This window comes from Saccopteryx leptura, chromosome 2, assembly GCF_036850995.1.
Source record: "Saccopteryx leptura isolate mSacLep1 chromosome 2, mSacLep1_pri_phased_curated, whole genome shotgun sequence".
NCBI classification, from domain to species: domain Eukaryota; kingdom Metazoa; phylum Chordata; class Mammalia; order Chiroptera; family Emballonuridae; genus Saccopteryx; species Saccopteryx leptura.
In genome coordinates, this window is record NC_089504.1 from 270,792,132 (window position 1) to 270,936,310 (window position 144,179).

A 144,179-nucleotide genomic window follows, 5' to 3' on the forward strand; every position below is an offset into this window, starting at 1 on the left:
TGGTTATATGGGGTGGCTCATTTTGTGAAGTGGTGTCAACGTGGGCACTTTTCTGTGTGTATGTTATACTTTGAAACAAAACATCAAAGAACAGAAGCAGGACCTGACCTCAGAGCAAAGGATAGGTTTTTAAAAAATACTAATTTAGCTTTATGAAAGTTTTATGAAAAATTTATGCTATTTGTTCTTATTTTTCTAATTTCTCCTTGGACAGGAGTAAATTGCAAAATGGCAGGGCCCTGGGGGCTATGACAGTGTCAGTGGGAAAGATACAATGAGGAGCGGAACTGGGACACTCAGAGCAAGTGTCCCTAGATAACCAGGTGGCAGCTGCTCCTGAGTCTCAAAAGTTACCCAGCACAACTTACCCACATTCTGTCGGTTATAAGCAAGTCCTAAGGCCAGCCCAGATTTAGACAGGGTCAGCATCAGCTGAAGCCTTGGGAAGCAAGCCGGCTTTCCAGGCCGGTGCCTCCCAGCCGCTCCTTGCTGCTGCTGCACCCTCTAGTTCACACACCGGCTGTATCACGTGCACGCGTGTGCATATCTAGAGAGATGCTTCCTGATGTTTTGCAGACCGTGGCACATGTAGAGAATGACCACACTGGGCTGGCACACCGAGGTACCCAATGGGGCTCCTTACAGTCCGACTGGCCCGGTGCTCCAGGGGCCCCCAGGATGTGGGTAACAATACCGTGACACCCCTGTGGGAAACATCTACTTAGAGAGTGTGTGGGAAGACAGGGCCTCCATGACACATTTCAAGTTCTTTCAGCTGGCAAAGGGGAAGCGTCTGGCTTCCCTTGTCCTTTTGCTCCAGGGGCTCCAGCTCTGCATACCCTGCAGCCCTGGGTCACTGGCCCCATCGTCAGGTCCTGCCAGGGCCTCCTCTCTCTTTCCAGCCTCCTTTCCCACCGCACCCTGCCCCCTTCACCCCACCTTCTCCCCAGGCGTATCACACACTGGGCCTCCTGCACTTGTCTGTTGTCTGTGAGCATCATCCAAGCCCCTAATCTCCCAAACCCTCTCTTTCTCTGTCATGCCAGTCCTTTTGCCAGGGGTGCTCAGCCTGTCTTTCCTCTCTCAGACCTCCCCTCCTCTGTGAACACTGCCCAAGGCCACTGTCACACTTTAATTTGCATTACCGGTGTGTATATGTGTGTGTGTGTATATGTGTGTGTGTGTGTGTGTGTGTGTGTGTGTGTGTGAACATCTTTGTGGTCCCTGATTTCCTATCTTGCTCATAGTAGGTGCTCAACAGTTTCTTAGATAACTTCCAGGGTGCAGAGGGACTCCATCCCTCTTCTTGGGGGTCACTCATTGTCCCTTAAATCGAAATTCCTCACCTCCCAGGGGACCTGTCTTGTAGGCCATTCCATACTCTGCCACTCCACTTCCAGGGGCCTGGAGCCATGCCGCCTGGATGAGACACACCCTCCTTACCCAGTCCCCCTCACATCCCTCAGGTAAATCCTCTGGGATGAACATTAAGCTAATTGTGGTGTGACAAAGGGGCAGGGTGTGACAAAGGGACAGGCCACTCAGCCTCAGTCCAGGCTCCCCCCATTCAAGCGCCAACGTGCAGTACCCAGACTTGGCCACAAGGGGCTCTAGCCGGCGACTTCACCCAGCAGAGGAGGGCTGGGTGAGAATTCGTCCAGCCAGATGAACCAGGAACCTCTCAGGGGGTGTTTCCTCTCCGAGACCTCCAAGTGTGGGGTCCCCATAGCCCCCTTGACTGGCTTCTCTTGGTGTTTTACCCCTTAGCCACATAGGAGATACTGTTTTATATCTTAACACATTCCTCTTTGCTTTCCTATGAGCCTTTCTTCTTGACACCACCTTTATTGACCAACAGTCACCGCAGGGGAAGACACCTCCACTTCGACATTTCCACCTCCTTTAGAGGAGCGCTGAGCCTAAACCATGTTTTTCAGGATGTGGGATGGAAAATGCTCCCCTTCCATCTCTTCAACATCTCTCGACTCTGCCCCTTTCTGTCTCCCCACTCAGATTTGGGGCTCTCCTTCTCTGACCAGGATTAGTGCAGTGACCTCCTGGGAGATACCTGTCCCCAGACAACGCCCTGCCCATGAACTTTCCACCGTGGGGCTGGAGCGATCTGACTCCCATCAGGTGCTGGCCTTCAGTGGCTCCCCAAACCCCCGACATGCCTACAGCCCTCCAGACCCCCGTGATCCATGGCCCGGCTCTCCAGCCTCATGGCTGCTTCTCCCCCTGCCCTCCAACCAGCAACACCGGAATACTTGCAATTGCTCAACACGCCTTGATGTTTCAAGCCTTGGTACTTTGCACACGTTCTTTTCCATGACCTGATGCTCTCCTGACCCCTCCCTTGCACCTCCTGCAGCTTTCCCCTTACTTCCCACACTCCCTCCACCCGCTGGAGCCCTGCTCGTCCTTCAGCCTGCCAATTCCTCTGTGACACCTTCCCTCACCCACAACTCCTTCCCTTGTCCCCGAACCCCTCCTCTGAATGGATCCTGTTCCCTGAACATGAGCCTGTCCCTGATCTGTTCCTGGGAGTCGTGATAATGACTCACCTCTGTCCTGCTTCTCCACCATCTCTGGACCTCCGTGTGGGACCCAGGGCAGGCGCGTAGTAGGTGCTGCATTGAAGCCGTTGCCCTGGAGTTGCTCTCTCTCTGCACCAGCACCTCCTGCCTTGAGCAAGTCCTTTAAGTGCTCTAACTCCCATTTGCTGGTTTGCAAAATGAAGAGCTGTGAGTATCAGAAAGGGCACGTGGGTTAAAAAATATAAACTGCTAAGTGCTATGCACGTTTTCTTTGCATTTTTTTTCTTCCAGATTAGTGTTTACCTGCACCTGTCTGTGTGGCAATCATAAAATGAAAAGGAATGTGATGTGATTTTTTTTTTTTGTCGTTTTCCCACCTTGAGTCCAGGGAAAAGCTGGTCAAGAGTAAACCATTAATTAAGCCTCCCTGCAGCCCCCAGTCTTCTCTGAAGCTCTGGGTTAATGATTCTGAGGTTTTCATCACAGGGCCAGTTTGCATTTAATCTCTGGCATGTTCACTTCTTTCTTAAGAATAGTTTGACTCAGTGCAATAATTCCCCGTCCTGGAGTCAGGCATTTGTTCTGCCAGAGGAAAAGGGGATGTGTGTAGGCCTCCACAGTGAGCCCCCAGGCCCACCGTTCCCTCTACCAACAGAAGAGACCTCCCCAGCCCCCGACCCCCATGATGAGGTCTATGAAAGCCACACACTGTGAAGGTCCAAGCAAGAAGGATGCTGTGACCTTACTCATAATCTCCTTTGTGTAAAGTTTATTTGTTTTCAGAACCCAGAAGAAGAAAGTTCTTGAAGATGTCGATAGAGAAACCATTGTGAGACTGGCTTTCTGAGTTTGATTAGCGGCTGGGGAGGACTGGGCCGCAGACAGGGGCAGCCCCAGTCAGGGTGGGCAGGCGGTGGTCTGTTTGTGGCTGCAGCACAGGTCATGCTGGAGGCTGGGGACAGAGCCTGGAGCCAGACACAGCTCAAGGGGGGTCTGGGTGCTGTTGTGATAAGGCCACTGGGAGCTCACTGGAGGGGAGCCAGCTCCCCAGCAAGCGCACGTCTCCCTCCATCCACTAAATTTGGTGCTCCTCTCTGCAGAGCTTTGGACCATGCTGGTAAGTATGTCGACATCTCGGGGTTTTGTGCTGGCCCACTCTCCTTAGACCCATGTGCTCTGCCTCTGCCCTGTACCTGACACAGGGCTGTGCGTGAAGAAGTGGGCAGAAGCAAAGCAAAGGTTCCACTGTTAGACAGTAGCAACTTACCTTCTCTGAGCCTCAGTGTTCTCGCCTGTGAAATAGGGATATCCTTCTTTCTCTTCCTAATAACCAGAGAAGCGTCCTAGAATAGCTGTAGTTTAAAGAGACCAGACCTTTCAGACATACTACTTTTGTGTATACATTAGAGTGAAAATATAGGAAAAGGCATTGGTTACGGTATCTCTAAGGCAATAATTTCATCACAACCACTATGATGATTGTATCTCTGATTTCAGAATATTAAAATGTGTGTGGGTGGGGAATACAACGCCTGTGTACCCACCACCTTGCTTAATAGAACACTTCCCAACAACCCTGAAAGCCTTGTGCTCACCAACTTGATCTCAACTTTCCACCCTAGAGAAAACTATTAAGCTGAATTTTGTGTTTACTGTTCTATTTTTGTCTGGCTTTAGCCAACATGTGCCCTATGAAGTGTGTGGTTTGCTCTTGTTCTTGAACTGTTTTCTACGTGGAATTACATCCTACTCTGTGACTTGTTCTAAAAAAAGTTATGAGAAGTGTATGCTATTATTCTACAGTATTATCAATTCTTTTGTTGGAAATGTGGGCGGTTTTCAGTGTCTTGCTATTAAATTATTTTTACTAGAAATATTCTTACAGCTGTTCCTGAGAATATGTATTTCTCCAAGGTATAGACCCAAGTCTAGACGAGAAGCCCCCCTCCCCCCCCGTTCTTGTTGCTACAAATGCTGATGCACCCCTCTCCCCTCTCCTGAATAGCTGAGGAAGTGTGAGCCCTGTTCTTGCTCTGTCTGTGGACGTCTAGAGAGGCGGGGGGAACTGTGTGTAGAAAGGATAGGGAGATGGTGGAGGTGGAGCTTCCCAGGTCACAGTCTGACTTTCCGCCATGGCCCTGGGGAACAGGCCAGAAAGGAACAGAGGCGGTGAGGTGAGGTGGGGTGAGGTGGCGCTGCTCCTGACTGGACCCTGGGGGCTCAGGCTGCAGCCCAGTTGAATCACAGAATCCACTGTGAAGTCACTACTAGACCATGGGACATAAAAAATTCAGACAGGAAGCAGCACTGTCTAGATTGTATTCAGCTTGTATCGATCTTTATTTAAACTGCAGTGAGGAAAGCTGAAATAGGCTCTTTGGGAATCTCCCTGGAGCCCGGGTCCCCTTTGCAGCTTCCAGTTCTCGGTTCAAAGGTCCTTGTCTCCATGGTCTCAAGTGTCTCACCATCCACCACCACCGGCCCCTGGCCGCTCTCTCCTATCTCTGTGATGGCCTCCATGCTGTTCCTCTCCATTGTCTCAGTCACATTGTCCAGTGGTGAGGCCACTGTTTTCGTAGTCAGATTGGCTTTGACGTTCCTGAAGAAAGTGCCGATCCTGCTTAGTCTCTTGGGTGCGGGACCTGAGCTACTGGTAGACAAGCTCCTCCTCCCTGACTTGTGAGAGGTCCCGGAGTCCTTGGGGACGGGCCTGCTGCTCCTTGGGCTGTGGCAGTCTTTCTCCTTTTTGTCATCTCTCTGCCTGGCTGCGGACCAGCCAGGTGGTTTTTGGGCTATCTTGTCACCCCCGGGCTTGTGTTGGCTTTCAGTTCCCCTGTGATGGTGGGGACTCCTGAGAGCCTCCTCCCTTTCCTTTCTCTGCCCCTCATCCCTTTTGCTCTTGCGGGCCTTGGCCCTGGCCGGGGACACTTGTTGCTGCCTCCCGGACTGTTCCCTCACACAGTCTTCACTGGGCAAGGTTGAGACAAGAGGTCCCGCAGCAGGGTCGTTAGCTGATTCTCCAATAGTCTCGCCGGGAGGCTCTGCTTTTGCTGTTGCAGCAATCATGCCGGCCTCCGCCGAGAGGCTAGTGTTGGAAGGACACCCTGCAGACTTGTTTGCGGCACCTGCCCGGGCCATTTTAATGCTCTTGGGGGACATGTCGGCAGCACCCACAATTGCTAGGCTGGTTTTGCTTCCTCCTGGATCCCTGGTGGCTGCCTCTGCTATGGCTGTGCTCTGTTGTTCAGGGACAGCAGGCTCGGTTATGGCCACGCTCAGAGCGACTGCTGTGGCACTGGCTGCCGCCCCTGCTGCCGCTCCTGGCACTTTGTCAAGCTCTACAGGTTCTGTGTTCTGGGTAGCTACAGGTTCTGTGTTCTGGGTAGCTACAGGTTCTGTGTTCTGGGTAGCTACAGGTTCTGTGTTCTGGGTAGCTACATCAGGCATGGCAGTGACTCCGTCGGAGTCGTACTGGATTCCCTCCCCCCCAGAAAAAGCTGCAGCGGTAGCCCCAGCCACCTCAGTGACCACGTGGAGGCTTCTTATGCTGACCTGGTCTTCATCCTTACTCCCTTGGAAGTTGGCCTCTGCCAGATCCCCCCTGTCATCCTCCCCTAACACAGGCATGCATATCATGTCCCCGGCAGGAGTGGTGTAGGTGGCGCTGTGACTGCTCGCTGGTGTCCACAGGAGGTGAATGAGCCTCAGCCAGTAGGCAAAGAGGTTTTCCGGAGCATCTGAAGGGGGACACAGCTGCAGGTAGCACGAGCGGCCAGTGGCAAACTTCAGGCGCAGCTGTTGTTTCTTACGATCATGAATGGAGATCTGCACGAACTTCAAGGGAAGGAGCCTCGTGAGCTCTACGGTCTTTGCAGCCTTGCGGTTCCCCCCCTTGGTGACTTTGCTGTGCCCTGCATTCTCTCCGTGGCCGGGGGCCGGGCGGGCCAGCAGCATGACATCTGGCAGTGGGAGGCTGGGGCTGGTGGCGGCGATGCCCACGGTCACCAGGCGGACGTGGTTGTGTACATCGACCACTTCTCCCCGTTTTGTGATCTGGATAAAGTCGCTCTCAAATACAGGTGTATATTTGAAGATGTCATACTCTCCCTTGTACAGTTGTCGCTGCAGTTTCCCCATGGTGGAATTAAACGTGCCCGTGTTGGAGCCAGTCTGGGCCTTGTGACATGGCAACGGGGACTGGTGGTGCATGGCTTTGTTTGATCACAACAAGCAGTGCTGGCAGGAAGGGGGAGCAGTGGCCTCCGGAGTGGTATACAGGCTCTATGGCAGGTCTCTCAACCCAACTCCACCCCACCCCACAGGGCCCTGCTTTGTCTCCCCGCCTCCCAGAGGCAGGGCTGAGGGTGGGGATGCTAGAGGGGCCAGGACCCCAGCCTGAACCTCTTCAAGAACGCAGAGATGTGCAGTGGGCTTCCCCTCTGCCTCACTTCACCTCCACCTTTGATTTTTTTATTTCCCCAAGAGGCTGTGAACTCCTCTCTCGGCCTAAACCCCCTGTGTGGCCATATATATCCTCTGCTGTCCTTTGTGACCTGTCACTGTCACATCCCCCTTTGTTTCTATCCCTCAGCCCCCCTCAGGGCAGGGCCACCATCATTTCCCCAAATACCCATTGCCCCAACAGAGGACAGGCCCACCTTGCCAGGGGTTCAGGTGGGTTCAAAAATAAAATTGGGCAAAATCTGTAGGAATGTGAGATGATGGGGTAAATTTGAATCATTGAGATCAAGGTTTAATTTCATCAAATAACCCAGAATTGGTAGTGTTGATCCCTAGTCCATCCTTTTATAAAATCTCAGTTAATGTTGATGATAGTGACCTTCAATAATAGCCTTAAAAGTATGCGTCCCCTTGCAGCCATGTTATGTTCTTCACACAGGATTTTATGAATTCGTTGAGTTTGGTGCTGTTTCTACCATCCCTGTTTTACAAGTGAAAATATTGAGGTTTATCACTTGCCTAAATTCACACAACTAATGGAGTTGGGTGGAGGCAGTCTTTTTTTTTTTTAAGATTTATAAGAAGCAATGCTCTTTTTTTAAAAAAAATTTATTTATTCATTTTTATTAGAGAGAGAGGAGAGAGAGAGAGAGGAAGAGATAGAGAGAACAGGGGGAGCAGTAGGAAGCATCAACTCCCATATGTTCCTTGACCAGGCAAGCCTGGGTTTTTGAACCGGCGACCTCAGCATTCCAGGTCAACACTTTATCCACTGCACCAGCACAAGTCAGGCTGGAGGCAGTTTTTGAATGCAGGTCTGGCTGATTCTAAAGCCTTTGCTCTGAACCACTAAGTAGTTGACTTCACAAAGAAAGTTTGGGCCGACCGTTTATTTTCAAACTGGACTGATTTAACTATCTCCAAGAAGATCTGTTTTGTACATTTTTAGAAGTTGCATAATTAATTCTGTGTGTGTGTGTGTGTGTGTGTAGTGTACGTTATAGAGAAAATTCAAGACAGTTAGTTGGCTAAGTTGCCAGTTAAATTATCCAGGGGGCTACCTCAGTTCTTCCGTTTTACCTGTGCAAACAGCCTGTGTAAGTAAGCTTCAACTTCAGGCGCTTGCCGAAGGCCCTCCTGCAGCGCCTCCGTACCAGCCAGACGTGGTTTGGAAGCGCTGGTACCCACGGGGCGTGTGTACCATTAGACTTACTGCCTTTTTGCCGACCCCACAGAGCTAATTACAGAATAAGTGATTTCTAAATTGTTACTTGAAACTTCTGAAAAAGACCCCTGTTTCCAACCCTCTTATCTCTCTTAGAGATTCATTGAGGATAAAGGTATCTTTCTGTTAAAATACACCTGTCTGTCAGTAGATGGATGGATAAACAAAATTCAGTCTAGCTAGACAGTGTTTTATTATTCACCCGCAGAAAGGAATTAGATATTGGTACATGCTACAGCATGGATGAACCTCGAAAACATTTTTTTTTAAGTTAAAGAAGCCATATATGAAAGGCCACATATTGTATGGCTCCATTTGTATGACATATCCAGGAGAGACAAATCCGTAGAGACGGATATTAGGTTATTGGTTGCCTAGGGCTGGCAGAAGGGGAGAATGCAGAACGACTGCTGAATAGCTACAGGATTTCCTTTGGAGGTGATGAAAAATCCTGGAACTAATGGAGATGGTTGCACAATATTGTGAATATAATAAATGCCCCTGAATTGTCCACTCTGTAATGGTTACGATGTAAATTTTATGTGTATTTTAATCACATATACACACATACACACACACAGCTGCTCAGAAACCCGATAGTTAAAAAATATAGGTTTCAGCTTTAGAAAGATCAACTGTGTGACCTTGACCAAACTACTCAGCTCTCTACTTCCTCATCTGTAAAATGGGAACACTAACAGTTGCTGGGAGGGTTAAACGAGAGAATGCATATACAGTTGGTGCTCGACTTACGACCACAATAGGTTATGGCACTGGTCGTAAGTTGAGTAGGCTATATGTACAGTACTGTGAAATGATGTTATAAAAATCTTTAAGTCATATATAATCATAATTTTCTCCATTTCGTGGATGGGCTCGCTTCATTGCTCTGTTATAACTGTTGATTGCATGGGTGCAGAACCTTTCACAGCTTCACGAATTCTTTATCTTTCAAAATCGTCGACACAGTTGAGTGTGATAACTTCGTATCATGTGCGATCACATTCACTTTCTTTCTTCCTTTGTACTGCTTAATTACCTTCGTTTTTGTGTCGAGATGGATGGCCTTTCTTTCCTTCTTGGCAGGCTGAGGCGTAGACAAAGACAATTTCCTCTTGGTAGACATCTTGGGAGGGGTTTGATGAAAAATATCCAAGACACAAAACACAAATTGCTGTACCGAGTCTGGGATAACAGTTGAAATGGTGCACGTGGAGATGGTAGTGCTGCCGGAAGCTGGTCCGCACTGTCATACGCCCAGCTGGGCAATGCTTGCGCTGCCAGATGTGGAGCAGTTGTGGCTAGTGATTATGGTCGTAAAGTCGAATGGTCGTAAATTGCATAGGTCGTAAGTCGATCAATACCTGTAATGTGCCTGACCTGTGGTGGCGCAGTGGATAAAGCATCGACCTGGAAATGCTGAGGTCGCTGGTTCGAAACCCTGGGCTTGCCTGGTCAAGGCACATATGGGAGTTGATGCTTCCAGCTCCTCCCCTCTCCTCTTTCTCCCTCTCTGTCTCTCTCTCTCTCTCCTTCTCTCTCTCCCTCTCTCTCTCCTCTCTAAAAATGAATAAATAAATTAAAAAAAAATACCTGTAATGCAGGGGTCCCCAAACTTTTTACACAGGGGGCCAGTTCACTGTCCCTCAGACCGTTGGAGGGCCGGACTATAAAAAAAACTATGAACAAATCCCTATGCACACTGCACATATCTTATTTTAAAGTAAAAAAACAAAACGGGAACAAATACAATATTTAAAATGAAGAACAAGTAAATTTAAATCAACAAACTGACCAGTATTTCAACGGGAACTATGGGCCTGCTTTTGGCTAATGAGATGGTCAATGTGCTCCTCTCACTGACCACCAATGAAAGAGGTGCCCCTTCCGGAAGTGCAGCGGGGGCCGGATAAATGGCCTCAGGGGGCCGCATGTGACCCGCAGGCAGGCCGTAGTTTGGGGACCCCTGCTGTAACATGTTGAGCATATTGTCTTATTAATGTTAGCTCTTATTGGCATTAGTTCTCAACTGTCCCTTTAAGCCTCAGTGTGAATTCCTTCCTGAGGCAGACTTGATTAAACAAAGAGAAGCTTCTGGAGTTAGAGCCACCATGAGAAGACAGAAGGATGCTCAGTGGGCAAGCCTGGCCCCCTGTGAGGTCTTACCTCAGGCAGATCCATGACAACCCTGTTCAAGCCTCAGAGGAACTCCTTGAACACAACCGAATCCTGTGGGTTGGGGAAGCTCGGAGAAAGCTCAGTTTGGGTTTGGGTTTCAGGCGTTTGTAATTAAAAGCCCATAAGCAGAAAAGAAATTAAGATAAAGATAAAAAATAGCCTTTTAGCTCTTGGCAGAAAGTGAAAGTTTCAATTCTAGAACCTGTGTCCTGGGCCAGAACCAATTAAAGCTCTTTCCTCCAAAACAGGTGTCAGGCCAGATCTCAGGGAAAAGCCCAGGGACAGGAGGAGGGCAGGAGAGAGGAGGAAGGAGGGGCTTCCTGGGCCTGTCAGTGTGATGTCACTACAGAGGCAGCCCAGGGAAAAGACCTTGTCATTCTGGCAGAGGTCCCATCCAAGTTGATTCTCCTGGCCCCGCCCCCCAACCATCCTTCTCCATCAAATGTGAAATGACATGAGCCAAATGACTTGATGGTAAATACGTAGTCATCCTTTTTAGTTTTTTTATTAAAGTATCAAGACATAAACTCGGCTACAGAAAACAAAACTATTTTTAATGCATTTGTTAAAAGAACTTAGTTTCATTAACCATATACAGCACATTTCTCAGGTCAGTTTTTCCTGCCATAGCCACCAACCCCTTCCTCCCTCTCTGACCCATTCATTGTCCATGATAGCTAAGGCATGATCTTTAGTTTTCTAACAGCTGATTGGTGGCACCTTTACTTGTAACTTGAGGGTAAATGCATGGAATTTTTCCCCCCTCCACCAGGATAAGGAAAAGATGATCACCTACAAGAAGGGCGAATGGCACGTCCACCAGCTGGCTCTTTAGATTAGGAACTACCCCTGATGTGCAATTAAAGCAGCAAGAGTAGGACATCTGTGTCACAAGTGATCGTTTAAAGAACCATACATGAGGTCCAGGGAGCAGGTGCTATTCCTGTGCGTGAAGCCATCATCTCTGAAGAGCAGCACTGGTAGCAGCGTAGCCAATTTTTATTTCTAGCCTGTGAGTGTTACATATACACACAGGTCAAGAGCAAGGGAGGTGGTTCAGTTACCGACCTAGGGAATCCCATGTCCTAGAGATCCCAGAATCAGGTGGTTGAATGATCACACCTATCCCATCTCAAATTATTCTCCCTTTCCTCTTCTTCATCTTCCCCTCATTTTTTCCTGATCTTTGAAATGCATAATTATAACAATGAGACACACATTCGGGCATTAGAATGAATGTAATTCAAGGGAATACTTGGAGAGAGGTTCTGTGGCAGAATGGAAGATGTCCATGGCTCAGGTTGAACAACAGGTGTACGTTTTAGGCTTTTGTACATTCAGAGAAAATGGGAGTTGAGGTATTTAACAACCCAGATTTTATATCAAAATTCTGTCTTAACATTAGACAATTCATGTCAGGGATATACTTGGTGCTTGTGTTCCAGGATTTGTCAATGAGAAATTGAGCATCAGATGCCACAGTTAGACTGAGGAACGGGATTGAAAGTCAACCATCCCAGCTAGTGGCACCCCAAAGAACAAAGGGACCCTTGGAAAATACTTAAGACTAATCTCCTTCCCACCATGAAGCAGAAAGGGGCGGAAGAATGACTCGATTTCAACAACCAACCAGATTTAAAAGAACAGAAACCAACACAACAATGAAGTTTATCGTATCTTGGTTTCAATATTTATTATATTGACAGGTTAGGAATTCTAGGATAAATAAGTAATATTTTCCTTTTACAGAAAATTGTAACGATACTGTTGAGTAGGATTAAACACTCTGAGGATTTCACAGAAACATCAGAATTTAAACAGACCCGAGTCCTTGTGGCCAGTGTGAATGACCTCACAGCTGGAAATGCTCTGGGCCAGATTTCTACAAACATCTGCATGACAAAAACAATGCCATTAACATCCACTAATGCTAAAGCTAGGCATCACCTAGCTTCAAATATGCCTCCACTGAATGTGGTTTCCAACTGCAAGAAAAGGAAAATGGAATATTCTTTGGCTCTCTTCAGGCCTAGAAGTAACTTCTGACCTAAGTCACTGAGCAGAGCCCTGACTCTTTGGAAGGTGGACTTTCTGCTTTCTTCCTGTGACAGAGACCTGCAGTCATGCCCATGAATTTTGTGTTAATGCCTGGGTGCCAAGGGAAAGTTGGCACAAAACTGCACTACTGGCCAGCAAAATTCTGTTCTCCTGGGGCTGACAAGCTCTTCCGGCCACCTGAACATTTTGTAAGACACTACACATGGTGATAGCCTCTCCAACGCTCACAAACCAGAGCTGAGGAAAGTCACGAAAAAGTCACACCAGTGTTGTCAGAACAAACATCAGGAGAGCACAATGCCTAGTTATGAAACAAACGTCTTGCACACAGTAATTCCTGTACATAACAGCATGTTTGCTAGAAGCACAACCCTGGCCATTGCACGACTCTCCTAAATGCCATCCTCACTCCATGTCCCTTACAAGTGACCATGGCAGTGGAAGTGGAGGAGGTGGCCCCACCCCACCTACCCAGGACACTTCTTCTGCATGGATCCTAATGGTGGGAGTTCTGTTTTTTTGTAGTCCAGATGAAAGGCGGGCAGGACCCTAACCAGGGACCATCTGGAGAATCCAAGAATGGCTGATATATTAAGGCCTAAATCCTGGAGTTGAGGCAAAAAATGCCCTTGCTCTGGTCCAAAGTCCACTCTCGGGCAGACTGGAGAGGCCCAGCCGGGTCACTGAGCCCTCCCGCCTCCATGGTTCTTTGCTGCTGGGATTTGAGAGGTGCACAGGAAGTCAGGTTTCCAATGACTGCAGGGTTTTAGATGTAGAAGGAGGATTCGATGAGGAGTTCCCAGTTGCCCCCATAACCACAGCTGCTTAGCTCTGCAATGTTCCTTCTTTTATCTGTTGGATAAAAAGGTTTCTCTCATCTTCTGGAGTCCGCCCGTTCTGAGCCCGCACAATACATGTGGGCCGATGAAGGTTGAGCATGTATATCAAATGCTGCTTTTCATTCTTGAGCTCCTCGATTTGGGCCTTCAGTTCAGCATTCACACTCTCCAGCTTCTCTGACTCCTGGGGGTCAAACAACAGAGTTGTTAGGAATGGAGCCAAGGTCCAGCAAGGGGGGGATGGCCAGGGAGTGGCCCCTGGGTGGCAGGGGTAGCACCTGGGACATGTGAGGGCTCATCAAGCTGGAAATGGCCTGCAGAGGCAAAGCCAGTGGCTCCCTGCTCCAGTGCTCACAAAGCTGGGCAGCAGTCTTAGGTTTGGGCGAATCTAGAACCCGGAGAAGCCTTGGAACTTAGAGGCTTCTTCAGAGATGCCCTGGAGTTTCCACTCAAGGTTGAGGCAGGCGGTGCTTTAATAGTAATGAAGCGGCAGTAGAACCAGTGACTCAGAGATCACCTCTGCCTGAGTCCAACAGCCCGTGTGCGGGTGTTCCGGACCCATAGGGCCATGGGGGCAGGGGAGAAATCCAGACTCATGGTGCTTCGTCTTTGGTGAGTCACTAATTTTACCAAAAAGCTCATCTTCCCAGAATGTAGATGGCAACACACAAAATGTCTGAATTTTAACTGATTCCTTAAAGCAATTAACAGAACCCTTGGGGACGTGTGCAGTCTAGGTGAAGACTCTGCCCTGGCCTGTCCGCACTTGGGGGGAAGGGACATGACCACTGGAGAAACGGCACCGCGAGCCGGCCCACCGGCCACAGATGCCGTCCCCTTTAGGAAGGGGAGCTGGCCGAATGCAGCCAGGAGCTAAGCTTCTTGGGTGAGCCAAGGAGAAGAGCTGCAGAGTTAAGAGCTACACAGGAACACCAAGAAAGCTGAACCACTGCTTGCAGATTAAGGAAACAACTTGTTTGAAGAGATTAATTAAAAGCGTTTCATTGTGAGCCAAATGTGAGCTGGCAGCTCCCTTTCTTGGGAAAAGGGGCAAGTGAAGCCTCTTACACCGGGCTGACATACCCCGCAGCCTGGAAGCTGCAGGACATGCAGGGACTGGCTGAGGCTGCCGTGGTTTCTAATCCACACACCTGCTTTTCTCCATCCAGAGTCACATGCTTTGTGCCCACGGCTTTGTTAGTGCCACATCCAGCCACTGGCACTCCTGCTGCCAGCAACAACGCCCTTCTTGGGAAAAACACTGCTGGGTAGGAGACTTTTTGAACTTCCCTTCTGGGAGTGGCAAGAGGTCAGTGGGGGACAGGCATGAGCAAGGGGACAGGGCAAGGTGAGAAGACACTCACTTTCTGCAGACACTCCGTCTTCTCCTTCTTCTTGTTTCGACATTTGGCGGCCGCGATCTTATTTCTTTCCCGTCGCCTCTTTTTCCTTTCATCCTCTTCAGGGGCTACCTATAAAATCCAAGAGGCACCTGCTTAGTGGGAGGCAAGAAATACAACCCACGTCAAATACCCTGCCTTTTATTGCCAGCAAAGACTGGCACGTTAGGGCAGCCGTAATGCTAAAGGACCTGGAAAAAGTAAGCCCCAGACTCTTATATGAGACCTCGCCGCACACATACACCCTTAAGAATAAAAAATGAAAATCAAAGAACTGTTAAGATTATATTGGCAATATTGATAAATTAAAATTTAGTTTATTTAAAAAATGCATTTGCTTTTTATTTTTTGGTATTTTTCCGAAGCTGGAAACGGGAGGCAGTCAGACAGACTCCCGCATGCACCTGACCAGGATCCACCTGGCACACCCACCAGGGGACAATGCTCTGCCCATCTGGGGCGTTGCTCTGTTGCAACCAGAGCCATTCCAGCGCCTGAGGCAGAGGCCATGGAGCCATCCTCAGCTCCCGGGCCAACTTTGCTCCAATGGAGCCTTGGCTGCAGGAGGGGAAGAAAGAGACAGAGAGGAATGAGAGGGGGAGGGGTGGAGAAGCAGATGGGCGCTTCTCCTGTGTGCCCTGGCCAGGAATTGAACCCGGGACTCCTGCACGCCAGGCTGACGCTCTACCACTGAGCCAACCGGCCAGGGCCTGCATTTGCTTTTTGGAATAAGAGTTTGATATTCAAATTGATAACTATTGGTAATAAATGAACCATTTAGCACAGGAAACAGATTCTGTTTGGCAAGTATGTCCTTTCCCCTAGAACCAGGAACCTCAATGGCTCAGTCACCCTGTCCCCGTTTCTTTGATTTGAGACCCAGGGGCAGCCCATCCATCTCTCTTCACCTGGAGCACTAGAGTGCCTCCTTCCTGAATTCAGGAGAAGCCCACGGAGTTCCTGGAGAAGAGGAACCCAAGGTCTTTCCCAGCCAAAGTGGCATAATCAGCCCATGGCTTGGTGCCATTTCTGGCTGGCAAACTAGAACCATTCATTGGTTTATCCTTCAATTAAATACTTACCTCTTCCTCTGTGCTCTACCCTGAGTCAGCCCTGGGGCTCCTCAGAGAACAACACCCTACCCTGTTTTAGGATCAGTCCTCTGGAAGTTCACTCTGAACCTGACTTCATCTGAGGCCTGATGAGGAATGAGCAAAGTCCAGCTGCTGGACTTAGTTTAGAGACCTGAGTCCAGCTGGGGTGAAGCACTCCCTGTGGGCTGAGTGGGTAATGGTTTAGGCTGCTAATGTGAGACTTTGTCATGTTACATGTCACTGCTCTAGACAGTGGGAGAGGGTGTAAGAGCCACACCTCAAACCCAGGCGGTCCTGGCACAACATAATCACCTGACTTACTACTGGCCATTTGGATTAGATGATACTGATGGGAGGCCTTGTGATTTAGAGAAACAAAGCCCAAGGGGGAAATATGGTGAAAGAAATTCCATCTTTCACATCCTGGATCCCAGAACCACACAGGGAGACATTTGGGGTTTAGACTAAATTGCCCTTGAATCCCAGCTTTATGACCTATTAGCTGTGAGACCTTGAATAAGTTACCATGTTCTTCTGAGCCTCAGTGTCCTCGTTTGTAAAATGGGGTGAATAATCTTACCTACCTAATAGGGTTATGATGAGGGACAAATTAGCTAATAAATGTGAATGCCTTGCACAGTGCTTAACTTCCAGTCAGGGCTGTATAAGCTTCAGTTATTAACCTCGCCATCTGTGTCTTCATCAACAACACAGCAATTCTGGTATTTCCTTTGATGTTTCCTACAGACATTTTTGGATAGGTGGGAGAGGATTCCGGGTTTGCTCATGTGGGGAAAGTACTGGAAAGTAGAGCAAATCTCAGTGTCACGTGCTGTCAGAGGGAAAAGCCTTCCTATGAGGTCATTTAGTTCAGTCCCATCAGTGTATTAATATGAAAAGAAAGAATTCAACCAGCAAATAAATACTGATCTATTTGTATAGTAATGAGCCAGGGATGCCCAGGAATCACCAGCTCATGGTCAGCAGACCAGCAGGATACAATCCCTGATGTAACCTAGGCCTTTGGTTCCTCATCCTGTGTCCTCTCTGAGTCACAGCTGCCCTGTTCCACCCTGTCGCCTTCCCAGATGTGACTGGGACCTGGGGAACAGGCTCGTGCTGCCCAGTAGCACAGGGTGCCTATGGATTTCACAGGCTTAGCGTCGTATTTTAAGTTGACAATTACAGCAGCCCCGGGGACCAGAATATTCAAATAGATCAGTTCTCTTCCCAGTAGGAAAATCTACTTGTTAAACTAAAGATCAGAAGATCACTTGATGAACACAGAATCACAGGTGGGTTGGGTGACTTTAAGGAGTTTTTCCACAAAGCAAGCTGATTACTTCTTCCTCTGGAAAACCCTCAAAATATCCTTCCAAAATGCTCTCCTTCCTTCTATGGCGACCCTGCCACTTCCATTGCATCCTGATATCTCAAGATATTTAATTATAAAATTAAATACAATTAAATATCCAACCTGCACTGTCCATTAGTGGGCTGGGTGCTGACAACCTCACCTCAGGTTAATTAAGGCCCAGCCAATATCCCTAATGACAGCATCATAGAGTAGGCCCTGAACTATCAGTCAGATCCTCTGCTAGACCCTTTAAAAAAATGTCATTTCATTAACCCTTATATAGAATCATAGAGCCCTTATATAGAGTCACTGCCCCTTTTATAGAATCATAAAGATTCTTGACCAGCTTCCTTTAAAACACAGTTCCTTCTCAGCCAGTTCCACTACACCTTGTCTAAAGGCTGAAGCCTGAAACACTCCCATCTTGTGCCCATGAGGGAACAGCCAACAGCACATCCAAGACCTCAGCCTGCGTCCTTGAGCCACCACAGCATTGCCAGCAGCCACCTCTCAGACTGCTCACCATGCCTCTTACTCCAGGTGTCTTATAAAAGGTCACCGACTGCGGAGCAGTGCAAGTGTCAGAGACAGGAGTAAACCTGGAGGCAGAAGCTGGTCCCAAGGCTGTGAGCTCCAGTTGGGCCGCCTGGGTCCTTGTAGTGATGAAACTAAACACACCTGGTGATCTCACGGCTTATCATATGCTGATGGCTTTCCACCCTACCTCTCTAGGCCAGATTCTCCTCTGAACTTCTGACCCACATATCCAACTGCCTCCTCCTCTGGGACAGACTCCAGTAGGGTGGACTCACTCCTGTCCTTGCCCCACCCAACCTCCTGTAGTCCTGATCTCAGCAGCAGGTGGCCGCACCATCCTTACCAGTGATCAGGCTTTGGAGCGACCTTGAGTCCTCCACTTGGAGCTACATTCTATGTCCAACCTGTCAGTAAATCAGCTTTACCTTCCAGACAGACCCCGAACCTGACCACCTCTCCACACTTCGCTGCTTGCATCCTAATGCAGACCTTCCTTGGCTCAGCTGGATCACTAACTCTTTTCTGTACTCTCCTTCTGCCCTTTTCAGCCAGGGGGTCATTTAAAAAGTCAGACCGAGTAGCTCCCCTGCTCAGAAACTCTCCAGTGGCTTCCTGCCTTAGTCTGAATAAACGACTCTATCTTCACAATAGACCCAGCAAGACCTGCCCCTGCCCATTACCTCGCTTTCCACCCCCCAGTCTCCCCACCCCGTGTGACTGCTCTTATCCACCAAGCTCACACCCCCCTCAGTGCCCTTGTTTTGGCACTTTTGTGAGATACCCAGTTGGCCCTCTCCCTCTCCTCCTCTGAGTCTCTGCTCAGAGGTCACTCTGTCAGAGCAGCCTTCCCTGACCTCCTGATTTACAACAGCACCCTCCTCTACCCCACTTCCCGTCCCCTTTGCAGCTTTCTTTCTCTCCTTTGCCCCCTTCTCTCATATTATGTGTTTCCTTCTTTTGTGTACCATCTGTGTCCTCCCAGGAGACGGTAGGCTTCCTGAGGGCAGTGGTCAGTTCTATTCCCGCTGCAGCCCCCCGCCCAGGGCACGTCCGGCATGTGGCAGGTGTGCAGGTGTGCGATGATACATGCTGAGGATTGGGCACTTCTGGTAGAACCCACCTGGCCTCTCGTGACTGATGTCTCGAGCGGTCTGCTGCTGACAGTGACTGACTCCAGCACAGAGGACATCCGGTGGCAGAGGTGCTTGTTCTGGATGGCGAACCTCAGCTCTTCCTTGACAAAGGGTGTCAGGTTAGCAAAATCCTCAAACACCAGTGACCCAGGAGGGGACAGGCAGGGGACGATGGCAGAGGCACTGACTTCCGAGGCAGAGACCTGGCCTGGGTGTTGAAGCATCATTTTGCTGAAAGACACATCGAAACCCAAGCTACTTCAGGGGTTGGGGACATGGGACCAAGTCCCCACCCTGGCCCCCCACACCTGTGACCCCCAACCCGAGCCCCACCCCCAGGGAAAGTCCCATAAGCCCTCCAGCTTCTGTTTTGTTTTCATTTCATGCCACCCGCAGCTTGAGTAAAACAGGTTCTTGAAAAACATAGCTCAGTGATGTGGATAAAACACCTAACTGAAGTTTATCAGGGGTGGCATTTCAAGCTATTCCGAATTGGCAAAAGTGTTAGTTTTGGCTGGTGTGCATATATGCAAATGTAGCCTCAAACAGTCTGAAAGAGGAAGAGCATTAAAAAAAAAAAAAGTGAAACTATTATGTAACCTCATTTCCAGTTTCTTTCTGAACAAACAAACTTGGCATCTGAAATCAAGTTGAAGTTGTCAATGAGTGGAAGTAAAGCGAGGCACAGGGGCCCTTGAATTTAGCACACATATCCCTGAGTCCTCTCTCTCAGGAAATGGGGTCCAAATAAATGAGAATAAGGGTGGTAACCGTGACAGGTGTGCTTCTTTGAGCCAGCCCCTGGCCGGGGCCGGGGGCTAGGGATTCAGACCACGAGGGACCAGTAGCCCCTTTGTCAAGTTAAGCTTGATGAAGCCAAGACCTCAGGGTAAAGAAAAGTGAGGAGCTGAGAATGTGAACCTTGTCTGGAAGTCTTGTTCAGCCCTGTGGTGTCTGGAGACGGTTGGTCTGGGGGCCAAAGGGGACCGGGACTGGCTGAGGCACTAAGGAGCAGTGTCTTAGTCTCCGTCTTCACCTGCCGAAAGGCTAAGAGCTCCTGCAGCACAGGGACCAAGTCTCCGCTGTCGCTCTATCCCAGGGCTTGGCACAGCGCCTGGCACCGGTTGTGCCCAATGCCTGCTGGTCACTGAAGACTGCCTGACTGAATACAAGAGATTGGGAGATCGGGACTGGGCAGTCCAGTCAAATGGCTTCTGAGTTCCTGTCTCTGTCTTCCTATAGCCCAGGGAAGCCAAAGTGACAATAGGAAAATAAAGGGTAGAAATAGTGATAGTTCTACGGTTCCAATTTGAAGTCACCCCCCCCCCCCATAAATCGCTCCCTGCCATATACTTCCAGCAGTGGCTGTTCCCCCATCCAGGCAGTCAGTTCTCCAGCGGCCCTGAGTCAGGGGATTCCCTGGAGCATCCTTCTCAGTCTGGGGACCTGCAGTTTTTAAACCCAAGTCCAGCTGGACAGGAAGCCCGTCAGTAAATTGCTAATATATAATGAGTGCCTCCTTCATACCAGAAACCTTATGTGCATTATCTCATTTAATCCTCAAGAGAACACAGTGAGTTCAGTCCTAGGCCCATTTTATGGATGGAGTAACTGAGGTTTATACTAGCTAAAGATGTTCCCTAAAGTCATAGTGTGAGGCAGCATCAGGATTTGAAAATAGGTTTGACTCCAGAACTTCTGCCCTTAATTTATAGACTATCAACTATTATTCCACATTGCAAACACACACACACTCACATACACACACAAAAAAAAACCAGAGCAAAGTTTTCTTGGGGGTGGAGCAAGCATAGAGTTGATGGGGGTCCTGGGACTGAAGCGATGGAGGAAACAGCCACAGGGAAACTTGAACTCTAGGTAACGAACTGCTGGTCTTTCTATGTCCGGGCATATACTCAAGCTGCTGCCCACATTTTGAAGCATGTATAAGTGGGTCTTTTATCCACAGAATTCCCAAATGGGGGTCAGAAAATCAAGATTTAAGGCTCACTTACTCATATGTCATCATTATACCTCCCAAGGCCTTCTCCTCTGTAAAAGAAAGCTAATAGCAATCGTCCTATTTTCTGATAGAGTTGTACAAGGAGTTGAGAAAATAGTCATACATGAATATGCCTTGGAAACAGAATACAACTAGGAGGTATGTTCTTACTGGGCCTCCCAGGGAGCTCCCTAGCCCAGGATTGGCTCTCTGACAGACGCTCTGTGAGGTCCAGGTGGGAGGGTGGCTGGTCACTCTCTTTGATCTCAAACACTTCTGAATAGAACACCCTGACCTCTAACTCCCCCTTAAGATCTGAGATACACTATTGGAGGCAAGGATTCCAGGCCAACAAATGCCACCGTTGACTATTCAAAGAAATCCAGGAAATGTATGTAACTCTCTTCCTAAAACCCCGTGTCATGAGTCAGAACCGATGTTCTACCAGTTTAATCCTATTATCTTAGGATGCTGGGAGGGTACTTGTCTCTGGCAGGTGATAAACTCTAAGACACTAGGTTTCTAAAGCCAGAGGCTTAAGATTCTCCCACGCACTCATGTTTTCCCTCCCCTTCCAACTTTATTAAGGGATACAATTCAAAGCTACCACTGGGCTCGCTTTTGGTTGGAGGACTAGATAGCTCCCTTCTACACGGGTAGTTTGAATTCCACGGCAGCTGAGTGGAGTTCCATTATCACCACCCAACTAAGTTTATTAATGAGCTCTCTAGGCTTGAGGTCTGCTATTTGGAAAAAAAATTTTTTTTTTCCTTCTCAGTGTCAAGTCAGCAGTCCTGATGAAAGAAAATGAAGAATGTCAGTGGTATGGAATGTCTTTAGGAAAAGCATTGGGTGGGCTTACTTGGGAACGGAAACAGGTTGTAAAAATGTTAAAAGCTTTGCAGAAAGTAAAATAGTTGAATCTGTAGAGATGTGGGCTTTCTCTGCACCTGGCTAAAGCTTCGTTTTTAGTTTCTTGAGGTTCTTTCTAGTAACTTCTTTACTCAATTCTCTTAAGGTATGATTCAGCTCAGACTCAGGGCTGTGTCCCCCAAGGAAAATGAAGTTAAATCTTCAGGCATTTTTTTCCCTCTGAAAGTTGAGACCCTCTAAAATCCCCTTCATTTGAAGGAAAAAAATATGTGTGGGATTTTCTGAGTTGACTTTCTCCACTGATCTTAAAATTGTCCAGACTTGCTACCAAGCTCCTTTATTTTGCTTCTGCTTCATTATCTCTGATCAGAAATCATGTCATATCGTTTCATCATTTTCAAGAAAGTGAAACTTTACTCATCTATTTCTTTAACTGGAAATTCAGCTCCTAGATTTTATTTCCTAGTAGCTACAAACAACCTTGTTGAATTTTCACTTTTAATTTTTACCTCTTTCCACTAACCGCAGCTCATAAAACATCTTCTGGTTGGAAGCCAACATTGGTCTTTTGCTAATGTGGCACCTTGTTTGGTCTTTCTCCTAGCCCCCTTGAAGGTGGGAGGTGTAAGGCTGGGTTTTAGGGCCAGGCACTTCCAGGCCTATCGCTGCCACTCACATGCTGAGCGCCCGCCGAGAAGCCACCCAGAAGGCTTTCAGGGTCTCAGTCCCCTCGTCTGTGAAAGGAGACTGACATGGCCTGCCTAGATCCCTCACTGGGCCATCTGTAAGATCATATGAGATTCACGAAGTTTATACACATCCTGGGCACCCAATCCTAGTGTTTCCACTTTCCCCGTTTCAGGGGCACTCAATGCTGTTGTCAATGCAGTTTAGCTCCATTCATTTGGAATTCACTGGAGCCCTCAAGACATTCAGGTCAGTCACAGCTTCTTCTGCACTTTGATTGACCCTTAGGTCCCTGACATACCAGGTCCATTCCACCCCCCACCCCCATTTGCTGGCACCAGCTTGTCTCCACTGGTCTTTGGTAACTAAGAAATAACTAACCTGATTGGTGGTGGCACAGTGGATGAGGCATCGACCCAGAACACTGAGGTCGCTAGATTGAAACCCGAGGTCCCCAGCTCCGAGCATGGCTCGTCAGTATAAAGGTGGCTGGCTTAAGCAGGGATCATCCACACGATACCAAGGCTTGCCAGCTTGAGCCCAAAGATCGCTGGCATGAGAAGCCCAAGGTCACTGGCTTGAGCAAGGGGACACTGGCACAGCCTGGTCAAGGAATGTACGAGAAGCTCAATGTATAACTAAAGTGAAAGCAACTACAAGTTGATGCTTCTCACCCTCTCTTTCCCTTTCTGTCTGTCTGTCTGTCTCTCTCTCTCAAACAAAACAAAAGAAAACAAAGCAAAAAACACAACAAACAAACAAAAACACTAGTCCTCACTCATGAAACCATTTCTGGTTTCTGTGGTGTCCCAGCTATGTATTTCCTCCTTCCCAGGATGGGTAACACTTGGAGTCACTGTATCTAATGGGAAAGAACACCCAATTTTAGAGCCATCTGGGTCAGGTCTTCATTTGTAATTTGAGTAAAATGAGGTCCAGAAACAGTCTTGCCCAAGGCCACAGAGCTGGTACGTGGTCCAGATCAGGACACGCTGCTGACCCCCCCCCCCCACCCCCTTACTGCTCATTTTGTTCCATGACCAATAGAGATTCAATCAACAAGGCAACCGGAGAACAGAGCCACCGGCCAGGTAGATGAGTGGTCCATTGTCAAGTAACCTTTGACAGGCTTTGACAGGACCAGACAGGGAGGGAGTGTAGAAGAAAGAGAACAAGGAAGAGTAATATCAGTTTCTCCTTCACTTAACGTTTGGGAAACAAGCCCCAAACAGAGGTGACTGTCCGCCACACTGAGTTAGGTGTCCTGGGGGACGGCCCGGCTGACAGCACTTTAGGCCCACCGTGTGGTTAAGATACAGCACCTGTGCCTGCTACTGGGGCCTTCGGATCCTTCCTGTCTTAACCCCACCCTTTTCCTCGACTCTTGGATGTTTCTACCCCCACCCCATTCTTTTTTTCTCCATCAAGGCTTTAACAACTCCTTTACTTGTGAGGAAACATATGTGATCTAGGCAATGAGATTAGAGGAAAGCAAGTGGTTAGTAAGTAGATAAAAAGAAAGGGGGGGAGGCAGAGAAGGAGAACCAATCCAAATGGAAAGAAAACTGGAAAGGGAAGAGATGCCTGATATTAAAGTCCCCTTTACCCCTTTGTCTCAGAGGCTGGTCAGTGACATTAGATAGGTACCCCCTCATTCAAGTGATTCAAAACCCCTCACTGGCCCCCCCTTTTGCAATTACACCACTCTAAAATCTAAAAGCCTTCTGGCTAGTAAGAACCTTAATGGTTACCTGGTCCAACCACCATCTTGTGCCCACAAACAGGCAGAGGGGCCAACATTGCGATATGTGCCCACATCTCCCAGCTGGGAATACTGAGGCTCAAGAATATTAAATACAGTGTAAGTTCTCCTCAGCGTCCTGGCCACGGGACCGTAAAGCCATTCTCTCAATTATCTGAAGACCTGGCTTCGCACTCTCGCGTCCACTGCGGCAGGTCTCCATGGACGAATGGCAGTGAAGTCCGCGATCCCGCCAAGAGGAAGAGCCAGAGCCACAGGCACGAGAAAAAAGCGTGAGAGACTTGGGACAGGAAGTGTCAGGTCCAGGAGCGCGACACCAGCCTGTGCCGGTAGCTCTCTCCGTCTTCCACCGCAGGGCAGGCAGGACACTAGCGCTTGGCACCTCTAAACTTATCTCAACTAACTTTTGCTCCGGGCTCCCGGCTCTGTCCCGCTGCCCTGCGCTCCCGGGTGCGCAGGGCGACTCCCAGCGGCCGCGGCCGCGACCCCGGTTCGCCCGTCCGGTCCCCATTCATTCCGTTCGGCCCCTGGGGCAGCCCTCAGGTGAGCCCTCGGCCTCCGGGCCCCTCTGCGGACCTCGCGAAGGCTGGGATCGGAAGTGGCAGTGCCCGGCACCGAGCGACGATGGAGCGGACAGCGAGCGGGAGAACCTCGGACACTCCCCCGCACAACCCACCTCCCCACGTTGGATCCAGCGGGGAAAGAAAGTGCGCGGGCGGAGAGAAGCAGTGTTTCCAGACGAGCGGAGAAGCAGGAGTCCCACCTCTCTGTCACCAGGAACCTTTCGCGCCCCAAGTCAAAAGAGAAAGTTATTAGCGAGAAACTTTCTGAAGCTTCGAGGAGCAGTGATGGCCGGAAAAAGTTCAGCCAGAGTTCTTTAGAAGCCGGAGGCTGGGGGCACAGATCGGGGGTGGGCCCAGGGGGCGCGGGACTAGTTACTATAGGGGCGCAAAGGGAATGAAAGCGAGCTACCCTCGCCGCTCTCACTCACTGGCTTCCAAGCGCTCACCTCCGGTCTCCACTCGGGGCTGCCAGGGTCCGGAGGGCGGGCGGGGTCGGGGCGGGGTCGGACTGCCTGCCGGTGGGGCCAGAGGGCGAGCACCGAGGCCAGAGGGCGAGCGCCGAGAGCGCACTGCCGGCGCGCGGGCTGGCGGGTCCGCTGGAGCGGCGGCGCTGGGAGGCTGCTTGCTGTGCAGTGCCCGCTCCGCTGCGTGCGACTGTGGCTGCGAGCGCGTTGCATCACCCCTTTTATAGCGCCGGGGCTGAGGCTGGCGCCGCGCCAGATTACTCCAGTCCGGGGCTGATGTAATGCTATTAATAGCTTCCCCGAGAACCAGCCGAACTAGGCTGGGCAAAGGGAGGAGAGGTGGAGGAGGGGCCAAAGGGAAGGTGGGGACTGGTGATGCAAGCGCGGGGAGGAGCCGGTCCGGGCGCGTCCTCCTGGCCTCGGGCGCTCGGGCGCAAACCTTCCCGCCCTCTCTCGCCATATCAGGACTGGAGTCGCCCGGGCTGGCCGCCAGATGTGCGTACTCGCTGCTGCGTGTTCCAGGCATGAGCCAATGGTGCCCAAGAGCAGCTGCATGACTCCACCGCATTGGCATCTCTCCCTCCGCTAGGTTGGGGTGGGGGGGGGAGGGCAGCTGGTGGTGGGTAGATGGAGGGGTGGATCCTGCCCGCCGCCGAGACTAGGTGAGGCTGGGAAGCGGGCAGGTCCTTCCTCTAAAATGCGTGATCATTTTCTGGATCTTCGGGAAAATACCTCCTACCCCGCCAAACGCCGCCTTCTCTTGTAGGAGGCGGGGTGAGAACTGTAGCGTTAGCCTCCAGTGGGGAACAGGTGTCCACAGGCACCCTACCGTAAACCCACACCGTTACCTGCCGTGGGTGACCTCCGCTGCCGGGACCGCGAGAAGTTCGTCCGTTAACCCCCGCGCGGAGGGCAGCGCTCCGCGGACATTGGACGCTCGTAGCCCCAGCGCACCGCGCCCGAGCGCACAGTGGGACTGCCCCGAGGCGGGCTGGGAACCCGACCCCCCAGGCGAGTGCGAGTGGTAGGACCACCTGGGTTAGGATTTTTAAAACAACTACAGCGTTTGAAATTGACAGTGAAACGAACAAGACCCTGGAAAGACAAGAGACCTGGAAAAATCGATGACAACTCAGAGAAAGACTAAGAGTGGGGCTAAAGCCCAGAGGCCAGGGAGGGGAGGAAAGATACAATGCTTTGGTCTTATTTAGGTGTTTAGGGAAACGTCGTATTCGGCTTTCAAGTGTTTTTCTGCGCCCAGAGCAGAGTGGGCCGGGACCGGACCGCCGGGACCGGGCACTGGCAGCTGCGGAAATGAGGCCCTGTAGCACAAATCCCTTCCGCCCCGAAGCCGGGGTTGCGGGAAAGGCGGTGTCCCGTGACCCTAAATTCGAGCCGATGCTTCAGCAGAACTGGATTTGAACCTTTCAAATGACTTTTTGGTTCGGATTCCTGGACCGCAGCTCTCGGGACCTTCTCGGCGGCCCGTGGACGCATATATGCGAAAGGAGTGTGGCCCTCGCAGTTTTTGAATCTGCACAGGAGGGAGACCCGTGCGCGCCCGTGGGGTGTATGAGGGGGGTGCGGGGGGGGGGACAGAAGCATCTGCTTCCACTTGCCTTTTGAGAGAGAGGCGGTAGAAGGTCCAAGTTTGGTAATTTGGGGTCAGAACTAGAAGGGTCTGGAAGCCCGGGTCTCACTCACTCGCAGCCCCACCCGCCGCGCTTGCAGTCCTCGCTGTTATGATGGGGATGGAGGGTCCAATCAGCCTGTCTCTCTCTCTCTCTCCCTTACACACACACACACACACACACACACACACACACACACACACACACACACACACCCCAGCCCCTCCAATGGCCAAGCAGCCTGGGGCTGAGACCCTCAGAGCTGCAGGTAAAACTGTCTCTCGCACCCAAGTTTCTTTCCCCCAATCCGACCCTCACCAGAACACCCCCACCCTACCCCGCTTCCGCCCCAAGCTTCGGGTTCAGGACAGCGCGAGGGCGGCCTCTGAAGTTCCCTCTGTCCCCCGCCAATCCCGAAGCCCCCAGGGTTCACACAGGATCCACGTGGATGTTTGTACGGGACCTGATCGGGTTTACAGCTGCGTCGCGCGGGAAGCAAGGAGCGATTGTTTTGCTTTACTTTTCGCCGTGGTAACCGCTCTCCCCGCCACACCCTCCCCCCCCCCCCCAACCGGGCCCACACCCCCGCACTCCCGGCTCCAAAACGCGTCCGCGGGTAAACCCCGGACAGGCAGGCAGGTAAACCCCAGGAGAGTTGGCACAACTCCTAGCCCAGAAGGAAGGGCGTTTGTTAATTTAAATGAAAGTTATTTGGGATTCTCTATTTATCTATTCTGTCTGTTTATCTACCGCCTGGGATAAACTGCACCATTATAAAGTGAAAAAGGGGGGTGGTGGAGGACACGTGACAGCTTTCCCCTTCTTTTCCTCTGCGAAATGCCTATGGAAATCTTTAACCAGTCTGCATTTTAAACTCTCAGCCAGATTTATGGAGGCTGAGTCCTGTCCTGAAGGGGAAATTCTACTTCTGGCGTAGGGTAAACACCAGCTAGACTAGCCGGCACGAACCAATGCAAGAGAAGGGCAATTAAGACGGAGAAGTCCACACCCCCGTCGGTTTATTTTTGTTACCATAGCGCCTCCCGTTCCTGTGAGCAGTCTTGTTTCATTCTAATAATTCTCGGTTTTGAATCTCCAAGTCACACCTGGATAGAAATGCCGTCAGCTGTTCACAGAAGTCTGAGGCTGGTTGTTTTTTTGCCTCCTTTCCCACCGAAACTCTAAAAGCGATAAGAATCTTGACACCGAAGTATGTCCACCCCCTTGTGAATGAAACTCTTATCTAAGGAAAACAGAAAGGACGCAGGCCTGCCTCCCCGTCCCCCACCCCCCAGGAGAACTGTGAAACGACTGGCGAATGGCAGAGACTGGGAAAGCGGAAAGGAAGAGCCCCAGGGTTTGTGCCACCCAAGGGGTGATCAATATCGGCGTCCTGTTTACCCTGACTTTGGTCAATGGCACCCACAGTCCCGTGTGCACACTCAGTACCATTTAGAGGAGGGGCAAGACCAGCTCCCCAGACCAAAATGCTTCTCTCCACAAAGGCAAAGGATGCCTCTGTCTCCTGAGAAGGAAGCCTTGGCTTGGCTTATTTCAGGGGTTAAGCCCCAGTGAAGGAGGGGGAAGCAGAGACTTGAATATTGTTGAGGTTTCCTACTGGAGAACCGCCTGGGGAATCCACGTTCAGACCAGCCACGGTATGTTTTGCTGAGTGAGATAAGAATTGGAAACTTCGTGCTGGGGCATGTGCAAAAGGAAGGGAAAAAAGTTAAGGGGAGGGGATGGAACTAGGCAGCTAAAAACAGCCCACTCGTGGCAACCGAATCTAAACACCAAAACATTGCAGGGAGCCAAAAAAAAAAAAAAAAAAGTTCAGAGATATTTAAAGATTTTAGCAGTTTCTTAGTCCAAGGAACAGTTTCTTCCCACTCCTCCCCCCCCCCATTACTCTTTTTCAAACCCTAAGATTGTATTTGCCCTCAGAGCTCTAGAGAGATAAATTAAACACAAATGAAAATCAGTCAGGTACTAGCAGCCCTGTCCTCGTGGGCTAAACCCACTTTACCTCAGAAAGAGTGTGGGGTAGATTTTCTTTTCTATTCTGCTTTTCAACACCCACATTTAAACTTGGTTTGAATGGTGGGATTTCTAACTTCAGAGTCTACAGAATGCGCCTCCTTGGGAAACACAGGGAAGCATTGCATAGTGGCTCTGAAGTGTGGAAAGTGACCATGTTACCTTGAATAATTCGTTTCACATTTTGGGCTTAAGTTTCCTCAGCTGAAAGACAGCACTATTAATTGTACCTAACACATACGTTTGTTGGAAGGATTCACTGAGGATGGGTCACACCGCCATCCTCAGTAGTGGTGGCAATAATTACGAATCAAGAAGGGCTTTCTGGTGATACCCCTTAATCTCTCCCAGAGCCCATTCTGTCTCTGACAAACAATCGTCGATGAAGTCGAGCTATATCTAGGAATGACCATCTTCCAGAGAGCGGGGATAAGACTTCACACAGAAAACAGTGAGAGTGATCCCTGCTCTCCACCCTCAGCAACTCCAGGACATATGTTGTTCTCCACTGTGCATGGCAGACCAATGGTCCAAGCAAAGTGCCCTGGGCTGGGAGCAGGGGATTTGGGTTCTGGTCTAGTTCTGCTTTTAGTATTCTTGAGCAAGGCATTCCCCCCTCTGAAGTGAGGAGCCCTGGGCTGAGCTCTGACGGTCTTGAATGAAGACCTTCTGCCAGAGTCATCCTATAAAACCCTGCTAAGGAGAGAGAGAGGGAAGGCATGGCCAGGGTGGGGTGGGGGGTGGCATTGACTAGCACAAGGATAGACCTACTTCCATAATCTCTCCTCCCCTCCAAAAACTAGTGTGGAGAAATGTCCAACTTGACTCTCAAACACAGCCTGTGGTCCTGACAACCTTCTCTCTCTCTCTCTCTCTCTCTCTCTCTCTCTTTTTCTTTCTGTCAACATTTCCAAAAATTTTTACTGGTGGACTTTTGACTTATTAGAGATGAGAGCATAAGCGCACCCCAGGCAGGGGTTGCATCTTTGCGTCCTTCTTTTGTGTAATCCATCTTCAGCAGCCATAGACACCCACCTTGGACCGGACAACCAAAGCTCAGGTAGCAACTACTTCCATTTAACAGTAGGGATCCTGGAGCCCCAGGCAGCCAAGATGAAGTCCCAGCAGCCAGAATATTAGCAGGACTCGGGAGACCTGGGACCCACTGTGAGGTTTCCCTCTAGCCAACTGAGTGGCTTATGTAAATTATAAACACATCATCTGTGTTCCAGTCTATAAAATAGAACTATTTACTATCAATTCTACCCAAAGGGTTGTTTTAAGAATCAATGAGATAACATGTGAAAGTGATTTGAAAACAATTAAAAGAACCATACTTTTAAACATTCTTTTGGGAGAACTTTTCTTAGTATAATTTTTTTTTACAAAAATTTGGGAAATATGCAGAATTAAAAGAAAAATCACCCATAATCTCAACACTATTAGCATTTTGGTGTGTTCCCTTCTGTTTCTTCTCATGCATATGATTTTTAAAAACATGGTTATGACTTGAGATTGCATACAACTTTGAAATTTGCTCTTTTGCTTATTATTCTGAATGGTATGTGGGTTTTTTGTTTGTTTGTTTGTTTTACAAGAGACAGAGAGAGAGATAGGGACAGACAGACAGGAACAGAGAGAGATGAGAAACATCAATCATTAGTTTTTCGTTGTGACACCTTAGTTGTTCATTGATTGCTTTCTCATATGTGCCTTGACCGTGGGCCTTCAGCAGACCGAGTAACCCCTTGCTGGAGCCAGTGACCTTGGGTCCAAGCTGGTGAGCTTTGCTCAAACCAGATGAGCCCGCGCTCAAACTGGCAATCTCAGGGTCTCGAACCTGGGTCCTCCTCATCCCAGTCCGACGCTCTATTCACTGCGCCACCACCTGGTCAGGCGATATGTGGTCTTAATTACCATCATTTTTCTTCTCAAAAATATTTTTTTATTTTATTGTGAAATGTGGCATACATACAGGTGATTCTAGAGAACAAATATATTCATTTTAACAATAAAACAAATATCAAGAACCTACCACCCAAGTTCCGAAGTAGACCACCGCCACCAGCACCTTAGAAGCCCTTCTGCGGCCCTTCCTAATCACACCTGCCTCTCTTCACCTCCCAGAGGTAACCGCAATCCTGACTTCTATGTATATTATAGCACCTTTTAATGGCCAATGGAGGTGGTATGATCTACTTTAAGCATTTAGGTGTTGCCAATATTTTGCTAGAGTGTTATAAAAATTTTATTCTTTATTATGGAAGAGGGGACATCAAATTTTATCATTCTTAGGTTGCTTGAAAGGAGCTAGAGAAGGGGTCTTGGTTTCTATCTTCGAGTGCTACGCAGGGCACAGTGGAAGACGGAAGGACCCCCCTCCATGATTGTGACTACCTGTGCATATTCCTTGTTTCCTAACAACCAAACAAAAATATCCTGCAGGTACTTTCCCCCACAGAGTATAACCTTTAGTCCTCCCCCTTTCTACTTTTCCATCCTCCCTTATTTTCCCTTCATCCACCTTAGAACAGAAAATCCGGCCGCAACATGATGAGTGGTACTGAGGTGGAAAAGCTGGCGCAATGTTTTGCCCCTGCCTTCCAGAAACATGCTTCACTGGAGCTCCGCTCGCACCTCAGCTTGGAAATTGCTACGCCGCTCGGGAGCATGGATGGCATGGGTGATACCAGGTAGGCAGCCACTGGAGCTGACGGTGCTGATTCTCTGAACTACAAGACACCAGAACTGAACGGGCCCTGGAAGTAATCGACTGCCATTGAACTCGGTGTGAGCATGCGCGTGGGCATACCGTTGTGCACCAGAACCAGGAGGTAAATGCTGGAGTGTCTGTCTTAACCAATTAATGCTTTCAATATTACTTTATATTAAACAAATATGGATATGTTGAATTTAAATTTAAGTCACACAATACTTTTTTTTTCACAATATTTTTATTTTATTTTATTCATTTTAGAGAGGAGAGGAGAGACAGAGGGAGAGAGAGAGAGGAGAGACAGAGGGAGAGAAGGGGGGGAGGAGCTGGAAGCATCAACTCCCATATGGGCCTTGACCAGGCAAGCCCAGGGTTTCGAACCGGCGACCTCAGCATTTCCAGGTCGACACTTTATCCACTGCGCCACCACAGGTCAGGCCTCTCACAATACTTTTTAAGAAAAGGAAAAGGATATCAAATACATTTTGGGCTTGGGACAGTCCACCAAAAGTTATACTCCTGGTTACCCTGGGGGGAATGGTTCCTGTCCTCTGCTTCTAAGTGTAGCACTCCCTGTGTCCAGACTGTGGGCTACGTTCTTTATATGCAGTCAATGCTTTTAATCCTCATAACAACTTTATGAGGTAAGTACTGTGAACATCTCTACTTTATAGATGAGGAAACTGAAGCACAAAGAGAGTAAATAATTCCCAGAAGTTACATAGCAAGCAATCGGCAAAACTGGAAATAAGCTCAGGTAGTCTGCCCCGCCCCCAGTCTGGGTGCTTAACCCACAACATCTACTGCCTCTCAGCAAGTGCTCCTGGGAAACTTGGAATGCTCGGACGTGGTCCAGTGTCCTCATTTAATGAATGAAGATACTGAGCTCAGAGAGGAAAAATGGCTCTCTATGGCCTCAGAATTATACATTCTTATAGAATCATACATTTTTCTTAATGTGCCCTCTGCCCCAGGAGATGCTCTGTTTGCTAAGATTGGGGCCAAGGTGAAGAAAAGCTGATTGGAAGAGCAATTGACAGCATTTCAGGGGCTGGTGGCTGGCCATGCATAGCACTGCTGGGGCTGGAAAGGTGAATGGTGGAGGGGTAGGAACCAGGGATGGCAGAAGGAACCTTGGACCTGTGCTCAGATAAAACTAAGTTCAAATCCCCACACAACCAGTCATTATCTGGCTTTGAGTGAGTCCTGAAACCTTGATTTCTCCTCTAAAATGAAAACATTTATCTTATGAAGTGATAACGAGAACTAAAGAACAATGCACCCTCGCCCTGGCCGGTTGGCTCAGTGGTAGAGTGTTGGCCTGGAGTGCAGGAGTCCCAGGTTTAATTCCCGGCCAGGGCACACAGGAGAAGCGCCCATCTGCTTCTCCACCCCTCCCCCTCTCCTTCCTCTCTGTCTCTCTCTTCCCCTCCTGCAGCCAAGGCTCCATTGGAGCAAAGTTGGCCTGGGCGCTAAGGATGACTCTGTGGCCTCTGCCTCAGGTGCTAGAATGGCTCTGGTTGCAACAGAGTGATGCCCCAGATGGGCAGAGCATCTCCCCCTGGTGGGTGTGCCGGGTGGATCCCGGTCGGGCGTATGCGGGAGTCTGACTGCCTCCCCGTTTCCAACTTCAGAAAAATACCAAAAAAAAAAAAAAAAAACACCAAAAATAAACAATGCACCCTCAAGGCCTCCACATAAGAAGTGTTTAATAAATGTTACTTTTTTCCTTCCTGATGCCTTACCCTTGAAGCTGATAAGTGATGAGGAACCCTCATACATTGGAAACATCTGGACCCCAAGGGAAAACTCTGTCTCCCAGGCTGACTTACTGACTGAGTTTAAAACAAATTAAAAAAAAAATCAATGTGAAGACAGTAATGACTATTTACCAAGCACATACTATATGCCAGGCACATGGTAAGCACTTAAAAAAATATCTAATATCTTATTTCATTTTTATAATAACCCCATGAGGTAGGTCTTATTATTTCAGTTTTCTAGATGAGGAAACCAAAGCTCAGAAAGGCTAAGAAAATTGCTGTTAGGCACTTGATTCAAACCCAGGTCTGAGTGACATCAAAGCTGTTGTTATACTGTCCCCAAAGCTTAGGGAGTCTTTTACATGTGCTTATTAGGCTTGCTCCCCTGACCCCTGTTGAAAATGGGCACCTCTGCTTTACCAAAGCCTTGTTGAATGTCTGGAACCTTCTAGAGTTGACCTTACCAGAAAATTCATACACCTGAAGTCCCAGAAGATTCCCACTCGACAAATTCCAGATCCCTGCGCCTTCTGTGATACTGCCCCGTCTGCCAAATTTGCAATTATTCCATAATTTGCTTTAACCACAAACATAAACCCTGCTATTGACTGAGTAAAGTGAGTAGGGCTTTTTGGATTTTTATTCTGTTTCCCAAAATATGATGAACTGAAATCATCTGATGATGAGCTCTCACTTGAAACAGGAGTGGCTGAGGGTACAGTGAGTCACTGTGAGTTTATACCTGTCAGTCAGTTGTTCAGATTGTGTCCTATTGCCAGATCCTGATCTCAGCAGTGTTTTTAGCCACCTTGGAGGTTACAAGGACAATCTAAGAGCATCCCTTCCCCTTGAAAGGTTTGAAATCTTGTTTAGGTGGCAAATTAGCCTGCATGAAACAATATCTAGCACATAGCAGCTGTTTGATATCCATATATTTATTCAGCAAACATTTAGAGCACTTACTATGTGGTGGGTACTGTATCAGGAGCTACAGTTACACAATGATGCTTCCTTACCCTGCAGGTGCTCACAGCTCATAGGGAGACAGACTTGGACAACAGATAGTTACAGGCTGATGTAATAAGGGCTAAAGTGGGGCAGGAAGACTCTGCCCAGGAGAGCTGGCAAAGGCTGATGGGCAAAGTGACTTTTAGGTTGGATGTTGAAGGCTGAGCATTTTCTGGGCAGGAGAGGAGGGAAGGTATTCCAGGCATAGAGAGAGGCAAATGCAGAGGGTATGTATGCCAGGAAGACAGGGCCTGTGCCCTGTTCATCTATGCTTATTCCCAGCTCCTTGTGCCATTCCAGGTACATGCTAGGCCTACAGTAAATGTGCGTGCAGTGAATAAAGTACAGAATTGTGAAAACCTGTAGCACATTTGCAGAATGGTGAGGCAGGTGCTGAACAGGAGTATGTGTGGAGGGGAGAGGGAGTTGAGGAGGAAGTGGTAGCAGCCAGGATGAGAAGTAGAGAACAGACTGTGATAGGCCTTGAAGGTTGGGATAATCAGTTTGGATTGTGTCCTAGGGACAAAGCGAAGAGGTGAGTCACAGGGTCTTTGGGCAGTGGATGGGCACAGTAGATGTTGTTCAGGAAGGTTGCTGGTGCAGGGCTGAGGGTGGACTGAATGTGAGAGGAGGAAGCCAGCAGAGCATCAGGACGCTGCGGCAATGGTCAGGTGAGGCATCAATAACAATTATCCACAAAACACAATGCTCATGTGTTAAAAGTCAAATAGCTATTTTCTTCTAGATCTTGTCATTGCAAAATTCAAGGTTCCTTCATGAAAGCTGAGCTTCTGTCACTTTTTGGGGGGGCCTGTCCCTGCTTTACCAGGGCCCTAAGCAGGTTCCTGGAGGACCCTGAATGAGAAGCAGAATGGTGAGGCAGGTGCTGAACAGGAGTTATGTGTGGAGGGGAGAGGGAGTTGAGGAGGGAGTTGCCTGTCCAGTGTATGTGGTGGGGGCAGGGTGGAAGGGCAGCAAGGTGAACAGGGCGGGATGATTGGGGGAAAGTTCCAGGTGACCACCTTTGGATTTTGGCCCAGCTTGGTGTCAGGATAGATGGAGAGGGAAGAGGTCTGCTACCTCAAGGTGTTTCAGAGCAGAGTCCGGAGCCCAGTGGGGAGGGGCTGATTGGTATAGTAGGAACTAAGTAAACCAATGGGTTTACGTGGGAGCAAACAGTGCTTAGCAGTGTAATGTCAAACAAGAGAGTGGCCCTGGGCATCAGCGTCTTGGGGACATCAAAGTAACAGCAAGACTCAGGAAAGAGGGCAGAGAAGGAGGCAGGGCAGCCAGGCTGGTCCCTAGGGCTCAATTGTTGCCCATTCTAGATTACTGAAAATTTGCTCTTAATTCCCGGGTACCATGTAAATCTGTCCCCACTGGTGCACAGCTCTCACCTGTGTTTTTCCTCAGGCTTTTGACAGTAATATTGACCCTATCTCAACAGTCAGAAAATAACTCGATTTAAAAAAAAATCTCCAAAACTATTAACAGACATCTCACCAAAGAAGATATACAAGTGGCATGTAAGTCCATGAAAAGATGCGCCACATCATATGTCATCATGGAAATGCAAACTGAATCAACAGTAAACCATAACTACATACCTATTAGAATGGCCAAAACCCAGAACACTGACACCACCAAATGCTGACGAGGATGTGGAGCATCAGGAGCTCTCATTCATTGCTGGTGGGAATGAAAAATGGCACAGCCACTTTGGAAGATAGTTTGGCGGCTTCTTTAAAAACTAAACATACCATTGTACAATTCAGCAAGCACTGTCCCTTGCTATTTACCTAAAGGAATTGGAAATATGTTCACACAAAAACCTGCACAAGTACATTTCTAGCAGGAAGTAACCAAGACGTCTTTCAGTAGATGGATGGATAAATAAACTGTGGTACATCCAAACAATGGACTATTCAGCGCTAAAAAGAAATGAACTATCAAAAAGACACGGAGGAAACTTAAATGCATATTACTAAGTGAAAGAAGCCAATCTGAAAAGGCTACATACTGTACCTTTCTCTCTATTTTTTTTTTTAGGTCGGAGGAGGGGAGATAGTGAGACAGTCTCTCACATGTGCCCTGGCCGGGATCCACCCAGCAACCCCATTTGGGGTTGATGCTCTGCCCATCTGGGCCGATGTTTGCAACAGAGATATTTTTAGTACCTGAGGTAGAGGCTCCCTGGAGCCATCCTCAACACTCAGGGCCAACGTGTTTGAAACAATCAAGCCATGTCTGCATGAGGAGAAGAGAAAAAGAAGGGGGAGGAGAAGAGAAGCAGATGGTCATTCTCTTGTGTGCCCTGACTGGGAATTGAACCTGGGACATCAACAAGCCGGGTCGATGCTTTACCACTGAGCCAACTGGCCGGGGCCTCTCTCAAGTTTGCTGTACACTGAAAATAGTTCTTAAAAAAGTGAGTCTTAATAACAATAATAAAAAATAATGTTGACCCGGGTAGCTTTCTGAGAAAGGTGTTAATGAGCAATGGAGTAGTCACCAAGGTAATAGGAGAAGTCAATGATCCTTAGCCTGGCATATTGAGAACTGACAAAGTAAATACTTTTTTCTCTGCAATGCCACTATTTAAAAATATGTTTACAAAGAACTTATAACTTAGGAAATGCTGCAGAGATAACATAAGTTTAAAAAATGAGATGTATGTACTGTAAATGTAGAACAATTATAACTCAGTTAAAAAAACTAAATAAACAACAAATACATAACAGAAAAAATTGTCATGAAATACTAAAAGTGTTTTAGTCTGGATGGTGAAAATAAGGATCGGTGACCTTTTTCTCCTCTATATTTCTGAATTTTCTAAATTTTCTTTACTGGGGGCATGTTAATTCTGAAAAAATGAAAGTGTAAGCTTTATATTATAATGAAGTTAAAATGAATATTACTGAATGCCTTTCAAGGGGTATGATTGCCTGCTTTTTTCCAGTCCTGCCACTAAGGATACTAAGGACTGAGATTCCATACCCATCAAATCCTGGCTTAAGCTTCAGGGAGGGGAAGATGAACACACAATACGCTGTACAGACATGTGCTGTAGAATTGGGCGCCTGAAACCTGCGTAATTGTTAACCAGTGTCACCCCAATAAAATCCAATTAAAAACACACACAAAAACTGCTTAATTGTGTCAAGCACTTATTGAATGCCTGCTATGTACCAAGGACTGAGCTAGGGTACAGGAAAGAACAAAATAGTTTCTGAGGTGGGAAATGAAACAACTAAGGCATCTCCAGTAAACTCAGATAATTTTTGTCCTGCTAAACCTAGCATTGACTGACAGCAACAAAACAGAATGAGATCCAAAGTGTACTCACCTAGAATTGAGAACATTGGGTAAGTGAAAATGACATGTGTCTTGGGTTTGAGTTCTTTCTTGCAGGGTTGATAAGCTGGGGAAGGGGGTTGGGGGCCTTGTGTGTATGTGTGTGTGTAGCGTAATTTAGTGCCAGAATATAACAAATTATCTACAAATGGAAGCTTCTGGTATTATAAGGTCTGAAATTCCTTATAGTTCTTCAGCTCTTTGATTTTTAGCTCTGTGTCAATAGTTGATGATGATGATGAAAATGGTGGTCATGGTGGGATGTTACATTTTAAGTGCCCCCTTTCTCCTGTCATCATTCCACATTGAACAAGGGTTCTACAGAAGACACGTGCACCCGGTCATCTAAAAGCTCACCACTGAGGTGGCCCCATGATGTCTCTGTCTGCCTTAAATAGGCATGGCTGGACGGACCATTGCTCCCCCTGGCTTTCCAGCACAGAATCTTAGTCTCTGTTTCCTGATCGGAAAAGTTGCCACAGCCACATAGGATTGCTGTGAGGGATAAAGTCTTGTATTTATTCACCCAACACATATTTATTGAGTGCCTACAACATGCCAGGCATTGTTCAAGGTGCTGGGAATACAAGAATGAACAAGGCAGACAAAGGCTCCACACCCAGCACTTAGCAGATACCCAAACAGTAATTTCTCTTCTTGTGTTTATATATAATTTAAATTGAAATAAGGCTGTGATGCCATCCCAAAAAGATTCTCAATTCGGAAGAACCAGTACTGTCTCTAGCATTCTTTTAAAGAATGTGGGTGCAATATATGGACCGTTACCAGCTCATCAACCACCAGCTAAAGGAACGCCACCATCTTTCCCTCCTTTCATGTTGGCCTTGACAAGGGAGAGGCTGGGTGCATAGAGACCATGTACTTTCATTCTGACATGTAAAGCCTTAGTTTTGACTTTTGAGTTCCCCACAGCGCCATTCCTCATTGGCTGGATGACATATCCTGACATGTAGAACCAAATGAAACACAAAATGAAAATGAAACAACGTTCCACCTGAGTCACTGTCTGTGTTTCTCTTTTATCACCAAAGCAATGAACTCCCACACAATTGAGGGTTTCTATTTAAGTTTTAAGACGTCATCTTCGTAATTAAAGCACACTATTATTGCTAAAAGTAAACAATCAGAAAACAGGTTCTTAGAAACATCCCTCTGATTCATAAATATTTGGATGGTGAAGTCACAAAGGTGGAATGTGAACTTTGCTAACATGCTGATGATAACAATCAGCAGACGCTAGTATCACACAGTGAAAAGTTAGCCTCAGTCTGCAGTGGAAAAGGAAGGTGGAAAGCTGGGCAGTTACTTTGTAATGGTTATTTGGAATAATATACGTTTAAAAGTAATTCTTCTAATGTTGTAACTCCCTTGACTTGTATTGGTTAATTCCTTAAAAAAATATGTATTTAGTGCTAGTCTCCTGGGTTGACACACCAGGTCCTTCTCTGCCCATCTTTCCATCTCAGCTAGGGCCACGCCCACTGGCACTTTCTGCTCCAACCACTTGAGGCGCTAGTGGTTTCAGTTTCCCATTGAGCCTTCTCACCTGGCTATGTTGTCTGTGCTGATCCCTCTTCTCTTCCCTCACCCAACCCTCTCCATTTGGAAAATTGCTATATTATTTTATCTTTCAAAATTCAGTTCTAAAGTCACTTTCTCATGTATGTAATGTAATGTTAGTCACACCCAGAATTAGCTATTTAGTTTGTAATTTAAATGAAAATGTAAAAAAAAAAAACAAAACTATTAAGAATTTCAATCTGGGAACAGCAGATGTGGGAACTTTTTTTTTTTAGGGTTTTTAAAAAAATTTTTTTACAGAGACAGAGAGTGAGTCAGAGAGGGATAGACAGGGACAGACAAACAGGAACAGAGAGAGATGAGAAGCATCAATCATTAGTTTTTCATTGTGCGTTGCAACACCTTAGTTGTTCATTGATTGCTTTCTCATATGTGCCTTGACCACGGGCCTTCAGTAGACTGAGTAACCCCTTGCTGGAGCCAGCGACCTTGGGTTCACGCTGGTGGGCTTTTTGCTCAAACCAGATGAGCCCGTGCTCAAGCTGGTGACCTCGGGGTCTTGAACCTGGGTCTTCTGCATCCCAGTCCGACGCTCTATCCACTGCGCCACCACCTGATCAGGCAGATGTGGGAACTTTTAAGAGTGGGACTGCACTGATCAGACACTCATGAAGCCAGGCCTGGTCACTCCTCTTCTGTGTCACCATCATTCTCAGTGGATATTGTCTCTTGGCCGTCCAGCGTCTAGCCACCCTAATCCAGGTTCAGGTTTCCCTGTTTTCCTGCGGGAACACCATTCTGCTCACATCCCTGGTCCTGCACACTGGGTGACTAGTCAGAGCAAACCATGCAATGGGCCAGGGTGACTGGTCCGGGAATGGGCTCGCAACCCAGTCAGAGCCAGCCAGCTGCTGGGAGCACCAGTCTAGGGCTGCTGCAGAGACCAGCGCTCTTTGCTTCCCTACTGGATTTGGACGTGGGGGTCTATGAGGCAGAGGCTGCTGGGGTTGCCATAGGGAGCCGGAGATAAGAGGCAGAGGCACAATTCCCCGTGCAGTTTTCAGTTATGTGAGGTAGTAAATCACCCCTTTTTGCGTAAGCCATTTTGAACTGGGTTTTTTGACATTTGTAAACAAAAAAGTCCAAGGAGAACCATATCTATAATATTTATTCGTATATGTGTTCCCGCACTGTTCTGTGAGCTCTTTGGGAACAAGCAGCTTGTTTTGCTCATCTTATTATCCCTAGTTTTTAGGATAGTATTAAAATACAGTGTGTCCGTAAAGTCATGATGCACTTTTGACTGGTCACAGGAAAGCAACAAAAGACGATAGAAATGTGAAATCTGCACCAAATAAAAGAAAAACCCTCCCAGTTTCTGTAGGATGATGTGGCAGCATGTGCACATGTGCAGATGATGACGTAACACCATGTATACAGCGGAGCAACCCACAGCCATGCCAGTCGAGATGTCAAGGGTACAGAGGAAAGTTCAATGTGTTCTGTGGCTCGCTAAATTCAAATCCGTGACCAAAGTGCAACGTGAATATCGGCGCGTTTATAACGAAGCGCCACCACACAGGAATAACATCACTCAGTGGGATAAGCAGTTGAAGGAAACCGGCAGTTTGGTGGAGAAACCCCGTTCTGGTAGGCCATCAGTCAGTGACGAGTCTGTAGAGGCTATACGAGATAGCTACCTAAGGAGCCCTAAAAAATCTGTGTGTGAGCCCACATCGTACTGCACTGAATAGGTATGAAACTGGGAGAGTTTTCCTTTTATTTGGTGCAGATTTCACATTTCTATTGTCTTTTGTTGCTTTCCTGTGACCGGTCAAAGTGCACCATGACTTTACGGACACACTGTAGTCTTTCATTTCTTAAATAAATAAAATGCTTGTCATAGTAGATTGCAGAGCAACAGTTGACAGCCTCACCTCCATTATCCTGATTTTTGTTGTGAAATTTAAGTGGTCTGTAAAATCAAGACGAGGGTGAACAACTGCCACACTTCCATTCAGTTTCGTACATGCTAAATCCAGGTTACTGGGCAACAGACTGGTCGATTAGTTCTGCTCAAGGGTGCTGGTAACACTCTTCTTCCCTCGGAGGTTGGGATCTGTGAGAGGCTTCCGGGGTACAAAGCACATTCACACCCTCTAGCTCTGATGCATTCTACACAACCCTAAAATGGGATCAAGGTTCTTTCCATTTTACTGACTAGAAGTTGAGGAAAGAGTCTGAACAGTTTTGTCAAAGTCTAGAGCAATGCTGTCCAATGAGATAGTTACCCACTACATGTGGCCACTGAACACCTGAATGTGGCTGATCCAAATCGGCATGTGCTGTAAGTGTAAAATACACACTGGATTTAGAAGACTAAATAAAAAATAATAATAATGTAAAATAAGGCATTAATAATTTTTACATTAATTACACGTTGAAACAATTTTTAAATATATTGGGTTAAATAAAATATATTATTAAAATGAATGTCACTCACTACTTTTATTTTTATTAATGTGATCCCTAGGAAATGAAAAATTATATGTGTGGCTCATATTTATGGCTCATCTTTTATTCTATTGGATAGCTGATCTAGAGTCTGGCATCCTGGTTCGTGCTGCTACTATTTCTAGCCCCAAGCTCTCCTCTCCCTCAGTGCCACTCTCATCTGAGGCTCTTCTACCCCATGGTTTCTGCTGTCTTCTCCCTCCCTGTCCTCCATCCTTCTTCCCTAATAAGGCAGAATATATAAGAGGTCGTCTAAGTTTTTAAATCTGTCACTCATTGGCCTCTGCTAATATTTAACGGCACAAAAAGAGGCACACCATCAACTTTGAACTTTGGAAAATTGTCAGGTTTTTTTCTTAGTTCATATTCTCTGAATATTTACTTAAAAATAAGTTATCTGTATTTAATTATGAGAGAAAAATAACAAACCTGGGCTGGGAAGTAACAATAAAACATATTCTAGCCCTTGCCAATCTTTCATTAGGTTCATGAAGCATGTAGGCTCCCCGGGATGTGTCCTGGCCCCCTGCATCATTTCTCCGGCCCATCTGCAGGGCCTGCTGGCCAGCTGCTATGCGGCACCACTGAGCCCCGGACTAGAGGAAATGGAATCTAACTCTGGGAAGAGGGAGAGGCTAGACAGAAGGAAGACTTCCTCTCTGTGAGAGCTTGGCCATTAGAGCGGCCTCTCAGGTAGGTGGGCAAGGATTCCTTTCAGGTAGATCTCTGTGGCTCTGCGTGGATACCCCTTTGCCGGCAATTCAAAGACTAACTAATTGGCTCAGCGGTAGAGCGTTGGCCTGGCATGCAGGAGTCCTGGGTTCGATTCCCGGCCAGGGCACACAGGAGAAGCGCCCATCTGCTTCTCCACCCCTCCCCCTCTCCTTCCTCTCTGTCTCTCTCTTCCCCTCCCGCAGCCAAGGCTCCATTGGAGCAAAAGATGGCCCGGGCGCTGGGGATGGCTCCTTGGCCTCTGCCCCAGGCGCTAGAATGGCTCTGGTCGCGGCAGAGCGACCCCCCCCACCCCGGAGGGGCAGAGCATCGCCCCCTGGTGGGCAGAACGTAGCCCCTGGTGGGCGTGCAGGGTGGATCCCGGTCGGGCGCATGCGGGAGTCTGACTGTCTCTCCCCGTTTCCAGCTTCAGAAAAATACAAAACAAACAAACAAACAAAAAAACCCAACCAAACAAACAAACAAACAAAAAAAACCCCCAGGAGGAATGATCATAGATTAAAGGAGATTTAAGAGACATATATATCAACCAAATGCAACACATGAACCTTGTTTGGCTCCTGATTCAGTCAAACTAACTACAATGACATTTAAAGATATTACTTTAGAAGCACAAACATAGACTAATTAGATATTAAGAAATTATTGTTAATTTTGTTAGGATTTAGTGATTATTATTTTAAAAGTCCTCATCAGTCTTAAAAAGGAATGCAATGCTGATACATGCTGTAGCATGGATGAACTTCGAAAACATTGGGCCAAACGAAATAAGACAGACAAAAGGATAAATATCATATGATTCCACTTATATGAGGTATCTAGAATAGGTAACTTTATAGACACAAAAAGTAGAACTGTGGTTACCAAGGCTGTGGTGAAGGGAGAATGAGAGTTACTGTTCATGGATACAGAGTTTCAGTTTTAGATGATGATAATATTCTGGAGATGGATGGATGGTGGTGATGGTTGCACAACAAAGTGAATATACTTAGTGCCACTGAACTGTACATTTAAAAATGAATAATACACCCTGTCCAGTTGGCTCAGTAGTAGAGTGTTGACCCAGTGTGTAGATCTCTTGGGTTTGATTCCTGGCCAGGGCACACAAGCGAGGCAACTGTCTGCTCTTCTCCTCCTCTCCCCCTTCCCCTTCTCTTTCTCTCTTTTCCCCTTCTGCAGCCATGGCTTGATATGCTCGAGAACATCGGCCCCAGGCACTAAGGAAGGCCCTGTGGAGCCTCTGCCTCGGGCACTAAAAATAGCTCAGTTGCGAGCATGGCCCTAGATGGGCAGAATATCAGCCCTAGGTAGGGGTTGTTGGGTGGATCCCAGCTGGGGCACATGTGGGAGTCTGTTTATCTCCCCTCCTCTCATTTTAAAAGAAAATAATATAGTCAATTTTATGTTATGTATTCTTCAGCACAATTTTTAAGAAATAAACTGTTAGAGATATAGCTTGAGATGCTTGTGATTTGCTTTATTATTTATTTATTTATTTACTTATTTATTTATTTATTACAGAGACAGAGAGAGAGTCAGAGAGAGGGATAGATAGGGACAGGCAGACAGGAATGGAGAGAGATGAGAATCATAAATCATTAGTTTTTCGTTGTGACACCTTAGTTGTTCATTGATTGCTTTCTCATATGTGCCTTGACCGTGGGGCTATAGCAGACTGAGTAACCCCTTGCTCGAGCCAGTGACCTTGGGTCCAAGCTGGTGAGCTTTGCTCAAACCAGATGAGCCTGCGCTCAAGCTGGCGACCTCGGGGTCTCGAACCTGGATCCTCTGCATCCCAGTCCGAAGCTCCATTCACCGTGCCACCGCCTGGTCAAGCACTTGTGATTTGCTTTAAAATATTCCTCCCCTCCTCTCCCCTTAAAGTGTTGTGTAGATGGATAGATACAATAAGATTGACAAAATATTGGTCATTGTTGGAGCTGAGTTATGGCGTTTATGTGTGCATGTTTGAAATTTTCAGTAATTAAAAAGTGTTTGAATGACTACAAAATGCCTGACTCTCAAAGGTAAGTGAATACAGTGCACATCTGTCTATATATGTAACAGCCCAGCCGATAGGAAAATCACCGGCAATGGTCAGGGAGCTGGGCTGTGGAGAGCATCTGTCTTCTCCATGGTTAATGCGTAAGTCATCAGTGTCTAAACAGTGCTTGCTTTTTCAAAACTCATCCCTCAGTGACAGTTCCTGACCTTGGCCCTTGCTGGAACACCCAATGCCTTTCTCAATCAGCTTGATGAGCTTCTGTATAATTTTTTTTTTGCACAAATATAAGTTATTACTTTAGAGTTTCCTTGCAATAGGGCCCTAGAGGCAATTATTGGATATAGTTAAGGAATTTTTACTGAGCAGCTGGAAGGTACAGGCTGCTGGGAACTCCTGGGAGGGTCCTCCCTCTCTCTGGGGTCTGGGGAGGCTGAAACGGGGGAGGCTCCTTTAAAGAAGGTGAGTCCTGAAGCTGTCCCCTTAAAAAGGGGGGAAAGGTCGTCCAGGTAGAGGACTCAGGATATACAAAGGCATGAGAGCGCAAAGGAGTATGTCTCCCTCCAGAAACAGACAGTAGCCACATGTCTGTCCCTAGTGCAGGGACACAGAAGAGGAAGCTGAAAAGGCTAGCTGGGGTCAGGTTGTGGATACTCTTATATGTTTGGCAATGAATTTCATTCTTTCAACAGATTGAAAGCCAATTGAAGGGCTACTTTCTTTACAAAGATGGACACTGCCCCTTTCCCTTTGACTAAGGAATTTGGCCGAGAAGAGAGATGATAAAGGGGAAATGTGCTAGCCATCACACAACCCAGGACACCTGATGGCGGGGCCGAAGCTACTTGTTACACCTTGAATCTCTAATCTTCCTTTACTCCAGCTTTGTGACGTGGGTGGGACCAGGGCAAGTAAGAGAGACCCACGTAGGTGAAAAAAGAAAGTTCCAGACAGTAAATAGGGCTTGGTACAAGAAACCAGGTCCACCGTAAAGAGACATTTCTTACTTTCGTACAGTCTCTCCTTATTATCTAAGTGGTTGGTGCCCTTCCCTTGTAGCCAACAGTAAGAGCAATGAAAATACATTATCTTGCTCTTAATGTTGCTCATAGCCAATGCTAACTCTGTCAGTCTCTCAACAGGAGACCCATTAAGCTTATATTACCATTTCAAGAAGCGCCTGGAAAATACATAGTTTTTGAAGGAATAATAATGGAGATCGCCATTGCACCTGTCTTCTCAGTGAATTCAACTTTTAAAAATATGTGCTTTTAAAATGCATCTCCCCCTTCTTCAGTTTTAAAATCGAAATATGATATGCACAAAAGTTCAAAGAATTCAATGGTAGGGGAGTGTACCTAAGGAAAACCGACAGTGCTCACACCACACTCACGCCATGTTCTGGAGACCACTACTTTCCATGGCCTTTTGGAAAAATTATTTTTTAAATTATTCAGAATTACATATTCTGAATTCTTGTCTATATTCAATTAGATAATAAAATACTGTCTATTGACTCACCTCCTATACATATGAGGATTTAACTTCCTAATTCCCTGCCCCCAGATTTCTAATTTCTAATTTGGTTCTTCTACTGGTTCCCTCTGGACGAGTATATGACATATCAATACTTAATCTCCCATTTCTTCTTCCATCTGCACCGCACCTTTCCACTCCCCACTGTGTTAGATGAGAATATTAGCACAGGCCCCCTCCTCCATCTCTCCCCTCTACCTCCTATCACATGCTATTTGTACCATTACCTTACAACAAGAATGAGAACATCTACAATCAGCTCTGTCACCATTGTCAAGTCTTCCTTGCTTTATGGGCAGGTGGGTTTCAGTAGTGGAAAGCTGATAGACAGGCTTTGTGTTATTGACTGTGTACATCAATTATTGTGTCGCCCAGGTGCATGCTAGGATCAGATGTCCTTCTCTGCCAGAGTCCCCACCTCTCTGCCACATGAAGGAGAACACGCCTGGCAAAGCCAGTCACATGGATTCTCTCTTGTGCTCAAAATGATGCTATGTTTTAGTTGGTTTCAAAATGGGACAATACTTTTCTTTTAAAAGTATAAATATGTCTACCTAGTTATAGGAAAAATACCATATCCATGTATTACCTATATTTTTGAAAAGAAGGTTATTGCCTAAATATGAAGACAACTAAAACGTGGCTTCATGTTGAGCATCTGAATGGGGGGAGGTGGGTGGTGGAGGAAGAGAGCTGAATCCCAAACGTCCAAAGTTAGGAGTCGACAGGTAATGTCCAAAATGGGAAAATCAGGCAGTTAGCAGGATAAGCACATTATTTATGAATACGGAGAGAAAACAGCTAAAAGAATGGAAAGTAATTAATTGCTTTCAGGTAGTAAAAATTATGGGTGGCAATGCATAGGCTAGGAGACTTGTTTTTTTCAGTATGACTCCTTGTAGTATTAATGGCCTTTTTAAACTTTGTACAGATATTACTTTGAAACAAATGAAAATTAAACTTAAAAATAGAGTAACTGTCCCTCTTATCTACCACCAGGATAACCACTGCCAACCCAATCTAATAGCTGAGAGTGAGGCACTAGACAGAGGATGGGCGCTCTCAGTGTGGGGTGAGCCTTGTCCCCCAGCAATGAGACATGATTCCCCATTGGAGGACCCCAGTGTTAACAGCCCTGAGTCTTTCCTCTGACTTCCCTCTGGCTGGGGCTGGTGGTAACACGCCTGGTTGGGGGCTGTGTGTGAGCAGAGTGGGAAGTGTGCTGAGTGTCCCCCAGTTCAGAATGTGCAATCTCACTTAGTCCCGTCTTTTCCGTCCAAGTCCACACTCTGCCTGGAATCTTCGTGTCCAGAGCCTCTCCAGTTTCAATTTCTCTTTAAAAGATGCTTCTCAAGGTGGGAGGGGAGTTACCTTTCCACAAAAAGTAAGAAAAGCCACTTAAGGATTTAAAGGTCACTCCTCTCGATTCAGAATTGTAAGTAGTCTTGTGAGTCTCAGCTGTACCCCGTGCCCTGACCTCCCACAGTTACTGGTGCCCCAGATGCTGAGCCTTGCAGGGCTCTGTAGAGAGAGGCACCCGACTTGGACTCCTTCCGCTTTGCTAAATTAATTACAGGTGCCCCATCCCACCCCCACTTTCCAGCTTCCACAATTCCATTGACAGATCTTGTCTGCTGTTATTATATTCCTGTCCTTTATGTCCTTATAAGTTAATATATATTTTAATATCCTTTTTGCATTATTTTCAAGGGAGATATACATGTATTTTTGAATAAGTGAATGAATGACTGGTTAACATTCCATTTTAACTGAAAGTGCTCTTAACTTTAAAACAGGAAGGCTGAATTTTATTTACCATTTTCTGCCCTCTGTTGTGAGTTCACATCCCAGGGTGTTTCTGTGTTAGTAATACTTTGTTCCTTGGCCAATGACTCCTTCCCTGAGCCCAGCCTGTGGGCTTCTAAACAGGTGGGTTGGTCATAAGAGGCACAGGCTAGAGGCTATGATCTGTGTCATGTAACCCACCCCCACAGCAACAACCCCAGCTTCCACAAATGTCCATTGCAAGCCAGTTATTTAGAATGCAAAACATATCTTCCTATAGAAACAATTTAATAAGCAAATATTTTAGTTCCCAGGCTAGCTTTAAAGAGTCTATTTAAAGCACATAGGTATGAATAGTCTTTATTTATTAATGTACTCATCCCCCAAATTTACTGAACACCAATTATGTGTAAGTTGAGCATTATGTCAATATAAGAGCCTATCACACACAATCCTTTCAATACATCACTTTGCTCAATTTTTAGCTTTCCATTGTTTTTCACTTCCAAATGGTCATCTCTTTTCCAAACATAACCCCTTTTCCCTCTCCTACCCCCAACCCACCTGTCCCACCTTCAGAAGAAAAAAAGCAAAGCATATGTCGGAGTCAGTGAAAATTTTAATCATCAGAGACAGAAAGTTCTAGATGTTTCTCCTGAACCCAGAGGCCTCCTCTGCCCAGTGGACAGCCACGTGAACAAGTCACCCATTGTGCTTTCTCCAGGACACCTCAGTGACTCGGGTGAAACTGGGAATTAGCTCTTCATCAACTATCTTTGGGATCCCTAAGGCTGTAGCACTGACATGAACAAAAAGCCACTTTTTAAGACTTAATGCCAATAATTGTTGGTTATTTTTTTTCTTCCCACAAAATCCTAAAGTGACTGGAGCATGTTGCCAGTGCAGCGGTTCATGTGTTTGTTTTCTCGCACACCGATGTACGTCTGGCGTGCAGAGAGCAATGCCGGCGCTGATGAGGAGACGGGACAATGACTTTGCGTTGGACATTTGAAACTCAAACCAAATTAAATTCTTTGGCACTTTCTCCAAGGTTATTCTGGGCAGGAATATCATCCCAGGTGGCAAACTCATACTGACATCGTCTTTCATTCATTCGTTCTTTTTTTTTTTTTTTTGTATTTTTCTGAAGCCGTAAACGGGGAGGCAGTCAGACAGACTCCTGCATGCGCCGGACGGGGATCTACCCGGCATGCCCACCAGGGGGCGATGCTCTGCCCATCTGGGGCGTTGCTCTGCTGCAATCAGAGCCATTCTAGCGCCTGAGGCAGAGGCCATAGAGCCATCCTCAGCACCCCGGCGAACTTTGCTCCAATGGAGCCTTGGCTGCAGGAGGGGAAGAGAGAGACAGAGAGGAAGGAGAGGGGGAGGGGTGGAGAAGCAGATGGATGCTTCTCCTGTGTGCCCTGGCCGGGAATCGAACCTGGGACTCCTGCATGCCAGGCTGACCGGCCAGAGCCTCATTCATTCGTTCTTTTCTTAATCAAATACTCACTGGAGGCTGACTATGTGCTGGGCGCCGTGCTCAGGGCCGAGGAACTCTCCTGGAGTTACCCCGCACCAGGGGCTCTGCACCTGGAGCAGTGGGGAGGAAGGAGGTGCCCCCACTCAAGAAGAGTATTCCCTCCTTGACCTCTCCCACCCCAACTATGTCCTACCAGCTTGGTTGAGAGGGGGCATCAGGAAAGGGAGAAGGAGAAGAAGCTGTTTATGTGGGTCTCTAGTCGAGCTCTGGGGTCAGAAGATAATAGAAACTCCGTGAAAAGAGAGGAAGAGTTGGGGCAGGGCTTGACCATCTATGGCCTCAGAGACCTGAATTGGAATCTAGGCTATGTCACTAGCTATGTGGCTCCGAGCAGAGGGCTTGACTCTCTGAGCCTCTGCTCCCTGGTTTGTAGAGTGGAGCCATACTACAAGCAGGTGTGAACGAGGAGTAAATAAACCGATATTATATCACGCGCTCGGTCAAGTGAGTGTTTCTTCCCATTTCTTCCAAGTTCGGGTCTTGTGGCAATGCCTGAATTACCTGCCTGAAATCACTCAGTCTCTTTTTCAATTAAAAAGAAAAAATGCTGCTCATCTCTGTGCAGGAGGAGATGTCAGGGGTTCTGAATGCTAAAATCATGTGGGCATGTTTTAGAAAAAGGCTCCCGAGTCCTCAGCTCGGGAGACAGGTCTCTTCTCCCAAGCTTTCTTCCAGGCACTTGTTTTACTCTTGTGACACTGCAAAAGGAGAATCTCATGACCAGTGTGCTTTTTCTCCAGCGCTAATGACTGTGACTAAAATAGGACGTTATGGAGGAGAGCCCTCCCCTTGGAGAAGTTCCAAAGACCGCACTGCTTTACACGGGGGTGCAATGGGTTTGAGAGCATTTGGTTGGTGAACCTAGTCTTTTTAGAAGCCTCACAATGTGTAAGTGAAATTGCATTAATGCAAGCTCACTAATACAGAACTTATGGGGCTTGGGGCAGAGGCTGGCCAGCTTCCACCCAGAGGGTGGTGCAAATTGAGGATTAAAAAAAGTAAGGTGGGCAGGGCTGCCAGATAAAGTACAGGACATCTAGGTAATTTTAAATATCATATAAGCAACAAATAATTTTTAGTATCAGTATAGTCTATGTAATACCTGAGATAAACTTATAATAAAAATTATTTGTTAAATTTCCATTACTTGGGCATTGTCAAATTTCCATTTACTTAGGCATTGTGTATTTTTATTTGCTAAATCTAGAAGCTTTATAGGTTGGGGGGGGGGGGATATTTTACTGACCTAAGAGAACATTGTTTTCTGGCTCCACTCACATATTTTAGAAACTCTCTTTTTTTTAGAAACCAATGTGCTTTTTGTAAATTGCTTATTTTATATTCATTAAATAAGGACTCTAAATAACATTCTATTAGCTGTGTTCTAATGTCTGTTTTTGAAAATACTCAAAAACTGTATTTCCTTAAGAATAGGTAACTGTATCTCTTCTCTAGAGGCCATGTTTATAGCAACTTCAAATATCAAAACAACACCAACTTTTCAATGTATGTATGTGTAAGATATCACACATGGATATATTAAGCATTCTTCAGGGTGATGAGTAATTATTTTATGCTTTTAATTTGTATGGTTTGAATTTTCATAGGATAGGCCATATTTTGCTTATGCCGCTTTGAATCATTAATAATTATACCACAACATATAATATGTACAGCAGTGCAAATGTCTGATGAACCACAAATATACCTTGCATTTTAAATTCAATAAAGCATGTTTCCACTGGCAAAAAACAACAACAATGATTATAACAACAAAACAAAGCTTCTTGGACACCCATTACAGATGCCATGGGGCTTATGTACTTGACTCAGGGCACTGCTGAACTTTTCTTAGATATATACTCAAAAATCATCATTTCTAGGCACTGATCTAAGTTCTTGGTTTTCTGGTTTTTAATTTCAAGGGAGCTCAGGGAAGGGGCTTTCCACTAGAACAGGGGTCGGGAACCTATGGCTTGCGAGCCAGGTGTGGCTCTTTTGATGGCTGCATCTGGCTTGCAGACAAATCTTTAATAAAAAAATAATAATGTTAAAAATATAAAACATTCTCATGTATTACAATCCATTCATTTCCTACCGCTCATGGTTGCAGGTGGCTGGAGCCAATCACAGCTGTCCTCTGGGACAACACCAAATTTTTATTGGATAATGCATAATGTACACAGGTCATTATATGGCTCTCACGGAATTACATTTTAAAATATGTGGCGTTCATGGCTCTGTCAACCAAAAAGGTTCCCGACCCCTGGGCTAGAAGCACACATACCAAAAGCAGAAGCAGTATGAATAGAGCAGAGAAGTCCCACTGAAACACAAAACCAAGAACTCAAAGAGCATTACAGTCAAGAGCCATTTCTCTCCGGGCCAGTACACCTACACGTTGAGTTGTTGCCATCACTGAATTCTTGAGGCATATAATAAGGTTGCATGTTATCTGCAACAATTAAATTATGTTCAGGCCAAAAGTTTTGTCTCCCCATCTCCAGAAAGGGCACAGTGACACTTTTCAAAGTACATTTTATTATATTTCTGAGAATTCTAGCCAATGTCACAATTTTCTTAGAAAACTGGAATACCATGGATATGCAGTTGTTATTGACTTGAAATATGTTTGCCTTTAGTAGTGAAAATGGAGTAAAGAACAATGATCATATTTATATACTTAACTAGAAATTGGGAAATAGTAAAAAAAAATAAAATAAAAATAAGAATTCTTCCCCCAACAAAGCTCGAAACTGTGGTGTAGAGGGATACTGGTAAGTAATTACATCTATCAGGATGATCTAGGTTAGGCTGTGGTAACTGACAACTCTAAGAGTCTCTATTCCTTAAAACAATGCATTTGCTTCTCACTCAGACTACATAGCCGTCCCCATCGGCTGGGGACCTGCTGTTATTCTCACTCAGGAACTGAGGCTAATAGAGCAGCCATCTAGAGCATTGCCATCCAACTACAACATGTTCATTTTATAGAAGATGAATTCTGGGTTTAGAATAATTAGATGAATTAGCTAGGCAAGGGGCAGAGCCATCCTGAAATCAAGATCTTTGAGCTCTTGCATCAGTATTTTTCCCTTCTATAGATACAAGTTATCCTCTGTAGTAGGCTGACCACTTTCCAAAGAGACTGGGAGTAAACAAAACTCCAGGTTCAACTTCAAAGGTATAGTTTGTAACTTCAGTTTACAACTTGTTAGCCTGAATTCATTTTTTAAGTTTATGATGTGTTGACACTACTTTATGCACTGGGTATAGAGTGGTGACCAAAACATATACAGTTGCTCTCCTTATGGAGCTTATGATTTTATGGTGGGGGAGGTACATGGAATTGAGTTTCCAAACTTTGGAAGAGAGGCTGAAAAAACCACTCAAGAAAGCCATCTCGGCTCTAGTTCCTAGAATTTGCAGGCCTAGAGACATAACAGAATACAGACACAGCGTACTCACTGGGAATGGGTCAGTAACTAGACCTGCTATGTCCCTATCATCACCATACAGCAATAACCCTGAAATGCCACCAGAAACGCTAGTTCAAGGCTGGGGAGTAAGAGGGCTGAGTGTAATAGTGGGAGAACGGGCAGGGTAAGCCCAGAGTGAGAAAGAGAAAGAAAACAAACCAAACAAACATGATTACATCTGAAGTGAGTCTGCAAACCCCAATTCCAAAATAGATAAAGAAATCTAATGCTAAGAAAGACAGCCAACAAAGTTCGTAATCAGGACAGGATTTTATTCCACGTTAAGACTAATTTTATAGGCCAGCCTAACTAAGACTTTAGAGTAAGCAAATCTGAAGGGTCAAAGGAAATGAATAACAAAAATTATTAGAAATTATAAAACAACCTGGTAAAAACAATACCAGGTTTACAGAAAGAAAAAAGAGCCAACTAAAAATTTCAGAAATGAATAAAATAATGATTGAAATTTAAAATTTCCTGGGTGATAAAATTTCTGGACTTAATGAAGCTGAAGGGCACAGTAATGAAGTGGAAAGGGTACTGAGGAGCACACCCAGAGTCCGGGCACAGCAATGAAGTGGAAAGGGTACTGAGGAGCACACCCAGAGTCCGGGCACAGCAATGAAGTGGAAAGGGTACTGGGGAGCACACCCAGAGTCCGGGCACAGCAATGAAGTGGAAAGGTACTGAGGAGCACACCCAGAGTCCGGGCACAGCAATGAAGTGGAAAGGTACTGAGGAGCACACCCAGAGTCCGGGCACAGCAATGAAGTGGAAAGGGTACTGAGGAGCACACCCAGAGTCCGGGCACAGCAATGAAGTGGAAGAGACATGGAGGTCTGAGGGAGAGATACCAACTGTCATCAAATAGGAATTCTGAAAGAAGAGGAAAGAGAGAATGACAGTCAAGTAATCTTTACAGAGATAATGACTGGGAATTTTTTAGAAATTAGAGACTTCAAATCAAAAGTACATTTGAGGACCAAGCTTTGAAATAAGGATAAATCTGTATGTATCTAGACAACATGGCAGCAAAACTGCAGAACATTATGGCTAAAGAGATCATCAGAAGTTACCAGAAGTAAAGGATGGATTACCTACAAAGGAATGAAAAGTAGTTTGATAGCAGCCTTCTCATAGACAACAACAGGTTCTAGAAGGCAATAAACAAATAAAGGTGGCAGAAAATGATTTGACTTTGGGTGAGGGGTATACATCATAATCAACAGTTCTGATGCTGTAGAAATGTTCACCTGAAACCTATGTGCCCTTATTGATCAGTGTCACCCTGTTAAAATTAATTTTCTAAATTTTCTAAAGTTTTCAAAAAAAAGGACAAAAAGGAGGCAATAAAGGTAATATGTTCAAAGTGCAGAGGGAGAATAATTGTCAATCTAGAATTCTATACCCTACTAAAGACATGTCAGACATGCAAAGACAAGGGTGTTTAAAAATCACAGACTATCACTAAATAACTACAAAAAAGTATTATGAATATAATTAAATACTGATTGTAAAAATAACTATTTTTATATTTAAAAAGATAAAACTACAAATCTAGAACAAAAATAAGTTGGGGAGCAGAGTTCAATAAGTATCTACAAAGTGCTGGGGTCCTTGTTGAGGTCAAGAGAATAGGGAATACTTAGTACCTTAAAAATATATTCTGTAAAAAAAATATATATATTCTGTAAAACAAAATGAATAATCAAACAAAACCAAGACAATAAATAAAGTGAGTGACTTAAGAAACAGAGAAAGGAACAACAGAGAAACCTAACCTAGAAATTAGAAAAAATAAGTATAAGAGAAAAATTAAAGAAATTATATTTAGAGGAGAGGAATAAAACCAAAAGATGTTTTTCTTTTTTTTGAAACAACTTACAGAAATAGATTAACCCTGAGCAAAAGTGATTAAGGAAAAGAAACACACACACACACACACACACACACACACACACACACAGAAAATAGGAATAAAAAGGGTTTGGAAATATATAAAAATCCACTTGAAAGCTATTAACAACTTCATGCCAATAAATATGGAAACCTAGAAGAACTAGATGTTTTTTAAGAAAAGATAAAATTATGGTCATTTGTTCAGATAAAACCAGAATAAAGCCTTAGCCATGAGAGAAATTAAATTACTGATCCAAAGGTTTCCCACATCCAGAGATACCAGGCCCAAAGAGTTTTACCAGATCTTCAAAAAATAGATAAATGCTATCTAAAATCAAACAAACAAAAAACTGTCTCAGAGAATAGGGAGGAAAAGAAAGACAACCCAAATTATTTTTTAAGATACTAAAGCCAGACAACAGTATCAGTAAAGAAAATGATAATAATCTTATTTTTATATAGATACAAAATCTTAAAGAAAATATTGTGACCAAATAAAATTTAATATTAAGAATGAAAGTATAATTCAAGATTAGAAAACCTATTAATATCAACATTTTAAAAGAGAAAAAGCATTTTCCTTTTTAAAAACTCCTTTTAATATAATCCAGATAAATGCAGAATATACATTTGATAAAACGCAGCATTTATACATTTCAAAAAAAATCTTTGCAAAATAGGTATAGAAGGCAACTTTCTTTACTTGATAAAGGCCATATATCAAAATTCCACAAGCAAACATTTCCATTAAGGAAATGGCATTTCCATTAAAGTCAGAAATAACATAAGGGTACCAGTTATAAACTTCTATTCAGCATTGTACTGAAGGACTTAATTGACCCAATAGAAAAGAAAGGGAAGAGAGATGGAAGTTAGAAGGAGAAAAAAAAACCCATTTTTTTTTCTTGTTTGCAAAAAACAAATGTGATTGTCAACATAAGGAATTCAAAAAAATTCAGAGAAACTCGTAGAGCTAAAAAGTGTTCAACAAGGATGCTAGACACAAAAACCACACAAAATCAATAGAATTTCTAACAGTAATAACTAATGAGAAAATATAATTAAAAAGATTTCTATTCACATTAGTAACAGAAATAATGTGGCACCTAGGGCAAATTCATGTAAGGCCTCTATGAAGAAAACTATGAAAGTATTATTGAGCAAAATAAAGACCTAAATAAATAAAATTACCATGTTCATTGATTGGAGTACTTAATAACATAAAAATATCAATTATATCTATATTTATATATAGACTTAATGTAATTTTAATTTTTAAAATCCCCAATGTGTGTGTGTGTGTGTGATCCTTAATAAACTAATTCTGAAATTCATGTGGAAAGGACAAGAATAGTCAAGACAATGTTGATTATAAAACAGAAAGTATTTGCAATGCATATTTTCAAAAATAGATTTTTTTAAGGAGCAGAAATTATACAAACTTAATTTTTTATCACAAGGCAACAAAACTATTAATAATAGAAATTAAGGCAACACAAAATATAAATACGGGACAAAAATTAAATAAAACAAAAATTAAGTATATACCATGCAAAAAATAAAAAAGTTTGTAGTTTTGTACATAAATGCAGAATCAGTATTTCCCTGGCTTAAAGCTCTCTCTCTAATCAACATTATCGGTGATAAGTATCAAGCTTGATATTTCATAGCTATCATTTTTTTAATTTAAGTTCTTAAAAGTTTAGCAAAATCCCATATTATGATAATACTCCTTAGAATTTATTTTGCTCAACCGCTTTGTTTATATTACATATAGTTTAGGCATCTGAGGCCTTTACAAAGGCTAAGAGAACTTTCCTCATGTCTTATAGTTAGCTTGAGTCAGAGCTGCACCTAGAAATCTGCTCTCCTGACTCCAGCTCAGTGTCTTTTCTGGTAACTATGTAGAAAAAAAATGCTTGCTTTAATTTGACTTGATTGAAATAATAAACATTTAATAAGTGTGTGTGAAGTTTCCTGTCATCGGGTTGCATTACAGGCTACTGCTGAATAGCCCCATGTATATGTTTGGTTTAAGTGTTTAGCCTAGAACCCCCCCCCCCCCCCCTGCACTTGTAATAATAAAGGTTATAAAATGCAATGTATTTTTAGAAAGGTATTTTACAAAATACATTATGCAATGGTTGATTTGAGACAGGTTGTCTGGGTAACATCTACAAAATAAAGTATACAGGGGCTTCTTAACAGCTTTACATATCAGCAGATGCTGTAATTGTATAGGAGACTTTCATTTCTTATTCTTTTTAATTGCTGTGTAAAAAGTGATCAGATTATTTTACTACCAATGGTTAGTTTAAGAGTCTAACTGTATTAATTGACTGATAATATACAGATTAAATTATTTGTCTTCATTTCTTACATATTCAGACATTTTTGCTGTGTCTACCTGCTTAGTTATGTAAGTAAGCACTAGGGAAATATACTGTTGTGAATACTGAAATCACAATAAATAACTAAGACCTTAAGTCATATGTGACTAAATGTTTTATCTTTCTTTATCCTTTCTATAACTAATGCACCTTAACTTTGCCCATTCTTATATTTACAAGAAACAAATTTAAGAATTATATTCTGAATGTGTGGTATGTTACCTTTAAAATAAACAACAACAAAAAGAACCTTGGAAAAATATATGTATCAAATTCAGAAATTTAGGACAAAGAAAAAATGATATTCTTAATTTATCCTTCAAGTAGCTTAGCTTAGAAGTTCTTTTAAAGTTGATATTATCTGTTTTGGGAGTTACTTTTGGATTGTAATCATTCAAAATATACCACTTTGAAAGCTAGTTTTATCAATAGGAAAAAAGAAACTCGTGTTTATAGGCTATATCTCCAAATTGTTATCTTCTGCCACCTTAAAAACATTCAAGTAATAGTTTTTCTGGAGATTTGCACATTACTATTCAGTGGCTTGGTGTGTGTATAGATTTTTTTAAAAATGACTTTTATGAGAATCAGGAAAAGATCAATATTTACCATATGGAAAAACAATAAAATAATGAGATAAGTGATATTTATTTTCTAGCTTTCAAAGGAAATTAAACTACTGTGTGAGTAAATAAAGTTTAAAAATGTGAAAAAATTAAACTGTAAGAACATAGCAGGAGATAATTAAGATAAAAATAGATCACATGAAAATTATGAAATATTATCAAAAGGTATTCTAATAAAATTAGTCTTTATATTTTCATTATTTTTAAGGAAAGGGAAAATGAAAGTATTCCATTCAAGGATTTATAAAAACAACAGCAATAATAAAATACCTAAGGAATCAAGAGAAAAGACTAAAGGCAAAAACAAAACTAAATTAATTAGGATATTAGAAAATTTATAGAATTAACAAACTTCTTTTAAAAATTAATAAAATAATCAAACTTTTAAAGAAAATAAAAAAGAAAAATTCTTATGAATAATTGCAAATTAAAAAGGGAGATAATTACAAGTTAAGAAGAACTTATTTTAAACCTAAGACAATACTTGCAAAATTATAATTTAGAAACTTAAAAACCTAGGTAAAATAAATAATATTCTGGAAATATATACATGATTAAACTTAGAATTATAAAATCTTAACACTCTAATCACAGCTGAAGAAACTAGAGAGAGAAAAGAGAAAAAGATTTTTCTCCAGAAAGAAAATTATCAAGGCCTAAAAACTTTATGGGGAAAATTCTTTCAACTCGGAAGTAGTAGGTAGTTACTATGTCTCAATAATTACTCCCAACGTTGAAAAATATGGTAAGCTTATCTAATATACTTTATAGAATAACTTGGATATCAAAACCTGAAAGACAGCTCAAAAGAAAGAAAATAATAAAACTATCTAAACTATGGACACAGAAAAGAAAATCCAAACACAGATAACAGAGTATCAGAAGAATAATCCCAGTAGGGTTTAACCTAGAATGAAAGGCTTTATGTTTTAATATTTGAAAAATCCAGTAGTACAATATATCACATCCACTAGCTAAAAAAGAAAATCCAAATGAAATTCTCGATAGATGTAGAGAAGACATTAAAATTCAATAGCTTGTCCTTACCAAAAAATAATTTCAAAATTAAAACTCCTTCTTAACAAAAAGTATTTATTTGCAAACAATCCAAACTTCTTTAAGAATGAAATACTAAAGCAATATTATTAAAATCAGAAGCAAAACAGGGATATAATTTATTGCCATTTTTATTTTAAGGTCTGAAAATTCTGCTCAATTAAATAGGATGCATTTAAAAAAATAAAGTGCATAAATATTAGAAAGGAGAGAACAGATTTTAAATTATAAGTAGATAATATAATTCCTGAAAACTCAAAAGAACAATTCAACTAAAATTATTAAGAGAGTAAAAGAAAACTGCTAAATATACAAAGGAGAAACAAAAGCCAGTATCTGCTCTATATATCATAGAAATACTACCCAGTTAGAAAATATAGTGAAAAAGATTGAATTAAAATAGAAAAATTAACAATGCTGATATTAAAAATCTCTATTAAATGCCTTGTTCTAGCTTTAATGAGAATGTGAAGGATCCATATAATTAAAATCACAAAATGTAACTGGGAAATGTACAGGAAAATTTAAATATTAAATTCCATGGCAATGACATCAGTGTTTCTCAAATTAATTTGCATGTTCAATATACTTTCAATAAAAATCTCAATAAGATTCTTTTTAGACATAATTCTAATGTTTACTGAAAGACCAGCAAAGGTATGAACAGCAAAGAAAATGTTGAACATGAAAAGGAATGATGAGACCATGACTTTGCCAGATATTAAATAAACCATCTTTGAAAGAAAATATCAATAAAATAGCATGAAACTGACCCCAAAAATGTACAAATTATACAAATGAATTGCACAGACTAGATATTTTGAGACCACGTTATACAAAAGAATTTAATCTATGATAAAGAAATCATCATAAATCTGTAGGAATAAAATTATTGTTAATAAATTAAGTTGGGTGAGTTGATTATTTAGAAAAATATAAATTTGGAAGTTTACTTCAAATAATCAACATTACTTTGATAGAGATGCAATTAGGATAAAATACAAAACTATTGAATACAACAAAAACTAGAAGCACATGAAAAGATGTCAATATGTTTAGTCATCAAGGAGATGAAAATTAAAGCTACCATACACTGCCACTGCACACTCAACAGAATGGCTAAAATCACAAAAGGCTGACAGCAGCAAAAGTTGACGAGGATATGGAGCAACTAGAACTCTCATGCATTTTTGTTTGAGTATACTGGATAATAACTTTTGAAAAATGTCTGGCAAATTCTAATAAAACTAGACATACATCTATTTTATGACCCAGCAATTCTACTCCTAGGTATTGCCTCAAGAGAAATAAAAATTTATGTCCACAAGAGGACATATATTTATATAAGAATGTTCATAATAGCCCCAGACTGGAAAGAGCCCAGCTGTCCATCAATAGAGGAATGGATAAACAAAACTGTAATATAGACACTGAAAGTAAGATTACTCTTAACAACAAAAAGAAAATTCTGAAACATACCAACAGAGATGAATTTTTAAAACATTATGCCGAGTATAAGAAACTTTGCACAATAAAGTTCATTCTGTATGATTCCATTTATGTAAAGTTCTAAAACAGGCAAAACTAATCTATTATGAAAAAACTAAAAACTCTGATTGCCTCTGGGATATAGTGGGAGTGAGGATCTTTTGGAAGTGACACTCGGGAACTTTCTGTGATGATGTTAATTTCTCTACAAATGTATTTCACACCATTAGATATAATTCATATACCATATAATTTATCCTTTTAAAGTATACAATCCAATGGTTTTAGTGTATTTATATATATATATATATATATATATTTAACCATCAACTCAAAAAGAAACTTGTACCTTTTAAATTTTAAAATCTTAGGTTTATGCATATCTCACAACTTACTGAATGGTCCACTTAAAATTTGTGCATAGCACTGTAAATATGTAAAATACATAAACTTTACCTTTAAAATTATTTTATTAGAGGAAAATATGAAGTATTGTCAAAGTTCTGTATGGAAAACTCTTTCTTTAGAAAGGAAAATATTGACACATTTGATTACTTCTCTAAAAACTTTTGTGTGTCAAAAAATATATAAATAACCAACATTAAAATGCAAATATCAAGCCAGAATATAATTATATCTATTATAACAATTAAAAAACCATATTAGACAAGGAGGTCTTTGTATATATATTTGACATATATGAAAAACATTCTAAATAATTGCAAATAGATACCAACAAATATGAGGGCAAAGACTCTAAACAAGAAATTCATAAACAGAAAATACAATTTAATAAACAAAGGCAGAACTTTCTTCATGTTAAATTTAAATTATATTAGGAGCAATATATATATCAAAAATTCTAGAACTTATATACTCTGACTTATTTGCCTTTGAAAATTATATATACTTATCGTCCTTTCAGAAGAGATATTTGAAGTAAATAAGAATGGCTATGCACAAAGATTAAGCTACAAAAAAGTTTAGGGCAGCATTATTTACAATATTAACAAATAAGATACTGTATTACCCAAATAATTTACTTAAATAAATTGCAGTTCAAAGATATAAAATTAACTTAGGACTTGTCCAACCATTAAAAATGATGTTGTAGAAGAATATTTAATGATGTGGAAAGATCTTGAATTTAAAAGAAAAAAAGGCCAAACACTTCCTTGATCCTAGTAGGCTCACCCATTCCCTGTATCCCTGTTGTGAGCACACAGGCATTTAGCTTCTGGCAACTTCTTCCCTTCCCTTCTTCCCCATTTCCCTTCGGAAGCTGTTCCAGAGGGAGGAGATAGGCTGACATTAGAATTGGGGGGAAAATAAAACATTCTTAAAAATTGAAAACAGAAAAAGTGCAAAACACTATTTAAGTTAACTTCTTTTGTTGTTTGATTGGGAAGAAACATATGCACACAATTAAAAATGGGAAGTCAAAATATGCACATGATAAAAAGTCTCTATTTAGTCCTTAACCAGTTTTTTAAATCTCCTTTTATTTTCTAGAAAGACATCTACCAAAAGCAACAAACAAACAAATCACAAGAAAACAAAGAAAGAGGAAAGAAGAACAGAAGGGAAGAAAAGATGGAGGGAGAGAGAGAAAAAAAATCAAGGGAAAGAAGGAAGGGGGAAATAGTAAAGGGAGAATATTGGGGAAAATTAGTATGAGTTTATTCCATGAGGGTTCTAAATAGACAAAGTTTATTTTAGAATCTATGTTAAACAATTGGATCTCAAATGTTCAGCAACCTGCAACTAACTTAATAACATTATTAAATGAATATGAAATTATTTATAATTATAAGATAAATAATTCAGGTTGAAATGAGGAACCTTGTTACTTGAGATGCCTTAGGGCAGTGACTGTGTCATCCAACCCCAAATGAGGATCCCTAGCTTGACAAGCATTCATGTACCTGCAGGAACAATGGAGGAGGGGATGTGAGATCTAGACCGGCCTGGACGTGCAGCTCTGATACAGAATAGTGAAGTTTCAGAACCCTAGAAATACCACCGCCCTAGATGTACCCCACTGGAGAGTGTGCCTGGGGCAGAAGCACTCAGTGACAGCCACAGGGAGCACACACAGCCTTTCTTTCCTGGCATCATCCTCAAATGTTTGAGATGGAACCACGGACCCTGGCTCTCTTTAACAATCATTTTGGATTGATTAGCCACAAATGTACTGGTTTATATTTACTGCTTGAAGTAAGCCTAACAATACTATTTTAATGGATGGGGAGAGAAGAGATCAGTTAAACCAGGTGGGCCACAGAAGACTAGGGTTAGGGTTCTCAGGGTGTGTCATTCCCTTAAGGCCACCCCCCTTTTTTTTTTCTTTGATGGTGATATTGAGCATTCAAAGGTCATGTACTCAAGGAACGAGATTTGATAAAGTTAATTTTTACATCTTCTTCAAAGACAATCTCAATCTGCGATTAAGCTTGAAAGCTTAAAAATAATTACCAATTTATTTATTAACAGTTTATAAGTGATCTTATAATTAGTTCATGACTTTTTATTTGTTTGTTTCAAAATGTTATTGACCACTCCCCATGTGAATGGCTCAACACTAGAAAAGTTTACAAGATGAGAGAGGTGCTTGGATGGGAGAGGCAGACAGCAACATAAGAATAAGAACAGAGGAAGGAGTTAACTGGGGGATGGAGAAAAGAGGGAAAAGGAGAGAGAGGCAGAGAAGTCAAAGGAATGGAAAGAACAAGAGGACAGTTACCTGTTGTAGAGAAAGGATTTTGGAAAAGGCTATACTTGTAAGCCCTTATCAAAATTTAGAAATATGTCCTAGCATATAAAATCATGTGGATGTTTTTCCCATGGGGGGAAAAAAAAGGCAGGATTGATTATTCACAAGTTTTTCTTTTCTTTTATACCTGTAAACACATATCAAGAGTGGAGCTTTTGTGTTTTAAGGATTAATCCAGTCCAACTATTTATCCTTGCCCTATCTTCACAAAGCCCAAACATGGAGTTGACTTCATTGTCATTACACCTTCAGTGATAATTTCAGTTCAAATATCAGCAGGTGAAATGGAGTCTGAACAGTTCTCATTTGCCTCCAACAGATAAACAAATTAAAATTACTGCCACGCTTTAGAATGAGCCTTTTCTAAAGGAGTTTCTTTGAGTGTTCTACTTTCACCTAGTTTTAGCAGTTAAGTTCCTGAGGATCCGAGCAGTAATTCTCGTACCTTCAGTAGATGTGCCTCCAAGCATGGCCCCACTTGCTGAGCATCCCCACCCGGCCCTGGGCAGGGGGAACTAAAGGCAAGAAGACCAACTAAACAGGAGAGCAGTGTTCTGGCGTTCAAAGCTCTTGTGTCATTCGTTAATTCTGCAAGGAGTTACTGAGCACTTACTATAGGCAGTCTCCAAGTTAGACACGGGGTGGGGAGAGTGGTGGGCAGACACTGTCCCTACCATCCCAGAGCTCAAGGCTCTTCCTCTGAGGTAGGCAGAGCAAGTGTTAGTATTTGCCTTAGGAGGCAAGGGACAGATACTTATCTGGACAGGACTGGGGCCTCTTTTCTGTCATGAGGTCTAAATACTTGGCTCATTGTACTCAATGGCTCTCAAACTTTTCTCTTACTAATTCCACAAAGGAGCATTAAAAAGGATTCCCCCTCACCCTCCACCCATGCCGTGGGCTTCTGCACCCATCTTTAAAATGGTGGAAATGATTTGTTCTCATTCCTGCTTTAGAAGTAACACAGTTATCCACAAAACTTTAGATATTATTATAATTTCTTTTTTTTTTATTTTACAGAGACAGAGTCAGAGAGAGGGATAGATACGGACAGACAGACAGGAATGGAGAGAGATGAGAAGCATCAATTATCAGTTTTTTTGTTGTGACTCCTTAGTTGCTCATTGATTGCTTTCTCATATGTGCCTTGACCCCGGGCCTTCAGCAGACCAAGTAACCCCTTGCTCGAGCCAGCAACCTTGGGTCCAAGCTGGTGACCTTGGGGTCTCAAACCTGGGTCCTCCGCATCCCAGTCCGACACTCTATCCACTGCGCCACCGCCTGGTCAGGCTATTATAGTTATTAATACAGGTAATAACTTAGCTTTAAGAACTAATTTGCTTTAAAAACGAGACTCATGGACATAGATAAAAGTGAAGTGGTTATCAGGGGGAGGGGGTGTGAGGGAAGGGAGTAATGAGGGACAAATATTTGGTGAGGGAAAATAATTTGACTTTGGGTGATGGGCACACAACACAACCAACAGTTCAAATGCTATATTAATGTTCACCTGAAACCTATGTACTCTTATTGATCAATGTCACCCCATTAAATTTAATTTCTAAATTAAAAAAGGAATAATTTCCCAAAATCTTTAAATCCATCTTTCACTAGAGTTGCATAAATGAAAACAAAGACTAGAAGAAAGCTTTTCTCATATAAAATGATCAGACATCCAGGTAGTATTCATATAAGGATGCTAGATCTGGATCCCTCCTCAGGGAGCTCCTAGTTCACCTGCCTTTCCTGTCGGGATCCTTTTCAAAGAAGAGGAGCCCAGACAGAAAGGGTGTTTCTCCAGAGGGCATTTCTTATTCCTTCAGTCATTTCAGTTGTCAGCAGCCTCTGGTTCCTCCAGTGTGCTGAAACGCCTGCTGACTTGTAAACATTCTCTCTAATATCGCGCATTACTCATAGTTTGAAAATCACTTTGACTCCTGAAACATAATGATGTTAATGTCAGATGAGTCAGCAAGTCAGCACGCTGAGCAGCCGCGCCTCCTGCCAGCCTCTCCACCCTCTGTTCCAAGGGCTTCAAAAATTAAAAAAATAATAATAAAAATTAAAAAAAACAGAGTAACCCTTTTTTGGTGGGAAGGAAGGAAGAGAAGTCGCGCTCCTGGCTCAAAGAACAGCTTGAAAGGAGTGGTCAATTTCATTCCCCGGAAACATGAAAGGGAGAGTCAAAGTAAAATCGCTAACCCTAAGCTAATCGATTAACGTGAAGAATTAACAGGAATTTGAAGAGTTTCTCTAGGCTAGAGGATCTGTGATTTTTCCTCAAGGGATGACTTGAGACAGATCACTCCAGTCAATACGCTGCTGTGATCTGTTATTTGCAGGGCTCCCCTACCAGGCGTTTCCACACCGTGGGAGGTGCACAGTGCAGGAGTATTCCCGGGGCATCCCTAGGAAATGGGAGGCTGCTCATTTGCATGGGATTCCAGACCCTGGCTGGGCTCCCCACCGCCCTCTTTGCCTGGCGCGGTGCCCACTCAGACAACAGTTTGCAGCCACTCCCTTGGGCTGTTCACATTATCGTTTACAATCTCTCAATTGTTTCCCCTCCCTGAACTGCTGGGAAGTGACCAGGAACTGATCAGGACAGAGCTGGAGGTTTTCATGGCCTGGCTGACCACAACCCCCACCTGCTCAAGTTCTAGCCCTGGTCACAGTCCAACCGGCCAGTAAGTACCCCCAACTGTCCTCCTCAGCTCCTCTTACCCGCCTTCCCTTCTGAACTTGGGGCATCATTTAAATACATTTGCATAGAGCCTCCGAAAAGGCTTCCAGGGTCATTATCTCACCCATGTCTCATAATAACCATATTATACAAGTGGGAAAACTGAGGTTCAGAGAAGGGGTGTTCTTGTGCAAGGTAGCACAGTGAGTGGCAGAGCCACACACTCAGACCCCAGGTCTTTTCTAATCTGCAGCAACAGGACAGCAAATCCACACTTAGAGGACTGGAACGTGCCAGTCAGGGTCAGAAGGACCACAAGCACACATAATTTACAGACAAGAGACGTAACCAAAAGCTACAGAGAGGCAGTGACTTGCCCAACATCACACGGCTCAAACTGTGGCAGAATCAGTTGCCAAACTAGGTCTCCTGACCCCTGGTCCAGGTTTTTTTTTCTAACCTCTGCTTCTTCAGTCTGAACTTAACTCCAGTTTAGATACAGGGAGAGTCTGCCTTCCCCAGTTAACCTCTTACTGCTGATTCAAAGCATTCTGCTCCCAAAGCACAAGGCCCCTCGAGAGGTAGGTTGAGATGTCAAAGAGGATAATAGTCTGGAAAGAAGGGGTTAACCAAATCCAGAGGCTTTCCATTATGATGTGACTAATCAACACCCCAGATTAACTATAGCACTGATGTGTGTTATCTTCAAACTATGGCTTCATCCCGGCTAATTTCAAAGGTGAGATGACACCATTGCCTCAGTGGGGTGCTGATCTGGCCCCACGGTTGTAATGAATCTGTGAAAGGTAAAATGCCTGATCCAGCCCAAAGATTCTAGAACACTCTAACTCCGGGCCTTTTCAGTCCTCCTCCTTGGACTACTTCTTGGGGTGCCATGTAGGCATCGTGTAGCTGGTGCATAGGACTTTTCTCTTTTTCACCCCTGAACAGGGCAGCGTGGCCCCTGGTCATGGTGGATACTCCCCCAGCTGAAGTCTTCCTGACCAAACACCTTTCTTGTACATTTTTCCTGCTTGGCCCCAAGGACAAAGAAAAAATCAAGACTCACATTTTGAGGTGAGGTGCCCAAAAATCCTTTGAAAACTGTGGAAAATCCTTTGAAAACTGTGGAATATCCTATTTAGAGGAGGGTTTCTCCACTTGTCATGTCTTCCCTGCTGGTTCCATCCAATTTATCCTGGAGGTATGGTTGGTCAACAGAAGCTGACCCCGCCCCTGCCCCCTAAAGCAACCAACAGCTGTTACTATATTGAGTGGCAATATGATGTCATAGCATAGGTGACTAACCCACCGAGGCTTCCCTACGAGCCATCATCTAAATATGACAGCCTTCCATCATCTTGACCTTTTCACAGGAGAAAGCTGAGTGAGGGGCTTGACACGGCCTTCTAGAGCTCAAGTTCATGCCTGACCTTCTGTAGTCAGCATCTGTGACTGAGCCATTTGAGGACACGCATGCCCATTCCTACACACAGATTGCCTTCCTAGTAGAAGGTCACTTTCACCAGAGATAGCTTTCCTCGATTGGCCTGACTTTGAAATTAGTAGCCATCAAAATGTTTAATAATCATAGTAACTAGGGAGAGATTGGAGAGGGTATATATTCACCATGCTCTACATCCCCGGTACTGGGTTAGACTCTTTACATATATTTTTACGTTTGATTTTCAAAATGCTTTGAGGAAAGCATGACAGTCCTGTGACATTAGGAGAAACAGAGATTAGAGGCATTAAGTAACTTTCCAAAGTAACAGTTGGTCGTGATGGGGCTAGGAGCCCAACTCAAGTCTCTGTGACTCCATAGTGGACCTAATCTACATACAGGTAAGTACGATCACCTCACCTGGGTTTTTAAAAGTAGACTTTAATTTGTAGAGCAGTTCTATGTTCACAGCAAAAGTAAGCAGAAGGTACAGAGATTTCCCATAGACCCTCTTCCCCGGACAATGCATAGCCTTCTCCACTATCAACATCCCCCACTTCCCCCACTAGAGTGGTACTATTTTTTTTTTTTTTTTTTTTTTTTTTTTTTTACCAAGGATGAACTTACATTGACCCATCATTATCATCCAAAGTTCTTAGTTTACATTAGGGCTCACTCTTGATGTTGTGCATTCTATGGTTTTGGAAAAGTGTATAATGAGAGGTATCTATTAGTATAATATTGTATAGAGTATTTTCACTGCCCTAAAAATCCTCTCTGCTTTGCCTTTTTGTCCCTCCCCCAACCCCATATAACCACTGATCTTTTTACTGTCTCTGTAATTCTGCGTTTTTCAGAATGTCATAGGGTTGGAATCATACAATATGTAGCCTTTCTAGATTAGCTTCTTTCACGTAATAATATGCACTTGAGTTTATGCATTTAAGTTTCCTCCATGTCTTTTCATGACTTAATAGCTCAGTTCTTTTTAGTGGTGAATAATATCCCATTGTTTGAATATATCACGGTCTATTTGTCCATTCACCTACAGAATCACTTGGCTTTTAAAACTCCATTCTAGTGTGGTTCATATTGAAAACAGAGATGGCCATAGGACCTGGTCATCCTATTCTGACCCCCATACCTGCCTCCTCATTCCTACCATCTACATAACTCCTGTCAGGTGCTGTCCCTTTGGCAACCCTAGTCTATTTCAGCAGCCTGGGAACCAGCTGTTGCTCCAGGGTGAGCTCTAGGGCCAATCTGAGGAGAGCTCACACACCCATGTACCATAAAATCAGACATTCCCTTTTCCTTCCAGGCCAAGTATATGCTCAGTGACCACATGGCTTTCTCTTTTTTTTATTCCACTCTTCCATCAACCCAACAAGTATTTATTGAGCACCTACTATATGTTGGTCCTAGAAAGTAAGTCCTTAGAGAACATTAAGTATGTTTATGAAAGTTGGCGTGCAGAGTTACTTTTATCACAGCACCCCACTCCATTAAGAAGTACTTTTTGATGGGGTATGTGTGCGTGTATATGTGCATGAAGATAAAGTCAAAGACAAAATAAGCCTGTGAGACCATCTGAATCATTATTATCATCAAACTATAATACAGGAGTATATTGATTAAATATAATATATTGTAATACTATTATTATTTAGAAACCCTCATATAGTAGTTTTCTGTGTCTTAGGACCTAACTGCTTTTACATAAATGGTAAATCTACTTCTTCCCTGAAAAGGCTGGACAGGCTGAAATATAAATAGATCAAAGAAAGTTTCAGATAAATTCCTTGAGGGAAGATCTGTAACAAGTTATTAAAGTGGAGTTAGGAATAACTCACTAGGGTGCATTCCTAACCAAAGAGAATGGTGTCATGAAGGATAAATGCTATAATCCAGCCCAAGCCATCTTGGTGGCTCCATTGGAGGCAGGCTCTTAAGTGGGACAGAGCTCAGGGCTGACCTGGCGGGCCACCCTTCAGCTGTTACTGGGGGACCTTGGAGCTTCCACTATGCTGGAAGTCAGCTAAATGGCTTCTTCCCACCCTTCCACCTCTGTCTGGCCAGCAGCTGTGTGTGTTGACCCACATCTCTCTTAGCTTTGTGTCATCCAGTGAGTCACTGGCACGGTTGGGAACAGACCCAGGATTCCTGCTCCTTTCTTTGCCAGGGCTGTTTTGTGATCACAATCCTTCCACATTAGTGGCCAGTTACACTTATGGCTCTTAATGGTATTTAATGGGACTTCTGGGATAGGAAAATTATGGGAAGTAAAAGCTAGGAGATAAAAAATCAAAACCTGAAATGACACACAAGATCTGGATTACTGAAGGTTTAAAAATGGCAATCCAACTCATTGTGTCATTCCATTGGGAAAAGGTTCCCAGGTCCGAGGAGGAATAACCACCTCACCTATCTTGAGACTAGATGGGAGAGGAAGGAAAGGGGAGGTGGGAATAGCCATGGCTCCAAAGAAATTGTGTTCTGCAATTCTTCCCGGTGACTTCATGTCTATATTTACCTCATGCCACCAATTGTCTTCCCTTCCACCACTTATATGTCACATTACCATTTTTCATGCATATTTATGCCCATTGTTCCACCTGAAATTTATAAAAATGATGTGATCCATGGATCTGAGTAGAAGTCAGGTGACTAAGACTCTCACCTAACAGGCCATGTGACACTGAGCAGGTCACCTCACCTGGACCTTAATCCCTTAACTATAAAACAAGGGCTGGCCCAGTTGACCTGAAGGTCCCATACTGGTCTAAGTTTCCATGTCTCGTGTCTAGCCCCAGTGCACAGGAAGAACCCTCTGCCCCTACAGCTTCCCCTAAAGCTGCCTGTGGTTTTCTCCATCTCTTCCTGAGGCTGCGGTGGAAGTGCACCCAGGTGTTTGGTCACAGGCTCCAGAAAACCTGGCAGAACAGAAAGAGCAGTGGTAGTGACTCCATCAGCATGATAGAGGGGACAGGAGCAGGGATCACAAAGGAGAGAGCTTGGTGGCGTCTGGAGACTGGATAGGAGGGAAGAGGAATTAGTTTTAAATACTTCCAAAGGATGAGCTGGGGGAGGAAGGTGCTCCTGGCATGTATAGCCTGAGGATGGGGCTGTGACTCTCAGCCAAGGACCAGCAATGATTGTCGGAAGATAACTGTGACAACAGCTCATCCATTTGGCTCCATTTCCAGTACACAAGCACCATTATTTTGCTCAAAACTTTGGGAAGCTGTTGTTGTCTTTAATTTGTTTTTGGCATGAACATGCCGGTCTAACCAGAAATTCTCTATTGCTTTACAGAGAGGGGATTATGATGAAGATAAAACAAGATGTTTCTTCTGTACTTCGGTAGAGCTGGCCACCAGTGTGCCAGGTGAAGATGCTGTAAGTGGGATGTCTTCTCTGGTTTCAAGAGAGGAACCACAGAGTCAAAGGCAGGCTGGCAGTGCTGGGACGCCTGTGAAGTGAGTGAGGTGCCTAGGCTGCCAATCTCAAGGAGGCACTTGTTCTCAGGTTGGGCAAGTGCAGGAGGAGCACCCCTGAGAGGGAGTGCCTTCTCACTGCCCCACCCGGAGGCTTGGAGCCTCCTTGGGAGAACATCTGGATTATTTGTACAGAGGCACTGGGCTTGTGTTAAAAGAGGAAAAGCTAGTTCTAGGGGACTCAATATATCCAGAATAAGACCTGCATTTCATAGCCTACCTTATATAACACAAACATAGACCTGGAGTCCAACTGGGAATATAGATCAGGGAATGACTTCCAGTTTGTCATTCTTGAGCTGTGTAACCTAGGGAAACATACTCAACCTTGCTGCGCCTCAGTTTCTTTCCTTGTTAGTAAAATGGGGATGATGACACCCCAGAGATCGGAGGATTAAACTGTATGTGTGTGTGTGTGGGGGGGGCAATAATGAAAATACCTGCCACATAGTAAACCTCAGTAAATTGTTAGTTTCCGGTGAGGTCATGATAATGCTGAATGAACAGGTCTCCTGCCTCTGGAAGTTTCCACCAGCAACATTAGCATGAGAGAAGGGTTTGGAGACCAGTTCACAAATTTCTCACTCAGAAATTTAAATGACTTGTTTCATGTTACACTACTGGTGACAGATTTTAAACACGGTCAAAAACAGTGATAAAAGGGCCAAGTTGGCTTAAGTTGTATAAACTTTCAAACCACAGCCTTTCTGTACCAGCAGAGGTGTAAGCATATAGTGAAGGGGTAGGGAGTCAAGGGACACAGAAAACTTTCTGAATTTTGGGTCAGTATCAGACTCTGGTTAATTAAGGAGGGCTTCCAGGAAGAGGTTCTGGGGTTTCGGGGAGCCTCCAATTACGCTCAACTGCTGTCCTTTGCTCATCAGCAACTCAACAGTCAACACTTCTCTGTACAAAAGAATATGTATAAAGGGACCCTACGGATGCCTGACTAGAGTCACCTTCCCAGACCCGTTTATCCGAGGCCTGGCCCCTTTAAGGTACCGAAACTCCGTGAATGTTAAAGGATAGCCTCGCAGCCTCTCCGGGACGCGCTGACGTCACCCTTCGGGGAAGCGGCTGACGTCAGCCCGTCTTCGACGAGTGGGGGCGGGGTCGTGACTCACCCGGACCGCGCCCCCGCCCCGCCCGGCGCACGTGAGCTCGCCCTGCGCTGGGCTCTAATTTTAACTCCGGCGGCCCTGGTGGGGTTAGGCGAGGTAAAGGCGGGCAGAGGGGACCAGGGGCTGGGGGCGTGGCTCTCCTGGTCCCTTGCTGCCCCGTCGTCTGTCCTCCTGGAGGACGAGGCCGGCCCGAGAGGGGGCTGGGGACGGGGTGCCCGCCGGGCGCCTGGAGGTGCGGGAGCGCAGGGCGTCCTGAGGCGGGTCCGAGAGGGTCCCCTCCGCGTGCAGGCCCGCCCTGAGCTCCCGGCCGCAGGGGGCGCTCAGTAAGTGAACCAAGGTTCTCTCCTGGACGGCGATTCGGGACTTGCCAGGGAGGGCCAGGGTTCTGGAAAGTTCCCTGATGAGCCGAGTGCGGGATGGGCTGAAGTCAGAACAGGAGTCGCTATCGACGAGGGCTCGCTCGGGCAGACGGAGTGGACCGAGCCCAACGGGGCCCAGCCCTCGGTGGCCACGCATAGCGGTCGCTCAGCTTGGCCTGGCTGCCCCTGCCCGGCGGGTGTCGCCACCTGCGCGGTGGGGTGTGCCCGGGATCCCCTGCGGAGCCGCGGGGCGGGGGTCGCCTGGCAGCGGGCCTGAGGCGTCCTCCGTGGTGTGAAGGGCCGTGGCCTTTCTAGGGACACGCCCAGCAGAGGGGCTGGAGGTCACCAGTTGAGAAGCCCTCGCTGATCCCACAAAACCCAGGCGCTCCAGCCCGAGCCCGCACAGGGCCGGGAACCAGATAAAAGCTTCGTTTTAAGGAAATCGGTTCCAAACATCCTGTGAAATCCACACTTTCCCGTTCTTTGGGGGCCGGGGGCGGGGCGGACAGAGAGGGAAGAGTTCTGGAAAGCAGCTCTGTCAGCGTAAAGTGAACTGCAGTTTTGACTTTGCCGAGTGGTCTGCCACGTTACAGTGACTCGCACGGTTGTTGGTGTGGTGTCTTCAGGTTTCACAGGGTTTGTCTCCGTAGGCAGCTTGTAAAACATTCGGGGAGCCTTTGACCTTAGATGAAGGGTGGCAGATGTTGGAAAAAAGTATAAAATAAAATGGGCCCGATCAAATGGCCCGTTTTAAAATTGCTGGGTTGTCAAAATTTTCTATTTCAACGCTTAAAAAAAAGACTATAACCTTAAAAAAAAATAAAGAACGAACGAAAAGAAAACTCGTCCTGTGCCCTTTTCGTAGAAATGTTGGAAAGTTAGCTGTGGAATAAAGGTAGCTTTGGGGATAATGACATGAGTGAATAACAGAAATCTGTAAATCCAAACATGTAATTTTCATCTGTTTTTCAAAAGTACCACACTGGCCTTTGTAATTTGGAGATTTCTCAAATATAAAGATGAAAACAGAATTTTTACGGTTTTATTTCTCAGTCAGAATCCATCTTAAGAGTTTTGAAAGGATTGACAGTTACAGTGTAACAATTAAATACATCTATAAGCATGTATAGTGTTTCATATTGTTCATATAGCAACAGAAGTCTCTTTGTTCTAATTTTGTACAATTGCTACCATAATTTCCTCAATGTAATGCCTATTTTGTTGAGGGTCTTAAATTGAGCAGGTGTGAATGATGATGAATCATGCTCTAAAACTGAGCTAATTTCCCTTTGGGTTGTTATTATGTATGTATATATGATGCATAAGAACTTTAACATAAAAGTCTCACATTTAGAAATGAAGGTATTTTAGTCCGGAAACTGAGTTTTTGCTTGAAAAACACTTAACCTTGGAATGGGCCACCTGCATCCTGTAGCATTTTGTTCAAGTCTTCCCAGTCCCCAACTTGTACCTGCTCTCTTTGAACTATATCTATTACTCAGTTATTGTTCACTGTGTTATGATTGTTTGCTTATGTTTGTTTCACCCACTAGACTAATCTCTTGGGGCCCCAGACTAGTGTCTTTATCTTTGTATCTCTAGCATCTGGAATAGTGTTAACATGTAGAAAGAGGTACTTTTTTTTTTTTTTTTTTTTTGGTAGTCTTGTTTTGTGAATAAATTACGAGTTACCAAAACCAGATTGCACATTTTGGGAAGGGAGAGTTTTTATAGTTGAAAAGATAGCGCTGCAGACATATACAACTGTGCTAAGGGACAGTTTCCTTCTTTTCCAAGCCCACCCTAACTTCTCTCTTATTACCACCCCCACCACCATGAAGGAACCAAAGAAAATAAAACCAACAACCAAACTGAATTATTTGGGGATCGAAGTAGGGTGGCGTACTTTTAGATTCATTAGGGTGGCATACTTTTAGATTCATGATGGTGGAACTTTGATCAGCCCTCTAGGGCTATAACTGTTATCCATACACTGTCATTAGTCAGATTTTTATCACAGAACACTTGGCTAGTGTTTAAAAAAAATTTTTTTTGAGAACCTCTGTAAATACTTAAGACTGGTAGCTAATTGAATGTTTACATTTGAAATAGAATCAGTGTTTGCACAGTGGTACTTCGTTCTGACCCTGAGAGAAGATACAAGGATATAAAATGAAGAGAATGTATTTATCCCCTTTTTTAGAAGTTACTGTTGTGAGAGGGGGATTTTTACAGTAAAGCTTTTCTAGTCAGAATTCTTAACCAACTGGAATTGATGCCAACTCAATTTTATGAAAGGCTAATGACAACAAAATAAGTGTCTATCAGAGGTTTAGTTTGAAAATAAATATGTAATACGTTACAGTGATTAGTATTTTCAGTAATAACCTAGTACCTCTGCAAAATCCTAAATCAGAAGGTCCATATTTTTATATTCACTATGTTTAAGTCTAGTAAGAGTGATGTGGATCTGGAAGATTTTTAAACAAGATTTTAGAAAGTTTTTGAAAGTTCAGCTGAATTATCCCAAAGAGTTACATGAGCGTGATGACACACAGAAAGTAGTTTTCATAAATATGGGAGAGAAGGCTAGATGAAAAGAACAAGGGCTGCTGCTATGGGCCAGGGGAATCTTTGACAGGTCTCACTTTCATACCTCGCTTCTCACCAAGAAAACATCTGTAGGCCCTGTTTCACTGGTTTTTTTTTTCCTCTTAATAGAGCCTCATATAATAATAATAACACCTTCTATTTGTTGAGCACTATGTGCCAGGCCTTATACTCAATGCTTTATGAAATTATTTTAGTGCTTGTTACAATCCTATGCTGATCAATTATTATTTCCATTTTATAGGCTCAGGGAGGGTAAGGGGCCATCTTAAGGGCACACAGCTATTAAGAAACAGCCATGATTTTGAACCCAGGTTATATTAGGGTTCTCAAGAGAAACAGAACCAATAGGAAGTGTTTTATGTTGTAAGGAATTGGTTCATGTGTTTGTGAATGTCAGCAAGTCCCAAGATCTGCAGGGTGAGTTGGCAAGGAGAGCTGATGATAGTTCCCATTCCGAATCCAAAGGAAGGAAAAGCTGATGTTCCAGTTTAAAGGCTGTCAGGCAGGAAGAATTCCCTCTTAGTTGGGGAGGTGACAAAGACTGTCAGGCAGGAAGAATTCCCTCTTAGTTGAGGAGGTTAGTCCTTTTGTCTCTTTAGGGCCTTCAGTTGACTAGATAGGGCCACTCACATTATGGAGGGCAATCTGCTTTACTCAGTCTGCCAATTTAAATGTTAATACATCTAGAGACATTCAGCATAATGTTTGACCAAATGTCTGCTGTGGCCCACTCAAGTTAATTAACCATCACATAGATCTATTTGATTTCCAAAGCTTACACTCAACATTATGTCTCCTTCACATCCTAGGATTCACGAAGTAGCTTTAACCCTGGTCTTTTTCCTCCTCATCTGGAATGTCTATCAATACCCCATTCATACCTGACAGACTCGCCTAATTAGTGCAGGTCTTTAAATATCAGTAGCCAACTTAGAATCCCCTTCCCAAAATGCATACACAATACAGCCATTTCCTTCCTTAGAATAATTTCCCAGCTTTCTAATTATACTGCACATATTCTTATTTTCTGTGTACCTAACCTTTTGAACTAATTACCTCCACGTTAGCAAATCCTACCCAACTGCTTGTTCAGTCCTCTTTACTGGCCTGTCTGATGGGCATCCTGCCCTGTGGGTACAGCCCAGCCAGCGCATGAGCTTCCTTTCTCTCAACTGCCTCCTTAGGACCAACCTCTCTCATTGCTTCCTCTTGACTCAACTCCTGCCATCATTGTCACTATCATTTTAGAACTCTAACCTCTCCACCTTCTCCCCCCAACAGAAGCAATTGCCATTACAGGGACCTCACTTGACTGAGCAGCCTTGTGAACCTACATCTCAGAGAGTGCTTATTTAAAAATATTTCCGTGACCTTTGTGTTTTTAGTAAATATTGTTTGTTAATTTTTTTACTTGATTACAATTTTGGAAAGAGTAAAAATTCTTAGAGTAATTTTTGCCTAGTGGGTGCTACTCTGTTATATCCTAGGACAGAGACTGTATAGATTTCATTGGTGCCATAATACCACTTCAACATCAGAGCAGTTCTTGGCAAGTTAGTTGTCCTTTAATATCCAGAATATATTCGTTACCAACAAATCCTTTGACTGTTTTCTCTGCCTTTCAGATTTTAAGTTCTTTTATTGTTATATATTACTAAGAATATTAGAGAACATTGAAAAGCACATGGGCAAAACTACATTTTATTGATATTCAAAAGAGATGGTCAAGCCTGTCTAACATTTAAAACTGAAATTTTTAAGATGGATTTTGAAGATGGGCTTCATTGGGAAAAGGACAATTTTTACAAATAGTTGTCTCATTAAGTTATCACAAGTTATTTTTCATTCTTCTAAAAGTTAATTTACTCAGCACAATACACTGAAAGGGTATTTTTATTAAAGTCACAAGTAAAAATATACTCCTCTTTTGTATTAGAAAAATTCAAGAGTGTATTTTTGATTGACAATGACATCTGCCACAATTATATTAATCAAGGCAAGAGAGCTTTTCCTATTTACAGTACATTTGTTCTATAGTCTTTAGAGCTTGGAATTACATTACCCTTCCTGATTTAAATGGACTTGGTTGGCTTGGGTATGTCTGGTAGAATAAAAACAGAGGGTGTTAAGAAAGGGACATCATTGAATTACCCCTTCCTGTGTTCTTAATAGTGTTTTCTTTTAAATCAGGTCTTGTTGAAAACAATCATTTCCTTTGCCTTTTTAAGAAACTAAGCTACAATTATGTTTTAGGATGCAATCAAATCTATCAAGTAATGAAGCTAGCTGGTAATTCTTTATTAGACGAGATCAGGCATGTTCAGAGTAGTGTGGCCATAGGTGGTAATTCTTTATTAAATATAGAGTTTTCAGCATATTATGTAAGCAGAATTTATGGTAATATGGAAGTTTAAATCATTGAAATTTTTAACATTTTTCATTTGAGATACTTTTCTAAATATAGCATTGCTTTGGCAACATGGTTATAATAAAGGTTTTGCAATTAAAATACTTATTTTTTAAAACTCATAACATTTTTCTTATATCCTATTTTATACTGATATATTGAATTGTATGATATCAAATTAGATTTCTAGTAGTATAAAAAATACAAAAATTACCTCCTTCCCTCGTGAAAATTTGTTTTGCATCTAAATTATAAATTGTATATTGGCCCTGGCTAGGTGGCTCAGCCGTAGTGTATCACCCAGCATGTGGAAGTCCCAGGTTCAATTCCCGATCAGGGCACATAGGAGAAGGAACCATCTACTTATCACCCTGCCTTCTTTTCTCTTGCAGCCCTGGCTCCAGTGGTTTGAGCAAGTTGATCCCAGGTGCTGAGGATGGCTCCATGGCCTTATCTCAGGCACTGAAATACCTTGGTTTCTGAGGAATGGAGCAATATCCCCAGATGGGCAGAACATTGCCCGGTAGGGGCTTGCTGGGTGGATCCTGATCGGGGTACATGCAGGAATCTGTCTCCCTGCCTCCCTGCCTCTCACTTAATAAAAAAACAAAAAACCAAAAAACAAACAAAAAAATCCAGGTATTTGAATGTTTTGGAAAAATAAAGTAAGAATGCAAGTTTTTTTTATACAGTTGTTAGTTGGTATATATTACACAGTATTAAGGTTCAGAAAACTGGCCCAAAGTTACTTTGCTTGCTCTGATTTCCTAAAATTGTTAAATAATTGACCAGTACGGTGGTGGTATTAGAGCAGCTAAATTATGAGCATAATGAAACAAAGAGTGCCACTTTTTCTCACTCAATGAGCAAAGATAAAAGAATTTTCTACATCCAGTGAAACTATCAAATTTGAGAGTAAGGCCCTGGCTGGTTGGCTCAGTAATGGACCATCGGCCAGGCATGTGGATATCCTGGGTTCAATTCCCTGTCTACCTCTCCCCCTCCCCTTTCTCTCCCTCTCTTCCCCTTCTTCAGCCATGACTCTGTTGGTTCTGGTGCATCAGCCCAGGAGTTGAGGATAGCTCCATGGAGCCTCTGCCTCAGGCACTAAAGATAGCTTGGTTGCAAGCATGGCCCCAGACGTGTCGCTGGGTGGATCCTGGTTGGGGTGCATGTGGAGTCTGCCTCTCAATCTCCCCCCCCTCTCACTTGGAAAAAGAAGGAAAGAATTATTTTGAGGGTAAGATAAAGACAATTCAAATAAGCAAAATCTCAAAAAAATTGCTTCTCATTTGCTTTTGTCTCAGGAAGCTGCTGGAGAGGGTGCTCTATCCAAATGAGGCGATAAACCAAGAGGAAGGCATGAGATCCTGGAATCAGGGACTCCAACTAGTGTTACAAGGAATAGAGGTAACTTTCAAAAGTATTCATGGTATGGAAGATTGAAATAAAAAGTTGAATGAGTACAGGTGAAAGAGAAAGGTAGAAAAATAAAAGGTAGAAATAAAGAAGAGAAAAGCATACTCTGAGCCTACATAATTTTAAGAATGGGTTGGCAAATCTGGCCCTTAAGTTTCCTAGCATCCAAAGCAAAAGGGAAAATATGCTCAGTTACAAGTTCCTTAAGATAAAAACAAAGTAGTGTTTTGCAAAAGACCTATTGTAAATATTCTGAAAAGTATCCTTTGCCATTAATTATATCCCTCCAATGGGATATTGTTTCATATGACATCCTTATAGTGTATCCAAGACCCTAAGCATTATTAAGGCATTCACATGAACCAAGGGCATGCAAATGGCTGGTCAGGTTATTAATTGGCACCCTGTTCAATTTCATGGGAGGCTAGAAGGAGGTTTGTAGGTTAGTCTTTCTATTGTCTGAGCAATTTCGCCCAACATTCTAGCTCTGTCGAAGCAAAACAACCTCTCTTAACTGCACTTGCCCCCATTAGAAGGCAGTTTAGCATCTCTCTAGTCACTGAGGCACGTTCATTTGGAGTCTCATACCCCCCTCCCCCAATGGCTCATCAGAGTATGCCTTCCTACCTTAATTTCTGAGAGAAATTTTGGTAAATGTGCTCTTCTCTAATGCATTACATTTCCAATTAACATTTTAGTATTTTTAGACTGGATTTTTCTGGTCCTCCTATTAATCTAATTGCAAATGTAATCTAGGTAGACAACTTGCTGATGGCACAGTTCCTTCAACAGGGGACAGTCACATTTCTGTTGTCTTTAGTAGAAAAGCTTGGAATTGAAGACTGGAAAATGTCATGTTAGCCTGATAGAGTTCATAGTAACATTTTGACCTGAAGTAAATTTCCATATATTAAATGAAGATTCAATGAAATAATGTCTCTTTAATAGTATTATTAGATTTCTTAAATATTTATTTACTATTATTTCTAAAATAATATTTCAGCTAAGTCTACATTTAGCATGGCTGTAAAATTATATTTAACCAGTTGACTTATTTTTCATACCTACTGTTAATTATTGGCCCTTTTTAAAAATAGAAACATGTTTTTCTTAAACTTGATGTGATTTATAAACAATGATCTCTGAAGTATTAAATGTAATATTCTTGTAAATAGAATGGTCATAAATTTAGAAATGGTTTTTATAAATGAGAAAATATCACAGATGTTGAGGAGTTTTTTCTTTGTAAATTTTTCTTTTCAAATTTAGCCACTATTTTTAGTTTAGAAAAGTCTATACAATAAAAATTTTTAGGAATGACATCAGCAAGATGGCAGAGTAGAAAACCCTGGAGCCTTCTTCCCCACAAACACACCAATTCAGCAATAATTCATGAACATATTAACTTTGTGAGAAATCCAAAACTAATGGAAAGGCTCTTGCACTGTCACTGTGAGGCCAGTCATCAAAGTCAGTAGGGAGATTCAGGACACCATCTCACCAGAATCCCTGTCCCCAGCACAGTGCCATATAATCAACTAGGACACCTACCTCCCAGTTTCTTCCAGAGAAGGGAAAGGGTTGGTTCATGGATGTAACACCCCAGCTTTCCAATAGTGCTTCCCAGAGAACTGGCTTCTGTCTTGTAAGTCTTGGAACTCTGATGGGTCTAGCATAATCTAGCCACCTGAGGGAGAATGTTATGGGTTAATAGATGTCACAGACCCTCCATCCTGTTTAGCGTGGAGTGAGCAGATGAGAAATCCTAGTTCTTAATTACCTCTTGGGAAGGAAAAGAGTGATCCATGTGTCCAGAGCTCCAACTTCTCTGGGGCTGACCAAAGAACTAGAATTTGTCTTGTCAGTCCTAGAGCTCTGATGAGTCTGGTGCAATCTAGCTGCCTGGAGGAGAATGAAGACAATGGTTAGACTAATAGATGCAGTAGCTCCCCCACGCCCAGCTCAGCAAGGAACAAGTGGACAAAACCCACAACTTTTTGCTTTTCTCTGGAAGGGGAAGAGTTGGAAGAGGCCCCCAGAACCTCTGGGGATGTCAGGTAGGAGACTTCTCTTATATGAAGCCAGTCCATGAAGATTGAGAGAGATGCCTACTTTGTATAATGCACCGACACCAGCACATAGACACAAGGAAAATGAAGAATCAGGCAAAGGTATTCAAAACAACGGAGCAGCATGTTATTTCTAGAAACTGACCCTAGTGAAACACAGTTATATGATTTACCTGAAATAGAATCCTAAATAACTTTTACAAAGATGCTTACTAGGTCAAGTGAAAAATATGTGAACAAAGTGAGAATTTCAACAAAGACAGAAAATATGTATTTAAAAGTACCAAACAGAAATCATGGAGCTGAAGAACACCGTAACTGAACTGAAAAAATCACTAGAGTTGTTCAACAGTAGACTAGATCAATCAGAGGGAGGGATTAGCCAACTCTTAAGACAAGTTATTAGAAATAATTTAGTCAAATGAGCAAAAAGAAAAAAGAAAGAGTGAAGAAAATTTAAGGAACTTATGGGACATTACCAAATGGAGTAATACATGCATTAGGGGAGTCCAGAGGAGAAGAGAGGGAGAGAAAATGGACCAAAGGCTTATTTAAAGAAATAATGTGTCAAAATTTTCCAAATCTGAGGAAGGAAATGGACATCCAAATCCAAGAAGAAAAACAAAAACAAAAAACAATTGGAGGTGAACCCAAAGAATCCACACTGAAACAAATTACAATCAAATTGTCAAAAGACAAGGACAGAGGGACAGCTGTCAGAGGGAAGGGGGATGAGAGGATGGGATCAGAGAAGGGAAAGGGATTAGTAAAATTATGTATACATAACACATAGATACCGATAACAGGACAGCAAATCCCAGAGGGAAGGAGGGAGGGAGTTAGGGGAAAAGGGGTGTAAATGGGGACACAGGGGTGGGGGTGAGAGTGTTATATTCAGTGGGACACTTGAATCCATGTTAACACAATAAATTAATAGCCTGACCTGCGGTGGCGCAGTGGGTAAAAGCGTCGACCTGGAACACTGAGGTCGCCGGTTCAAAACCCCGGGTTTTCTTGGTCAAGGCACATATGGGAGTTGATGCTTTCTGCTCCTCCTTCCCTTCTCTCTCTGTCTCTCTCTCTGTCTCCTCTCTCTAAAATAAATAAATAAAATCTAAAACTAAAATAAATAAAATAATAAATTAATAAATTTTTTTAGAAAGACAAGGACAGAGATCATTTTTGAAAGCAACAAGAAAAGAGCCACTTGTCATGTACAGTAAAACTCCATATGAATACCAGTGGATTTTTCATCTGAAACCTTGTAGGTCAGAGGGAGTTGAATTATATATTTAAAGTGCTTAAAGGAAAAATAGATCCAACCAAAAATAATCAGCAAATCTGTCATTCAGAAATGAAGGAGAAAGACTTTCCCAGACAAACAAATCTGAGGGAGTTCATCACTACCAGATCTGTCTTATAGGAAATACTAAAGGGAATTCTTCAAGTTGGAATGAAAGGATGCTAAATAGCAATGTAATAGCATAAGAAAGTATGAAACTTTAGTGAATATATAGACAAATACAGAATACTGTATTACTGTAATGGTAGTAGGTAAATCACTTTTAAATCTAGTATAAAAGGTAAAAGACAAAAGTATTAAAATGAAGATAACTAAAAATTTCACAAGATACACAATGAATAGATGTAAATTGTGACAACAGTACATAAAGGGGGTGAAGGTAAAGTGGAGTTTTTGTGTGTGGTTGAACTTATATTGTTATCAGCTTAAAATAGACTTATAACTTATAAGATATTTTATGTAAGCTCCAAGGTTACTACGTGCGCACACACACACGCACACATTTCTATAGAAGTTACACAAAAGAAAAAGAGAAAGTAATCAAAGCATATCAATACAAGAAATCCAAACATGAAGGAATATAAAAACAGAAGGAAAAACAGACTGAAGAAATACAGGAGTAACAGAAAACAACTAACAAAATGGCAATGGTAAAAATTTCCCTATCAATAATTACTTTAACTGTAAATGGATTAAACTCCCTATTAAAACGCGTAGATTGGCTGAATGGATTTTTTTAAAAACCGAACTATATGCTGTCTGCAAGACTCTCACATTATATTTAAGGACACTCATAGGCTGAAAGTGAAAAAAAAGAAAACAATATTACAGGCAAATGGTGACCAAAGGAGAGGAGGGGCAGCTGTATATATATCAGGAAGAAAAAGAAACCAGACTAAGTAAAAAAACTGTCACAAGAGGGAACAAAGGTCATTATATAATGATATAAGATAATAATTATAAAAATAGCCAACAGAAAAAATCCTCAATTTCACCAATCACCAGAAAAATATAAATCAAAACCACAATGAGATTTCACTTCACATCTTTCAGAATGGCATATATATAAATAAGTGTTGATGAGTATGTGGAGAACTTCCATACTGTTGGCAGGAATGCAACATGGTGCAGCTGCTGTGGAAAAACAGTATGAAGGTTCCTCAAAAATTCCACGTGGAACTACTATATGATCCAGCAATCGCCCTTCTGAGTAGTTAAAAGAATTGAAATCATGCCCTGGTTAGGTAACTCAGTTGGTTAGAGCATCATCCCGAAGCACAGAGGTTGCTGGTTCAATTTCTGGTCAGAGCCATATAAGAACAGACTTATGTTCCTGTCTCTCTCTCTCCCTTCCTCTCTCTAAAATAAATAAAACAAACATTTTTAAAAATTAAGTAAAAAAAGAAAAGGAATTGAAATCAGATCTGAAAGAGATATTAACATTCGTATATTCATTGCAGTACTATTCATAGTAGCCAAGATGTGGAAACAACCTAAGTTTGTCCACCAACAGATAAATGGATATAGAACATGTGGTATATATATACATACAATAGGATACTATTTTGCAAGATGTGGCAGCATGGATGAACCTTGAGAACATTATGCTAAGTGAAATGAGTCAGTCACAGAAAGACAAATACTGCATGATTCCACTAAAATGAGGTATCTGTAATAGTCAAATTCATGGACTCAAAGAGTGGAATGATGGTTGTCAGGTTCTAGTGATCACTATGTGATATTATACCTATAGTCAACAGTAATGTACACTTAAAATTTTAAGAGCATAGCCTGACCGTGTGGTGGCGCAGTGGATAGAGCATCAGACTGGGATGCTTAGGACCCAGGTTTGAAACGCTGAGGTTACCCGCTTGAGTGCAGGTTCATCCCAGCTTGAGCATGGGCTCACCAGCTTGAGTGCAGGGTTGCTGGCTTGCGCATGGGATCATAGACATGACACTATGGTCACTGGCTTGAGCCCAAAGGTCGCTGGTTTAAAGTCCAAAGGTCACTGTCTTGAAACCCAAGGTTGCTGGTTTGAGCCCAAGGTCACTGGCTTAAGCAAGGGATCACCACCACCACCCTGCCCCATCAAGGCACATATGAGAAAGCAATCAATGAACAATGAAGGTGGCACAACGAAGAATTGATGCTTCTCATCTTTCTCCCTTCCTGTCTGTCCCTATTTCTCCCTCCCTCTGACTCTCTCTCTGTCTCTGTCAAAAAAAAAAGTTTTGGAATGACATCAGAGTAATGGCACGGTAGGAAGCGATACCGATAAATCTCCCCCAAAACTAAACAAGATCTTCAACCAGAAACAGAAAAAACTATTCTTGGAGCCTCCAGATGTTTCACAATACACCCGAAGGTATGGTAGAGCGAAAAATTGGCTAAATATATAATCAAACCCTGACGGAAATAGGGAGTAAGAAATCCTCCGCCTTCCTCACTAACCTAAATAGGGCTGCTTTCACTGGGAACTGAGAGTATAGAAACTAAGGCGGGCAAAGGGGGTGAATAGATCCAGGCCGCGGCACAAACAGCTGAACCAGGCTTTGGCACAGAGATCCAAGCCGAGGAAAAACTGTGACTGTGGCAACCCAAGCAATACAAGCTAACACTTGTGCCAAACCCAGACAAAGAAAGACAAGTGGGGCAGCCATTCGCCCTGATCTCCTGGTCGGCGCGCGCAGATAGTGGGCGAGAGATTCCTTCGAAAGCCCCGGGAGTGGGCGCCCGTGTTATCCCACAGAGAGGCAGAGTCAGAGGCCTTTGTGTGGGCCGAAAGCGGAATCTCCGGGCCACCCCAGCACCCTGAAAAAGCCGCGCACGGGGAGGGAGCAAGAGCCAATTCCAACGCTGGAACTTTTCCGTGCAGGCGGGGGTCTCACTCAGAGTGAGAGGCGGCAGGCCTGATATCCTGGTCGGCACGGAGAGTGGGCAAGAGATTTCTCCAAGTGCCTCGTCAGTAGGCGCCCGCCCGTGTTACCCCACAGAGAGGCAGAGTCAGGGGCCTTTGTGTGGGCCGAAAACGGAATCTCGGGCCACCCCAGTGCCCTGAAAAAGCCACGGACGGGGAGGGAGCAAGAGCAAATTCCAACGCTGGAACTTTTCCATGCGGGCAGGGGTCTCACTCGGAGTGAGAGGTGGCCGGCCTGATATCCTGGTCGGCACGGAGAGTGGGCAAGAGATTCCTCCGAGTGCCTTGGCAGTAGGCGCCCGCCCGTGTTACCCCACAGAGAGGCAGAGTCAGGGGCCTTTGTGTGGGCCGAAAGCAGAATCTCGGGCCACCCCAGCACCCTGAAAAAGCCGCGCACGGGGAGGGAGCGAGAGCCAATTCCAACGCTGGAACTTTTCCGTGCGGGCGGGGGTTTCACTCAGAGTGTGAGACTGCCGGCCTGATATCCTGATCTGCGTGCGCAGATAGTGAGCGAGAGTTTCCTCCAAGCACCCCGGGAGTGAGCGCCCGCCCGTGTTACTGGACAGAGTGGCAGAGCCAGAGGTCTTTGAGTGGGTGGAAGCCCTGCCTGATTATGCTAGCAGCTCTGACTGACTGAGCCTTACCCAGAGCCCTGTGCTGAGTGGGAATAGAGTGGGGAGTTGCCAGCTCTTTGAGCCTCTTACTATCCAGGCAGAGGCAGCAGCAACCCCATAGCTGGATTATCAGGCTACTAATTGAGGAAGGAAAGACTAGGAGAGAGGCTCCAGGAACACGGACTCTCTCACTGTTGGAGCCTATAAATGCTAATGAGCCTCGACTGCCAACGAGACTGAAGCACAATACATGACATCGCCATAGAGACTTATCAACTGCAAACCTCTACCTGAGCATGCCACAGGGGCAGAACCCGGGGTACAGAGTCACCGACCAGGAAGAGGGAGAGAAAAGAAAAAGCAAGAAGATAACCTCTCAAAATCAAGAATAATCTGCAGACTTTATAACCTATCCCATTTTATTATATTTGTTTGTATGTTTCTCTTATCTTCATTCTTGATTTTTTTTTTTCCTCCTCCAATTTGGTCGTTTAACTCTCTGCCGGTCTTACTCTCTCCTCTCCTTGAACTACACTACCCAAAAGTGTTACATCTCCCATTATCTTTTCTTTCCTCTTCCTTTCTCTCTATGAAGGTTGCACTCCAAAACCCTTAACTCTCTCTCTCTCCTCTTTTTTCTCTTTTCTTCTTTTAGTGGTTCCCTCTTTTTTTTTCTTTTTTTCTCTCTTTTCTCTCTCTATATTAGTTTCTTCATTTCTCCTTTACATCTCCTCTCCTTCAAACCTCAATAACAAACAAATTATCTTATCTGGGACTCAAACTTATGTTTGTGGCATTTTGGGTTTTTTTTACTTCACCTTTTTAATTCACTAGCAGTGCTCCCATCCCTGGTTCTCCATTTTATCTAGTTCTTGTTCCACTAAATACAATAGTAATTTTTTAACTTTTCCCCCCATTTTCCTGTTTCCCTTTTATTCCTATCATCATATCTCTTAGTCAACGAACACCTAAAAGCAAATCATTTTATTCTTGACCCAAATTTTTTCCTTATTTGCTTTTTGTGGGTCCATACCCCCTTTTTTTTGCCCCTTTATTCTCCCCAATTCAGGCCCTCCATTACAGGCACTATTTGTTCTATTTAGTACAATATAATTCACAGTTCACCACAAGATTTTCTCAAGAAAGAGGAGAGAGGAGAGGAGAGGAAAAAAGGAGGGGGGGAATAATTTCTTTTTTTTAAATTTTTATTTTATTTTATTTTTCTTTAATTATTAATTTTTTTAAAAAACTTTGATTTTTTATTTTTTTAACTCTTTAGTCTTTATTAAATCTCATTAATACTATCAACAAAACCACCCTCAGATGCCATTAAGGAAGAGAAAATTGAATATCATGGATACAAAAGAAAGAGAGGTAAGACAGATAGATGAGGAAAAATCTATGGAGAAAAATTTTAATATATTGGAAACCTTGGAATTAAATGACAGAATTTAATATAGAAATCCTAAAAATACTCAGAGATATACAAGAAAACACAGAAAGGCAATTTAGGGAGCTCAGAAAACAACTCAATGAACACAAAGAATATATTTCCAAAGAAATTGAAACTATAAAAACAAATCAAACAGAGATGAAAAACTCAATTCATGAGCTGAAAAACGAGGTAAGAAGCTTAGCTAATAGAACAGGCCAGATAGAAGGTAGGATTAGTGAAATAGAAGACAAGCAACTTGAGGCACAACAGAGAAGAAGAAAGAGACTCAAAAATTAAAAAAAAAAAAAATGAGATAGCCCTACAGGAATTATCTGACTCCATCAAAAAGAATAACATAAGAATAATAGGTATATCAGAGGGAGAAGAGAGAGAAAATGGAATGGAGAACATACTCAAACAAATAATAGATGAGAACTTCCCAAGCCTGTGGAAAGAATTAAAGCCTCAAATTCAAGAAGCAAACAGAACTCCGAGTTTTCTTAACCCCAACAAACCTACTCCAAGGCACATCATAATGAAATTGGCACAAACCAACGGCAAAGAAAAAATTCTCAAGGCAGCCAGGGAAAAGAAGAGTACAACATATAAAGAAAGGCCCATTAGATTATCATCAGATTTCTCAACAGAAACTCTACAAGCTAGAAGAGAGTGGACCCCAATATTTAAAGTCCTGAAACAGAGGAACTTTCAGCCATGAATACTATATCTATCAAAGCTATCCTTCAAATATGAAGGAGAAATAAAAACATTCACAGATACAGAAAAGATGAGGGAATTTATCAGAAAACCCCACTCCAGGAATTACTAAAGGAGGTTCTCCAATCAGATACAAAGAACAAAAAAAAAACAAAGTCACAAGTAAAAGCTCCAAGAAGCACACAACAAAACCAAATTTAAATTGTGACAACAACAAAAAGAAAGGGGGGGAGAGGATGGAGATTAACAGTAGCAAAGGATGATGGAGTGCATAAGTACTCACAAAATAATGCACTACCATGAACAGGGTAGGAAGAACCCTTTTCATTACTTAATGGTAACCACCATTGAAAAAACCACCACAGAAGCACATGATTTAAAAAAGATAGCAACAGAGGAAAGATGTATGGAATACAACCAAATAAAAACGAAAGATAGAAAAATGAAAGAGAAATCAAACAAGACACAAAACTAACAGAAATCAATCTATAAAATGGCAATAGGGAACTCACAAGTGTCAATAATTACACTAAATGTAAATGGATTAAACTCACCAATAAAAAGGCACAGAGTAGCAGAATGGATTAAAAAAGAAAATCCAACTGTATGCTGCCTACAAGAAACTCATCTAAGCAACAAGGATAAAAACAAATTCAAAGTGAAAGGCTGGAAAACAATACTCCAAGCAAATAACATCCAAAAAAAAGCAGGCATAGCAATACTCATATCTGATCATGTTGACTACAAGACAGCAAAAGTACCCAGAGACAAAAATGGCCATTCATAATGGCTAAGGGGACACTGAATCAAGAAGACATAACAATTCTTAATATATATGCACCAAACCAAGGAGCACCAAAATATATAAGACAGCTACTTATTGACCTTAAAACAAAAATACAGTCATACTTGGAGACCTCAATACACTGCTGACGGCTCTAGATCGGCCATCCAAACAGAGAATCAACAAAGATATAATGGCCTTAAACAAAACACCTAGAGCACCTGGATATGATAGACATCTACAGGACATTTCATCCCAAAATGACTGAGTATACATTTTTCTCCAGTGTACATGGATCATTCTCAAGAATTGACCATATGTTGGGCCACAAAAACAATATCAGCAAATTCAGAAAAATCAAAGTTGTACCAAGCATATTTTCTGATCATAAAGCCTTGAAACTAGAATTCAACTGCAAAAAAGAGGGAAAAAATCCCACAAAAATGTGGAAACTAAACAACATACTTTTAAAAAATTAATGGATCAAAGAAGAAATAAGTGCAGAGATCAAAAGATATATACAGACAAATGAAAATGACAGTACGATATATCAGAATTTATGGGATGCAGCAAAATCAGTGATAAGAGGGAAGTTCATATCACTTCAGGCATATATAAACAAACAAGAGAGAGCCCAAGTGAACCACTTAACTTCACACCTTAAGAAACTAGAAAAAGAAGAACAAAGACAACCCAAAACCAGCCGAAGAAAGGAGATAGTAAAAATCAGAGCAGAAATAAATGAAATTGAGATCAGAAAAACTATAGAAAAAATTAATAGAACAAGGAGCTGGTTTTTTTAAAAGATCAACAAAATTGACAAACCCTTGGCAAGACTTACCAAGGAAAAAAGAGGAAGAACTCATATAAACAAAATCCAAAATGAAAGAGGAGAAATCACCACGGACACCGTAGATATACAAAGAATTATTGTAGAATACTATGAAAAACTTTATACCACTAAATTCAACAACCTAGAAGAAATAAATTCCTAGAACAATACAACCTTCCTAGACTGAGTCAAGAAGAAGCAGAAAGCCTAAACAGACCTATCAGTAGAGAAGAAATAGAAAAAACCATTAAAAACCTCCCCAAAAAGAAAAGTCCAGGCCCAGACAGCTATACCAGTGAATTTTATCAAACATTCAAAGAAGACTTGGTTCCTATTCTACTGAAAGTCTTCCAAAAAATTGAAGAAGAAGCAATACTTCCAAACACATTTTATGAGGCCAACATAACCCTCATACCAAAACCAGGCAAGGATGGCACAAAAAAAGAAAACTACAGACCAATATCTCTAATGAATACAGATGCTAAAATACTAAACAAAATACTAGCAAATCGAATATAACAACATATCAAAAAAATAATACATCATGATCAAGTGGGATTCATCCCAGAATCTCAAGGATGGTTCAACATACGTAAAACGGTTAACGTAATACACCATATCAACAAAACAAAGAACAAAAACCACATGATCTTATCAATAGACGCAGAAAAGGCTTTTGATAAAATACAACACAATTTTATGTTTAAGACTCTCAACAAAATGGGTATAGAAGGAAAATATCTCAACATGATAAAGGCCATATATGATAAACCATCAGCTAACATCATATTAAATGGCACTAAACTGAAGGCTTTCCCCCTTAAATCAGGAACAAGACAGGGTTGTCCACTCTCTCCACTCTTATTTAATGTGGTACTAGAGGTTCTAGCCAGAGCAATCAGACAAGACAAAGAAATAAAAGGCATCCATATCGGAAAAGAAGAAGTAAAGGTATCACTTTTTGCAGATGATATGATTCTATACATCGAAAACCCCAAAGAATCCACAAAAAGACTACTAGAAACAATAAGCCAATACAGTAAGGTCGCAGGATACAAAATTAACATACAGAAGTCCATAGCCTTTCTATATGCCAACAATGAAACATTTGAGAATGAACTCAAAAGAAGAATCCCCTTCATGATTGCAACAAAAAAAAAATAAAATACCTAGGAATAAACGTAACAGAATGTAAAGGACTTATATAATGAAAACTATAAACCATTGTTAAGGGAAATCGAAAAAGATATAATGAGATGGAAGAATATTCCTTGTTCTTGGTTAGGAAGAATAAATATAATCAAGATGGCTATATCACCCAAAGCAATATACAAATTTAATGCAATTCCCATCAAAATTCCAATGACATTTTTTAAAGAAATGGAGCAAAAAATCATCAGATTTATATGGAACTATAAAAAACCCTGAATAGCCAAAGCAATCCTAAAGAAAAAGAATGAAGCTAGGGACATTACAATACCTGACTTCAAACTATATTATAGGGCCACGACAATCAAAACAGCATGGTATTGGCAGAAAAATAGACACTCAGACCAATGGAACAGAATAGAAAACCCAGAAATAAAACCACATATATATAGTCAAATAATTTTTGATAAAGGGGCCAACAACACACAATGGAGAAAAGAAAGCCTCTTCAACAAATGGTGCTGGGAAAACTGGAAAGCCACATGCAAAAGAATGAAACTGGACTACAGTTTGTCCCCCTGTACTAAAATTAACTCAAAATGGATCAAAGATCTAAACATAAGACCTGAAACAATAAAGCACATAGAAGAAGACATAGGTACTAAACTCATGGATCTGGGTTTTAAAGAGCATTTTATGAATTTGACTCCAAAGGCAAGAGAAGTGAAGGCAAAAATTAATGAATGGGACTACATCAGACTAAGAAGTTTTTGCTCAGCAAGAGAAACTGATAACAAAATAAACAGACAGCCAACTAAATGGGAAATGATATTTTCAAACAACTGCTCAGATAAGGGCCTAATATCCAAAATATACAAAGAACTCATAAAACTCAACAACAAACAAACAATCCAATAAAAAAATGGGAAGAGGACATGAACAGACACTTCTACCAGGAAGAAATACAAATGGCCAACAGATATATGTAAAGATGCTCATCTTCTTTAGTTATTAGAGAAATGCAAATCAAAACTGCAATGAGATACCACCTCACACCTGTTAGATTAGCTATTATTAACAAGGCAGGTAATAGCAAATGTTGGGGAGGCTGTGGAGAAAAAGGAACCCTCATACACTGTTGGTGGGAATGTAAAGTAGTACAACCATTATGGAAGAAAGTGTGGTGGTTCCTAAAAAAACTGAAAATAGAACTACCTTATGACCCAGCAATCCCTCTACTGGGTATATACCCCAAAAACTCAGAAACATTGATATGTAAAGACACATGCAGCTCCATGTTCATTGCAGCATTGTTCACAGTGGCCAGGACATGGAAACAACCAAAAAGCCCTTCAATAGATGACTGGATAAAGAAGATGTGGCACATATACACTATGGAATACTACTCAGCCATAAGAAATGATGACATCGGATCATTTACAGCAAAATGGTGGGATCTTGACAACATTATACGGAGTGAAATAAGTAAATCAGAAAAAACCAGGAACTGCATTATTCCATGTGTAGGTGGGACATAAAAGTGAGACTAAGAGACATTGATAAGAGTGTGGTGGTTACGGGGGAGGGGGGAGAGGGAGAGGGAAAGGGGGAGGGGGAGGGGCACATAGAAAACTAGATAGAAGATGACAGAGGACAATCTGACTTTGGGTGATGGGTATGCAACATAATTGAACGACAAGATAACCTGGACATGTTTTCTTTGAATATATGTATCTTGATTTATTGATGTCACCCCATTAAAAAAATAAAATTATAAAAAAAAAGTTTTAAGAGCATAGATCTCATGTTAAATGTTCTTACCACAATAAAAAATTTTAAATGTAATTTTCCGTTGTTTGAATCTTGAATCTTGTATTTTCTCCTTATAGAAATTCTGAAACTCTATGCTATATAAAAATAGCACTTAAATCAACAGCAAAACTAGTTAACTTATTTGTAAGAGAAAATTTATAGCCATAAAATCTTAATAGCTAATGACTGTGATTCATTGCTCTTCACAATCCCATCAGTATTTAAAAGCTAAAGACTCTTGTATGTATTTATGTCATTTAATTATGGAAAGAACCAAAAATACTTTTTGTTCAATCAACCTAGCTTTCTCAGTGTAAAATTCGCTGTGTGAATGGAATAGAAATATAATATTCTTAAATATTTTAGAAACTGGAAAAATGAAGATCTGGTCAAGTAAAATACTTTTTTAGATCTTTGCTTTCTAAAAATCAACGACCAACTAATTGGAAGGTTGGCATGTGATACCAAATCTGCTTGCCGCCCCTACTTATGTATCTCCTTTTCTAGACAGTGAGCTCTTTAAGTGAGAGATTTTGTCTTTTCATATTTGAAACCTTACAGAAGGAAATGGAGAGAGATATAGAGCATTCAGTAATTCTTGTTAAGTGGCTAGCAAATATACTGCTCACAAAAATTAGGGGATATTTCAAAATGAATATGAAGCAATATAAAAAGAAGTATTTGATTTTTTTATTAAACAAGAACATCAGAAAAGCAAACAAGTCAAAGAAAATTGTTTGATTATGCAAATAAGATGCAAAGCCAACTTTTATTTCATTGATGAAAATGCACTGTACAAAAGACTGAAAGTGCTGGGGTATTTGCACATTCCCTGACCCCCTAATTTTTGTGAGCAGTGTAGCTACAAAAGGTGAATTATTATCACCAGTATTTTTGGAATAAATTGAATAAGGCCCTTTGTTCTCCTTTCTGCCACAATCTCTATTTCATACCTTTGAATAGGCAATAGGCCTGATCTGTTTTTGTCTATATGCCTGTGTGTGTGTGTGTGTAATATGAATGTTTCAGTGAGGTACCCACCTGTCTACATCCTCCATCTCTATAGCCCATGATCAGAAAGATTTGAGGGGCAATTATAACTTTACCACAACTTTCATAAGGGAAGTGGCTTTATATAGTTTATGCATCCATTAAACTATATAACATTTTCTCCAAGTAAAGATATAGGATTCCTTTGTATTAGATTTATAATTTCATATAATTAGTAGAGGGAAAAGGTAAACATAAAATCATTTTTAAAAGAGGGCATTGGCATAGAATGGGGCAAACATCAGACCACTAGGAACGGATATTCTGTGGAAGGAAGGACAGTAGTACAGCCAGGCCCTGACTTGGAGGCCTGGCTTCTGGTACTGGTGCTCCTGACTAGCTGCGGGACCGACACGGATCACCAGGTCCCTGTTTGTTTGCTCATCTGGAAAATGAGGGGGCCCGGTGACCTTTATGATTTCTTCCAATTCTGTGGTTCTGTGCTTTGCATGACTCTTGAATAACAGAGTACTGGCATTGCCAAAGCCTGAGCTTCAAGCCTCTTTTTGCTTCGCTCTATTGTGCTTTCACGGCATTGTTATGATGTAAACATGAGTGTTTCAGAATTTCCATTTTTCAGACGGGAGTCTGAATGGGTGACTTTTGGTCGTGTGATGGATTGCCTAACCTTCCTTGGATCATCGTATGTTTAGGAGGAAAACAAGCTCCCCTTTTCAGGACAAGAGAGCATATTCTGCACCATTATGTTGGCCCAATCAGTTATTCCCTTTTTCTGCCAGATTATGTTGAATCATTTCACTTTTTACGTTCCCCCTACACACTTATCTATCTTATTCACAAACAAACCAATCTATTTTAGAACTGCAAAATAAAAATCACCATCTGTGCTTCATGGTCTAAGATCTTGTCATCATTCCCTTTAATCTCCACAAGGAGCTTCCCATTTCTGTTCCCTTTCCAGCACTAGAGCAGTCTTCTAGATTCTTGATGTGTACCCCTGAACATTGAATCTTCACTCCTTCCATCAACACTTCAAGGTCTTTCAGGGATGGACCCCCAGGTCTAAAACACAGGGCACCAAACAGTGCCCCACAACCTATATATATTGATCCTGGTTTTTCAAATAGACAAATGAATGCATGCGCAAACAGATGCAGACAGTGGGAGAAGTAAGTCTTCTTTTACCTCCAAACTCTGAATCTTTTTTCTAAGAAGTAGTATCACTTTTGCATTTTTTTTTTGCCAAAATTTATATTTTTCAAATAAGCTATCACCTTTGGTTTGAGCTACGTAATTTCTCTAAATGATAATTGCTATCTTATTTCTTTTGAGCTGTAACACAAACTGACTTACTACCATTGTTTAACATCTTTACATGCCCTACTTTAATTTTTAAGTCAAACAATAGGCAAAAATCACAATTATATTAGAAGTGAAAAAGGATTAAAGGAACACCAAACTGGAAGCAAAAACTTGGTTTTGATAAAGGATCTTCCACTTGACTCAAGTTATCCATGAGAGCCATTCACTCATAAATTCTGTAATTCTGTGATTTTCTTCCACCTACACCTGCATTATTATTATTATTATTATTTTATTTTATTTTTTTACAGAAACAGAGAGTCAGAGAGAGGGATAGACAGGAACGGAGAGATATGAGAAGCATCAATCATCAGTTTTTCATTGTGGCAGCTTAGTTGTTTATTGATTGCTTTCTCATATGTGCCTTGACCCGGGGGGTACAGCAGACTGAGTAACTCCTTGCTCAAGCCAGCGACCTTGGGACCAAGCTGGTGAGCTTTGCTCAAACCAGATGAGCCTGCGCTCAAGCTGGCGACCTCAGGGTTTTGAACCTGGGTCCTTCTCATTCCAGTTCGACGCTCTATCCACTGCGCCACCACCTGGTCAGGCTACACCTGCATTTAAATAATACATAGAATCTTCCAGAATCACAATCAAAAAGCCATGTGATTCTTCTGTTAATGAAAGGGCAGAAGGAAACTGACATGTTTTGAGAGCCAAGTATACCCAAGATCAGGTGCTAATGATACACTATTATATTACCTCTTCGTTTTTATGGGCTGCTCTGCTACTGGTACTCTCATGTAGTTTTTAAAGAACTTCAGGAGATAAGCTTGTTCTGTGTGTGGTAAAATGGAAATATTGTCAAGATAAAGTGTATGTTTTTAAAATACAGATGAGCATGTAGGTCATAGTCCCATTAATTACAAAAAGGTCTTTCCTTGTATAAGCCTTAAAAAAATCTGGAAAGCTACACAAGAAAAGGTTAACAATTGTTGGCTCTAATAAATGTTACTAGGAGTTGAGAATGGAGTAAAGAAAAAGATTTTTACTCTTAGTATCATATTCTTTTGCATTTTTTAAAAAATCAAGGGCAGGTATTAATTTAGTTCTTATGTCCCCTTTAGGAGAGAGGAAATAAAAGAAGTCTTGGGAGAGTCAAGAGAATCAGTATCTGTAGTCCATTTTACTCCTTTCTTCATGTGAAGAGAATTATCTCAACGTAGAAGAAAAGATATTTGCCTAAGTATAGATAAATCCGTACGATTTTCTTTCAGAGGGGTGCAAGAGGAGAGCCTTTGTTGTCTTTGCTCTGCCTTTGGAATCTGGCTTCCAATATTTTAGCAAATGCAGCTCAGAGATAAATGGAAATGGGGTGAAACAAAGACTTACATATGCAATGTAAGGCAGTTACAATGGTTCAGTTCTTGTTGCACAATGTATGGTTTATTCATTTCTTTATTCTTCTTTGCTTTGGTCTATAAAATGTGGTTTGCCTTTGAATGAAATCCCCTCAAATATAAGAAAAAATTCTGGCCCTGGCTGGTTGGCTCAGCGGTAGAGCATTGGCCTGGCATGTGGAGGTCCTAGTTTGATTCCTGGTCAGGGCACATAGGAGAAGCAAACATCTGCTTCTTCACCCCTTGCTCTCCCTGTTCTCTCTCTCTCTCTCTCTCTCTCTCTCTCTCTCTCTCTCTCTCTCTCTCTTCTTCTCGCACAGCCATGGCTTTATTGATTCAAGCACATTGGCCCCAGGCGCTAAGGATGGTTCCATGAAGCCTCTGCCTCAGGTGCTAAAAATAGCTTGGTTACATGCATGGCCCCAGATGGGCAGAGCATTGGCTCCAGACAGGGATTGCTGAGTGTATCCTGTCAGGGTGCATGTGAGAGTCTGTCTCTATTGCCTCTCCTCTCACTTGGAAAAAGAAGGAAAAAAAATCTGAACTTCTACAATAGTATTCATATCCTAAGACAACTCTAAAACACAAAAATAATGATCTAAATATAAAGTTGGCTGGAAAACATATACTCTGTTTATTGGTTTGGGATTAAGTAAAATGGCAGTACCCTCCTTAGTCCTGTTGCCAGAAGAACCCCACTTCTACTAGCAACAGTCCCAGGTGAGGGGCCTCTGCCCTGGGTCCTGGACTTCAGGGGACCCTGCAAATATGCATGCACACACACACACTGGCAGCCTATGACCCTCAACACCTGCCCTAGTGACTAACACAATTCAAGTCCAAGGAAACACTTCATCACATCTCTTTGCTATAAAGTTTTGTGAATAACACTGCCACCAACATCAGGGTCAGACATTGCTTTGGATACAGGGAGAACTTGAGTGGAAGAAACACCTACATAAAAGACTTGTCAAATATACTTGTCAAACCCTTCTGGATACCATTAATGAATAGGTTCTTGCATTAAAAAGTATGCTTTCCTAGTAATGTAGGAATGAATTTTCTTCTTTTTTTCCCTCCTATGCATGGTTACAAAGGTAATCATGAATTAACATGGTATTCTGAACAGTTGCACATAGCAGCCGAGGAACATGCTACAGTGTTAGTTCATATTACTCTTTAATTTGTATATGTATAGACTGAGACATAACATGCATTAGGGAAAAAATGACTTTAATAATTTTTCCATCGATTTGAGAGAGAGAGGAAAGGAGGGAGGGGTAGAGAGAGGGAGAGAGAGAGAGAGAATAGAGAGAGAGAGAGATAAGCATCAATTCATTGTTCCATTTAGTTGTACTCATTAGTTGCTTCTCATTCGGTGCGGGGATTGAACCTGTAACCTCAGTGCACTGGGACAACACTTTATTCACTGAGCCACCCGACCAGGGCTGGAATGATAGTGACTCTTCACATTGGCAACAAGATGGACATTGAATGCTAGATTGTGAAGTTTTAGGATGTTTTATTTTTATTAAATTAATATTAAATTTTAAGAAAAAGCAAAACTTAATTATTCTTGTTTTAAAAGTGGTAAAATTATAATTTACACAACATTTGTTTCACTTAAATGATTTTTAGTTTAGGAAAAAATAATTTTTGATGATAATACATACTCATTTAATATAATTACATACCGTTTTTAATCTTTAATATAATTACTGCCAATAGAACATAAATTATGTGCAAATCTTGATTATAACAACAGACCTAGAGGTTTCACTGAAATTAAAGCAATTATATAGTATTTATGAATTATGTGTCTTTATTTTATTACTCATCTAGTATGGTCAACTCATCAACAGAACACCCAGATATATCCAATAATAAGGAAATTCTATTGTTTTTCATATTTTGCTCACATAAAAACCACATCCTTTACCTATTTTTCAACTTGTATGTTTTATTAGTCAGCTCAGGCTGCCATCACAAGATACCAGACTGGATGGCTTAAAACAACAGACATTTATTTTCTCACAGTTATAGATGCTAGAAGTCCAAGATCATGGTGCCACAGTGTTGGTTTGTGGTGAGGCCTCTCTTCCTGGCTTGTGTACAGTTACTTTCTTACTGTCCTCACATGGCATTTTCTCTATGCACATGCAGGAGAGATCTTTGGTGTCTCTTCCTCTTATAAAGACATCAGTCCCATTGGATCAGATCTCATTTAACTTTAATTACCTCCTTCAAGGCCCTACTTCTAACTATAGTTATATTGGGAGTCAGGACTTCCACATAGGAATTTGGGAGGGACAAAATTCAGACAATACAGGTGTTATGAAGATGTATTTGTTAAGGGAGAAATATAGAACATACTTAAGTTTGTTGGCTTGATTTGTAACTTTTACATGGTTAGAGATATGGTATGTGGTCCTCTATTTATACCCTTTGCCTAGGACCCCACAACGAAGAAGAAGTATATGCTACAACTTGTGGCTAAAAGTGACTTCCAATCAAACCTAGCCACAGGGGGATTTACAGAAGAATTTTTCAATGAATAAAGCTGCCTTTCAATGGAATGACCTGTATTATGAGATAGTAAGCTTCCTGTCACAGAACACGTGAGACCAATTGGCAGGAATGTTGGGAAGGAATGCCTGTGCTGAGTTGGAGGTTAAACTAAAATCCTGTGAAGACTCCATTATCTAGAAATACAAGCTCTCAGGTCTTCTTTAGTTGTATCTTTTAGAAAACAACAGGAGCTTTCTAAATGCTGGAGTCAGAGATGTCGTCCTTGGGCATACAGTTTCTTCTGAGCACTCTGCGTAATATCTATATAATCTTTTCCACCACAAAAGCTGTTTTTGAGATGTATGAGCTTTCAAGGTCAGACTTTGGCATCTAATATTTCAGGTTACGCAGTAAAACTGCAGAACAACAACAAAAGAACAACCCCACATGCATTATTTTCTGTAAATGCCATTCAGATAACCTCTAAATAAGGCTTTTTGATTCATGTAAAAATCACAGTCATGAAGGGACATTACCACAGAATTTTACCAATCTTTAGGAAATAGCTGATCTGCGCATATATGGGGGACGGGGAAGTATTACTTACCAAGATCTAACTATGGAAAGGCTGGCGTTACTCACAGTCTTCCTATTCCGGAGAGCTTTCTTCTCCTGAGAATTTGGTACATTTTAATGGGAAAGGAGGAAATGTGTTGTACTGAGAATAGTAAAGTATGAAAAGACCTGTGATAGGTCCCCTATTCCTTTTAACTCATTTAATTCATTGGACTAGTAAGGAAACAGACTTGGGGAAGAGAGACAGCATGCCTGAAGTTACAAAGCTAGTTACTAGCACAACCAGGACTAGACCTAATAAGCCTCCTGCTCCCAATCCAGTCTTTGTTCCTATATATCAATATTACATTGCCACGGCCAGTTCATGAAACCATTTAGAACCTGGACTCCCAAGAATAAACACTGGAAAGAAGAATGCCCTTGTTTCTAAAGAAAACAAAAACAAAATTTGCCTAACAAAATATCTAATGTTATGGTGATAATTTTTATTTCTGAGTTCTATTATTCTGGTTACTGAAATCACACAAATAGTCCAGAATTCTCCAGCTAGAGGGCCATGAGTGGAGACCATTGATTTCTCCCCCCTCCGCCCCCTGTGCATGTCAACAAGATGAAAAATCCCTCCACCCCTCTTCTTTCTGTCAGGGTTTAACCTTTTCTTTTTTTGTCTTTGTTTTCTACAAAGACAAAACCTGTAGGCATTTAAAATCCTTTTCCGTAAAATGCTCTAATACATTACAGTACTTAAATTAGAGTATTATTTTTGAAGTCTAACCTCGAGGCCGCCAAAGAAAGCCCCTTTAAGATAAATATATATAGCCTGACCAGTGGTGGTGCAGTGGATAGATTGTTGGCAGGAACGCTGAAGGTCATGGTTCAAAGCCCCGAGGTTACCAGCTAGAGCTTGGGCTCATCAGCTTGAGCGCAGAATCATCAACATGATCTCAAGATCACTGGCTTGAGAACAAGGTCGCTGGCTTGGACCCAAGGTCACTGGCTTGAACAAGGGGTCACTCGCTCTGCTGGAGCCCCCTGGTCAAGGCACATACGAGAAGCAATCAATGAACAACTAAGGAGCAGCGATGAAGAATTGACTCTTCTCATCTCTCTCCTCCCCACCCCTCTCCCTTCCTGTCTCTCTCTCTCTAAAAAAAAGATAAATACACACACACATATCAAAAGAATATAGAAAAACTAGAAAACCTTTAGTGAAAAGAAGGGATGGAAACCATAAAAAGTAACTTGACTTGCAAAACAGACTGTATAAGGAATTGAAACATGAAGGAAAATGCACCAAAACTGGAACTTAGGTCAAATCTACTAAGAAGAGGAGTGAGTCAGGGCAGTTACTGAAGGTTCAGAGTGATCAAAGCAGAAAAGCCCAAACAGGAAATGAAAGTCAAATGACAGAAGACAAAGGGAAATTGAGAATTATTTATAAAAGGAACTACGTGAATAAAAAGGAAAATACTGCCTTATTAGGTATTGGATGGTGGAAATGGATAACCCACTAGCCCGGTTCACACAGAATGATTCCAAGGGGGTCAATACTGCTCCGTGGGAAGAGGGGGGCCACCCGCTTCTCAAGAGGCTTCCCAGCCTGACACTTGTTGCTCATGGCGAATTATCCCCCAAAGCCCCAATTTCCTGAACTGTAAGTTGAAAGGCAGTGATAGTGCCTTTCTAAAAAGAGTAAAGCAGACCCTGTTCATAAAGCACTTTGAATAATGCCTGGTACCTAATAAGTGCTGGACAAATGAGCTGTTATTAATGTCATTACAAAATTATTACTCTAAACTTTTATTCTTATGCTATGAATTATATATTATAGATGTAGTATGGTAATTATAAGACCTTCAAATACTGTACACAGATAACTACCCTCCCCATAGAAAAGGCCATTGTTTGTAATCTGTTTTCATCAACACCCTTCCCACTGGGCCACTAGTGACAAATTTTACTATCTCAAATTTATAAAAATTAGAACAGAGGCAGCTTAAGCAATTTTCTCAACATGATATAACAGTAAATTAGTCTCTTTTATCTTCTAAGATAAAAATAACCACTTAGGTTTTTACATTCTTATTCATAAGCTGTATCATGAAGCATAATCTAAGCAATGATTTAGACTGATTGAATTATAGAAAACCTACATTTGCCCTGTGGTACTAAATATTTCTTCCTTTTTCTTGGTTTTTCATTTTAAATTATTGAGGTAACATTGGTTAATAACATTATATAAGTTTCAGGTGTACCATTTTATAACATAGCATTTGTATATTGCATTGTGTGCCCACCACCCAAAGTCTAGTCTCCGTCTGTCACCATATATTTGACCTCCTTTATCCTCTTCATTCTCCCACTGTCCCTTGCCCCTTTGGTAACCACCATACTGTTGTCTGTGTTTATGAATTTGTTTTGTTTGTTTATTTGTTGCTTTCCATTTTGTACCCTACATATGAGTGAAATCACATAGGTCTTGTTCTTTTCCATCTGACTTACTTCATTTAGCATGATACTCTCAAGATCCACCTGTGTTGTTGCAAATGGCAATACTACATTATTTTTTATGGCTGAGTAGTATTCCATTGTATATATGTACCACATCTTCTTTATCTAATCAGTGTTCAAAGGACACTTAGATTATTTCCATGTCTTGGCTATTGTGAAAAATGCTGCAGTGAACATAGGAGTACAAATATCTTTACAAATCAGTGGTTTCAAATTTTTTGGATAGATACCTAGCGGAGGGATTACTGGGGCATATGGTAGTTCAGTTCTTTCCGTAGAGGCGGCACCAATTTACATTCCCACCAGCAGTGTATGAAGGTTTCCTTTTCTCCATATCCTTCCAACACTTGTTATTTCTTGTCTTACTGGTAATAGCCATTCTAACAGATGTAAGGTGGTATCTAGTTGTGGTTTTGATTTGCATTTCCCTTTATAGTTAGTGAAGTTGAGCATCTTTTCATGTAGTATCTGTTGGCCATCTGTATGTCTTCTTGGAAAAAGTACCCATTCAGTTCCTCTGCCTATTTTTTAAGTGGATTGTTTGGTTTTTGTGTTGTTGAATTATATGAGTTTTTATATTTTTTTGGATATTAGCCCCTTATCAGAGGTATCATTTGCAAATATTCTCTCTCATTTGCTTTGTTCCTTTTTTCTTTTGTTGATGGTTTCTTTTGCTGTGCAGAAGCTTTTTAGTTTTATGTAGTCCCATTCATTTATTTTTTTTAACTTCCCTTGCCTTTGGAGTCAAGTTCACAATAACTCCTCTGAGATCGAGGTCCATACATATAGTATCTATGTTTTTTCTATGTATTTTATTGTTTCAGGTCTTATATTCAAGTCATTTAATCCAGTAATTTTTGTATGATGTCATATAGCAGTCTAGTTTCATTCTTTTGCATATAGCTTTCCAATTTTCTCAACACCATTTATTGAAGCTTTCCTTTTTCTATTGTATGTTTTTGGTTGCTTTTTTGAAAATTAGTTGCCCATATATATGTGTGGGTTTATTTTGGGGCTCACAATTCTGTTCCATTGGTTTGTGTGTGTGTTTTTCTGCCAATCCATACTGTTTTGATTACTGTAGTCTTTTTTTTTTTTTTTTTACAAGAGTCAGAGAGAGGGATAGATAGGGACAGACAGTCAGGAACGGAGAGAGATGGAGAGATGAGAAACATCAATCATTAGTTTTTTTGTTGCGATACCTTAGTTGTTCATTGATTGCTTTCTCATATGTGCCTTGACCATGGGGCTACAGCAGACCGAGTAACCCCTTACTCGAGCCAGCGACCTTGGGTTCAAGCTGGTGAGCTTTGCTCAAACTAAATGAGCCTGCACTCAAGCTGGTGACCTCGGGGTCTCGAACCTGAGTCCTCCACATCCCAGTCCGACGCTCTATTCACTGCACCACCCCCTGGTCAGGCTGATTACTGTAGTTTTGTAGGACAAAAAATACCAGTGTATATGCAATCAATGAGAAGTGATAAATGATAGCTTTAAAGTTGTTTCTTATTTTTCTGGAGACCAGTAATAATGGACCAGCCTAAATCCTTGGACTGGTCTTTGGGAACTGATTCAAGGACTTCCACAGAATCCTGTTGGAGGCCACATATATGTAAAATAACAAAATTAACCAGGTGATATTTATTGAGGGACTACTCTGTTCCAGGCCCTGTGCTAAGTGCTTTGTTTGCATAGGGAGTGATGACCTTGTGATGTTTGCCCCTGCTTCTCTCTGATTCTAATCACCAGGAAAACCCTTATGACCCAAGATCTCATTGGTGATCTGCTCTTCCCAAGAACACGATCACTATATGAAAAATTTAGACTCTAGTATAACAAAGACTTGAGCAGCCCTTTGGAGGCCATTGCAGCAGGATCTAACCACAGCTGAGATTCAATGTTCTTCTTTCACAAAGGGACAAAGAGTTGCCAGGTTTTTTGCCACAAGCTTCTGTGCCATGACAAAGCACTGCTTTGACCAGGGTAATGTGCCTGGGCTGAGACCACAGCAGACAGCTAGTCATGACAAACCAAAAATAGTGCCATAGTCTAAATCAAGACACATGGAGAATGACCACCCTGACTCACCCAGACCCATTTGTACATACTTTATTTTTGGATAACTTCTGTGGGGACCAAAAAGTGTTTCATTTACTTGTTTCTCTCTCCAAATAAAAGTACAAAGAAAGGAACCAATTCATGTGGTTTTGTTTAACTTTCCATTAATATTGCCACTAGTGTAGATGATGTGATTCCTCAGCTTCAGAAAGCCCACAGCTAACTGGTTGGGGTGATGTGTCTCTCTGAGCTGTCTTAACTGCCAGAAAGATCTTGGCTCACAATCTGTTGCATAAGGAAATTTTGCTCCCAGGAATGCATGTTTATCATTCCAAGATCTTTATTGCTACCCATGGTTACATAGCACAAGTAAATGAGAATGTCGTCGGGGCTTAGAATGTACAGTCGTAGAGAGCTTGTTTGTCTCATTTAGGCTTATTTCTTATTTAAGATTTGAGTTAAGTTTATGTATTCATAATTTACATTGTGAATCTCCTAAGAATCCTGGCAGATGTATTATTATCCTGATTCATAAGAGTGATTTCCATGAGCACACAGCATCTAGATTCTCCACCGTGATCTATGGCCCTCTGAGCTCAAATGCTATTGTTCTCCTTCCATTCACTACTTTTCAGCCTTCTCTTTGTTCTTGTAAAATACCAAGATCATCCTCACCTTAGGGCCTTTGAATTCACTATTTCCTCTGCTTGCAGTATTCTCTCTGTTATCTTTACATAGTAGCTGGTTTCTTGTTGTCACTTAGTTCTCTGTTCAAATATTCCTTAGAGAAGTCTTTGCTATCTAACTTGACTGAAATAACCCATCCCTATTGGCCACTCCCTAATACATACATAGCTTTATTTTATTATCTTTATAGCACTTATGAATATCTGAAAATATCTTGTTCACCTATTTGTTAATTTACTGTTTACCTTCTCTAGAACAAAAGCCCAATGAGAATAGAAGAATTCACTAGCATTTTCCTATTTTGTCACCTTTATTCTAGAGAGTTTATTTCTAAATGGTACAAAGCCTAATGTGTGCTCATCAGTTCTCTTGATAAAGTTTTATCAGTAAATATAATCCAAATGAGTCATGATTTACAAGTTTGGTGTGGCTGTGTATAATTGATCATATCACTGAACAGTTACCAAATCTCCACTCCACTTAGATTATATAATATAGCTCAGTCTGAGACAGTGATCCAATAAGAGCACAGATAAAATTTTAATATAAAGGAAAAGTTAAATGCAATAATTTAGGGTAGGCAAATACTTCTGAAAATAAAAATATCTAATTTAAATCAACAGCTATTATTATTTGTAGGGAAAAAACACTATAAGTAAAATGTCCATTGTTTTCATTTTAAAAAATTGACACCTGACCATGCGGGAGTCTGTCTGACTGCCTCCCCGTTTCCAGCTTCAGAAAAATACAAAAAAAAAGAAAAGAAAAGAAAAGGAAGAGAAACTGAGTTGAGGGCAAACTTTGGGACACACCTGTTTTCACTGAGGCACAAGAGACGCCAATGAAGACATAGAAGTCAGTCAGTCTGACTTGTGAGACAAATAGTATCCAGTCACTCCAAAGATGAAGGAAGAAGATTTTGCAGAAGGTAATCAACAGCTGCAGCAAGTTCATTAGGGAGCTTGATGAGGACAAAATTCAAAAAAAGGTTTTATATCTGGCAGTTAGAGTGAGCATTTCAGAGTTTGCATATGTGTGGAAGGATTGTGGGAAATTAAATCAGATTAAATGGACAAGGTATGAGACAAAGAGAGAAGGGACAGAAGACTCACTCAAGAAATTTGGTGGGAAAGGGACTGTTAAGTGAATAGCTTGCCCAAAGTTTTCAAGCTACATACCAGTTCAGTTTAGGTCTATCTGTCACATAGCATCCCTTGGTATGAAGGATAGGGCAAAAGTAGGTTTACAGTTGTGAGTACGTGAAACACAGTTTATTCTTCTATTATTAATTGTTGTATTATTTTCCATGCAAACAACTGTTGCCAGGCAATAGATAGTGGCTACAGCAGCAGCATGGACTGGAGGGGCTCTGTAGAAGGTGCAGAGCATAAATACAAGGGACAGCAGGGATGGAGAAACTACATACAAAGCAGCAAAGACCCACACAAAAAGCAGAGCCAGAAGGAGTCTGCTTGGTTCCATGACCCCCTGTTCTGTCCCTGGCACTGGGATTTGGTTAAGAGATGAGTCTGGGGGTGAGTTAGGTCTCTGCTTAATGGTGGGAGGAGTTATAGATGGCTTCTAAGCTGGAATAATGAGGGGTGTCCCTAAACTGAATCTTTTTTAAATATTTTTTAATTAATTTTAGAGAAGAGAGAGAGAATGGGGTAGGATCAGGAAGCATCATCTACCATATGTGCCTTGACCACGCAAACCCAGAGTTTTGAACCAGCAACCTCAGCATTCCAGGTTGATGCTTTATCCACTGTGCCACCACAGGTCAGGTCCTAAACTAAACTTTTTTATTATTATTATTCATTTGAGAGAGAGAGAGAGAGAGAGAGAGAGAGAGAGAGAGAGAGAGAGAAAGGGGGGAGGAGCAGAAAGCATCAACTCCCATATGTGCCTTGTGCCTTGACCAGACAAGTGCAGGGTTTTGAACCGGCGACCTCAGCATTCCAGGTTGACGCTTTATCCACTGCGCCACCACAGGTCAGGCCTAAACTAAACTTGAAGGTTGGTTTTCATGAGTCAGAGTGGGGAAGAAAAAGCAATCTTTAACCCGTAGGACACACTTGAAGGCAACACAAGCCTGAGAACTGCCTTCCTGTGGGCCAGTGAAATCTCACTGCCCACAGGGACTGGGCTGCAGTGGACGTGGAGAGTTTAGGGGTCAAATGAGATTACAAAAGTGATCCTGAAAGCCACTCACTGGCCATGGAGGTAGCTTCCTCTCCTGAAAGCCTGAAGAAAAAGTTTCTTTTCTGCTTGTTTTTTGTTTCTCCCCCATTATTTCTCTGAGCTGGAAGCAGAAATATGTTTCTGTGTCATGATCATACCACTGGTTAGGAAAAACCTTTCCTCCCAAATCAAGCATAAATAAATGCTCACAAGCTATGATATTCATGTGAAGGGCCATCTCAAGACTGGGCTATGCTGGGCCACTCACTTTTTTGGAATAGGAAGAAGGAAACACTCACCAGAGTCATCAGAATCAACCCACTCTTTCACCCACAAACTGCAAGACAGATGTAAACAGCCTCCCCAGATGCCTTGCCATCTTGTGTCATCTTGTCATGAGACCAGGGACTATGACCCTTGAAGACCCATGTGACTCCAAAATCTTTTCCTGCCATTTAGCCCCCATCATCACAGTTGTAGTTTCAAAGTTGGTTGGATTTTATCCTTCTTCATACCACTTGATATCAGATGCTTTTCTTTCTATTTTTTTATTGATTCAAGAGAGGGGGTAAGAGAGAGAGATTGATTTGTTGTTCCACTTATTTATGCATTCCTTGGTTGATTCTTGTGTGTGCCCTGACTGGGTATCAAACCCACAAACTTGGTGTATTGGGACAACACTCGAACCATCTGAGCTACCCAGCAGGGCCCAGACCCTTTTCGTAGAGTCACTTCATTTTTAATATTAGAATTAAACAAAGTGACCTCTAGGATCCCTTCCGAGTTTGAAGACATTAAAGGCTGTGGATTTGACTAGTGAACTAACTCTCTTAGGGGACACTATTAGCTTGTTTATTCCACTAGAAAAGTCTAAAGATACAGGGGAAATAAAACTCCCAAAGCTTCAGGAGGGCATGGTTGTAGGAAGAACTTTCTAGTGTTCTACCAAGGGCTCTTTCCTCAGCATGAAGCAGTAGGAAGCAGAGCCATCTGCTGAGAGTGAGGACTGCGGGTCTAGGCAGTAACAGAGGACTGAAGGGAGTTCCTTTCACCTTTGGTATTCCAGAATGACTATCAAATTAAACGTAATACTTTGTACATCTTTGATTGAAATTTATCAATAAATACAAATTTTTAGGAAAGTCCTGAGGGCTTGAAAACTGTGAAATTGGTATGAGATAATCCCTGAAGAATGGCAAAAAATGCAGTCACTCAACAAGTTTTTAATATCCATAAGATGGATATGCCAACAGCTGTTGTCTAGAAAATCATTGACTGTCCCACTGAAGATGCCATGTTAATGATTTTGAAAAAATCTACATGACTTTTTCTGTTTTCCATCTTGCTTAGGTAAATAGCTTTTGGAATTTCTCTGGGATCATTTGGGAGTTTTAGTGTATAAAATCAAGGATGAATATAGGAAAAGACCTAATGTCTGGGAGCAAAAACAATATAGTCTCCTTAGGCATCTCAGCATAATCATCTCAGCTGGTGTCTGAAGAAGGGACTAGCTAGGTATGTGTGTATTTCTGGTCTTCAATCTTACCTAACAATTTATGTCGAAGGTAAGAGCAAATGGCTCAATTGTGTTATGCCAGAAACGTTCAACCTTTTCATTTCATGGCACATATAAACTAATTACTAAAAGTCTGCAACACACACAAAATATATATATTGCTGATATGACAAAAAAGTAGCTATAATTTTGATTTGCTCACATCAGATGGCTATGGTTGTATTGGCTGTTGTCAATTTTTTATTTGACCGTCCAAGAGAAAAGTGGTCAGTGACCCTAACTAAATAGTCAGATATTTCATGTTTTGAAAATTCTTATGGCACACCAGTTGAAAATTGCTGGTGTTATCCTGATAAGCACCCTGGAGGTGGCTACAAAGAAAGGTGTTTTTTGGCATCATTGTTTCTGGCAGGTATAGGCTTGTGGCTCAGGTGGGCAGGTTGCTGTGGATGAGTTGAATGGTGCACTTTGTTCAAATTGGCCACTGTTCCCAAGTAGAGTCTAGATTCCCTTAGCAGAGCCGTGGTACTTCCTTTTTTTTCTCTTCTTCATTCTCTTTTAAGTGTACAATAAAATATTTGACCATAGTCAGCCATAATATAACGACTCAGAGCTCTTAGTCACTGTGTTACGGGTTCCTCACAGAGCCCCCTGTCTTAGGGAGGAAGCAGGACCAGGCAGAGGGCCATGCGTGCACGAGAGAGAAAGCTCACACACACACACATGTGGGTAGGCCTTCAGCCCTCTGCCCTACTCCAACTGCTGCTGACCTTATGTTATTTTCTCCCCCAAACTGGTGCTTGGCATTTACTTCAATTCAATTTCACCTGAATAAAAAGTTTAATAGAGGGGAACCCTACTTCTAGACATGAGAACTTGAACTTTTCATGCAGTTCAGAACCAGAATATAAGAACCCATGGAGATGTGGCAGGGAACAGGTTTTCTCTGAGCAAAGCTTTTCCTGTTCTCTTAAAAGAAGATGGTTCTTGAGTTTTCTCTGGAGTCCTGGGGTTTCACCTCACCGCCTGCTTCAGTATGAGCTTGATACATCCACAGTAATGAATTTGGAGAGATTATCAAATTTCTCAGATACTCAGTGTCCACCATGTGGAGGGGGAGTAATGTCACTCCTCTTGGGGCATCAGAATCATGAGCTCAGGCTGACACAGGGCTTCACAGGCATTCACCTCTTTGTCAGCTCTTACCCGAGCTGCTGAAAGCACTCTTTCTCCTGAAGCATTCTCGGGAATGCGAGTGCAGAGTGACACATTGTCTCAGTACCATGAGGAATACGGTTAATGGGAAATGACTCCAGTTGACTGCATCTGCTAGTAATCCTGTGATGCCATCGCAAAACAAAAAGCACATGACTACTCGTAAGCCTGCTGTACCTGGAGAAATTGGATTTGGCCCAGGAAATCAGGCCGTAAAGCTAATCACTGTGATCCAATAACGTGGCCCTGCGGAGTAGCATCATCAGTCCTGAGACACAGAGAGGAGGAGGGAGGGCGAGGAGGGAGGCTGATCGCTCTGGGAGGCAGATCACCCGCTCTCCAGACACGCCAATGAAAAATTCATAAGGAGATGTTTTATAGCCAATGTCTAATACCACTGCTGGGCACAAGCTGATCTGAGCCAATCAATAGTATTCATCATCCTGAAAGGCACTAGTGATTGCATGTTTATGAGAACTGGGAGCTTTTTCTAGCCAAGGCCAGAGTCTGGTTACTTGGTATGTGTACCCTTAAAAATATAAAGCTTCTTTTGGAAATGGAAGCCAAAGACCTGTATAATTTAAAAACAAATTTTATTTGTAAAATTTTTAAAAATTATGCAGGGGACTCTTCAATTATGGGAGGGGAATGTTTGAATTTTTTAAAAGTCAACTCACAGATTAGTTTTTAAATTGAAGCTACTTTTTGGTTTCATTGTTTGGTGGTCATTCTATATGATTTCCTTTTTAGTTAATTCCAGACATGTTTTATAACACTTTAGCATCCATGTCAAACTCCTCCAGATACAAACTGGAATTTATGAGAATGCAATCATAAAAAGAAAAATACATGGAGTCAACTTGATCATTCTATATCACTAAGTTCCAGCTTGGTTTGATTTTAGAAAAAACTTTGAAAGATCGCAGAAACTTCACCTTGAGTTTGAGGCTTTGCTTTCTCCACAGGCAATGATTTCAGGGCAGAGGGAGGCAGAAACAGCAAGATGAGCCGCCAGGGGTTCTGTGCTCAGAGATCTGCTGAGGATTTCAGGGGAACCCCCCCCCCCACCTCAGCTTGACTAGATAGGAAAGCTCTGAGGAGGCAAGTGCTTCCGTGTGTGTGTGTGTGTGTGTGTGTGTGTGTGTGTGTGTGGCGCAAAATGAGAGCTTTCCCTGAGGTCTTTAGAGTCTATTGAATGACTGCTCTCCTGCTTTCACAAAAATTGTTATGAACAGATGAATTCCACATCAGAAGTTCACAAATGAAGTTTGAAAAGCCAGCTTGTGAAGTAGGAGGGCAGGAAGCAGGTCAGAATGGGATAAGGAGTTTCATCCTCTCCCCGAAATGGTGTCAGAAAGAAGCTATACCCTTGCATCTTTATAAACAAAGATTTCTTCTAATGACTGTAAAAGATCATTGTGTTTGAAAAATAAAGACAGAAAAGTAAAAAGTAAGAAAATAAAGATCATTCATAAGCCTACTGTCCTGAAAGCCCACCTAACAAGATGGTATATTTTCTTCCACATTGATACAAAATTAGAATCTTAGTGTATATAGTTTTGGTAGGTTTAAAAAATTTTTTTTATGAAAGTTTATTTGAGCCAAACCAAGAACATTTGCAGGGGAGCAGATCTCAAATGTTTACCTTAGTGTAGATAGTTTTATAATATATCCTTAGTTTTCAATGTATATTTATTTTGCAATTAATTTCATGTGTCAAAATATTCAGATGTGATATTTTATTGCTCAGTTTATTGTCTGTCAAAAGAATGTGTCATTATATGCCATTCCTCTAATGACTGATGGGCCATGCATTTTCAAGCCCCAAGACTTTGTTCACGTAGGCATATAGCCCTTCCACCTCTGTTCATTGAACTCTTACTTGGCTGTTGAGGTTCCGAGGTCACCTGCACTGAAGCCTGCCCATTTCCCTGGTTGCAGGAATCACTTGTGGGAAGCGGAGTGGTAGAGTGAGGGGAGTTTGGGCTTCGCAGGCTGACAAGCCTGGGGAAGCACCAGCTGTGTGGTCTTAGGAAACTTATTAACTAAGTCTCCTCACCTATAAAATGGGGGCAATACTGCCTTTCCTTGAATGTTAATATAATGGTCGAAGAAAATAATCTATGGGTTAGTTTCTTCCCGTCTGCCCTTTTTGGTTTTCTGACTTCTCCCAAGAGCAGCTATAGAGTAGTAGTTAAGAGCTTGAGTGAGCTCAAGCAAGTAACCTAGGCTCTCTGTGCCTCAATTTCTTCTTCTGTATTATGGGCATAGTAGTACCCATGTCTGCATTTATAGATTTTAGGGAAGATTAATCCGATGATCAACATAAGGCACTTGGTGCCCAGCACAAGTAGGAGCATAGTAAATGTTGGTCCTTTTTCTGTGATCTTATAGGATCTCTCACGATGTCACTTTGTTGTCCTACCAGCCTAAGAGTTCCTCTGTGGCCTCACAGTGGACAATAAGTCACCCCTGTTGGCTGCCCCTTGGAGTCACTGTCTAGTGAACCTCCGAGTAACCTAGGGCTGGGCCCTGCCTCGCTGGTGGCCATATCCTGTGGAAGCTCTGGTCACCCCAGCATCCTCAGCACCTGCTTAACGGGTACTGGGAACGGAAGAGCCCTTCAGAGTGAGTCTCCTGAGGTGGAGACCCCTTAATCGCTGCTCAGCATCCGGTTTCAGCCAGCGGAAAGAAAACTTGGCTATGAGAGAACTCCCTGAGAACTGGTGAGTTAGGTCTCAGGAAAGGGCCTGAGGGAGAGAGAGCCTAAGGGCAAGAGGCCTTCATGCCCCCACCCCTTTTTCGGGTCTGATCCTGTTGGCGGGAAGGTCTCTTTCTGACAGAAAGTGGTAATATCCTGGCTCTGCTGCCACCAGGCAGGATCACAGTGAGAAGGGCGGATTCACTCAGAAACCAGGGTGTGGTAGTGATCTTGGAGGGTGTCTGTGCAGGCGCCATGATATTCTCCTGTTGTTTCTCAAAGCATGGTCCCTGGCCCAGCAGCAGCAGCAGCAGCTGGGAATGCATTAGAAATGCAGACACATAGACATAGACAACAGGGGGTGGTTACCAGAGGGCCGGGGGCTTGGGAAGGCAGTACAGGGAGACAGGGTCAAATGTATGGTGATGGAAGGAGATTTGACTTTGGGAGGTGAACACACAATGCAGTATACAGATTATATATTATAGAATTATACACTTGAAACCTAAATAATTTTATTAACCAATGTCACCCCAATACATTTAATAAAAAATCTTTTAAAAGAAATGTACATTCTATATTATTTCTCAAACCTGTTCAGTCTAAAACTTGGGGGCCAACTTCCCAGCAACTGCAGTGTGAATGAGCCCTGCAGTGATTCATATGCAGTCTTACGTGTGAGGCCCACTGCCCACAGGAACTGATGGGGTGGGGGGGGGAAGAGGAAGTTCAACACAATTCCTCTCTCCCAGACCCTCTCTAACGACTGGCTGTGTTCCTGCCTGACATTCTTATCACCATTTCTTTTATTTATTTGAGCTGGTTTCAGTAGATTTCTGAACTAATGAGTAATAAAGCAGGGGTCCTCCAAGGAAAAACTGTAAGAGAAGTGAGGCTTTGAGGTGCCCATGACCCCTGCTTCCGAATCTCCTCCTTTGGATACCCCAAAGTCCCTGCTCAGGAAGCCTGGTGATAGCTAATGGCCCCCATTCCTCCTTTCTCAGCAGAGACAGACCATGCCAAAGTGATTTGTTACCCCGTGCCCCCCAAAATCAGATATGTGCATATGTACAAACATGTTCATCTCATATTATTTATATAGGACAAAAGGGAGTAGGAAACAATACAAATAACTAAGATTATAGGTCAAACAATTATGGCACACCCACATAATGGAATACTGTGCAGCCAGTTAAAATAACATTTTCATAAAACACTTGGTGTCAAGAGGGGAATGGTATCAGTTAATGTTAAGTGGTAAAAGATGGATACAAAGTAGTATGCACAGAATAAATCCACACATGTGCACAGGATAAATCTAGAGGAAGACATAAAATGTTAGCAGTGGTTATCATGTCTGGGTAACAGTATCATAGAGTGTGTTTATTTTTTTCTGTATACTTTTGGTATTTTCTAATTTTCTTTATACTTTTCTGTACTTTTCAATTTTCCACAATGAGCATGTATTATTTATTTCACAAATAGAAAAATAATTCAATAATGCATAAACTTGGGTTGGTTGTTTTACCCCTTCAAGTCTCAGTTTCTTGTGTGATTATTGACAGCTCCTACCCTGCCCCCCCAAAAAAAAGCTGTTCTTGTTTCATCTCTACTGTCACCATATCCAGAATCAAGTGGGTCTGGTGGCTGTATCCGATTTTTCTCAGCCTCTGACCACCTTAGTTATTTTAAAACTTGATTTCTTTTTGAGAAGGAGAGAGATCGATTTGTTGTCCCCCTTATTTATGCATTCATTGGTTGATTCCTGTATGTGCCCTGACCGGGAATGCAATCCACAGTCTTGGCATGTAGAGATGACACTCTAACCAACTGAGCTACTAGCCAAGGAATAAATATTTGTTGAGTGAAGGAATAAATGAAGCTTCATTGTAGTCTCTGGTAATCATAACCAGAGGGTGCCACCAGGCCAGGGGTCTGGGCACAGACAAGCTTGCAGGTCAAGGGGATTGGGGAGAGAGATGGTGTAGAGACATGGTGCAGAACAGTGAGGAATGCAGGGGCCTTAGAGGCCAACCCAGGTTTGAACCCACCTCTCCCACTACCCAGTTCGGTAATCAGGCAGTTAACTTAACCTTCCTGGGCCTCATTTCTTGCCCACCTACCTAGAAATAACTGTAACCCCCCCCTGCCCCCTGCCACTTTGTAAGGGTTTATTTTCTGATGCTTCCTGGGGTAATCTAAGGCATGTGAAGAACAGATACAGATCTGCTCCATGGCTCCGCAGCAGACTGGCAGATTAAGGCCCAGCTGTACTGGGACCTGGGCCAGTGCCAGTGGGAGGTAGGGCATGCGGCCGCTCGCCCGGGAACCGGGCAGGTTGCTGGCATCCAGCACCAGCACTGGTTGGCAGCGAAGCCTTCAGCCTCTGCACTGCCTGGCTCAGAGGCTGGCAGGCCCGGCCTGGGGGTAGATCCAGCAACTGAGAAGCAGAGCGTCTGGGAAGCTGGGAAGTGAAGAAGGTGGCTGGCCTCAGGGGCCTAAAGGATAGGAAACAAGGGTAAGGTGAGGCTTGGGCACCCAACATGATCCTCAGACAGAGGATAGGGGTTTGGTCGTCTCTTTCTCAAGGGCAGGCTTGAAACCTTATTTAGAGCTCATGTCTCCATGAGGCGTTTTTCCAGCTCTTTGCTGGGTGTGCTCCGCAGTCACTCAGACCTCCTATGTACACACTGGTGTCTAAATGGCTCCCTAATGCCATAGCATGACCACAAGACCCCAAAGCCAGGTTATCTTCAGAGATGGGAGGTAGTCACCCCTACACACACATCCCTCCTTTCATACCCATTGGCTCTTCTTCCTGGAGCTTTCTTGTTGCCAAGCCCTGTCCTCACATCTTGGGTTCATCCTTACTTGGAAGGTGCATTGTGTTCATTCCACCAACCTCGTCATTCCCACCTGAGTCTTGGGTAAGATTTGCCAGCACGGCACTTCTCACTCTCTCATGGATGGCTGCCTTCTGACATAGTCACCTCTGTCTGTGTCAGCCCATACCAGATAGTGAGCTTACTGGCGTGGGCATTGGGTCTTATTTTCATTCTGCCCTTTGCAGATCCAACCAGAGTGCTGGTAACATGGCAGGTGCTCAACACTGGCTGAGTATAATGAGGAGGGGGTGGTGGGGAGACACTGTGGATGAGCCCATAGCCTTTCCTCACCTTCTGCTCTTCAACTGTGGGCTTGGTAACAAATACTCAATGCTCCCAGCTACTCTCACAGCTGAGAGTGGCCATTGGAAATAGTTCTGGGCAGTGAGGTGTAAGTACAAGTCTTCCAGAAAAGACAGACCTATTTAAGAGAAAGCCTTTGACCCTCTTACCCTTTTCTTTACTTCCTACCTGGAATGCAGATGTGATGCCTGGAGATGTAGAAGCCATCTTGAAAGTGTGAGACAAGAAACAGAATGATTAAGGGAGGAAAGGAAGTACCAGGCCCATGATGGCATCATTGATGACCATTATGCTAGGCTGGCCAACTTCTGGATTTCGTCGAGACTGAGGGGTTTCCTGGAACTTGTGGGGGTTTCCTGAAATGCTGGACTTTTGAAGCTAAACCAAGAATTGTCCCGGGCAAACCTGGATCCTATCCTAGGGTTGGTCACCTTATCCTTACCAGGACTGCTTATTTCCAGAGACTTTTTATTATACAATGAGAAAATGAGCCCCTACTTATCTCAGACATTGTCATCAGGTTTTTCTGTTGTGGTCAAAAACATTCCTGTGAATTCAGTGGAATCTCTAAGATTCAACAAACAGACATCTAGAGAGTTGCAGGCCATCTGTGTTAGCTGCCTTCACAGAAGTTACCCAGTGGAGTCTCATGATGATTCTTCCTGGTAGGTTTTGTGATGTCTGTTTTACAGATGAAAAAACAGGCATGAAGGACTTTAACACAACATGAATGTAAGTCCTGGGCATTTACGCCATGCCCTTTCCCCCAGAGCCGCTCTAGCTCACTTTCCTTCGACTCAGTATGTGATCATTTAATGTTATTCTAGGAATGGGCATTGTGCTTCTCAAATGAATGAAGCCACTGTGAGATGCGGTTATTGCCTTTCTTTATGATTTTTTGGGGACAAGTCAAAAAGTTCTGTGATAACACTTGTTTCTCCATCACTACTGTAAAATGAAAAAGACAGAATTGGTTTGCCTAGAATTGGTTTGTTGAATGATTCAAAAGATGCAAAAGAGAATGTAGTACAAAGTCTCCTTTTCACTCCTGTTGCTTTATAGGTGAATGTTAGGAGAACTTTCATTAATTTTAAATTGATGGTTTTGAGTGTAGATGATAATGATAGCCCCTTAAATTTGTATTCAGCTTTTGAGATTACAAAATACTTTCAAAGACAGTCTCATTTTCTCTGCCCAGCTGGTTTGGGAAGTTTTCTTCAGACCTCCTTCGTAGTCACGGATCTTTCTCCCATCCCACCTCCATCCCCTAAGACCAAGACTGCCCTCAGTGTGCCTTGCAGTTTGTAGGCTCTGTGTCTGAGACCAAGGCCGCATTCTGGCTGGTGCTGAGTCTCCTGGGGTCTCCTGGGTACAGCTGTAAGCTCTTTATGTGTGTGTGTTTTTTTAACTTATTGAATTTCAGAGAGAGAGAGAAAGAGAGGAAGGGAGAGAAACATCAATTTGTTGTTCCACTTATTTATGCATTCATTGCTTGATTCTTATATGTGCCCCAACCAGGGATCGAACCCGTGACCTTGGTGTTATCAGGACGGTGCTCTAACTAACTGAGCTACCTGGCCGGGGTTCTTTATGTTTTCTTGGTATCACTCAAGATGCAAGAGCAGGCCTTTATAGGAAGATGCTGCTGATGGACCTGCTGACCTGCTCTTATGTGTATGTAGCATGGAAAAGCCTCTTCAAAAAGTGTACCTGATTCATTTTTCTCTGATCATTTGCATAGTTATTGACACTTTGTCCCCTAGAAATAATGTTCCTGAAGAGTCTGCAGTAACATGAATGGATATTGTTTCATACTATACCTATATATATAATAAAGACTGAGAACAAAGCTTATGCAGAGTAAGATTTCTGGAAATAATGCATTATTTCCCCTCTCTCAGCCCCATTGTACCTCTGCCCCCAGATTCCCTCTTCTCATCTGGGACCCACCCCATTTCCTAAGCCAGATTCCTTGGCATCCTCATCCTGACCCCTCCTATATGCCCAGCACCACACCATCAGGTTCCTGCTGATCCTGGCAGTCACTGAGTCTGTCTGTCCTTTCCACCTCCTCAGCACCCTCAAATCTCTCTGCATGCCTCCTCCCCACAGACCACCTCCTAGCTCATACCCCCAGGCCCCCCAATCTCATACTCCCTAACACTGATCTGCGGCTGCTCAGTCTTGCTCTGCCTTGATCCATCCTCACAGTTCAGTTGGGGCCCTCTCTCTTTAAACAAAGAAAGAAAATTATAATCTTGTCGCACACCTTGCTTAAAGGTTTCATTGTGTCCAGTGTCCACTGGAAACAGTTAATTCCCTTCCTGGCCTGCCTTCTGCTCAGTTCTCCAGCCTCCTCTTGTCCTTCCAGACTCTGCCCATTGTGCGAGGGCTGCTGCCGGACCCTCACCTCACACCCTCACGCTCTCTGGTCTCCGGGCTTGTACAGCGGCTCTGCACACTTTGCACCTTGCCCTGGGTTCACTCTGCTGATTCTTCCACTCTCAGCCTCACTAACGAAATAAAGTTGAAATAAAAACATCAACCTAGTGAGCTGAAGAGTGATGATGCATTTCATCATCATGTATTGATAACTCAGTCAATCCATTACTCAGTCATCAAAGGATCATTAATTCTGCTCAGATTTATTGGCCATAGTACATCTAATGGCCCAAGACATCACTGGTTCTAGGTGTGAGCCCTTATGTCCTGTAGCAGGACTCTCTTTTTGCAGATTCTCCCATTCAGTCTGCATTTCCACCTTTCATTTGTATTTGTTCAACAAATGACTGTGTAAAAATTAGCAGAAGAGAGTATCTGTTCTCAGGGGTCATGATGTGGTCAGGGACAGAGGCTTACAAAGACATCATCCTGCCACATGATGGGAGCCACTAGGGGGAAGACAGCACTGTGGGGGGCCAGAGTCCCTTACATAATACAAATGAGACGAACTGACAAGTGTTAACAGGTAGATGGAGCGTGAGAGATAGGGGACAAGGAAGCAAGGGGAGAGATTCCTTCCAGAAGAGGACAGAGCAGGTAGAAATGCTCAGATGTGTTAACACGTGGCTGTCCTAGGACCCAGGTAATGCGTGGAGTGGCACAGATGTGCTGGGAACTGTGCATCCCCACCCTGCCTGCTGCTGGTACTCATCCTCCATCGAAATGGAAACCCTCTCTCCTTCCTCCCCCTGCAACTTCTATCCATTCTGAAGACCTGCTACAGGACTACCTCCTCAGGAAGCCTTCTTGAACTATGTATAAAACATAGTGGGCACTGAATCTCATTCTGTTTAGTACATTGCCCTTCAAAGATTTCATAACAAATCTCACTTCCCTATCAAATTGTAAACTCCGTGAAAGTGGAGTCTATGATTTACACTGATTCTTAAATTCCTCTGGGCTCCAATCTAGTGCTGGTCCCTGAACACTCTCCAAGATAACACTAGCCACACCAGAACTCTTCAAAAGGCACAGTCCTAGGCAATGCCCAGGCCCCTAACCTCAAGCAATGATTGGCAAGCCTCTATACCTACCTTCTGGCTTCAGACAACACCTGCTACGATATTGGATCATAGGATTTTGGTGAGGGTTGATTAGATGAAGAAGAGATAAGTATTAATGTTACAAGGAATTTAAAGGGATTTCCAATCCAAAACTCTAATCAACCTTTGAATTTACTGTTAATTAACTTCTTACTCATAGAAAGTAAAAAAAATAATAATAAATTGCCATATGTTAAGTCTTAAACTTGGAGGTAGGAGAACCAAGTCTTTGTTCCGTCTCTACCTTGTGTGACCTTGGACAAGTCATCTGTGCACTCTTAAGCTTCAGTTTCCCTCATCTTTAAAATGGGAATAATCATATCTCACAGGGTTGTAAGGTATTGTAAAGATTAACTGTGGCAATGGGTATGAACTTGATTGGTAATATGTTAAGTGTCACTTAAAAATCAGAGCACTTTCGGCCCTGGACGGTTGGCTCAGTGGTAGAGCGTCGGCCTGGCGTGCAGAAGTCCCGGGTTCGATTCCCGGCCAGGGCACACAGGAGAGGCGCCCATCTGCTTCTCCACCCCTCCCCCTCTCCTTCCTCTCTGTCTCTTTCTTCCCCTCCCGCAGCCGAGGCTCCATTGGAGCAAAAGATGGCCCGGGAACTAGGGATGGCTCCTTGGCCTCTGCCCCAGGCGCTAGAGTGGCTCTGGTCGCGACAGAGCCATGCCCCGGATGAGCAGAGCATCACCCCCTGGTGGGCGTGCCAGGTGGATCCCGGTCGGGCGCATGCGGGAGTCTGTCTGACTGCCTCCCCGTTTCCAGCTTCAGAAAAATACAAAAAAAAAAAAAAAAATAAAAAATCAGAGCACTTTCATCTTTATTGTACTCTTCCCTCTGTTTTAATCTAGGATTCAAAATCCAGACACGAGCTCTCCATGGGAAGGAAAGTGAACTGTGCTCCATTTAAGGGGAGAGTGTGCATCATCTCATACCCAGGAGAGGTACCATAACCACCTTCTCAGGTGACTGTAGACGTTGAAGCAGTCATGTCTGCCTTCCTCTGGGTCACAGGTCCTCGGGACATGTGTGAGCCACACCCTACCAGGAGCCCTCCCACGCTTAGCACCTCAGTGGAGAAGCACTGCTGGGGTTGCTCAGGCTCCGCTCTTGGGACATTCGCTTCTCCCAGAGAGAATTCCGTAGTCTGGGTGGTCTTCCTCAGCAAGTGCTGCTCAGGTTCATCTGGGAAGGCGGTTAAGCGATGCAATAGCAAAAGTAGGCCCCAAACCAAAGACCCTTAAAAAGGGGGGAGGAGAGGACTCTGGAAGGAGACTGTCGTGTCTATGTGGTGGGCCCCGATCTAACCGGCAATCAGAGGTTTGGACTGTCTCTGATACAAGCTGGCTGTGTGACTCTGGGAAACTCTGAGCCTATACATGGGCATAATGATGCCTATCTTTTGGTGTTATTAAAGGATTAAACTTGTATGAGTTTACAAAATAGGCAGTGCCATGTGATTATCAGCTGACTATACATTTATCTTCCCAAAGTAATTGTTCAGAATAACCCAGATGAGCTGTGTGTCTCCGGCCTCCACTCCGGCCTTTAATGAAAGGGCCTTACATGGGGCTCTAAGAGCCACACCAAGGTCTGAAAAGGCATGTCCTGCAGATGAGGGTGTGCCATGAACGCCATTGGGTTTCCACAGGTAACCAAAGGCCACCCACAGATAGATTGCTGGTTTCCTATGCATGGCCCCTGTTGGGGGGACACAGCCGCACCCCCTCGTGCTTTCCTGCATGCTCTCCCTTTTTCTGGTTCTCAAGGCGCCTCTACTTGCCCCGTCTTTCTGATTCTCCCAATAGCCTGTTAGGTTAGCAGAGCAGATCAGCACTATCCTCACCCACATACACTTCTATGGGTGACTTGCCTGCGGCCACAAAGCTAAGTAGGACAGTGTCATCAGGTCTGTAGCCTCTGCAGCCTGGAACCCCCAGCTTGGAGGGTCAGCTGGGATTTGAACACTGGTTTTAAACAGCCTTGCTCTGCCCATAGCCCAGGCCAGGAGCCCAAGCTTAACAACAGCTCCAGGCGCCACAACTTTGGGGGTAAACAGACCCCCAATTAACAGAATTCCCTGGCAACTCTGCCTAGACCTGGGCACCTGCTTCTGCCCGCAGGTTTTTATTTTCTTGCATTTGTTTCCAAGGGGACCGGCAGGCACTTGCTCTCCCGCTTTGGTCTCCCTCCCTGTGTGTAATTGGGGGGCCCCGCTGGTCGCTCTGTGATGAGTGCGCCTCCTTGGGCAGCATGGTGACTGAAGCCCTGCCAGCATGGGGGCCGCACTCAGAGGTGGTTGCCCGGGTGGCACACACTTGGCCGCAGCTCCCTGGAGACAGCTAGGCCCTTGTTCATGCCATTGTCCTGTCAACTGGCTACAGCATCATGTGACTGCCAGGCTGCGCCAGCCCATCCTGCTTCCTCCTTGTGAGCTAATGGTTAGTCCGTCATCCCAGGTTCTCCAGGGAAGATCAGGTGTGTGTGTGTGGAGCTCCTGCATCTTCCTCCTGAAGCAGCTTTGGGATTATCCCTATAGGATGAGAGACGTGGTAGGGGTTAGGAAGCAGGCCTCCCTGGACTTGCCAGTCCGTGTGGCCACAGAGGAGAAGGGAGCATGTGCGGTAGATACTGGCCCAGGCACTCTGAGCTGTACGGCCCGGGGGGAGGGGGGATGTCAGACATTCCTGCTTTACAGTTCCACTGAGCACACTGTGAAAGGCGCTGCTCTGGGCCCTGGGAATAAAGCAGTGAACCATACAGATGAAAAGCCCAACCCTGTGGGGCTAGCATTGTAAGGCGAGAAGGGGAGCAAGGAGAGGATACGGGTAAATTACATTTAAAAACAGGTACCTTAAAAGATGCTGTGGAAAAAAATAAAGCAGGGAACCTGGTAATGAGGGATGATCATCCAAATGCCCGTTTGACACTGAGCACAGAATAGGTCCCTAACTCTGATCTGGCCAGCTCCTCAGGGCTGGGTATGATTCCCAAACCCCCAGCCATGTAGGTGTGGGCCACATGGGTGGAAAAACCCCACAGAGTCACTTGCTAACGCGATAGCAGGTATATCCCCCATGAGCCAGAGTCCACCCAAAGCAACTGCCACCCCTAACCCTAACAGAAAGTCCTCTTCTCCCATAGTTTTTCTTCCTCCCTCCCCCAAATACTGACTACCTGAACCCAGCCTTTCAGACCTGACAATCCAGATCGCGAGAGTACAAAGATGAATGATCCGGTGGGACCTGTCCAGGGGCTGTGAGAGCCCTGGCATGGGTGTTTGTAGGGGGCACAGTGATTGTAGGGCCACAGGTGTTTGTAGAGGGCACAGGTGTTTGTAGGGGGCACAGTGATTGTAGGGCCACAGGTGATTGTAGGGGGGCGCCTGTGCATTGTGGGATGATGAGCAGTATCCCAGGCCTTGACTCACAAGATGCCAGTGGTACTCCACCCTAAAATTAGGAAAACCAAAAATATCTCCAGACATTGCTAAATGTCCCCTTTTGCAAATTGCCCTTCCATAGAAAATCACTAGTTTAACTCAATGTCCATCACCTTATTTGACAAAGCACACCTTTTATTTTGGGAGGACATCTGTTAAGCCTGCATGTCACCTATGTCATTCTGAACATTCTTGGAAGCACTATTTCTAGGTAAAGTGCTTGTTCCCTACCACAGGGTCCAGATCTGGACCCTGCCTGACCCCCTGTCATACCCGGCACCACATCCGTCCCTACTTTTTGCTCCAGTAAAGCCCAACACTTGTGTTTGCTATATAGGCTCTACATTTTCTGTGCATGGCCTTTGCTCGGGCTGCTCACACTGCCTGGAATGCCCTTCCCACCGCTCTCGCCTGGCTCACCGATTGTCTTCAGCATTTCCCTTGGGTGCCAGCACCCGCAGGGACCTCTCCTGAGCCCAGGCGGGCTCAGCAGCCTACCTAGCTCCTGAACTCCCACAGCAGCTGCGGCCTCACGCCTTCCTCCCTCTGCTGCCTCAGGCAGGACCCAGAGCCCTGCTGGTAGCCCTCCGGTCCTGCAGCCCAGGCAGCTGCTGGGTCGGGGCCCACTTCTTACCCCTCACTCGCAGGGCAGACTCTGTCTTCTCATCTTGAGTATCTGGCAGTGTCAGCATGAATGGTTGCTCCATAAAAGTCAAAATGAATCTACACATAAACAGAATGAAAAGGTGATGAGAGGAAGGGAGTGGGGAGGAGAGAACTGGGGCTGAGAGGAGGGAGAGACCCCGGAGCATGTCTGTTTACAGCACAGGGATGAGGAAGTGCCCGGCCCTCATTCCTTTTTCTCCGTCAGGCTGAATACTTCAACGGCCCCGACCTTAGTCTCACACCCAGCTCACTGGGCAGCCCTCTAATCACCTTTGTCACTTGCACCCCTGCTTGCCCTCTCCACGATGTCCAGAGGCTGCCTTGTGCTGCCTGCACACACAGCTCGGTTCCCCAGAACACCTTCCACTTGATTAGCTTGAGACTCCACAGTTCCCAGTTCCTGAGCCTCCCTGTCTCCCTGGCCCGGCTGGTAGGGGAGCCCTCTGAGTGCTGGCAAATTATCTTCACATAGAAGAGTGGAGAGAATTAAACTGGTGAATATACTAACTATTTCCTTCTCTGTATCAGAGACTGCTCCACAGGGGAGCCAGGCTTCTGGGTCTGGGGGGGGGTGGTGGACAGGAAGGCAGTGTGGAGTCCAGAGGGAGAAGCCCAGGCGTCAGCCTGCAGGTGCTCAGCGCTGGCTGTGAGAAGCCAGCCCTTGAGGAGGCGTCTGAGGGGTGTCTGGGGGGCGTCTGAGGGGTGTCTGGGGGACGTCTGAGGGGTGTCTGGGGGGCGTCTGAGGGGTGTCTGGGGGACGTCTGAGGGGTGTCTGGGGGGCGTCTGAGGGGTGTCTGGGGAACGTCTGAGGGGTGTCTGGGGAACGTCTGAGGGGTGTCTGGGGGACATCTGAGGGGTGTCTGGGGAACGTCTGAGGGGTGTCTGGGGGACATCTGAGGGGTGTCTGGGGAACGTCTGAGGGGTGTCTGGGGGGCGTCTGAGGGGTGTCTGGGGGGCATCTGAGAGGTGTCTGGGGGGCATCTGAGGGGTGTCTGGGGGACGTCTGAGGGGTGTCTGGGGGGCATCTGAGGGGTGTCTGGGGAACGTCTGAGGGGTGTCTGGGGGGCGTCTGAGGGGTGTCTGGGGGGGTGTGGCGTCATGGCAGAGTTGGCACCTTTGGCTGTGCGAGGCGGGGTGGGGTGCAGGCTGACGCAAGTTCAGGCTCCCATCCACACGTCTTAGGGGGGAGACAGCCTCTGTGACAGACAGCAGATCTGAGGGAACAGCCCAAAGATGGAGGGACAGTCCCTAGGTCAACCAAGGAGGGGAAATTCAGCAAGCAGAGACGGTCACTGCAGCCTTGGTCTGTGATTGCAGTGCGGACAGTTTCCATTACCCCACACCCCCTGCTCACGAGGTCTCAGAGTCTCAGTGATGGCTGAGGCGGCCATGCTGGGGACAGAAGCACTTTGGCAGCCCTGACATTGTCTGACACAGGCCTGGCATGTGGTCGGGCAGCCTTGGACTGCTCAGCTCTGGCCCCCTGGCCAGCCCATTAGCCTCTCAATTCTGGTTTGAACCTGTGCTATCTGGAGTGCTTTGCAGGCTCTTTGTGTCCGGCCTGCTTGTGCCATCCCCACCTCACCTCCCGCACGGCAGCACCTGGGGAGCCATCGGACCCCTCAGCAGCCCAGCAAATTCCTGCCGCACTGGCTTCAGTTTGTCACTGGGCCAACAGGCTTTCGTCCATCACTCTGTCATCTGTCAGTCTGTCAGGCAAATGTCTGCTGAGGCCCAGGCACTGTTCTGGGTGCTGAGGATACAGAGGAGAATGGGGTAGAGCTCCTGCTCACAGGCCGACTGCCCCCATCCTGTGGGGCACACGGGCTGGGGGCAAGCTCAGTGCAGCGACCAGAGGACCCTGAGGGCTCCAGGGCCTGCCAGGCTCTTTGCTGAAGTCCAGCTCCATTGCAGACACACTGAGGTAGCCTTGAGGTGGGCAGTTCTGAGGAGCTGCTGCACCTCTGCCCCCTCCCCAGGATGCACGAAAGCAGCAAGAGATGCTCCTCTCCCCCCCCCACACACACACACATACACAGACTCAAAGATGCTCAGTGAGAAGCCTTGGAGTCCCTGAAGGAACATAGGGCCCGCCACTCCTTCTCTTGGTGGGGGGTTGAGGTCATCTAGCCTGGATGCATTTTCCAGAACTGACTGCTCCGGCCAAACTTAATGCCGCACTGATAGGAAGCAGGAGGTGGGAGACGAACAACAGAGTTGGACCCCCAGACAGGCTGGGGCAAGGGCCTGGCCACCCTGTACCTCAGTCTCCTCTGTGAAGTAGGGACTGCACTTAGTCTGGTTCACAAGAGTGGTGTGGATTAAAGGAGGCGCAGAATGTTAGCATGGAAGGTACCTAGCGAGGACTCAGTAAATGATAGCTCGGGTGTCTCACTGCTCCTCCAAAGGAGTCCTCCTTCTCCTTCTCACTCACACCTCCTTGGCAACTGTCCAGAGTCCCGAGAGTGAGCCGCCTGGGAAGAATGCAGTGACAGAAACACTTGGCCACGTCTGGAACTTCCTTGCTGCCAGCTGGTCCTTGATCCCGGGCTTCCCCTGGGAGCTGTTGTGTTGGAGTGAATTCAGTAAGACCCAGTTCCCTATACTGAGCCTGTCAGACCCCTAGTGGTGGGCTGAGGAAGTCACTCAGACTCTCCCAGCCTCAGTTTCTACCCTTGTCAACTAGGGATTATTTGATCTTCCTCAAATACTAGTTGAGAAGAAATGATACAAGGTAGGAGTGGCCACCTTTCTTTATTCAAAAGGAAAAAGACAGGACAGAGTGCCAGAGGAGAGGCCAGCAAGAAGCCAAGTGAGGGGTCACGCAGAGGGAGAGGCATGACCCCTCTGCTGCTGACAAGCAGCATGAAGAGCAGCAATACCAGCCGCTGCGCTTAGAGCCCTCGCTCCACAGGGCTCCATGCTGGATGCTCTTCACCTAACGAGCCTCAGTTACTCTACAAAAGCCTCACAAGGTAAGGGTTATCCTCACTCCCAGGTGATGAAAGGAGAGGCCAGAGAGATTAAGAAACCTGTGTAAAGTGGCCCAGCTTGGAAGTGGCATAGTCAGAAGTCTGCCACCAAGCGTCCTCTGCAGAGCTGCCTGCTGGGTGGGATGCGGGGCAGGGTCTGTCCCAGCCAGTCCAAGGGCCTCAGTCACTACTTCCCTCATCTGTAAAAGGGGCCTAATCATTTTATTTCCCAAAGGAATATGTGGCATTAACTTAGTGGGCTCGCCCCTCTCCAGCCCTTGGTGGGAAACAATTTATAAACAGAGGATTACCTATTGGCCCCACTGTCTGGAGCCAGGTCTCTTGCAATGCCAAATTCTTGGAATGGTTCAGTGACAAGTGTGTTATTAGAAGGAAATTTATGATGGCTCCTTCAGAGTGAGTCACGGAATCCCTGTGCTGAGAGGCACAGGGGAAGGGGCCTGCTGCAGAGATAGGAGTAACCTGGGAACCCTGGCCGCCAGGTGTCCCAGGCCTGGACACCTCCCCCAGGTTCCCACCCGGGGGAGGCATTAACCAGTGATAAGAGCGGGTGAGGGCGGAGGGGGGGAAGCAGCCTCCTACTGGGGGACGATGGTGCCCTGTGGTGGATCTGTGGGTGTAACAGGCTCCAGAATTCTCTTTCTGTTTACCACAGAATTACCCTGGATGCTTTTGAATTGGGCTCTGGGTCACTCCCTGGCTTCTCTCCAAGAGTTTTGTGCAACCCTCCTCAGGACCAAGTCTGTCAAGAAATACTCCACAGAATTTGGGGGAACCCTCTTCTCTCTGCCTTTGACTCATAAGAGGAAGAGGATCAAGATTTCAAGTAAGATTAGACTAGATGTTCCAGCTCTGCTGGGCTTGTTTCTTTCCCTCCAAAATGATTCAACAGCATGTTCCTAAGCAACAGCTCCAGCCCTCAGAGTGGACTCTTTTGGTCATTAATGTAACTATATTAGAAGAACAAGTGTGTGAAAATGCCTGTCAAGGCATAGCAGGTGATTTTCATAGACAGATGTCACTGCAAGTTGCCAGCTAGGGCCAACCCTTCCCTGTCTGCTCCTGGGTTGTGTGACGAGTTTCTTTGATATACTCAACCCAGAGGTTAGGATGGCGCATACATACAGGGCTTGGGACATGCGGACTGCCAGACAGACAATGAAAATGCCCATCATGTGGGCAAAGTGAAAACTGGCTCCCTGGTGCTCAGTTTTCTAGTCATCCACAGTTTGCAAACAGCTAGGTCAGCCCCGATGCAATAGTAGGCCACTGGCTGCAGAAAGGGACCCCATGGTGTCATTCACTGTGAAGCTCAACCCCTCCCCCAACAGGAGAGCCCATCCGGCTCTTTTTCAGGTCCTGTTGACCTATTTTCATCATAACTCTAACATGACAAACAATTTTATTTTCCAACCCAAACCACATTAGAAGCACACATGTCAGAAGGGCGGGAGAGCCTGTAGAGCTGAGATATTCAATACTGGGGGAGGAGGGTTAGTGACCTTTCTGAGATTTGACGGAAGCTATAAACACTAGTCCCAGAAAGATGCTTACACAGTCAGTGCTCCATGCAACATCAGGCAGCCCTCAGTCCCTGAGGCGCTCCCGTGGAACCCAGGTTAGAGATCACAACTGTGCAGACAGGCACACCTGTGAGCCCACCCTGGAGAGCCAACACATTGACTTTTAACCAACTGTCTGGTCCCACCATGGGAAGGAAATGCCCCTGTACCTGACAGGCAGTGTTGTCCATCACAATGGCCCCGTGAGAACCATTGTGCCTCCACCTGCCACTTGTTGACAATGTGTGAGACGTGCCAGGCATCTTGTAGGTGCTTTATCTGTTTCAGTTTATTGGATTCTCACCAAATAATCCATAAAATATGAAGGGAAAAATGAAAACATTTTCAGACATGCAGGACTTAAAAACTGCGCTCCAGCAAAGGGAGAGGTGAAGGGAAGCCTTGTGCCATGCCCACGGGTAGGGAGTAATCCAGCCTGAAGGGGTGGGGGGAGAGGGAGGGCCCGATGGTGGGGGGGAAGGAGGGCCAGACAGCATGGTCTAGTGAGTAGTAGGGAGGTTCTTGCTAGGCCTTTGACAGAACCATTGAAGGAAATGGAGAAAATGCCATAAGGAGAAGAGTGAAGGAATGGGAAAGAGCGTAGGGGATTATGATTCAAGGGGAAATGCATAAAAAATGAAATCTAGAGTGAAGAGCAGGGAAAAAGCTCTGCTCAGCTGGTAGCTTCTGGGAAGCACAGCAGGGAGCTGGTAGGCGCTGTCGGCAGCTGGTTTTGCTGTGTCTTTTAGCCCCATTTGAATTTTAACTATAGCACAGGTCACTTTAATAATATAAACATTAATTTTTATTCAAAAATAAAGAGTTTGGGCTCTAGTTTCAAATCTCTCTGTATTGTCTTACTGAGAGCAGGGCCTGGGTCAAGCCACTGCCTTCCCGAGTCTCAGTTTCCTTATCTGCCTTGTAACACTGAGGTGAAGATTACAAGTAAATTTTTGTAAAGGGCTTGGCACAGACTATATGCTCAATAAATTATAGTCATTGTGGTTGTTAAGATTTCTGAGAAATCTCATGGTAGGGAGTGAAGGCAGACTTCGCGGCCCCCCGGGTTGGAAGGGGTCGAAAAGCCTGGATAAATGTCACCCCTTGTGTTTGCCAGTAATTTCTCCAGCTGTTGTTAAGCTGCATCTACTCTGCGGGCTCCCACCCTGTCCCTTCGATTATTAGCAATGTCACAGTCAGCTTTTAGAGTGGGTTAGGAGACTGGGGTGCGGCCAAGCGCTGCTGTCCACATAAAGGCCCAATTCATTCCTAGGGGCCTGCTTGTGGGTTTTCCTTCTGACACAATCATCCCACACAAGTCGCCTCCATGGAAGGGATCAAAGCAGCTTCAAGATGGGTCATTCCAGGCAGAACTGGGATAAGGAAGCTCCAGGCCCAGCTGGGGGTGGGGGGAATAGATTGGTGCCAGGCAGAAAGGTCCTGCTCCCAAGCCACCAGGGTGCTAGACTCAGAGCCACCAATAGAGCTCTGGTGCCCCGCCCACCTAAGCCTCCCCGCCATGGGCCTGAGGCTGAGCATGCTGACCCCAGGCCTAAGTATGTACACACATTAATTTAAGCAAATATATGGGATGGAGAAAAGTCCAGAAAGAGATATTTTGAAACGTTAACCATATTTCTCTCTGAATGGTGGGGTTTGAAGTGATTTTAATTTCTTCATGCTTATCTATATGTTTCAATTTTTGTATAGTGATTATATATTCTCTTTGTAATTATAATTAATAATAATAATAAAGAACAAAGTGATGACTCCCTGAAAGGGGAGTGGGTAAGGCAAGAGGGAAAGTTACCTGGGCCCTAAAAGTCACAAATGATGTTCTGCCTGAGCAGGGAACATGTCAGTCCTCTGCCAGTCGGAATTCCTCCAATTCAGAGAGCCCCCTTTGGGAGGGGTGCAGGCAAAGCAGAATGATGGGAAACAGCTAAAGCTTTGATACCAATGCATGCAGTGTGCCCTTTTATACTTCAATTCATTTAATCCTCACAATGAGATCATGAGATGGGGCAGTTATCATCCCCATATTACAGATGAGAGACTGGGACCCAGAGAAGTTAAGCACTTGCCCAGGGAACTTAACCCAAGCATCCAATTCCAGGGTCTGGGCTGGGAGCCAGTACAGTACACTATAACGCAGGAGGAGTATAACTCATCAGAGAGAGGGAGAAAAATGCTCACTCAGGAAACATCACTCTTTTTTCTAAAGAAAAGCAACATTCTATTTCCCGGAGGTCCTCAAAGTCACTGTTACCTTACTGGGTCCCCTTGTCCTGCTCTACAACCTGAGGCCCCAGAGGGAGAGCAAGGTCATGGCCATGAACTTAGAAATCAGCTGCGGCAGCGTGGATTTGAGGCTCCACTACCATCTACTGAGCAGCCACCACCAGACACTGGATAAATGCTTCCACAGTCATTATCCACTTAATCCATACAAGCTCCCTGTGAGGTCATGTTGAACCCTTTCTTGCTGTTTGTTTAGTGTTTCCCTTCCCCATCATACTGTGAATTCCCGAAGGGGGGCCTCCTATCACTGGTCTTTAGACCTGTGTCCTACACTTCACTGATTGGTGTACACTGATGATTTGGCCCCATTTGCCAGTAAGAAACTGAAGCTCAGAGAAGTTAAGGAATGTGCTCAAGACCCCACAACAAATAATTATGTATTGGAGCTGGGCTTGGAGGTTGACTTCTGACCCCAGGAACCGTGGCTCACACTCACCCTCCTGGGAAGTCCTGTTTCAAAGGACAATATGTCACAAGAAGGCACACCTGTAGCCACCTGGGAGCAGCAGTGGCCAGCCGTCCCCGCAGGCAGCAGTCTGGGGCACGGGAAGGGGCAGCTGGGCCATGACAGGACAGAGCACAGACTCCAAGAAGCAGAGTCACTGACAGGGCCCAGCATCAAGTGTTGGTCAAAGACTCAGGGCCAGATGCCCAAATGCTGGCCTTACTTAGTAACCATGTGATGCTTTGCAACTTAATCTGAGCCTCAGTTTTTAAAAATAGGACAATACCTTATGGGTTGTTGTAAGGATTAGCTGAATTAATACTTGTAGAATACTTAGAACAGCAGCTGGCCCATAATAGTGGTAATGGGAGGTATAATAAACAGCTCCAAGCTGGGTAATATCCTCAATGATGGAGAGTCCGTACAGGAGGATCCAAGCACCTCTTCATTTCCTGTTACAGAGTGAGGACATGTACAAACACAGTGATGGACCACCAATAGCCAGGTGTCCAGTATCAGCTTTTGCTGCATAAAAACCTACCCCCAAATGTAATGGCTTAACACCATCACTACCTTATTGCTCACAATTCTGTGGGTCAGCAACCTAGGCTGGGATCAACTGGGCCATTCTTCTGTTGGTCTCACCTGGGATAACTCATGGGTTGTAGTCAGTTGGGAGATCACCTTGGTGCTGGTTGGTTGAGGGTAGGCTTTCTAAACCTCAACACCATTGGCATTTGGAACCGGGAAATCCTTTGTTGTGGGGAACTGTCTTGTGCATTGTAAGATACACCCCTAGCTTATTTCCACTAGATTCCAGTAACACCTCTTTTCCTCACCCCCTTTAGGACAACCAAAAATATCTCCAGACATTGGCAAGTGTTTCCTAGGGGACAAAATTGTCCTCCGATTGAGAACCACTGGCCATGGGGAACTCAGCATGAAGACTTATCTTCATTCCTGCAGTCTCATCTCCCACTAGGCTAACCCACTTCCTGATAGCAGAAGGGGTGCCACAGCGGTGAAAGAGAGCAAGCCCCAATGCACAAGTGCTTTTCAAGCCTCTGCCTGCATCGTATTTGCTGGTGTTCCATTGGCCAAAGCAGACCACATGGTTAAACCCAGAGCCAAAGAGGGCAGGGACTCCAAAAGGGCACAGAAACAGGCATATTGATCAGGAGCCATCGCTAAGAATCTGCCATAGTAATTTGTCCACCTTGTCACCGATGAGTGTTGACAGTGTGCACACAGTGCCTGGGGAGGGGCACGTGACCCTTTCTTTCTTTCTGTGACCTCATCTATATAATGAGGGAGGGGCCTATTTTGCAAGGCCCCTGGGCCTGGTCTCAGATGTGCTCAGAGGTAGCTGATTTCATGTAGACACTAGGTGTCTGCTGGGGACTGGTGTGTTGGGAACTCTCCTTGGTTCTACTACAGCCCAAACCAACATCTGCTGGCCTTGCTGGCTCTTCCAAATGGCCCTTCACAGACTAGAAAATCTGGGATTTAAACATACAAACAGGACAAAATACCTTATAGTCCTATAACATCTCATGGTTCTCACAAAGCTTCTCCATGCTCTACTAGGTAAGGTACTGCTCAGACTCCACATTTCCATGGTTTACCGTAATAAACTTAGTTAACTGTCCAGTGAGCTGTTCCTGGTTGGGGCGGGGACCTTGTCATTCAGGAGCCCAGTCTGAGGAGATGTGCCCCTCTTCTCAGAGCTTTCAGGTCACCTTGGGCAATGACAGCCTCTACAGATGAGAGGGAAACAGAGAAAGGATCTCATGGGAGGCAGCTATGGGCCAGGCCAAGGAATGGCCACCTCCCTCTGCCCATGTTTCCTGAGCCAGAACTCAGGGGGCATGGGGAGGGGCGAGGGCTGGAAATGAAGGTGGCTGTGAGCCCAGAAGGAAAGGGAAACTAGTGGATTCAGTTGTTTCTGCCACAAAACACACTTCCTCACTGTATCCCCGCAAAGTTCTTGCGCAGAAGGGATGTCTCTGTACACTCCCAGCTGGTCCTCCGTGTATGGAGTCAGTAGGGACACAAGCTCACTAAGTCCAAAGAGCTCCCTTTCTTTGCCATTTCACCTGATTCCATTATATATATGCAGACCCTGTAGGATTTCTTTTATTTCTGTGACCTGGTTTCCTGTCACTCTAATTTCTTGTGTAGCCAGAATCAAGGCTTGGGTTGATTCTGGGGAGTGGGTGTAGCTGGAAAAGGCAAGGTAGGGGGATCAATTTCTCTTAGTAGCATCCCTTCCTCCCTCCTCAGGCTCAGAATGCCAGCCCCCTCCATCTTCTCCCTTATCCTTTATATTTGGTATCACATTTTACCGATTTCGTCTTTTTTTTTTTTTTTTTTAGATTTCATTTATTGACTTTAGACAGAGGAGGGGGGGCAAGAAGCATAAACTCATAGTAGTTGCTTCTTGTATGTGCCTTGACCAGGCAAGCCCTGGGTTTTGAGCTGGCGACCTCAGCATTCCAGGTTGATGCTTTAGCCACAGGTCAGACTGATTTCCATCTGTTCCACACACCCCACCCAAGCCTCCTCCATTCCCATCACACTTTTCCTGGTCACACCACCATTACCAATTCCAGCCTACCCTCCTCCCAGACTGGGGGTTATTGTCATTGTGAGTTTCACTCAAGGGGCATGGCCACCCCTGTCCTGGCTTCAGTTCTTCCTCTTTAAAAGGGAGAGCTCTCCAGGGTCCCCTTTTGCTCTGTTACCTGTGCTTATAAGATGTGGAATGGACACAGCCTCCCTGACTGATTCTTCTCTGCCCCTTTGCTGGTTTCTTCTCACCTCCTAGTCCCATGATGGTGAACCTTTTTATAAAAACCGCCCACTTTTGCAGTGCTGGTCAACCTGGTTGGGTGGGAGGGACCAGGTTGACCAGCACTGCAAAAGTGGGCGGTTTTTATAAAAAGGTTTGCCATCTCATCCTAGTCTCTAAATGTTGGCGAGCCATGTTGGGATCACACAGGCCTGCGGCTTTATGTACCAGGTATATGTAACTGCTGATGACTCTGAAATGTGTATCTCCAGCCAGACTCTCTCCTGAACTCCAGACTCATACATTCAACTGCCCACTCACCTCCTCCTCTGGGATGTCTGATAGGTGTCTCTCTCTGCAGGGATCCAGAACTGAGTTCGTATTCTTTCCTCCTCCCACAGTCTTCTCCATTTGAGTTTATGTCAGTTCCATTATTGCTCAAGCCAAAATCCTTGGAGTCACTCTTGGCTTCTGTTTCTCTCCTACTCATGGTCAGTCTATCAACAAATGCTTCCATGTACATATGGATTCTTACCACTTCTCCCCATCTCTCCCCATCCCTGCTCCGAGCCACCAGCAACCCTTGCAATAGTCTCCTTAATGGTTTCCCTGCTTCCACCCTTGTGCCCTGCAGTCCATTATGAACTAACTGTGACTCAGCTGCCAGAATATCCTGCAAAGGGAAGAGGCAGCAGCGGTCCCCCTCAGCTCAGAGCCCTCCAATGGCGCCCCATCCCATGTGGAGCAGCGGCCCATGTTACCTCTCCCTCTGAGCTCCCAGCCCTGGCCCCCTGGCCACTCCACTCCAGCCACAGTGGCCTCAGACACACCAGGGGCATTCCCACCTCGAGGCCTTGGCATGTGCACCTCCTCTGCTTGGGACACCTGCCCCAGGTATCCGCGTGCTCGCTCCCTCTCCTGGGCGCAGCTTCATTTCGTGTCTTCATGCAACTGCCATCCCCTCAGGGGAGTCTTCCCTAACCTCCTTAATTAAAACTTTACCCCTCTTCCTTTTCTGTCCCCCACTTGTTACTTTTCTTCTCAACACCACCATTAAACATACTGTATGTTTTATTTGTTTATTCTGTTTATTATTTGTCTTTCCTAACTGGAATGTCAGTTCCCTAAGGGTAGAGATTTTTATCGAGCACATAGTCAGTACTCAGTAAATATTTGTTAGATGAGTGAGTAAACAGGAATCGGTGGTTCCGGAGCATCTGTGTCTCATTTCCTGTGGATACCATTATTGCACTTAGCCAAGGAACAGAAGAGCAAGAAAACACCTTAGACCAAGTTCAATTCTTCCTTCAGTTGAACGACAGTGAGGCTTCCCAAGGGGGAGAATATTCCAAAACATCACAGCACATTGACTTTAGACCTGGGGCTGGGGCTGGGGCAGTTCTCCCTGTTCACCAGACAGAGCCTCTGTCCTCTGGATAGTTTTAGCCTTGTTGGTTTCTAAGCACATACATGTAAAGAAAAGTCTATAAGTGGGGCTATATATAGGTATTAAATCAGGAAGCGTGTTGAGTGGTGGGTCAGCTTTTCTGGGGGTGGCTGAGTATGCCTGTTGCAACATGGACAGTTTTCAGCCAGAGAGGCTGATCCCAAGGAAACGGGCCCTGCTGACTCGTCTGGAAGTCTCACACCTCACGTTGGGGGTTCAGAAAGCATCTCAGGAGTTAGATCTCCTTTTTTTCCCCTCCTCAATCAGCCAGAAGCACGTGAAACTCCAAGGTCCACCCAGCCCAATAACTAGCCAAGGCTTTTATGGCCAAAATCTCCCAGTGCTAGATTGCTCTCTTTGGGGACAGATGGGGATTCTGGAGGGGGAGCCTGAGCAGAAATCAAAGATGTCCCACCGGATTTTGGTCTGAGCAACTGAAGAAACCGTGGTGCTTTTTATGGTGGGAGAATGGAGGGAGTAGAATGGGGAGTTTCTTAATGAGAAAGACAGCCAGCCAGCTTCTGTCCAAGTAAGATTTGTACAGTAAAGCAAAGGCAAAGATTAAAGGGACATAGTCCATCCCCGTCCTAGAACTCTGAACCTGAGGGAGAGAGACATAAACTCACAATACCGATATCACGTGGGCAGTCGTGGCCTACGCACAGCGACAGGACTGATGGGGAAATAGGACAAAAGAGGAAAGCTTTTGGTTCCGCTTTTCTCAAAATAATTTCCGACTTACATAAATGTTGCAAAAATAGTACAAAGAATTCCGGAATACCCTTCACCTAGTTTCCCCAAATGTTAACATCCTACAAATTTACAGTAGAGTCATCAAGACCAGGAAATTGACATTAGCTGCAAACCTCATTCAAATTTCATCAGTCGCCTTTCTAATGTCTTCATCTGAGCCAGGAGCCAGTGCAGGATCACACGTAGCATTTAGTTGTCATATTTTCTTAGTTCCCTCTAGTCTGGGATAATTCCTGAATCTTACTTGTTCATGACCTTCATACTTTTTGAAGAGTACTAACTAGCTGTTTTGTAGAATGTCCCTCAATCTGGTTTTCACTGGTGTTTCCTCAGGTTGTGCCTTTTGACCAGAACACTGCAGAAGTGATATTGGGCCTTTCTCTGTGCATCATATCAGGTGGTACATACAGCTAATATATCGTATCATTTGTGATGTTGACTCTGGTCACCTAGGTAAGGTGGCATCTGCCAGGTTTTTCCACTGAAAAGTTACTATTTCCCCCTTTGCGCTTAATAAGCATCTCATGGGGAAATACTTTCACCCACAAATGTTTCTTTCCATTGATGATTCTTGCTTAAAAACAATTATTATTGTGGGTGTTTTTCCAAATGGTGGTTTTTCTATTTCCATCGTGCCTTCTGACATTTATTAACTGGTGTTCTGTTGTAAGAAAGAGATGTGCCTTCTCCCTTATTTATTCAAATATATCAATATAGACTCCTTGTTTCTTATTTTATCTTTATAAGTTATCATCTATTATGATTATTATTTTGTTGCTCAAATTATCTGAAATTTGACCATTGGGAGCCCCTTTAAGTTGGCTCCTGTATCCACAAGGAAAGTTCTGAGCTGGGTCACAAGTGAGCATAGGAAGGAGAGAGAGGAGAGGCTTCCAGGACTGAGGGAGCCCTAAGGGATACTATGGGCTGTACACTCAGCACTCTCTAGGATGCTGGTTGACCTATGGTCTGGCTACTCCTGACCATGAGGGCCAGGAGGATGCAGCCGCACCCCTTGTCAGGTGGAGAGACCTCCACAGAAGATATTTGACCTCCAGCAGGTCTTTCCCAGGCACCACTCCTCTGGGGCTGTAGCTGCTACAACTATTTCCAGCACCTGGACTGTTAATGCATCTGCCTGGATTTGCTCAAAAGGGGCCCTCTTGCATTCCCACTTCCTCCCTGCTACCAAATCAGCCATTACCCAGGACCCTGGTGTCCCCGCTGCTCGGCCCATGATGGAAGGGTGTCCTATTGACTTCGCTGCCTGAAAAGCTTGTATCAGGGGAGGTGGTGAGGTTCTCAGAGCTGTGGAGCGACTCAATTACATGACCTAGAGACCATCTAGGTGAGACTAGCTATTTTTTGACTGGTTTAATGTCATTTTTTCAGTCCAGGGCCTCTGTGAACTCTTGAATGGATGCCCAATAGGTAAAGCAGGGGGTGGGTGAAGCGGGCAAGAGAGTGGCTGTTGGATGAGGTCAGTCTGGTCCAAGCCCCCACTAATAAGAATGGAGCTTGGGCCCCAAAGGGAAAATGACTTATCTAAAATCACAGGAACAGCTGATGGCTAGGCAGGACTAGGACCCAATGTCCGGAACCCTCATGTCCTTCTCACCATTCCACATTCCTTATCTGCTCTGTGTCTGTTAATCAGCTACTTATAAGTCCACAGTCTGGGTTTATTTGTCCATTTCCCTTGTCCCTCTGGCAGGCGGAGAGATGGAGGCCTGTATTCCCGCCCCTTTCTGGGGCAGGGCCTCTAGTGCATGAGCAGCGCTGACCCCAACCCCACAGGGAAGGGACGTTGTTGTGGGTCATTTAGCACAGGCAAGCCTGAGGTCAAGTCCAGGTTCATCTTGCAACCTCCCCAGGCTGGAGGCCCATGACCTCATGCAGACCTAGGGCCAAAGAGCTAGAATCTGGCCACCCTTTTTTTCTTCTTTCTCTTTCTTAGGTTTAGGATTGGAAATGGGGCCCAGTTTTCCCCTTTTGAATTTCAAATTAAGCTTGAAGATAGGTTAAACATTCACATGATTCAGAATTCAAAAATTACAAAAGCTGCACTGTAAGAAGTCTCCTTTCTGGTCTGCCCTTTGGCCATCCCTCCCCAAAGGCGGCCGCCAGCTTCACTTCCTGGACAACACTCTGGAGCTGGTCTCCATCAAGTGGGCAAACTCCTTTTGTAAAGGGCCCGACAGCAAACATCTTTGGCTTCCTGGGCCAGAGGTCCTCTCTCACACTGCTCCACTCCATCATCGGACTGGGGGAACAGACACGGGCTGTAAACAAGTACATGTGGCTGTGTTCCAGTCAACTTTTATTTATGGATGCTGAAATTTGAAATTTATGTCATTGTCACATATCACAAAACATTATTCAATTTTTCCCAAACATTTAAAAATGCAAAAGCTATGTTGATCTCACAGGCTGTACAAAAATGTAGTATTTCGATGTATGAGTAAACTAAAATGCATTTAAACAGGGTCCTGTTGATGGATTTCCAGCCCGGTTCCAGGCCTTTGCCATCACATATAATGCTGCAGTGAATAACAGTGTCCAAACATCAGGTGACAAGTGACATATCAGGTGACAAGGGACAGACTTTGGGATGAGTTCAGTCCCATCTAAACAGTCCTGCTTCTCCTCCCAGCTCCTCTACCTCCTTTCTCATCTCTTTAAAGTCTTCATCTTTCTACCTTGGTACCAGTTGGTTAACACCGCGTGCACTGAATGCTTTGCACACATCAGCCTTGACCTGTGTCTTCAGAGATGCTCTAACCTCCCTGTCCTCTTGGCCCTGCCCCAGGCCGGGCCCTCAAGTGTCTCAGGGACGCTGCCTCCTAATGGACCCCCGCCTCTACTTTCTCCCTGCTCTAGCCCTTCCTCAGGGAGTCCCTAGCAGGATGCAGCAAAGTCACAAGTGTGACTCTGATGGCCCTCTGCTCATTCACAGCTCTGTGCAGGGAAACCATTCCCCTTAGAGTGGTGCATAAGACCGCCACTGACCGTGGTCTGACCCTTTCCTACTCTAGGTTAGTGACTAAGAGAGCAAACTCGGGAGCCAGACGGGGCTGCATCCTGGCTCCAGGATGCATTCATTGGACGAACAGACTTCTCCTTGGTGAAAGCTTAGTTTCGTGACCTGTAAAGTCTTTACTCTATCGGGTTGTTGTGACTTAATTCACAGAAAGACACTTAGAACAGTGACTAGCACATATAATACACCCAGTGCATGCTGGCCATTATTATTTTTATTTTTAAATCGTCATAGCTTTATCTCCCACACTCAGCACCCGAATTTCACTGCCTCAGGCTCCCAGTACTGTAACCCTACTGGACTGTGACCATTTTAGAATCACTCTAGCCTGGTGACTCTGCCTTGTCCTGGTCGCTGCACCTTCAGGCCGGGCAAGCCCTCCCACACTGCCGCCTGTTGAAATGCCTATCCTTCTCCAAAGTTCAGATGCAGCTTCCCTCTGTGGCCTCACCTCCTCTGTTGTATTTCCCCATCCCTCTCTCCTTCCATCATGGCCTTTCTGCACCCTCCTACACTTGTGTGAGAATCTCATGTGTTTGTGCCACCCCTCCACTGGATTGTCAACTCACTGAGGGCAAGGCCTGGGTCTTTTCTCATCCTTGCCTCCCCCCCAAACCCCCACCAGCACTTAGCATAGAAACTTGCACGTGGGAAGTGCACAGTAAATAACTTCAGTTGCAAACTAGAGCTTGTTGGGGATGCAGAATGTGGACATGTGAAGAAATGATTTGGTCTGGAACTCATACACTTATGAACAGAATGGACTAAGTTTTTCCCAAGTCAGAGAAAGTCTGCTAGCCTGGGCTCTTCCATTCCCCATCATGCTTTTGGGTTAACATATCCCACAATCCTGCAAATAGTGTTTGCTTCACAATCAACATCCATCGTCTTTCAGTTCTCCCATAAGGTAAGTACCAGGTGGTGAGGAACCAACTTCATTAACTTTGGGGTGCAGACACTCTGACTCAGAACTTTCTGCCCCTCATACATGGGGTTTGAAAGGTCTAGGTCATTAGGCTACTTTGCTTATGGCCAGAGTCTCTCTGAAAACAGTTATGACCATATGTGGGACTAGGTCAAACTCACAGAAGAGGGCAAGGCCATCAACCCACATGTCCAGTCATAGGGATTCCATTGGGCTACATGTAGGAGGAATCTTACCTGGTTTTTCTTCCCATGTGACATAAATCCTGAAGCTGATGGACTGTGCCTTCAGTGTCCTAGGCACCTTCTACTCTTTTGCTCTGCCATACTTAGGCTGTGACTTCTATCTTCAGGGTTGCCATGTGGTTGTGATGTGGCCACTGTGACTCCAGACATCACATTCCCATTCCAGACAAGAAAAAGGGGAATGAGATGAAAGTAAGGGACCAAAGGGCACAATTGAGTCTGTTTTTTAAAAAGAGCTTTCTCAGAATTCCCTCCCAGAGACTGTCATTTACCTCTCACTGGCGCGCCCATGGTTCATGCACACCTGTCTGGCGTCTGGGAAATGTCCTTTCTTAGCTGGCACACTGCTGCCCATCAAATAAAATGGGCGTTCTATTAGTAAAGAAAAAGCAGGGAGTCGGGGTGGTGTGAGCAGTGAGCTGTCACAGTGGGGATAATCACAGAAGAATTCATGGGATAAATGGGCCAGGGCAGGGTCAGGGAGAACTTAGCACAGGCCAGGCACACACATCTGGGGGAGGGGGGCTCATGTGCAAGCAAGCAGTTCCAGTTCCCATTTAAAGATAAGGAAAACGAAACCTAAAGCTGTTCAGTGACTCACTCAGGGTCACAGCTAGTAAAGGGCAGTTCAGATTCACACTCCCGAATGCACCGGGCTGCTTTCTCCCTGCCAGGCCCACCTCCCCGGTCCCCCTGTGCGTACAGAGAGAGGAAGGAAAGGACAAAGGCTCAGAGATGGGGAAGCCCTCGCATGTTTTCCGGACAGAACCCTGACAGGACTCAGCAGGAAAAAGGAATAGAGATTCCCCGATCGCACTGAGTGGGGATTTTTGAACACAGAGATATTCTATTTACTGGTGGGCTACTTCCCAGAAGAATTTACTGCATTAACGTGAAATAAAAGTCAAAAATCAAACAGAAAACTGAAGAGGCATGTTGAGGGTTAAGGGCACCTTTGCTGGGACAGGGTGAAGAAGAAGGTGGAAGGCTGACCCTGGGTGGGGAGGAGGTGCTGGCTGGGGGAGCAGGTGGGTCCCTGCTGACAACCAGGCCCCTCCTGTTCTGGGCAGCAGCCTGTCAGGAGCTGGGTGGAGGCCAGAAGTGTGAGGAGCATGGCTGGGCTGCTTTGAGCCCTGGGAACATTCTCGCCTTGGGTGGGGTGGCTAGCAGGGAAGCCAAGGGTACCTCTGCCTGGGGCCCTCCCGGTCCCCTGTGTGTCTCAACAAGTGGAAAGGGAACTCCGCCTCCCACCCCCACCTACACCAGGGAAATCCTAGGACTTCAAGTTTCCCCCCACATAGGGCAGCTGAGGAATCTGGAATACAGGTTAGTGGGAGCAGCAGGGGAGGCTGGACATAAACAGTATTGTTGTTTCAAAGAAAAGATGGACCCCATTCCCTGATCTTACGCTGTTAATGCATAGAATGCTTGAAATAGGAAAGAGGGCAAGCCATCTTCTAAAGCTGTGTGGCTTGGCCCTGGCCAGTTGGCTGAGTGGTAGAGCGTCGGCCTGGCGTGCAGGAGTCCCAGGTTCGATTCCCGGCCAGGGCACACAGGAGAAGCGCCCATCTGCTTCTCCACCCCTCCCCCTCTCCTTCCTCTCTGTCTCTCTCTTTCCCTCCCGCAGCCGAGGCTCCATTGGAGCAAAGATGGCCCGGGCGCTGGGGATGGCTCCTTGGCCTCTGCCCCAGGCGCTAGAGTGGCTCTGGTCGCAACAGAGCGACGCCCCGGATGGGCAGAGCATCGCCTTCTGGTGGGCGTGCCGGTGGATCCCGGTCGGGTGCATGCGGGAGTCTGTCTGACTGCCTCCCCGTTTCCAGCTTCAGAAAAATCCAAAAATAAAATAAATAAATAAATAAAGCTGTGTGGCTCTATCAGAAAGCAAAGGTCTGTTAAGGCCCTGCAATGTGTTCAGCATGATTCTAAGCTCTCTGACGTATAATATATAGAGAAGTAGAGTAAAGCACAGCTAATTTAACCACTGGGGAATTGTGGCAGGTGAATTTTTCTAATGCCTGAAAATGTACTAGCCCCACACACTTTAAGTGCTTTGCTAAAAGTGTTAAATACGCCCTGGCTGGTTGACTCGGTGGACAGAGCCTCAGCCCTGCGTATGGACGTCCAGGTTCAATCAGGGCACTAAAAAGAAGCAACCATCTGCTTCTCTCTCCCTTTCTCTCCCCCTTCTCTCTCTTCCCCTATTGCAGCCAGTGGTTCGACTGCTTCAAGCATCAGCCTTGGGCGCTGAGGATAGCTCTGCTGATTCGAACATTGAATATCTGCCCCAGACGGGGGTCTCTGGGTGGATTCCCTTTGGGGCGCATGCAGGCGTCTATCTCTCTATCTCCCTTCCTCTCACTTTAAAAAAAAACAAACTGAAATACTTTGGATATAAATGTTTTTTGATGCACTATGCCCATCCTTGGCTTCTTAGAGGCTACTGAACACCATTTCATTGTGAGCATTATCTGCTGTGCTGTCCTGGAACAATGAGGACCCAGAGGCTGTAGGGCGGGTGTCTGTTTGCACCCACACTGTACGATCCCCAGGTGCTAGTTTGTTTTCACACCGGCTTTTATACTTTCTCTAGGTATTTCCTCACTGTCAGACTTTCATGTGTTAATTTTCCCTGTTCTTTTTAAGCTTCCCTTCACTTACTGCTTCTAGTCTGCTCTGAGTTGACAGACCAGACATAAATGATGCATCTTATGGTCCATCTTGGCCCAAAAAGGAAGTAAGGGGACTATTAAAATTTATCAAGTACTTACTATGTGATGGGCATTTTTCCAGCTGTTTTGCAACTACTATTTCATTTTTTACAACAGCCATATGTGTAGGGAATTTTCTCACCACTTTATAATGTGTAGACCAGAGCTCAGAGAGGTTAAGCAACTTGCCTAAGGTTACACAGCTGCTAGGGAGTAACAGGGCTAGAATTCAGATGCGGTGTGTCTAGCACAGGGACTAGACGCTATGCCTCACAATTCTGGGTTTGTGGTAAATTTGCATGCTGTTTCCTGTTGCTTGTTACTGCGTGGGCTGTGAGAGTTTTGTCGTTCTAAATAGAATGTGAAATCCTTAACGGCCATGACCTGGCTGCCCATTTATGTGTTGCCCACACCGCTGTCACTCAGTGCCAGGATTCCAGGTGGTCAGCAGTTCCTTTGCAAAGAACGAGAGCCTATAAGAATGGGGGCAAGAGAGTGGAGTGAACCGTTGCCCCTTGACCCCAACACCTTATACTTCCCTGCTACCTAAACCTTCAACTTGCTACCAGGCATTTGCTCAGCATTTCCAGAGTCCAGGAATTTTGCTAAAGAAATTCTAGAGCAGGGACCTCTGAGGAGCTCTATTTCATAGAGAGCTTCTTTCCTGCAGGGAGAGGCTGAAATTCCAGCCGAAGCAAAGGCGGGCCAGCGTTCCAACGGAGCCTGGTCCTGCTAAGTGACGCTTGCTCAGCATCTGTGCTCTGTGACTGAAACGCTGAGGAAAAACACTGTCCCATCACATGACTTAACGGAGGTCATGGTGACCGGACAGTTTCTGTTTGTGTTTTGGTTCTCTGTCAGAAACTCTGAGCTCAGTGGGGAACCCCCTCTCCCCCCACGTGACCAGAGTGCAGCCGGGCTGTGTCACGTGACCACAGCTGCCTGCGTGCCTGGCATTTCTCCGGGTGACATCATGCTGATTGCCCAGGTATTTCACGGCCTCCCAGGGCTGACACGGGATTTGCATCATTTCTGATACTTGGCGCTTGATCTGTTTGCCTTTGGTTAATAGTAAATTTGCACTGGGGTGAAGGGAAGTTGTTGAGATAACCAGAGAGCAAACATATCCCACAGAAAGCTTGGCGGGACTTGGGCCTAGGGCTCCCGGCCCATCCCCCACCCCAAGAGCCATCTCGGGATTTGGGGGCCCAGGCCGAGGCAGAGAGATGGCTTGGACTTACTTCAGTTTGGAACTTCTGTGCACTGGCCTCGAAGGCCCTGGCACCACTGAGCCTCATGCTTTTGTCAGCTTGTTTCTCATTCCCTCCTTCAGAGGAGCCAGTGTGGGAGGCCTCCAGACTCCCTCCTTCCCTATCCTCCGGCCATTTGCTTCCAGTGGGGGCCCAGCCTTTCCACCGTCCCAGTCACCTTGGGTCCACTAGCAAATCACTTCACAGATTTGTGGAGTGTCAGAGCTAAGAGACTACAGAGATCCCCCAACCCCATTACCTCACGGGAGGGGAGACCAAGACTGGCTGGCAGGTGTAAGGTACCCCCCCCCCCCCCCCCCCCCCCCCCCGCTGAGGAAGAAAGAAGGGTGTAGCCACGAAGTGTGGAATAATAAAAGCTTTATTTAGTACAGCGCTTCCCAGACGATGTTCTCTGGTCCCAGGGACAGAGGCCAGAGAAGTTGCATGGATGAAACCGCGTGGGGGATATTTAAAGGGTCATCTAGGGTGGAGGTGAGTTGATATGACGCGGCAAAGTCTCACTGGCTGACAGACAGTTGCTCTTTTGGCACGCATGGGTGTGGATGGTTCTAGCCAAAGTTCCCGGGCCTGGTTCCTCACGTGACCTTCCCCCATTGCCCACTGACCTTACAGCAGGTGACCTCTTAACTTCTGTCACCCACCTGCCACCTTCCAGCACACCTCCACCTCTCTGGCCTCAGTTTGCCTGTCTACCAAAGAGTGGGAAGTAAGCCCCATTCTCCCAACTTCGGGGTGAAGACTGGGACAGCCCGTTGCTCCAGAGGTCTCAAACTGGGCTTGCATCAGAATGCCCCAAGGGCTGGTCTGCCTCCCCCCCTCCAGGGCTGGATGGGGTCGGGTTATTTGCATTTCTAACAGGTTTTCAGGGGATGCTGCTGTGGCTGGTTCAAAGACCACACTTTGAGAACCACTGCTCTAAATCCCACAGCTTTGTGACACAGCTCTGGGGGTCACCCCAAGGGCGGA

At 44.2% G+C, this 144,179-nt stretch overlaps 2 protein-coding genes and 1 long non-coding RNA gene across 8 annotated transcripts; 1 reads left to right on the top strand and 2 right to left on the bottom strand.

Annotated features, from left to right (window-relative positions):
• Positions 1-4,880: 4,880 nt before the first annotated feature.
• On the bottom strand, positions 4,881-6,746 carry GARIN4 (golgi associated RAB2 interactor family member 4). Its single transcript, XM_066363931.1, has 2 exons — positions 5,952-6,746; positions 4,881-5,873 (listed from the first exon to the last, which is right to left on the bottom strand). The coding sequence occupies exons 1-2, from the start codon at positions 6,744-6,746 to the stop codon at positions 4,881-4,883; spliced, it is 1,788 nt and encodes a 595-aa protein (XP_066220028.1).
• Positions 6,747-12,038: 5,292 nt separating this feature from the next.
• On the bottom strand, positions 12,039-66,903 carry ATF3 (activating transcription factor 3). 4 transcript variants are annotated; one of them, XM_066361795.1, is made up of 4 exons: positions 66,797-66,903; positions 18,807-19,050; positions 14,663-14,770; positions 12,039-13,482 (listed from the first exon to the last, which is right to left on the bottom strand). In XM_066361795.1, exons 2-4 carry the CDS (start codon positions 19,044-19,046, stop codon positions 13,285-13,287), a joined length of 546 nt encoding a protein of 181 aa, XP_066217892.1. In that variant the 5' UTR covers positions 19,047-19,050; positions 66,797-66,903; the 3' UTR covers positions 12,039-13,284. The 4 variants fall into 4 exon arrangements, with proteins under 4 accessions (XP_066217892.1, XP_066217891.1, XP_066217894.1 ...); XM_066361794.1 differs by lacking the exon at positions 66,797-66,903 and adding an exon at positions 25,135-25,363; XM_066361797.1 differs by lacking the exon at positions 66,797-66,903 and adding an exon at positions 24,820-24,906.
• Positions 66,904-71,801: 4,898 nt separating this feature from the next.
• LOC136393427 (uncharacterized) lies at positions 71,802-119,518 on the top strand. 3 transcript variants are annotated; one of them, XR_010749092.1, is made up of 4 exons: positions 71,802-71,885; positions 77,561-77,691; positions 78,476-78,578; positions 119,476-119,518. It is a non-coding gene; the product is annotated as an uncharacterized lncRNA (long non-coding RNA). The 3 variants fall into 3 exon arrangements; XR_010749090.1 differs by having other exon boundaries at positions 71,810-72,112; XR_010749091.1 differs by lacking the exon at positions 119,476-119,518 and adding an exon at positions 95,663-97,567 and having other exon boundaries at positions 71,810-72,112.
• Positions 119,519-144,179: the final 24,661 nt, after the last annotated feature.

What these genes read in the sequence shown, in the direction of transcription:
- GARIN4 (XM_066363931.1), bottom strand. Translation starts at nt 6,746, where the DNA reads ATGCACCACCAGTCCCCGTTGCCATGTCACAAGGCCCAGACTGGCTCC. An exon ending in CTACCCAGAACACAGAACCT is followed by an intron (nt 5,874 to 5,951) that starts GTAGCTACCCAG and finishes GAACCTGTAGAG; the next exon opens with CTTGACAAAGTGCCAGGAGC.
- ATF3 (XM_066361795.1), bottom strand. Translation starts at nt 19,046, where the DNA reads ATGATGCTTCAACACCCAGGCCAGGTCTCTGCCTCGGAAGTCAGTGCC. An exon ending in CATCAGTCACGAGAGGCCAG is followed by an intron (nt 14,771 to 18,806) that starts GTGGGTTCTACC and finishes TGGATTTTATAG; the next exon opens with GTAGCCCCTGAAGAGGATGA. An exon ending in AGACGGAGTGTCTGCAGAAA is followed by an intron (nt 13,483 to 14,662) that starts GTGAGTGTCTTC and finishes TTTGACCCCCAG; the next exon opens with GAGTCAGAGAAGCTGGAGAG.